Source organism: Dasypus novemcinctus, chromosome 18, assembly GCF_030445035.2.
Source record: "Dasypus novemcinctus isolate mDasNov1 chromosome 18, mDasNov1.1.hap2, whole genome shotgun sequence".
Taxonomy (NCBI): domain Eukaryota; kingdom Metazoa; phylum Chordata; class Mammalia; order Cingulata; family Dasypodidae; genus Dasypus; species Dasypus novemcinctus.
The window spans coordinates 59,312,325-59,431,512 of NC_080690.1; the positions used below are offsets into that span (position 1 = coordinate 59,312,325).

At 49.8% G+C, this 119,188-nt stretch overlaps 5 protein-coding genes, 1 long non-coding RNA gene, 1 other non-coding gene and 2 pseudogenes across 17 annotated transcripts in view; 3 read left to right on the forward strand and 6 right to left on the reverse strand.

Moving 5' to 3' along the window:
* The window catches only part of CAPN12 (calpain 12), a 12,053-nt gene extending 2,504 nt beyond the window's left edge, over positions 1–9,549 (reverse strand). Inside the window, exons 1-18 of the mRNA XM_058280197.2 lie at positions 9,313–9,549; positions 8,979–9,048; positions 8,441–8,559; positions 8,168–8,301; positions 7,457–7,625; positions 6,183–6,257; positions 6,027–6,112; positions 5,880–5,954; positions 5,148–5,311; positions 4,822–5,057; positions 4,502–4,513; positions 4,139–4,347; positions 3,918–3,960; positions 3,779–3,829; positions 3,280–3,337; positions 2,545–2,615; positions 2,381–2,443; positions 1,168–1,246 (exon numbers count right to left, since the gene is read on the reverse strand). Of these exons, the coding sequence (XP_058136180.1) occupies positions 1,168–1,246; positions 2,381–2,443; positions 2,545–2,615; positions 3,280–3,337; positions 3,779–3,829; positions 3,918–3,960; positions 4,139–4,347; positions 4,502–4,513; positions 4,822–5,057; positions 5,148–5,311; positions 5,880–5,954; positions 6,027–6,112; positions 6,183–6,257; positions 7,457–7,625; positions 8,168–8,301; positions 8,441–8,559; positions 8,979–9,048; positions 9,313–9,549 (1,951 nt within the window). The remainder of the gene's footprint in view (positions 1–1,167; positions 1,247–2,380; positions 2,444–2,544; positions 2,616–3,279; positions 3,338–3,778; positions 3,830–3,917; positions 3,961–4,138; positions 4,348–4,501; positions 4,514–4,821; positions 5,058–5,147; positions 5,312–5,879; positions 5,955–6,026; positions 6,113–6,182; positions 6,258–7,456; positions 7,626–8,167; positions 8,302–8,440; positions 8,560–8,978; positions 9,049–9,312) is intronic.
* A 2,967-nt stretch (positions 9,550–12,516) lies between these two features.
* On the reverse strand, positions 12,517–42,653 carry LGALS7 (galectin 7). 7 transcript variants are annotated; one of them, XR_011646341.1, is made up of 8 exons: positions 42,629–42,653; positions 42,196–42,261; positions 41,765–41,850; positions 40,896–41,097; positions 38,979–39,494; positions 16,590–16,802; positions 14,508–14,648; positions 12,517–13,208 (listed from the first exon to the last, which is right to left on the reverse strand). XR_011646341.1 is itself a non-coding variant. In XM_071209250.1 (5 exons), the coding sequence occupies exons 2-5, from the start codon at positions 42,208–42,210 to the stop codon at positions 39,381–39,383; spliced, it is 417 nt and encodes a 138-aa protein (XP_071065351.1). In that variant the 5' UTR covers positions 42,211–42,261; positions 42,629–42,653; the 3' UTR covers positions 38,975–39,380. The 7 variants fall into 7 exon arrangements, 1 of the variants encoding a protein (XP_071065351.1); XR_011646340.1 differs by having other exon boundaries at positions 16,586–16,802; XR_011646343.1 differs by lacking the exon at positions 16,590–16,802 and having other exon boundaries at positions 39,145–39,494.
* On the forward strand, positions 17,980–18,044 carry LOC111761381 (small nucleolar RNA SNORD37). Its single transcript, XR_002794765.1, has one exon. It is a non-coding gene; the product is annotated as a small nucleolar RNA SNORD37 (small nucleolar RNA).
* Positions 39,470–46,880, forward strand: LOC139436873 (uncharacterized). 2 transcript variants are annotated; one of them, XR_011646345.1, is made up of 5 exons: positions 40,953–41,084; positions 41,721–41,833; positions 42,471–45,459; positions 45,620–45,936; positions 46,396–46,880. It is a non-coding gene; the product is annotated as an uncharacterized lncRNA (long non-coding RNA). The 2 variants fall into 2 exon arrangements; XR_011646344.1 differs by having other exon boundaries at positions 39,470–41,084; positions 41,721–45,459.
* Positions 46,881–51,349: 4,469 nt separating this feature from the next.
* LGALS4 (galectin 4) lies at positions 51,350–60,582 on the reverse strand. 2 transcript variants are annotated; one of them, XM_058280206.1, is made up of 11 exons: positions 60,004–60,582; positions 59,530–59,613; positions 59,203–59,291; positions 57,835–58,039; positions 56,187–56,321; positions 53,783–53,809; positions 53,618–53,656; positions 53,415–53,444; positions 53,158–53,246; positions 52,683–52,848; positions 51,350–52,615 (listed from the first exon to the last, which is right to left on the reverse strand). In XM_058280206.1, exons 2-11 carry the CDS (start codon positions 59,572–59,574, stop codon positions 52,469–52,471), a joined length of 972 nt encoding a protein of 323 aa, XP_058136189.1. In that variant the 5' UTR covers positions 59,575–59,613; positions 60,004–60,582; the 3' UTR covers positions 51,350–52,468. The 2 variants fall into 2 exon arrangements, with proteins under 2 accessions (XP_058136189.1, XP_058136190.1); XM_058280207.2 differs by having other exon boundaries at positions 58,785–59,291; positions 60,004–60,161.
* Positions 60,583–60,672: 90 nt separating this feature from the next.
* On the reverse strand, positions 60,673–70,257 carry ECH1 (enoyl-CoA hydratase 1). Its single transcript, XM_058280205.2, has 10 exons — positions 70,092–70,257; positions 69,397–69,604; positions 69,160–69,248; positions 62,845–62,969; positions 62,713–62,761; positions 62,456–62,520; positions 61,782–61,852; positions 61,617–61,688; positions 61,180–61,330; positions 60,673–60,977 (listed from the first exon to the last, which is right to left on the reverse strand). The coding sequence occupies exons 1-10, from the start codon at positions 70,126–70,128 to the stop codon at positions 60,873–60,875; spliced, it is 972 nt and encodes a 323-aa protein (XP_058136188.1). The 5' UTR covers positions 70,129–70,257; the 3' UTR covers positions 60,673–60,872.
* On the forward strand, positions 67,158–69,149 carry LOC139436917 (peptide chain release factor 1-like, mitochondrial pseudogene; annotated as a pseudogene).
* Positions 70,258–71,582: 1,325 nt separating the features above from the next.
* Positions 71,583–85,430, reverse strand: HNRNPL (heterogeneous nuclear ribonucleoprotein L). Of its 3 annotated transcripts, XM_071209252.1 has the most exons (14): positions 85,410–85,430; positions 83,078–84,556; positions 80,815–80,933; positions 80,031–80,268; positions 79,821–79,906; positions 78,845–78,941; positions 78,687–78,759; positions 75,297–75,368; positions 74,905–75,185; positions 73,838–73,959; positions 73,388–73,589; positions 72,656–72,713; positions 72,453–72,548; positions 71,583–71,943 (listed from the first exon to the last, which is right to left on the reverse strand). In XM_071209252.1, the coding sequence occupies exons 2-14, from the start codon at positions 83,339–83,341 to the stop codon at positions 71,885–71,887; spliced, it is 1,767 nt and encodes a 588-aa protein (XP_071065353.1). In that variant the 5' UTR covers positions 83,342–84,556; positions 85,410–85,430; the 3' UTR covers positions 71,583–71,884. The 3 variants fall into 3 exon arrangements, with proteins under 3 accessions (XP_071065353.1, XP_058136192.1, XP_071065352.1); XM_058280209.2 differs by lacking the exon at positions 85,410–85,430 and having other exon boundaries at positions 78,845–78,939; positions 79,819–79,906; positions 83,078–83,389; XM_071209251.1 differs by lacking the exon at positions 85,410–85,430 and having other exon boundaries at positions 74,905–75,368; positions 83,078–84,051.
* A 17,671-nt stretch (positions 85,431–103,101) lies between these two features.
* On the reverse strand, positions 103,102–103,784 carry LOC101433777 (ubiquitin-conjugating enzyme E2 C-like; annotated as a pseudogene).
* Between the last annotated feature and the right edge of the window lie 15,404 nt (positions 103,785–119,188).

Below are 119,188 nucleotides of genomic sequence, written 5' to 3' on the forward strand. Positions count from 1 at the left end.
CCCAGGCAGTGTTTGGGGGCCGAGCAGGCGACTGAGCTGGGCTCTGCCCCCAGCCCCACCCCGAGGCCGCCCCACCTGTTCTCAGGTCTCTGGAGCTTTCCTGCCGCTTCCCTCCTGGCCTCTCCGCACACCACAGCCTTGCCCCTGCCTGCCTGTTTCCACCACACGCTGTGACCCCGCACTGACCAGCACTGACCGCAGGGAAAAAAAAGCCCAGGAGGCCCCAAGGCTGTCCCGCCCCCGCAGTCACTGTCACCCACCCTGCCCCGCTCACCGGGCTCCAGCCAACGGCCCGCCCCCCTCCCTCGGCCCCTGGGCAGGCACATCGCAGTGGCCGGACCCTCCCCACCCCCTCAGGGTCTCTGCTCCAAAGTGCGCCCCGCTCCGGCCCACCAAGACCCACCCCACCCCACCCTGCCTGCCCACCCGGCCCTGCTCCGTCCTCCCACCGCTGCGCTTGTTGCTCCTGGTGTTTTCCGTGCTGACGGCACGCAGCCCCGCACGTCAGCCCCGCAAGAGCCCCCGGCGGGTGCTCGTCCCCAGCAGGCGCTGGGCCGGGTCGCTGGGCCGGGCCGGGCACTGGGGAGGGCGGGGTCAGGGACGCACACCTCCCCTCCGCGGTGGTGTCCTCTGCCGCTTGCCTTGCTCTCCCTCCCGCGGCTCCCACCCTTCTCCGCAGCGTCGGCAGGGGCCTCTGGCCAGCTCTCACCCATTTGCGAGACGAAAGCTGCCTGCCCCGAGCACAGGCGCCTCGCGGAGCGGGGGTATTTATTCTTAGCCGTTTCTCAGGGGAGACTGCGCCTCGAGATGGAGTCACACGCCCAGGGCCACCCGAGGAGTGAGGATTCGCACCCAAGCCAACATGAATCCAGAACAGCCCAGGGGCTAGGGGCTCTCCGACACCAGCTTCCGAGCCTCCCCACCTCGCTTCCCAGTGGCCCCCCCAGGAGGCCCGCTATGGCCCCCGGCCCTCCTCTCCCCACACAGAAAAGTCCTGGCATTTGGCCTCGTTCAGGGTCATCGAGTCCCTGCCAAGAGCTGGCAGCAAACTAAGGTGTGGGCCTCCCGGACGGCCACAGCCGAGGGGACCGGGGGGACGCTGAGAGGACGGGGGCGGGGGGGGGCAGGCCCGCCCCAGCACCAGCCCCCAGGGAGCCCTGGCCGCACCTGCCGCGTTCAGCGCCAGCCTCAGCTCGTAGGAGTTCATGGTTCCGGAGGCGTCCTGGTCGAACTTGTCAAACGTGGCCTGGCCAGGGAGGGCAGGGGGCGGTCGGTCCCACCCCAGCCCCCTGCACAACCAAGCGCCCTGCACAGGGCTGAGCAAGGGGCCTCGAGGCCGGCCCCGCTGCCGGCCCAGCGCCCCTTCTCCCTGGCTGTGTACCCCGGGCCAGCCGCTTAACCACTCTGGGCCTCTGTTTCCTAGTCTGTAAAACGGGGGTAACAGGAACACCAAGCTCGCAGGGCTGTTGTGAGGACAAGCAGAGAGTCTCAAACAAGGCTTAATGAGGACTCAGTACCCAGGAGCTGCGGCCGTTTGAGATTATTTATGGATCCCCAAAAAGAGAGATTATGTTTGCAAACCGGCCTCGTCCTCTGGGTGTGATGCCCTTTGACTGTGTTAAATTCAAAGGTTTGAAGTGTACTTGCTTAAATCAATTTAGGGCCCTCGATTCGACTGTGTCTCCTTAGGGCGTGGCTCAGGGTTGAGTCCCCGCTGCCTGGGTGGGCTGAAATAAACGACCCTCCCTCAAGAAGGCACAGGAAGAGAGAGAGCGCCACAGACGCCAGAGAAGCCGAAGCGGCTGGCGCCGGCAGGGCCGCGCTGTCGCCCCAGCTTAGTTTACGGGTAACCTAGAACAGAGCAGCTGAGAAGGCCCGGAAGGACGCGAGCCCTCGGCCTGACCGGTGCGGAAGCCCTGAGAGACCAGCCCTGTGCCGCCTACAGCCGTGGCCTACGGCCGTGACCTATGGCTGTGACCTACGGCCCTGACAAGGAGAAGCTGGGCCGGGAGCCTCCTGAGGAAGGAGGAGGGAGCGGCAGAGGCCACCGTCTTGCTTCCACACGTGGCAACTGACTTGGGGGAGCAAGCAGCCTTGAGCTGGACTCTTTACGGCTCGTAATGGAAGCTTTTACCCCAGCTAAGGACCCTTCACAAAAGCCAGCAGGTTTCTGGTACTTTGCATCGGGCCCCCTAAGGCAGCTTCCCTAGTGACCAGTCCCTCCTCTCAGGGACCAGAACACCAGTGAGCAGAGGCCCTGAGGCCACAGCCATTGGTGCTCAGCCCTGAGCCACACAGCACCCCAGGGGCTCCGCTAGCCCACAGGGCGCCTGCACCCTTCTAAGGGGGAGGAGGCAGCCCCGCCAGCCCCGCCCCTTACCTGCCACTCCAGGAGGTGGGCCCAGAGCTGCTGGAAGTGGCGCAGGTCCAGGCCTCCGCCGTGCTGGGGATTGGGACGTCTGGTTATGGCCAGTGTCCCCAGATGGGGAGCAGGACCCCAGCATCACCATCACCCAGCCCAGGCCCTGCCACCCCCCGCGATACCCCAAAGCACTGCAGCAGCTCCTCACAGGTCCTGAGCCCGATCTCTCCAGGGGTCTGGGCGTGGGCGCTGGCTGCAGGAGAAAAACCTCAGCGTTTCCCGCACGCAGGCATCAGCATATGTGCTTGGTGGACATTAGCTCTCTGAAGTAGGCATTTTATTATTCCTGATTTTTGTTTTTTGTTGTTGTTTTTTTTTTAAGGTACCAAGGGCCAGGGTTTAAACCTGGGACCTCATATGCAGGAAGCTGGCACTCAGCCACTGAGCCACATCAGCTTCCCTGAGTTGGTTTTCTCATTTGTTTTGCTTGGTGTTCCTTTATTTATTTATTTTTTCAGGAGGTACCGGGAACTGAACCTGGGACCTCCCTGTGGGAGGCAGGAGCTCAACCATTTGAGCCACATCCACTCCCTATCCCTGTTTTATAGATGGAGAAACTGAGGCACAGAAAACCCAAGTGACTGCCAGGAACTAGCAGAGCTGGGAGTTGAGCCCAGGCAGGGCAGTTCTGGTGTCTGCTTCTTGCTCAGAAGAAGGGGCACTTGGGGGGGGTCATGGGCCCGGCCATGGGGCCTGCTGCGGGGCCCACATGCAGGGAGACCTGCCAGGCTGAGCCCAGGGTCCTGTGGCCTGACGCCCAGTAGGATCAAGCATTCCCACTACCTCGTAGGGGTTGCTGTGGGGCCCGGCTCGGATGGCAAGGCCCCCTGGCCGACAGGACCACCCGCACAACTCACCAGGCTCCAGGGCGATGCTTAGCAAGGTCTGGAGCTGACGGGCATCGAGCTCTTCCTCCTGGTCAGGGAGAGGCAGCTACGAGGCCGTTCCCTCCTGCGGCCCCCAGCAGGCTGCTCTGGGCTGGCCCAGTGCTGGGCCCCCGCAGTGAGAGCACCCCCCTGCCCCCTTGGAGCTCGTGGTTTAGTAGAAGGAGGCTGGTCCCCAGCCTGGGGCCGCCTGGGGCAGTGATGGGGAGAGCCGCAGGCTACGGGAACCCACAGCAGGTGACTGACAGGCTGCAGGAGGGCGGGAGGGCTGCGGGAGAAGGCACAGAGGGTGAAGCCTCAGCCAGGGCAGGGGTGTGAAGGTGCAGCCTGAGCAAAGGCCCTGGGGCAGGGAAGAGCCAAGTGCATTTTGAAGAAGGAAGATGATGTGATTATTTAAGTACAGGGAGGGAAGGCGAAACTAAAGTCAAGTAAGAGTGCCCGGGCCCTGTCCCCAGCCCCCAGCCCTACTCACCTCTCCAGCTAGCTCCTGAAACAGTTGCTCCAAGCCCAGCTCCAGGGGCACCTGTGCGCCGGGGAGGGGGGTTCAGTGCCGGTCCAGAGGACCCTTCCGCCGCCACCTGTCCCCCTCCCCGCTCCCAGCAGCCCCTCACCGTGAGCTCCCGAAGGTCGGCGCTGATCACGTCATCGATCTCCCTGCAAAGGGCGGGCGGGGGCTCAGCTAAGGATCAGGTGGGGTCGAGGCAGGGTCCTGGGGGCGCGGGGCTGGGGACTGGCGGGGGCGAGTTAGGGGGCCCTGGGCAGCGGGTCCGGGGGGGCGAGGGGCCCGGGGCTGGGGGGGCCGAGGGCGGGGCGCGGGCGGGGCGGGGCTCACACGGCCGCGTGGCGGCGCTCGGAGAAGACGCGCAGCGTGAAGTCGGCCTCGTCGCCCGCGCGGCCCGCGCTCGGCACCACCAGGTAGTGGCCGGGCCGCAGGCGGCAGCGGCGGCTCACGTCGCGGCGCGCGCAGAAGGCCGAGCGGTCGGCGCGCAGCAGGCCCGGCAGGAGCGCGCGGCTGCGCGGGGAGTCCCAGAGGCCCAGCAGCTGCGGGGTGGGGGCGGGCCGGCCGTGACCACCCCCCCAGCTTCACCGCGTCCCTCCAGATCAGCCCGCCCCGGCCCGGCTCTGCCCCCAGGACTCCCCCACCCTCAGCGCAGCTGTCCAAGCCCTGCGGCCGGTGAAATGGGGGGGGGCGCACCTCCTCTGGAATCTGCGAGAAGGAAGAGGAAGGGGAGTCAGGGGCCATCCCTCAGAGCCCCTCCCTGCCCCCTGCGCCACCTTCCTCACCTCTCAGACCCTTCCTCTCCCTTCTTCCCTTGGGGACACTCATGGACCCCCGTCCCAGTCCCTGGCCCACCCTCTCTTTTCCCCTCCCCTCTGTGCCCTCGGTCCTTTCTCTGCCCCCTTGGTCGCCTCCAGTCCTCTCTGCGCTCCCTCTAGCCCCCAGCTCCCTGGCCCCGCTCTGACCCCAGCCCCCTCCTGACACCCCCCCCCGCCCCCCCTTGGCCTCCGTGGGACCTGGAAGACGTGGAAGCCCACGGTGAGGTACTTCAGGCCCTGGGCCCTCAGGCGCCGCCGGTTGCGCTGGATGAGGGACAGGAGGACCGTGCACTTGGGGACGCGGCCCCCCGGCGTGGGGCCCCGCGCCCCCGCGGCCCCCCAGCCCCCCCAGGGCCCCTGGTCGTCATCCTCCTCCTGCTCCTCGTCAGGCTCCAGCAGCGTCAGCCGGAACTGGGGGTTAGTCCAGAAGGTTTCTGACGGGGCATAAACGGGCTTTGCGGCGGCCGCGGCCCCCTCCACCCTCGCCCCCCTGCGCCCTCGCCCCCTCGCGCCCCAGGCCTCACCCGCACCCGGCTGGCTCCCGCCCGCGCTGAAGCCGCGCACCCAGCGGCCTTGGAAGACGTGCGTGTGCCAGCCGCCCCCGGCCGGCGCGGGGCCCAGCACCTCGGGGCTCAACGAGCAGATCTGGACGGTGTCGAAGCGGCGCAGGAAGTCCTGCAGCTCCATCCTGGTGGGAGGCCAGCGGTCAGGCCCTGCCCAGCCCCACCTCGCCAGGAAGCCCTCGAGGCCCCAGGAATGAACCCCCAAACCAGAAAGCCCTCTTCCCTAAATATTACCAGGTACCCTTCAGCACCCCCAAAATCACCATGTCTGCAGAAATAAATCCCAAATCGCTGAGCTCTCTGACCCCCAAATTCCTCCAAATCCCCAGAAATGCCCCACAGATCACTAAGATCCACAAACACCCCCAGTTAGTGCCAAATTGCCGTCACCCCCATTACAAGACCTTCAGACCCTCTCAATTACCAGCGAGTATTCCTCAGCCCCTCGATATTGCCAAGTCGCAAAGAAATGCCCCTAATATCGCCATGCTTCCAAATTCCCCTATTACTAATTTCCCCCTGACTCCCCCAAACAGAGCCCAGGGCCCCAGTTACCGCCCACGGCCAGCTCCTCCCTATTGGGACCCACCCCAGGAAGGGCTCCCAGTGCCTTCAGCAGCACGCTCTCCTCCCTGAGCCCCTTGGCCTGGCGCCCCACCCATCCAGAGGGAGATGGGACCTTGGGGAACTCACCAGAACTCACCGTCGTCCTTCTTCACCAGCAGGGCCTCTCGCCACTCCTTGGGGAGCATGTCCCAGCGCGGGCAACTGGGGGGACGAGGGTGTGAGGGGCAGGCCTGCAGCGCTGAGCCCGGCTCCCGCCCCGGAGACCCCACGCACCTGTCGCTCCAGGCCCCGCTCCACTCCACGCAGCCCCACGGGTTCCGCAGCCGCAGCAGCCGCAGCTTGGTGAAGCCCAGAGACGCCTGAGGGCGGCCTCGTCAGTGGGGGCTGGCGCCTGACACCCCCTCCATCAGCCCCCAGGAAGGCCCCTACCTTGTGTGTGCCCGTGATCGAGTACGCGTGTCCCTTCACCAGCCCATCGTCTGTACGGTACTCGCCCCGATCACTCTGGGCAGGGGACGGGGGCCTGTGAGGCCGCAGTGGGGGAGGCAGAGCCGCTGCTCCTCTGCCCCCAACCTCCTGCCGCCAAAGTGGGGGTTGACCAGAGCACCGTGTGAACGGCACAGGACTCCAGGGGGAGTGAGGGTTGGTGAACAAAGGCAAGCGAAAGAAGACATGGGGAAGCAAAGCGGATTTGGCTCAATGGATAGAGCATCCGCCTACCACATGGGAGGTCCAGGGTTCAAACCCAGGGCCTCCTGACCCATGTGATGAGCTGGTTCATGTGCAGTGCTGATGTGCGCAAGGAGTGCCGTGCCGTGCAGGGGTGTCCCCGCGTAGGGGAGCCCCACGCGCAAGGAGTGCACCCCGTAAGGCGAGCTACCCAGCGTGAAAAAAGTGCAGCCTGCCCAGGAATGGCACCAAACACATGGAGAGCTGACGCAGCAAGATGACGTAACAAAAATAAACAGATTCCTGGTGCCACTGACAAGAATACAAGCGGACACAGAAGAACACACAGCGAATGGACACAGAGAGCAGACAACTGGGAGGGGAAGGGCAGGAAAGGGGAGAGAAATAAATTTAAAAAATAAATCTTAAGAAAAAAAAGGAGACATAGGGGAAGAGACAAGAGACAAAGGTAGATGGAAAGAGGAGACAGACAGACAGACAGAGAAAGGTACAGAACCGGCAAAGACAGAAAGGAAGTCACGAAAGGCAAGAGAGCCAGTAACCAAGTAGAGAATTCAGTGAATGACTGAGTGAATGGGTTAGACTGACTCAATAAACGGATGAGGGTACGATTGGGTCAGGCGAACACATGATCCAAACTGAGCCCGTGAGAATCATGGGACTTTTGAAATTCTCAGAAAGAGGCAGTCTTTTTTTTTTTTAACCCTTGGGGTATGGGAGGTACCCATGGCTATGAGGACTTATAAGGGCCTGTACGGGAAAAGCCTGCCTGCAAGTAAAGTTAACCTAGGACCAGGGATAGAAAAACACACTTGACAATGTCCAGCTGAGCACCTGGATCCAGCTGTGCCTGAAGCCGATGAATTTCCTTTTGGCTTGCTCCAGTCACGTTGTGAGAGAATAAGTCAAGAGCAGAAGCAGAGAGCAGGAGGACACAGGAAGCCCCCCATCGCCCATGACCCTGACTGTGCCCTGGTCTCAGTGGGGTTTGCCAGGGAGTCCAATTCTCTCACCAAGGCAGTGGCGCCCACGAGGGACTCCTTGGCCAGGGCGTGGCGCAGGACGGAGAAGAGGCCGGGGGCGTGGCGCCGCAGGTAGAGCACCTCGCCCACGCCGCCCGTGAAGTCCACGAAGGCCTCGTTCATGTGGCCGCCGCGCATCACCTCGTAGGAGCCGTGGAGCCTGAGGGGCAGGCAGGGGTGGGGGTCTGGGACCTGCTGGAGCAGCTGAGGCCACCCCTGAGATCTGGGGCGTCTGGGGCCACAGGGACTGTGTGATTTGGGGGCGCCCTGGGGGCTGGGGCTGGAAATGTTCCCGGGAGTGGTCTGATTTGGGGGTCACCCCTGTGGGGGTGAGGGCAGGGGTTTCAGAGTGACGGCATGGGGAACGAATGGCAAAGATTTGAGGAGCCCCGAGGATTGCACCCAATAATTCGGGGTGCTTCGGGCTCCTGGGTGGAGCAGGAGAGAGAGTCTGAGCTTGCAGAACCCCCGGGGACCGTGAGTCCTGGACGAGCCGTGCGAGAGTTGAGGGTCCCTAAGACTTGTCGGTGGTGGGTGGGTCCCTAGGACGGTGCTGGGTGGAATGTCGATGGGGGAAGGGTTCACCACCTAGAGTCCTCGGGCTGGTGTGACTCTGGGGTCCCGCGGCTGTGACCGGGTTTGGGGTCCTGGGGGCTGGGCTCCGGGGTCCCGCGGGGCTGCAGTGGGAGCCCGGGTCCTTACTTGGCGTAGGCCTTCTCCAGCAGCGGGGCCCAGAACTCGCTGCGCTGCTCGGAGCGCACGAACATCAGCTTCCGCTCGCGCACGGGCAGCCTGTCGTCCACCACGACGTCCACCCAGCGGCCGAACTGCCAGAGCTGGCGGGGGAGGGGCGCCGGGGCCCGGCCTCACCCTCTAACCCTCCACCCTGCCCTACCCATCCCAGGGCAGGAATCACGGCCCCAAGGGGACCAGTGGCCATGGGGGAAACTGAGGCACAGTCAAACTGGGCCATACCTGGAAGTGGAAGACGCCTGCATAGCCATCTCGGAATCCCTGTCCAGGGGGCACCACCCGGTACAGGAGTCGGGGATACAAAGTGAGGGATGCAGCGGCCGCGAGAAACCAGCAGTTCCCTGAGGGAAAGGGGATTGGGTGAGGATGGAGAGAGGGAGACGGGGGCAGAAAGTGGGGGAGACCGAGGGGCAGAAAGTGGGGGAGACCAAGGGGCAGAAAGTGGGGGAGACCGAGGGGCAGACAATGGGGGAACTGAGGGGCAGAAAGTGGGGGAGACCGAGGGGCAGAGAGGGAGGGAGAGCAAGGGGCAGAGAGAGGGGGAGACCCAGGGACAAAGTGGGGAAGACCGAGGGGCAGAAAGTGGGGGAAACCGAGAGGCAGAAAATGGGGGAACTGAGGGGCAGAAAGTGGGGGAAACCGAGGGGCAGAAAGAGGGGGAGACTGAGGGGCAGGAAGTAGGGGAGACTGAGGGGCAGAAAGCGGGGCGACCGAGGGCAGAGCTGTCCGCTCGCAGCGGGTCTTGCTGGATCGGGCTCACCGAGGCTCCCTTGACACACGTCCGTCCGACTCACATCCTCGCAGATGAACTGGGGCTCAGCACAAAACTCCTGGGGCGGCGGGGGATTCCAGCCTCAGCCGGGGGAGGGGAGCAGGAGCAGGCGCAAGGCCGGTGCCCAGGTGCCCCCCCTCCCCCCCGCTGCTCTGAGGCCCGGGTTCCCGCCGCCCCGCCCTGGGCTTCCCCGCGCCTCCCCGGGCGGGCCGCTCCTGGCTGAGCAGGTGCCCCAGCGGCCCCTCCTCCCTCAGACCAGGATTCCAACCCCCAGACCCCTCCGCCCGCAGACCCGGGACCCCCAGCCCCAGCCCCGCTTTACATGCGGCCTCATCCATTCCACCCCTTTGGCCTTCTCTGAGTCCGGCCCCAGCTTGTCATAGCCAAGGGCATCAGGGCCCGCAGGGAAGTAGGGGTCGCGGAACAGGATCCCCTTGTCCAGGCAGGCCGCCCGGATTGCCTCGAAGCTCTGGCCCCGGAAGGGCTGCGGGGCCGGGTCTCCAGCCCCTGCCTCCTCGTCCACAAGCTGGATGGTGACCCTCCGGCTGCAGCACGCCATCTGGACCCTGGGGCCCCGGGGCTGGCCCAGGCCCTTTAACCTCCTGAGTCACGGGGCGGTCCCCCCTCCTTCCCCCCCCTCCCCGCCCCGTCCGAGCCCCGGTGGGGTGTCTTCAGGCGGCGAGGAGCCTTCCCTCGTTAATGTTAATTGATGGTTTGGGGTGCCAGGGAGCAGGGACGCCTATTTGGTGGTTTCCTCCCCGGGGCGTAGGGCCCTCAGTTGTGGCCGGGGTGGCAGCTTAATGGGCTTGACCAGCAGCAGGAGGGAAGATGGACAGAGCTGTGGGAGGACCGCCACCTCCGTGGGATCACCAAGAAGGAGGTCAGCGGGAGGTGCGTTTCCGCCTGTCCCGGCCTCACCCCCGTGGGGCTGGCGGGGAGCCAGGGCCACCTCGCGTCCCTCTCGCTGGCGCCGTCATCCCTCTGCCCCCTCGGCCTCGCTCTCCCCCTGGCGTCTCTCGGAGCCTCTCTCCGTCTTTCTGTGTTTGGCACTGTCCCTGTCTGCTTGTCTCGCGGTCTGTCTGTCTGGGCGTCTCTGTTTCTCTCTGGACCTGTCAGACCGTCTGTCTCCCTCCCTGTCTGTCCCTCTCCCTCTCTCTCTGTCCTCATAGGCCACAGCAGGGGCCCCGGGTGGTCAAGGACCGGGGCTCCTCTCCTCCCACGAGGAGGACCTGGGAGCTGGAGCTGCGCCCGGGACCAGGAGGCCTCCTGCCTGCACGCAGCCCAGGTGTGTGCCGGGCAGCGCTCACCCGAAGACACCACCCCGGAAGAAGTGGGGGAAATACCAGCGCTCATCCAGCTGGGCCCCTCAGCTAAGGGGTCTCTCACCCTGGCAGGGCCTTGCCCCCTTGGGGCGCCCAGACGTTCCTGAGCCCTCCGGCGTCTTCACTCCAAGTGGACTAGCAGATATTTTCCCGGTCTGTGGCTGGCTCAGGGCCTGGAAGGAGTCGTAAATCAGATCTTCCCGTACAATTGCCAAGACCCTTGCCTCCAGGGCCCCATGCCAGGCGCATGAGAGTGGGTAGGAGCCAGAGGGCCTGGGTTCAAATCCCGACTCCGCCACTTACAGCTGTGCATCCTTGGGCAAGTCACACTTTGTTTGCCTCAGTTTCCTCATCTCTACAATGGGAGCACTACCAGGACCTTCCTCAGAAAGTGGCTGCGGGAATGAAATGGGTCGACATGGGTGGCGTGTTCAAAGCAGTGCCTGGCACACAGGAGGTGCTCACTAATCGCTAGACCATCCGGGTCTCCTGTCACAGCCCCCTCCCCTTCAAGTGCCCCGGAGTAGCCCGGATCAACGGGAGGAGGCAGGGTTCTGGTCGCACCCGTGTCTCCTTGCCTGTCACTGCCCTGCCTCTCCATTATTAACCCAGGGTCCCAAATCTGCCAGGGGAAGCCGATGTCACCCTGCAACAAGGCAGCCGGCCGGGCCGCGCCACCGGAGCTCTACGTGGGTCACCTGGCCACGTCAGCTTCCATTAAATGCTTCCTCCCCTTGTCAGGGGCTGCTCTGCGGCTATAAAGGGGAGGGGGCTGTGACCTCCAAGGGAGCAGATAACAGGAACAGGACGGAAGAGGTGACTTGCAAGGGACAGAAACAGCGGCCCAGGAGCTGGGGCCAGTTCCCTCCGGCGTCCTCCCCTGCCTCCTTACTTAACTGGAAAAATGTCACGTGTCCTGCTTCTGTGAAGTGAAAAGTGCATGCCTTGGGTGTCTTTCTGGATGGTGACCAATAAAGTTTGCTAGATTCTTATCCACTGTTCAAACAAGTGTCTAAAATATTGTAGTTGGCATTGCATGCCTAATTTCACCAATAAAAACCCATTTTAGCACTCATTATGCTAGTTAACTAGCCACCACCTAGATAGACCAATGAAGACCCCTTTCAACGTTTCTCACGCTGGTTGGTTAGCTTCTGGTGTTTCTCAAAGGGGTTCGCTGAAGTTCTCGTAGCAGCTGCCACTAGGGTACAGCCTTTGAGCAGACTCCGGCTGATCACGCTGGAAGCGTGTATTCCAGTTTCGGACGACTGATGGCCCGTAGCGTACCTCCTACACGGCGCACCCTCTACGTCACTCAGAGTCTTAGGTCTGGTCACTAGACGCAGTTCCCGAGTGGAGAGTTGAGTGCTGAAGGGGTACTGGGCAGTGGGCACAGGGAGAGGCACCTGTAGGAAGGAAGTCGCGGACAACGCCGCGGGGAGCTCTGGAGCTGGGGTGAGCCTTCAAAGTTGTCCCAAATCCAGGCCACGGGGCCAGGCCTTTGTATCCCGGCGTCCTCCAGCCACGAGATATGGGCCATCCCCTGGGAGGGGCACAGGCTTGGGTGAGGAAGTTCCTGGAGGCAGAGGGCACTTCCCAGGGAGGAATGCAGCTGGGAGCTGTTAGCAGACAGTAGTCCAAGCGGCTGGGGGAGGGGCGCGTCAGGCCGGGGAGGGGCTGGATGGAACTCCAAGGCGGTGCGCCACCCAGTCCACAGTCAAGGATTTTAATACGGCAGGGGGCGGTCAGGGCCTCCCTGCTCACAAGGTCCTTAGTACCTTTTCACTTTAACAGTTTTTTTTTTTTTAAGATTTACTTCTCTCCCCTTCCCCCCCACCCCAGTTGTCTGTTCTCTGTGTCTATTTGCTGCATCGTCCTCTTTGAACGCTTCTGTTGTTGTCAGCGGCACGGGAATCTGTGTTTCTTTTTGTTGCGTCATCTTGTTGGGTCAGCTCTCCGTGTGTGCGGCACCATTCCTGGGCAGGCTGCACTTTCTTTTGCCCTGGGCGGCTCTCCTTACAGGGTGCACTCCTTGCACGTGGGGCTCCCCCACATGGGGGACACCCCTGCGTGGCACGGCACTCCTTGCGCGCATCAGCACTGCGCATGGGCCAGCTGCACACGGGTCAAGGAGGCCCCGGGGTTTGAACCGTGGACCTCCCATGTGGTAGACGGACGCCCTAACCACTGGGCCAAGTCTGCCGCCACTTTAACAGTTTTATTGACATATTTTCACATACCATACAATCCACCCAAGGTGTACATACAGGTAATGGGTTTTAGTGTAATCACAGAGCTGTGCATTCATCACCACAATTAATTTTAGAACATTTTCATTACTCCCGAAAGAAAAACCCTATATCCCTTAGCAGGCACCTCTCAATCCCTTTATCCTTCCCCAGACTGATATAACCACTAGTCTAATTCTGTATTAATAGGATTATTCACATTTACATTTTATACAAATGGAATCATACTGTGTGTAGTACTTCGTGTCTGGTTTCTTTCATTTAACATATATATACATAAATATATTTTTTAAATAGCTTTTTTTAAGATTTATGTTATATATTTATTTCTCCCCACCCCCTTGCTGTTTGCACTTGCTGTGTCTGTTTGCTGTGTGCTGGTCTTTTTAGGAGGCACTGGGAATCGAACCCCGGACCTTCCATGTGGGAAGGAGGCACCTAATCACTTGAGCTACCTCAGCTCCCTGCTTTATTGTGTTCGCTCATTATGTTTTCCTCTTGTCTCTTGTTGTTATCTTGTTGCGTCAGCTCGCCGCACCTGCCCATCACATCAGCTCGCTGTCTTGCTCGTCTTCTTTAGGAGGCACCAGGAACTGAACCCAGGATCTCCCATGTGGTAGGCAGGAGCTCAATCCCTCGAGCCACATCTAATTTTTAAATTAGAGAAGTAGAAGGTTTACAGAAAAGTCATGTAAACAATTCAACATTCCCATATACCCCCTATTGTTGGCACTTTGCATTGGTCAATTGATGAAGGAATATTAAGATATTATTAACTATATTGTTAACTATAACTATATATATGAAGTAATATTAAAATATTATTGTTAACTATATATATTATTGTTAACTATATATAAAATATTATTGTTAACTATATAGTTAATAATATTATTGTTAACTATTGTTAACTGTAGTTTGCATTAGGTGTATTTTTCCCCACCTAGTAGTAACATCCTGTAAAAGTGACATGTATTTGGTCCTTAGTATGTCTGGTCTCAGGGAACATTCTCATTGGTCACACCATGAGTGCATGACCATCCCTGGTCCAGTCACAGAGGCCAAGAGGGCTGAAGAGCTCTGCATGACTGGACTTAAGTTATGCGGTTGCCCTTGAGCCTGGGGATGGAGTCTGCCCACCCAGACCATCTACCCACAACGAGATCAGGCGACAGTACCAGGAAAAGGGGGCGGTGGCTGCTGAGCAGGTAAAGCTGTAAGACGGTGCCATACTTGGATTTCAGATGGGACTTGTTTGGGACTGTCACACAGAATAGAGCCAAGGAGTGGGGGGAGGCTTTCAGGAAAATGCCCTCAATTGGAGGCAGAAGTCACATGTCAGACCTCCCTCTCCTGTTTCCTCAGACAATGGTAACCCTCCAGCTATTATGGGACTGGAGGAGACATGAAAGACGCAGGGAGGAGTTGAGCTGATGTGCAATTCTGCAAGCATTTACACGGTAAAGTGGAATCAGAGGGACCATGTTCAGATTCCAGCTCTGCCACATACAAGATAAGTGTGACCCTAGACAAGTCACTTAACTCCCTCTGCCTCATTCATTCATCTGTGAAATGGGGACAATAATAATAATAACCGCCCCCGAGTCATTGTGAAACGCGAATGAGGGGGAAGCGGCTGTGGCTCAAGCACCAAGCTTCCGTCTGCCATACGGGAGGCCCTGGCTCGCCCTGTGGAGGCAGGCTCACCTGCAGACGCCGCGGAGCGCCACCCGGCCCGCGAGTGCCGTGGGGAGCCGACTCAGCGAGGCGACGCAACACAAGGGAGACAAGCAACCACGCAGAAGAGCGTGCAGCGAGTGGACACAAGAGCAGACAGCAAGCAAAAAAAGCCGCGGTGGGGAGGGGGCATAAAAAAAAACCAGTGAATGAGGCCACCTTGCTCAAAGCCCACGCAGACCGCTACGATTATCACCTGCTGTACTCGCCTCGCGACATGGCGCTGCCTGTTCTCAGATGTGGATGGATGACGTGAGGCCAACACAATCTTAAGAGTCTGCAAGCTGGCTTCTCCTCCCCTCCTTTCCCGACCCTTTCCTTTCTGAGCAATTTCATCTTAAATTCTTTAGCTGGAAACAAAAATAAAATAATAAAATGTAAAACAACCACAGCAACATACATACATACATACATACATAAAGAAACGCACCCACTAGCTGGGGCGTGGCCAGGTAGGTGTCTAGGTGTCTGTGTCAGGAGCAGGAGGGAGACGCGGAGACCCCGGGTGGGTGTCAGAGCTTGAGCTGGGCGCTCTTTCCCCCCCCCCCCCAACAGCCCCGCGGAGCCCTCAGGGCCCGAGCCGGCTGAGGAGGACCCCATGCGGGGAGCGGCGGTGACAGCGAGCAGCTCGGGTACACGCTGGGGGACTGGTTGAATTAGGAAATTATTAAGGACAATGGGAGCCAGACTTACACGTGAGGGAGAAGGGAGTTACCAATATGGAAAGGGAGAAAACAAAAATGAACCCTGTGATGTCAGCTTGGAATTGGTGTGAACTCACGATTTTCAAATTATAGAGATAAAGAGAGATGCAAATATGTGATTGAGAATATATATACTTATATTTCCTGTGTCCTCTGAGAGGATATATCCTGGCAACTTCTTCTATAATTTTAGAATTTTTCAAAATTAAAACAACTTTTTTTTTATAAGACTTCTTTTTTTTTTTTTTAAGTTATTTTATTTATTTCTCTCCCCTTCCCCCCGACCCCGGTTGTCTGTTCTCTGTGTCTATTTGCTGCATGTTCTTGTTTTTGTCCGCTTCTGTTGTTGTCAGCGGCACGGGAATCTGTGTTTCTCTTTGTTGCGTCATCTTGCTGTGTCAGCTCTCCGTGTGTGCAGCGCCATTCCTGGGCAGGCTGCACTTTCTTTTGCGCTGGGCGGCTCTCCTTATGGGGCGCACTTCCTGCGCGTGGGGCTCCCCTATGCGGGTGACACCCCTGAGTGGCACGGCACTCCTTGCGCGCATCAGCGCTGCGCATGGGCCAGCTCCACACGGGTCAAGGAGGCCCGGGGTTTGAACCGCGGACCTCCCATGTGGTAGATGGACGCCCTAACCACTGGGCCAAGTCCGCTGCCCCTCGACAACTTTTATTTTTACAGAGCTTCTGCAGGTTGCTTTGGCGGCCTCAAAGAGGCCCCTAATACTGGGAAAAGAAAGGCAAGTCATAAAAAAACAGTTTTGAGAGGGCAAGTTATAGCTCTAAACGCCTATATTAAAAAAGAAGAAAGAGCTTAACTCAAAGATTTAACTGAACAACTAGAGAAACTAGAAAAAGAACAGCAATCCAATCTCAAAGCAAGCAGAAGGAAAGAATAAAGATTAGAGCAGGGAAGCATATTTGGCCCAATGGATAGAGCGTCCGCCTACCACATGGGAGGCCCAGGGTTTGACTGGGCCTCCTGACCCTTGTGGAGCTGGCACATGTGCAGTGCTGATGTGCACAAGAAGTGCCATGCCATGCAGGGTGTCCCCCGCATAGAGGAGCCCCATGCACAAAGAGTGCACCCCATAAGGAGAGCTCCCCCACATGGAAAAAGCCCAGCCTGCCCAGGAATGGCCCTGCACACAGAGAGCTGATGCCAGCAGGATGACGCAACAAGGAGAGACACACATTCCAGGTGCTGCTGACAAGAATACAAGAGGACACAGAAAAACACACAGTGAATGGACACAGAGAGCATACAATGGGGGGAGAGGGGGCCAGGGAAGGGGAGAGAAATAAATTTAAAAAATGAATCTAAAAAAAAAAAGATTATGGCAGAAATACATGAAATTGAGAACAAAAAAGCAATAGAGGCAATCAACAAAACCAAAAGCTGGTTCTTTGAGATCAATAAAATTGACAAACCCCAGCTAGACTAACAAAGAAAACAGGAGAAGATGCAAATAAATACAATCAGAAATGAAAGGGGGGGGAGTTACGACTGACCTCACAGAAATAAAAAGGATCTTAAGAGGATATTATGAGGGAAGGGGATGTGGCTTAACCCGTTGGGCACCCACCTACCACACGGGAGGTCCTGGGTTCAGATCCTGGTGCCTCCTAAAAGAAGATGAGCAGACGCCACCTCCTGCCAAAATAAGCTAGATGCCACCTTTGCCACAATGAGCAGATGTCACAAGCCAGCGGACGCCACAGCCCTCAGGGCGCAGACGTGGCTCAGGCCATTGGGCACCCACCTCTCACGCAGGAGGTCCTGGGTTCCATTCCCACTGCCTCCTGGAGAAGACGAGCAAAACAATGAGCAAACAGATGAGAGAACCACCGGGGCGGGGGGCGCTAAATAAATAAATCTTTTTTAAAAATGAGGATATTATGAGAAACTGTATGCCAACAAACTAGACAACCTAGATGAAATGGACAAATTCCTAGAAATGCACAGTCAACCTATACTGAGGCTCTAAGACCTTAAGAAACCAATCACATTTAGAGAGATCTGGGGGAAGCGGATGTGGCTCAAGTGATAGAGCGTCCGTCTACCATATGGAGGGTCCAGGGTTCGATCCCCAGGGCCTCCTGACCCGTGTGGTGAGCTGGCCCACGCGCAGTGCTGCCACGTGTAAGGAGTGCCCTGCCACACAGGGGAGCCCCCGTGTAGGGGAGCCCCACATGCAAGAAGTGCGCCCCGCAAGGAGAGCCGCCCCATGTGGAAAAAAGCACAGCCCGCCCAGGAGTGGCGCCTCCCACACGGAGAGCTGACTCAGCAAGATGACGCAACAGGAAAGAGACGCAGTTTCCCAGTGCCGCCTGACAACGCAAGCGGACACAGAACACACAGCAAATGGACAAAGAGCAGACAACGGGGGGAAGGGGAGAGAAACGAATGAATTAATTAATTTAAAAAATAAAGAGGTTTGGCCTGCCGTTCACCATTGGCAGCCACGGTGTTTCTCCTCAGCTTCGTGGGGCATGTAGTATGGCAGTGAGTTTGGAGGGGCAGGCAGCTCTGGAGGCAGTAGAAAGGCCAAATGGAAACTCTTACAGAAGCTGAAAGATGCTAAAGCGTTTAAAAACATGTTGGATGGACCAAAAAAAGACGGCAGCAACAGGTCCTGTGACTCCAGCAATCTGCCTGCCAGTCCCCACCGCCACTGCCGATCCCATATGTCCCACCCAAGGATTCCCAGAGCTCCAGGAGTAAGATTTCATGACGTCCCTCCCGTGGTGACAGCCATGCCACCTTGAGGGCTGTACAATTTCTCCGTAATAAATTCCTGTAATATTCTCCTTCCCCTTCTGCCTCTCCTTTTCCCGTGACATATAAAAAAGGCAGTGATAACAGTTATTACACTGCATGTTCTGATGTATTTCCAAACATACTTACATTATAAAATAAAAATATACACTTGAAATGATAAAAATAAATAAATAAATAAAAACTTTTAAAAAGAGATTTGTAGGTGATGATTGAAATTTCTTCACTTTGACCTGATGTCTCCTGAAGAAACCCAGTGTCTGATGCTGGCAAAAATAGACAGACAGACAGACAGACAAGACAGATAGATAGATAGATTTAATCTGTCATCAAAAATCTCCCAACAAAGAAAAATCCAGGACCAGATGGCTTCAAGGTTAATTCTACCAAACATTTCAAAAAGAATAAACACCAATTCTGTTTAAACTCTTCCAAAAAATTGAAGAGGAGGGAAAATTACCTAACACTTTTTATGAAGCTGTATTAGTCAGGGTTCTCTAGGGAAACAGAATCAACAAGAGGTATCTGTAAACAGTCGAGGTTTATGAGATTCTCTCACGTGACTGTGGGGATGCACAAGTCCAGGTTCCGCAGGGAGGCTGCAAACCAGGGGCTGTGGTGAAAGTCCAATGAGGGTCCTTGATGCGTTTCCAGGAGACGCTGGCAGTCCACAGACGAGCTGGGAAATTTTGTCTGAAAGCCGAAATCACTTCCCTCTTTAAGGCATTCAACCGATTGGATAAAGCGTCTCATTGCTGATGGCAATCTCCCTGGTTGATGCAGATGTAATCAGCCATCTGCGCAGTAAACTCACTGATGACTAAAGCCCATAAATGTCCTTGTATTACAATTAGCCCAGCGCTTGCTTGACTAAACAACTGGGCACAATTACCTGGCTGAGTTGACACATTAGTCTAAACATCACAGAAGCCAACATCACCCTAATACCAAAGCCAGATAAAGACACTAAAAGAAAAAAAAATTACAGACCAATCCCTCTGATGAACATAGATGCAAAAATTCTCAACAAAATACTTGCAAATCAAATCCAATAGCATATCAAAAGACTTATATACATCATGAAAAAGTGGGTTTTATTCCTGGTATACAAAGCTGTTTCAACATAAGAAAATCAATCAATATACTACACCACTTTAACAAACTGAAGGAAAAAACACATATCATCTTAATCGATGCAGAAAAGGCATTTGACAAAGTCCAGCATCCTTTCTTGATAAAAACAGTTCAAAAGATAGGAATAGGGAAGCAGACTTGGCCCAATGGATAGGGTGTCCGTCTACCACATGGGAGGTCCACGGTTCAAACCCCGGGCCTCCTTGACCCGTGTGGAGCTGGCCCATGCGCAGTGCTGATGCGCGCAAGGAGTGCCGTGCCACGCAGGGGTGTCCCCCGCATAGGGGAGCCCCATGCACAAGGAGTGCGCCCCAGAAGGAGAGCAGTCCAGCGTGAAAGAAAGTACAGCCTGCCCAGGAATGGCACCGCATACACGGAGAGCTGACACAACAAGATGATGCAACAAAAAGAAACACAGATTCCCGGTGCTGCTGATAAGGATAGAAGCAGTCACAGAAGAACACACAGCGAATGGATACAGAGAGCAGACAACTGGGAGGGAGGGGAAGGGGAGAGAAATAAATAAATAAATAAATAAATAAATAAATAAATAAATAAATAAATCTTTAAAAAAAGGAATAGAAGGAAAATTCCTCAATATGATAAAAAGCATATATGAAAAACCCACAGCCAACTTTTTACTCAATGGGGAAAGGTTGAACGCTTTCCCTTTAGATTGGGAACAAGACAAGAATGTCCACTGTCACTATTGTTATTCAACATTGTACTACAAGTTCTAGCTAGTGCAATTAGACAGGAAAAAAAATTAAAGGCACTCAAATAGGAAAAAGGAATTGAAACTCTCACTATTTGCAGATGATATGATCCTATGTTTAGAAAATTCTGAAATATCTACAACAAAACTACTTGAACTAATAAATAAGTTCAGCAAAATGGCAGGATACAAGATCAACATGTAGAAGTCAGTAATGTTTTTGTACGCTAGTTGAACAATCCAAGGAGGAAATCAGAGAAAAAATTCCATTTGCAATAGCAATAAAAAGATTCAAATACCTAGGAATCAATTTAACCAAAGAAGTACAGGGAAGCGGACATGGCTCAAGTGATAGAGCATCCGCCTACCATATGGAGGGGCCAGGGTTCTATACCCAGGGCCTCCTGACCCGTGTGGTGAGCTGGCCCATGCGCAGTGCTGATGCGCACAAAGAGTGCCGTGCCACGCAGGGGCACCCCCACGTAGGGGAGCCCCACTCACAAGGAATGCACCCTGCAAGGAGAGCTGCCCTGCATGAAAAAAAAGCGCAGCCCGCCCAGGAGTGGCACCATACACATGGAGAGCTGATGCAGCAAGATGACGCAACAAAAAAGAGATGCAGTTTCCCAGTGCCACCTGATAAGACAAGCGGACACAGAAGAACAGTGAATGGACAGAGAGAGCAGACAATGGGGGGGAGGGGAAGAGAAATAAATAATAAAATAAATCTTTTTTTTAAAAAGTACAGGACCTATTTGCAGAAAACTTTAAAACAATGCTTAAAGAAATTTACAAAAACCTAAACAAATGGAAAGACATTTCGTCTTCATGTATTGGAAGACTAAATAACATGAAGATGTCAATCCTACCCAAACTGATTTATATATTTAATGCAATATCAATAAAAATTCCAAAAACCTACTTTACAGAAGTAGAAAAGGCAATTGCCAAATTCATTTGGAAAGGAAAGTGCTCCCAAACAGCCAAAAGCATTTGAAAAAAGAAGAGTGACGTGGGAGGAATTTCTCTGCCTGACCTTGAAACATATTACAAAGCTGTAGTGATCAAAACAGCATGGAACTGGCACAAAGATAGATACATTGATCAGTGGAATAGAACTGAGAATCCAGAAATAAACCCTCACCTCTACGGTCAACTAGTTTTTGACAAACCTACCAAGTCCATGTTAATAAGACAAAACAGTCTCTTTACCAAATGGTGCTGGGAGAACTGGGTATCTATAACCAAAAGAATAAAAAAGGGCCTTATCTCACTCCCTATACAAGAACCAACTCAAAATAGATCAAAGATCTAAATATAAAAGCAAGAATAATAAAACCACTAGAAGAAAATGTAAGGAAACATCTTCAAGACCTTGTGGTAGGTGGTGGTTTCTTGGACCTTACACTCAAAGCATGTGCAACAAAAGAAAACATAGAAAAATGGGACCTTCTCAAAATTAAACATTTTTGCACATCACAGGGCTTTGTCAAAAGAGTGAAAAGGTAAAGAATTATTGTGACTCTAGCAATTGAAGAAATCATATCATTGATATGTGGTCAGTGGCCACGGGAGTTGCTGAGGTCAAGGAGAGGGAAAAGGAGGTGTGATATGGGGGCATTTTTGGACTTGGAGTTGTCCTGAATGATATTGCAGGGACAGATGCAGGACATTATATATCCTGCCATAACCCACTGACTGGACTGGGTGAGAGTGTAAACTACAACGTAAACTATAATCCATGCCGTATAGCAGTGCTCCAAAATGTATTCATCAAATGCAATGAATATACCACACTAAAGAAAGAAGTTGTTAATGTAGGAGGAGTGGGGGGTATTTGGGAATCTCTTATTTTTTTTTTTATTATTCATTTTTTAAAAAATATTACATTCAAAATATGAGTCTTATATTTTTAATGTAACATTTTGTGTGATCTATGTATCTTTAAAAAATAAAAAATAAAAAAAAATAAAAAATAAAAAGGGTGAAAAGGCAGCCCACTCAATGGAAGAAAATATTTGGAAATCACATATCTGATAAGGGTTTACTATCCATGATCTATAAAGAGATGTTACAACTCAACAATAAAAAGACAAATGACCCAATTAAAAAGTGGGCAAAAGACTTGAATAGACATTTGTCCAAAGAAGAAATACAAATGGCGAAAAACACATGAAAAAATGTTCAACATTATTCATGGTTAGGGAAATGCAAATCAAAACTACAATGAGACATCATTTCACACCCATCAGAATGCCACTATTAAAAAGGCAGAGAACGCCAAGTGTTGGAGAGGATGTGGAGAGATAGGAACACTTATTGACTCTTGGTGGGAATGCAGAATGGTGCAGCCACTGTGGAGGACTGTTTGGCAGTTCCTAAAGAAGTTGAATATAGACTTGCCACATGACCCTGCAATACTACTACTGGGTGTGTACCCAGAAGAACTGAGAGCAGTGACACGAACAGACATCTGCACACCAATGTTCACAGTGGCATTATTCACGATTGTCAAAAAGTGGAAATAACCCAGGTGTCCATTAACAGGTGAACGGATAAACAAACTGTGGTGTATTCACACAGTAGAATATTATGCAGCTGTAAGAAGAACTGAAGTCGTAAAGCGTATGACAGCATGGATGAACCTGGAGGACATTATGCTGAGTGAAGCAAGCCAGACCCAAAAAGACAAACACTGCATGACTGCATTACTATAAAACAAATATATTGTGTAACATATTGTATGATTCAAAATAAATTTATAGGTATCCAGTACATTTAAATGAGAAATGTATATCTTTATTCAACTGTTTTTAAAAATTTTTTAATTATTATTTATATTTTCAATTATTAAATGTACAAAATAAAGTTTAAAAAAACTGACATATTCACATCATAGAATATTATGCAGCTGTAAGAAGAAATGAAGTCATAAAGCGTATGACAACATGGATAAACCTGGAGGACATTATGTTGAGTGAAGCAAGCCAGACACAAAGGGACAAATAGTGTATGATTATGTTACTAGGAGCCAAATATATTGTGTAACATATTGTATGATTCCATCTATATAAAATGTAAATATAAATCAATTTATGAAGATGAAAAAAATTTTTTAAGTTTTTTTAAACACTCCAAATTATATCAAGAAAAACTGGAAGGAATTACTATGAAGAAAGAATATAATGTTTTTCTCCTATAAAATAGAGTTAACAGATAACATTTAATTATTGACATTGATAATTAAATAACCATAGATGCATGTATGGGCTTTTAAAAATCTGTAATCGGGAAGCAGATATGGCTTAACTGATAGAGCGTCCGCCTATCACATGGGAGGTTCAGGGTTCAAACCCAGGGCCTCCTGACCCGTGTGGTGAGCTGGCCCATGTGCTATACTGTCGCGCTCAAGGAGTGCCGTGCCACGCAGGGGCGTCCCCACATAGGGAAGCCCCACACACAAGGAGAGCTGCCCCGTGTGAAAACAGCACAGCCTGCCCAGGAGTGGTGCTGCACATACGAAGAGCTGACGCAGCAAGATGACGCAACAAAAAAAGAGACGCAGTTTCCCAGTGCCCCCTGATAATCCAAACAGACACAGAAGAACACACAGCAAATGAACAGAGAGCAGACAACAGGGGGGAAGGGGCGAGAAATAAAAATACATCTAAATAAATAAATAAATAAATTTTAAAAATCTATAATCACTAGTAGAATAAAAACAGGATGTACAATTTCAAATCAATGGAGTAACTTAAAATGAAAAGAGAAGAAAATACAATTCACTTGGTAAAGGTTAAAAAAAAGGAGACTGTAGGAAATCCTAAAAAATAAAAAACAATAAATATGAAATAATGGTAAAAGCAAAATCAACCATATCAGTTATGATAATATGCAAATGTGTAAAGCTTACTAGAGTAAGTCAACAAACAAAACTCAACTCTACATTCTGCTTGTATCAAAACTCTTTCCAAAGAAAAGAGCACAGAAAATACTTTTATTTAAAATAAAAAGTACTGGGAATTGGATATGGCTCAAGTGATAGGGCTTCCGCCTACCATATGGGAGGACAGGGCTCAGTCCCTGGGGCCTCCTGGTAAAAAGAAAGCATGCCTGCGCAGCGAGCCAGTGCCCACGCAAGTGAGTCACGCAGCAAGATGACGATGCAACAAAAGAGAGACGAAGGGGAGAGTCCAGGTGAAGCTCAGCAGAGACCAGGAACTGAGGTGGCACCTAACAGGGAACCTCTCTCCACATGACAGGTCCCTAGGATCGAATCCTGGTGAATCCCACAGGAGAAAAAATGAGAAGACCAAGAGAGAAATAGAGATGGAAGATCACATAGTGAATGGATACAGACAGCAAAATCAGCAGGGCAGAGGGAGGGGAAGGGGAAGGGGGAAAAATAAATAAATGAACCTTTAAAATAAAAAAAAAAGGTACTGCAAATAAATACCAGGCAAATGAAAGCAAATTGAAACAAGGATGCCAAATTTGCATCAGAGGAAAATGAATTTAAGGGATATAGCATTACTTTGAACAGAGAAGGTTTTTTTAAAGATATATTTATTTTAATTTATCTGCCTTTCCTCAGATGGTTCTCTCATCTGTCTGCTCATTGTTTGGTCACCTTCTCCAGGAGGCACCAGGAACCAAACCCGGGACCTCCCACATGGGAGGCAAGTGCCCAAACACCTGAGCCACATCTGCTCCCTGCAGGCTGTGGTGTCTGATGACTTGTGGCATCTGCTCATTACAGTGGGTGTGGGCATCTGCTCTTCCTCTTTAGGAGTCACTGGGACCTGAACCCGGTACTTCCCATGTGGAACCCAACTGGTTGAGCCACATCCGTTTTCTAAGAAGTTTTTTTTATATTGATAAAGTGTACAACCCACAATGAAAATGGAGGAGTCCTGACCTTTTTCCTTTTTTCTTTTTTTTGAGTTACTGGAGTCAGATTGAACCCCTGACCTCCTTGTGGGAAGCAAGCGTTCACACTAGCTACATTGGCTCCCCTGAATTGGTTTTTTCACTTGTTTGCTTGTTTTGTTTTCTTTTGTTTTTAGGAGGCACTGGGGATTGAACCTGGAACCTATGGGAGCAGGTGCTCGACCACTTGAGCCACATCCACTCCCCAGTAGGACCTTTTCTTTAAATATATTTAATATCAAGATCGAGCAGGAGGTGTAATTCAAGGGCAGTGAGCCTAAAGGATAACCTGAGTTCTCCATAACAAGCGTAATGGGATATAAAAAGAGCTGTGAATCTATCAGTTGCTATACTCAGAACTGAAGGAAAGGTATAATTTCAGTCAAAGGTTCGTAAAAGTAAAGGTGCAATTTTTTTCTTGCCCCAATTCTAGGACCCCTGGAGGGTCTGGGAAATCCAGGTGAAGAATCTCTGGATTAGGCTGATCAAGGGAACAAATGACCCAACAGGTTTGTGCTGTTGGGACGGAGGCCGGTCCCAAGAACTTCAGTGACCTCAGAGGCCAGGAAGGATGAGCCACAACCACCATGAGAGCACTTAACAGAGAGTTCAAATTTGTTTGGAAAAGAAGAAGAAAAAATCAGTTGCAAGCATCGGACGTGGCAGATCTGTCTGTCCAGCAGCTCCTGAGAAATAAAGACCCTGGGGTTCCAGTGGCATTCTTAAAGGGAGCTAAATGGATGAGGACACCAAGACACACTGATTCAGTGTTGTTGGGATTCAGTCGCAGGATCCCAAATGACATGCAACGGAAGCCATGGCCGTAGGCTGAGCCTGGAACTCTAAGCATGAGACTCGATGACCACCTGAAGTTCACCTGAACTCCAATCTCAGCAAGTCAGAGGACCTTTTGATGAGGCTATTTCAGTTAAGGTGTGATCCTCTTCAGTCAGGATGAGTTTTAGTCCTATTACTGGAGTCCTCTAGAAACGGAATATATATATATATATATATATATATATATATATATATATATATATATATATATATATATATATACACACATAAGGAAAGAGAGAAAGCCAGAAAAGCAAGAAGCTGAAAACAACAAAACCCAGAAAAGAAGGGAGAGATCCGCAGACACCGCCATGTGCCTTGCCATGTGGCAGAGGAGCCAAGGATCACAGGCAGGCAGTTTTCAGGAAGAAAGCATCGCCTCAATGATGCCTTGACTTGGACATTTTCCTGGGCTCTAACCACAAGTGAATAAATTCCCACTGTTTAAGCTGAACCTTTTCATAGTATTTGCTTTCAGCAGGCCAGGAAACTAAAACAGCCATACAAACATTTTTATATACTCATTCATTTCAAGCATCTATCAAACATTTACAAAAACTCAATAAAAAGAGAAATTGCACGAGAAGCAGATGTGGCTCAAGCAACTGGGCTCCCGTCTACCATATAGGAGGTCCAGGGTTTGATAGCCAGGGCCTCCTGGTGAAGGCAAGATGGCCCATGTGGCGAGCTGGCCACACGGAGCGCTGGCCCATGCAGGAGTGCTGACCCACACGGAGAGCTGGCCCACGCGGTGAGCTGGCCCACACAGAGTGCCCCAAGTGTGAAGAGCTGCCCCTCACAGGAGTGCCAGCCAATGTGGAGAGCTGACACAGCAAGATGACGCAACAAAAAGAGACACAAAGGAGAGACAATAAGAGATGTAGCAGGACAGGGAGCTGAGGTGGTGCAAGAGAATGATCACCTCTCCCCCACTCTGGACAGTCCCATAATTAGTTCCTGGAGCCACCTACTGAGAATACAAGCAGACACAGAAGGACACACAGCGAATAGACACAAAGAGCAGACAACAGAGGGAAAGGGGGGAAATAAATAAATAAATCTTAAAAAAAGGAGAGAGAGAAATTGCACGGGGATTTATTAAACAATAGATACATCCCCAATGTAATCAGGAAAAGATAATATAGCTACTGTCACCACCATTATTCAGTATTGTTTTGGAAATTTTAGATAATATGATGAGATAGAAAAGAGAAATAACAAATATAATTGCAATAGAACTAGAAATTAACAAATATTGGATGAACAGAAAACTACTAATATTCAGAAATTTTTAAAAACTATTAACCTTGTTAGATGAAGAGGGAAAATGCACTTACAGACTATTTAGAAAATAATGAATGTAATTAAAATACTGCCTGTAAGAATGTACTATAATTAGAGGTAGGGAAGCGGACTTGGTCCAATGGATAGAGCGTCCGTCTACCACATGGGAGGTCCACAGTTCAGACCCCAGGCCTCCTTGACCTGTTTGGAGCTGGCCCATGCACAGCTCTGATGCACACAAGGAGCGTGAAAGAAAGTGCAGCCTGCCCAAGAATGGCGCTGCACACATGGAGAGCTGACACAACAAGATGATGCAACAAAAAGAAACACAGATTCCCAGTGCCGCTGATAAGGATAGAAGCAGTCACAGAAGAGCACACAGCGAATGGACACAGAGAGCAGACAGCTGGGGGTGGGGGGAGGAAGAGGAGAGAAATAAATAAATAATTTTTTTAAAAAATCAGAGGTATATTCATAGCCTTAAGTTATTTCATTATTAAATAAAAAGAATGAAGCAGTAAACTAAATAATTTTAAATAAAAAATATGTGGAAGAAAATAATACACACAAAAGTAGATGTTAATGAATTAGAGCACAGAGAAGCAATAAAGTGTTTTTCTTTAAGATTTATCTATTTATTTTCCCCCCTTCTGCCTTTCCCCCCGCCCCCCCCCCACTCTGCTTTTTTTGCTGTCTGTGTTGTCTTTTCTTCTCATTTTCTCTCCTCTAGGATTCTGTCCTGGAGACCTCTGATGTGGAGAGAGGTTCCCTGTCATTTGCACCACCTCAGTGGTTTCTGCTGTGCTTCACCTTGACTCTCCCCTTGTCTCTCTTCTGATGCGTCATCATCTTGCTGCATGACTCACTTGCACAGGGCACTGGCTCACCATGCAGGTACTTGTGTGGGCACTGGCTTACCATGTGGGCACTCACGTGGGCACTGGCTTGCCGTGTGGGCACGCTTTCTCTTCTTTTCATCAGGAGGTCCCAGGGATCAAACCCAGGTCCTCCCATATGGTAGGTAGAAGCTCTATCACTTGAGCCACATCCACTTCCCAATAAAGTTATTAAGAGTTACTAACATAGGATCTCTTGTATGCAAAAACTGTAAAACATTGTTGAAAGAATATAAAGATATAAATAAATGTGATAGCATCTCATATTTATGGATAGGAAGACAATATCATTAAGATGGCAATATTTTCCAAATTGACCTATAGAGTCAATGCAATCTCTACCAAAACCAGAACTTCCTTTTTTGCAGAATTTAACAAGCTGATCTTAAAATACATTTGGAAGTGCAAGGGATAGTAAAAATGATCTAAAAAAAAAAAGAACAAAGTTTGAGGACTCACTCCTCTATTTCAAAACTTACTACAAAGCTACAGTATAGAAGACAATGTGGTTCTGGTATAAGGGTAGACATATAGATCAATGGAATAGAATTGAGAATTTAGAAGTAAACCCAAGTAGGCCTAGAAGAGAACTTCCTCAACAAGATAATGGCCACGCGGAGAAGCGGACTTGGCCTAATGCATAGGGTGTCCGCCTACTATATGGGAGGTCCAAGGTTCAAACCCTGGGCCTCGTTGACCCATGTGGAGCTGGCCCATGCGCAGTGCTGATGCGCGCAAGGAGTGCCGTGCCACGCAGGGGTGCCCCCCACATAGGGGAGTCCCACACGCAGGGAGTGCGCCCTGTAAGGAGAGCTGCCCCGCGCGAAAGAAAGTACAGCCTGCCTAAGAATGGCGCCACACACGGAGAGCTGACACAACAAGATGACGCAACAAAAAGAAACACAGATTCCTTGTGCCGCTGATAAGGATAGAAGTGGTCACAGAAGAACACACAGCGAATGGACACAGAGAGTAGACAACTGGGGGTGGGGGGAAGGGGAGAGAGATAAATGAAAAAAATAAATCTTTGAAGAAAAAGAAAGATAAAGGTCATTTATGAAAACCCACAACTAACATCATACTCAATGGTGAAAGACTGAAAGCTTTCCCCCTAAGATCAAGAACAAGACAAGGATGCCTACTTTCATAATTGCTATTCAATATTGTACTGGAAATTCTAGCCATAGCAACTAGGCAAGAAAAAGAAATTAAAAGCACCCAAACCGGGAAGGAAGAAGTACAATTATATTAGCAGACTACAGAATCCTTATATATAGAAAATACCAAGGAATCCACAAGAAAACTACTAGAACTAACAAACATATTCAACAAAGTAACAGGGTAGTATATCGACATGCAAAATCAGTTAAGGGAAGCAGATGTGCCTCAAGCAATTGGGCTCCCATATAGGAGGTCCAGGGTTCGATTCCCGGGGCCTCCTGGTGAAGGCAAGCTGGCCCACATGGCAAGCTGGCCCATGCAGAGTGCTGACCTACACAGGAGTGCTGGCCTGAGCAGCAAGCTAGCCCAAGTGGAGACCTGGTGCAGTAGGTCACACAACAAAAAAGACACAGAGGAGAGACAATAAGAGATGCAGCAGACCAAGGAGCTAAGGTGGTGCAAGATATTGAGCACCTCTCTCCCACTCTGGAAGGTCCCAGGATCCATTCCCTGTGCTGCCTAAAGAGAAGACAAGCAGACACAGAAGAACACACAGCGAATGGAAACAGAGAGCAGACAATGAGGTGTCAGAATAAATAAATCTTATTAAAAAATCAGGTAAATTTCTATACACTAGCACGGAAAAATCCAAAAAGAAAATTAAGAAAACAATTCCATTTACAATAGCATCAATTTAACCAAGGAAGTGAAAGAACTTTATTCTTTTTTTCAGCAGTGTTCTATAGTTTTAAGTGCAAAAAAGACCTAAATAAATGGCAAAACATCCCTCTTCATGGATTGAAAGAGTGAATACTGTTAAGATGTCAATACTAGCCCAAAAATCTACAGATTCAATGCAATCCCTATCAAAATTCCAGCAGCATTTTTTTTGAGAAATGGAAAAGCTGATCCTCAGATTCCTATGGAACTGCAAAGGGCCCTGAATAGCAAAAACAATGTGGAAAAATAACAAAGGTGGAGGACTCACTCTCTGATTTCAAAACTTAGTACAAAGCTATAGTAATTAAAACAGTGTTGGGAGAGCAGGTATAGCTCAGTGGTTGAGCACCTGCTTCACATGTATGATATCTTGGGTCCAATCTCCAGTATCACCCAAAAAATAAAAAATAAAACAGTGTGGGCCCTCGCATCAATATGCAGAGTGACAAGCTTCAGGGTTCTGTCCGCCCACAGAAACTTTGAACAATCAGCAAGAATCAGCAGAAGCATCTTTCTCAAAGCTCCAGAAAACAGTTAAAGGATTGCAGTACTGGAGTGAGCACCAAATCAAGAAAAAGGTGGAAGTGGATGTGGCTCAAGCGGTTGAGCACCCTCTTCCCACATGGGAGGTCCCAGGTTCAGTTTCCATTGCCTAGTAAAGAATATGAGCAAAGAAACAATGAGTAGGCAATGAGCAAACAGCAAACAAACAGATGGGGAAGCCAAGACAGGGGAGCCGATGCGGCTCAGTGGTTGAGCACCAGCCTCCTGCATATAAGGTTCTGGGTTCAATCCCTGGTCCCGGTGTCTCAAAAAAGAAAAGAAAAAGAGCATGTATTTTGCTTAGTGGAAGGAAGGAAGGAAGGAAGGAAGGAAGGAAGGAGGGAGGGAGGGAGGGAGGGAGGGAGGGAGGGAAGGAAGGAAGGAAGGAAGGAAGGAAGGAAGGAAGGAAGGAAGAAAGGAAGGAAGGAAGGAAGGAAGGAAGGAAGGAAGGGGCAAGTCTTGGGGCACACTGGCTGGCCCTCTCCTATCCCTTCGCTGGATTGGCATGGCGCTAGCCTGTGCTCCCAGTGCGGATCCATGGTCGTGGTTCCAGGGTAGAAGCAGAGTAACTCTTATGCACATATTGGGAACATGTATGTCTGGCCCAGTCTGTCTAGTGGCAGTCTGAGGGAACAAACCAGGACACCTGTTGCAGTTCAGTGCCCCAGAACTTGCCTTGTGTGTAGAAGGTAGCTCCCAGAGCTCTCCTACAGAACACTGTGGCAGAACACTCAAATTGTGGCAATATGGGGCAAGGAACATAGGGCATTGCTCAGGACCATGATGAAACTGTTTCCTAGGAAGAGGGGACATTTGTATCCACTAAATGGCAGAACACCCAGGGTGCATGTGTATTCCCAAGACAAGAACATGTACGGGAAGGATCACAGAGGACCCTATGCTTTGGCCCCAGGCAATTCTCTAAACTCATTGTATGGGTAAGCTCTAAAGGACAGCACTCACACAGGTCAATCTGCGAAAACTGGGAAAGGAGGTTTCCTTTTCCCCTTCTTTTCCTATCTCATGGCATTCAAGAAAAGCTCTTTCATAACACTAACTGGATACAAGCTTAAGGCACAGACACTTCAGAGTCTAAATTCCAGAAGTATTAATAGCACATTAAAATTTCAAAATGTCTAGGTTTCAAGAAAAAATTACACATCATACAGAGAAATAGTAAGTGATGGCTCAGACAAAGAAGAAAATTAAAACATTAGAAACCAGAGGAGGGAAGCAGACTTGGCCCAGTGGTTAGGGCGTCCGCCTACCACATGGGAGGTCGGCAGTTCAAACCCCGGGCCTCCTTGACCCATATGGAGCTGGCCCAAGTGCAATGCTGATGCGTGCAAGGAGTACCGTGCCACGCAGGGGTGTCCCCTGCATAGGGGAGCCCCACATGCAAGGAGTGTGCCCCGTAAGAAGAGCCGCCTAGCGCAAAAGAAAGTGCAGCCTGCCCAAGAATGGCGCTGTACACACAGAGAGCTGACACAAGATGACGCAACAACAAAAAAAGAAACAGCGTCCCAGTGCCACTGATAAGGATAGAAGTGGTCACAGAAGAACACACAGCGAAAGGACACAGAGAGCAGACAACTGGCAGGGGGAAGGGGAGAGAAATAAATTTAAAAAAACAAATCTTAAAAAAGAAAAAGAAACCAGAGGAGTGGATGTGGCTCAAGCAATTGAGTGCCTGTCTCCCACATGGAATGTCTGGGGTTCAGTTCCTGGTGCCTCCTAAAGAAAACAAGGAGACAGCAAGGAAAACAATGAGCAGACAGTGAGAAAAAACAAAGAGCTGACAACAAGCAAAAACAAGCAAACAATGAGCAAACAGATGAAGGAATCCTCTCAAGGGTAAAAAAAAACAGAGGGAAGGGAAGCAGACTTGGCCCAGTGGTTAGGGCATCCGTCTACCACATGGGAGGTCCGCGGTTCAAACCCCAGGCCTCCTTGACCTGTGTGGAGCTGGTCCATGCACAGTGCTGATGCACACAAGGAGCGCCGTACCATGCAGGGGTGTCCCCCGTGTAGGGGAGCCCCATGAGCAAGGAGTGTGCCCCTTAAGGAGAGTCGCCCAGCGTGAAAGAAAGTGCAGCCTGCCCAGGAACAGCGCTGCACACACGGAGAGCTGACACAACAAGACGATGTAACAAAAAGAAACATGGATTCCCAATGCCGCTGACAACAACAGAAGTGGACAAAGAAGAACACACAGCAAATAGACATAGAGAACAGACAACTGGGGGGGGAAGGGGAGAGAAATAAATAAAATAAATCTTAAAAAAAAAACAGAGGGAAGCAGATGTGGCTCAAGTGATTGAGCTCTTGCCTATCACATAGAAGGTCCCAAATTCAGTTCCCAGTGCCTCCTAAAGAAGATGATAAAGACTGTGAGCTGACACAACAGGCTGGCGCAGTAAGATGATACAACAAGAGACATAAGGAGGAAAACATAATGAAAGACACAACAAAGCAGGGAGTGGAGGTGGCTCAAGGGATTAAGCACATTCCTCCCACATGGGAGGTCCTAGGTTCAGTTCCCATTGCCTTCTAAAAGGAAGATGAGCACACAACAAATAGATACAGCAAACACAAACCATGAAGGGGGGAGAAATAAAATAAATCTCAAAAAACAAACAAACAAAATATTAGAAACCATCACTAGGGAGGACCAGACTTGGAAAAGAACAAATGAAAACTTCAAAAAAAAAAGGTACCCCAAAATTCTCAAAGAGCTAAAGGAAAACATGCACAGAGAACTAAAGGAAGTCAGGAAAACAGTCAATGAACACAAAGAAAATATCAATAGAGAGATGGATATTATGAAAAGGAACCAAACAGAGGTGGAGAGCACAATAACAGAAATTTAAAATTCTTAGAGGGGTTCAACAGCAGATTGGAACTGGCAAAAGAAAGAATCAGTGAACTTGAAGATAAGATCATCAAAATCACCCAGGCTGAGAAGCAGAAAGAAGAAACGAATGAAGAAAAATGAACAAAACCTGAGGAACCTGTGGGATGCCATCAAGTGTACCATTATATGCATTGTGGCAATCCCAGAAGGAGAAGAAAGAAAAATAGAAGAGAAAAATTTCAAAGAAATAATGGCTGAAAACTTCCCAAGTTCAACAAAAGACATAAATATACACATCCAAAATGCTCAGTGAACTTTAAACAGGATAAACCCAAATAGATTCACAGTATGATATCATGACACATTATTATCAAACTGTCAAATGCCAAAGATTCTGAAAGCCATAAGAGAGAAGCAATGTGTCACTTACAAGGGAATCTCTATAAGAGTAAACACAGATGTCTCCTCAGAAACAAGTGAGGCAAGAAAGACATAGTTAAAGTGTTAAATGCAACAAAATTGCTGACCAAGAATTCTGTATTCAGCAAAACTGTCTTTCAGAAATAAGGGAGAGATTAAGACATTCCCATAAAAACAAAACCAGAGTGAGTTCATTACCACTAGACTGGCCCTACAAGAGATGCCAACAAGAGTTCTGCAGGTTGAAAGGAAAGGGCACTAGACAATGGATTGCAGATACATGAAGAAATAAGGATCTCTGGTAAAGGTAACGACATGGGTCAGTATTAATGCCAGACTATTAGGTTTTTGGTTTTTAAAAACCACTTTTTACTTCCTACAGAATCTGAAAGGCAAATGCTTAAAATGTAAGGGTAAATCAGTGAGTTTGGACTCAACGAATGAACATGCAATTTGTGATAGGAAGTACAGAAAGGTGGCGGGACGGAGGGTACAGGGACATATGTGTGTATATTATTGAAATTAAGTTGGTATCAAAGCAAACAAGACTGTTATAGGTTAGGATGTTAAGTTTCAACCCCATGGTAACTACAAAGAAAATATCAGAGAATATGCAAACTCATAGAAGCAGAAATGAGAGTAGAGGTTGCCCAGGGCAGGGTCCGAGGGGATGGGAAGTTAATGCGTGTGGGTACAGGGTTTCTGTTCGATGAGGTGTCAGAGCTTTAGTAATGGAAGGTGGTACAGGTACTGCAATAGAGTAAATATGAATAATCCCACAACACTGTGTGCTGGGAGTGGCTAAGATGGGAAAGTTTACTTTGTATATATGTTTCCACAATTTTTTTAAAAAATGAATGAGCAATTAAAGAGCCAAAGACAATAAATTGTAATCCATGATCCTAGACAGGATCTAATAATGGCGGATAAAAGGCCCCAACGGGCATTTTTGGGACACATGAAAAAATGGAATATCGATTTTATAAGCATCACATCGATGTTAAATTTCTTGAACTTGATAAATGCACTGCAGGTAATTACGTAAGTGAATGTCTTGGTTCTCAGGAAATGTATGTGTCAGGATTAATTGTTCAAGGAGCATTACGTACACAACCTACACTCCAGTGTTCAGGAAGTGGACTGACAGACAGACGGCTAGACAGACTGATTAACTCATGTTAATGGTTTATGGATAAATCTGGGTTTCTTGGGGGTAGGGGTGTGTCGAAGTGCTCTGTTTGGGGTTTGTATTATTTTTGTAACTGTTCTGTAGGTTTGAAAGTACTTGAAAATAAAAAGTTAAAAACAAACAAACCCACTTACTCATATTTGAACTTAAACAGACAGATTTGACTTGGCCAAGAGGCAAGTAGCTTCTGTGAGGAGAGGAGGAAGAAAAGGAAAAGGAGAATGTGAGGGGGAAAAAATCCCATAAAGAAAAGCCCGTGCTTGGATGGTCTCACTGGTAAAGTATATGAAACAATAGAGGAATAAATTAATCAGCCCTACTCGAATTCTTCCAGAAAACTTCCAAGTCATTTTCTGATTGTTCCCCTAACGCCAAGTCAGACAAAGGGCAGGAGTGGCACAGAATTTTAGATTTTGAAACAATGACAAACTGACAGTAAGTTGTAAGTACAGTACAAATATCATTTTCCCCCTAAACCATTTGAGAATAAATAGGCTGCCCCATCACCTCCAAATACTTTCCTGCACGTTTTCTATAGACAAGGACGTTCTCCTACGTAACCACTGGAACACAGCCATGTCAATCAGGAAGATGACCTCCGCCAGTCATGCTGCTTTCCACTGTGGACCTTTTGGAATTTGTACCATATGCATATTCTATGACACGGGCAAATAAAAATACAGCGTACCCCATTCAACAATGAGTCTTTAAAATGTGCAAATCCAGCCGCTGAATCCAGCCGACACCCCCTTCAACCTCAGCAGAGGCTCCTCTGGGAAAGCCCTCCCAGCCCTTGGCGCCCCGGGCTTCCCTGCTGGGCTACGGCAGAGCGCACCTCCTCTGTTTACGGGGTTCCTCAGTCTAATGCAGAGCTTCAGCCCCAGCACCTAGCGCATGGCAAAGCACACAGTAGGTACTCAAGGAATGGACGCCTACTAAGTGAACTTCTGAGTCTCTAGGTGGCCACAGGGGCTCAGGATGCCTTCTCCCTCACCTGGTAAGAGCTCTCTGCTCCAGTTTTTTTTTTTTTTTTTTGAAAAGTATGTAGTACTTTTATTTGTGTGTGTGTGAGATAGACATTTTTATTTTTATTTATTTTCTCTATTCATTTTTTTAATATTACATTCAAAAAATATGAGGTCCCCAAATACCTCCCACCCCCCTCTGCTCCAGCTTTGGGAAACCTCCCCCCCTTCCCAAAGGATCTGAAAACCACCTTGCGGGGAACCAGCCCCCTAGAAGTGGCCACGTGATCCTGGTGGCCAATGGAAGTTCTCTCTCTCGGCCCCAGGGACTGGGCCCAGGGATAAACCAAGAGCCAGACTGGACCAATCAATTCTCCCCAAGGCTCATTCTAAAACTGGTACTTTGGAAGTGTGGAATTGCCAGCAGTCATGTCCCCAGCTGATAACCAATAATGATAAGAGCAACTAATAGTTACCAAGTACTACTCTGTGCCAGAGCGATCCATGTTTTAGCTCATTTAACCTTCATCACAATCCTGTGACCTAATAGGATTTATCCTCACCATATTACAGGTGAATGGGCCAGAGAGGTTAAATAACTTGCCCAAGATCACTCGGAGTGTACCTAGTGGAACTGGCTTAGAATATTTCACAGTCTGATTCCAGAGCCAAGCTCTTAACCACTCTTCTGTTCCTATGAAAGAAGTGCTTTCAGAAGGAGACCAGCCCTTGGAAGAAATCAGCACTGAAAGATGGAGAGAGGAGGGTTCCTGGCAGGGCTCGAGCCCCTGGATCCAGCCACACCTGAAGCTAGGGCAACAACCGGAACTTTTGTTGTGCGTGTCAGTAAGTTCTCTCTTTCTGCTGAACCCAGATTGTGCTGAGATTTTGCTACTTGCAATTAAATGCCTCATGAGATGCAAATATTTATTAAGATCCTTAGAGATGTGTACACCCTGAGATTTACTAATTCAGCTCATGGACATCTTTCCTTATTTTAGCCAGGTTACTTTGGTGGCAAGGACCATACACCTGCAAGGCATCCCACAGGTGTCCAAGGAGAAGGTGGGCCCAGTACAGCCAGCCTCCCTGCACTGGGCAGCCACGTCATCTTTCCCTCCCTCCCCTCCATCTTGTTTTTTTCTTCCTTTCTCTCTGTTTCTTTCCGTCCCATTCTCCGTGCATCTCTTGGTATCTTTCTGTCCCTTTCTGATTCAGGGAGTCTCTCGAAGTCTGAGTCGGTGGCCCCACCTGTCTCTCTGTCTCATCTCTGAATCTCCATCTCTTGTTCTGGGTATCTCTCTCTTTGTCTCTGTTTTCTCCCTCTATTTCTCGCCGGGTCTTCCCATGTCTCTCTTTCGTGTCTGTTGCACTCCATCTCTCTTTTCCTCTCACTTTTTCTCTCTCTCTCTCTGTGCCCCTTGGTCTCTCTCCGTCTGTGTGTCTCTGTCACTCGGCACAGGGGCTCCCAGGGCTCCTCTTGGCTACCCTCAGCTGTAAGTAAGCGCAGTGGGGGAAAGGCAGAGCAGGCCGAGGGGGACGGAGACTGGCGTGGGGGTGGGGAAAGAACTGACATTTTAGGTGAAACTGTCAGCAAAAGCCTCTTTGAGAAGGTGACATCTGAGCAAAGATCTCTGGGAGAGGAGGAAAGGAGCTAAGGTGTACTCCCACCTCAGGTCTTTGCAGTGGCTGCTCCCTCGACCTGAACTGCTTCCCCAGAGACCCACAAGATTCTCAGTGCTTCTCAACAGCACTTACGCCTAGCATGTCATTCAATTTCCTTTCCGCCTATTGTGTGTCTGTCTCTCCCACTAGAAACTCAGCTTCCCAAGGGCAAGGATTTTTTTCTTTTCCCTACACCCAGTGCCTGGAAAGGACTTGACTCAATAAATGTACGCTGAATGAAATATTAACAGGAAATAAGAGTAGATGAAAGAAAATGTTAGGTAACACCACGGAGGAGGCTAAGGGGTGACAGTCATTGGAAAACATTGATTTAGATGTTGCCTTTGAGTCACCCTGGGCCCAAGGGAGGAAATTTATTAGAGGCAGGAAATGGGCTTGAGTACAGGACACAGCCGGCAGAGATAAACAGGTACTTTTCTGGGCAGACAATGGTCAGCAATGGGTCTTAGTACAACAATGGCTGGAGGGTGAGGCTCTGTGGAAATTCCTATTTACCATTCACAAAGGTCTCCTGGGTCAGCCAACAGCGAGGAGCTAGCTTCCAAGGGATAGGAGATAACAGAATAAGGAAACACAGGATTCCTGGGGCGTGAGAGCAGAGAGGAGAATCTCTGCTGCAGAGAACTGTGAGGAGCCATCAGACCTTCGTCCTGTGACTTCACACCTCAGGGCCTTTGCACTGACATTCCCCCTGCATGGACCAGTCCACATGTGAAATCTGTGAAGTCTTCCCACCTGCCCTGGACCTCCACACCCTGCTCCAAGCACTGTGGCTCTCCCAGGCCGATGGTCACTCCATCCACCCCGACCCCTCCGCCTGTGCCCCCCCCATGCCACCCTGACCAGTAGGAGGTGTCGCTGTGTGAGTGGTCCTCTGTCTCCCCCTGGACAGGAAGCCCGGTGAGAACAGGGCCCGGGGGCTCACGCTGAGAGACCCTGCACAGTCCAGTTTGGGCGCGGGTACCGGGAGAGCGTCCACTCAGGGTTGGTTTGAAGGTTACTGGGAAATGCGGATTTGGGGGCTCAGGTCCCCGACTAGGGCAGGGACCGCTCTCACCACATCACCCCGAGATACACTCTCCTGGGCCAGGAGGAGGCAAGCCCCCTGGGTCCTTACAGGCCGGGGGTGCTTACAGGTCGGGGGTCTGCGCGGCTGGGCGCGGTCGTCCCACCCACCACTCCTCCCCCTCCCAGCTCCAGGCGCGGGCTGGCAAGACGGCAACTCTCGGCCGCGGCCACCAGGGGGCGGCCTGTCCCGCTGAGCGGGGCGGCGGCCCGCAGCCCCGAGGCCCCTCGTGCAGCGGGGTCCCTGCCGGAGCCCGCGGGCGTCCCGCGCGGGAACAGCAACAGGCTGCGTTTCCGGGCGCGGCCACGCGGCGGGGTCTCCCTGCCCCAGCGGCCGCTCAGCGCGCTCGGCGCCGCGCGCGTGGGCCCCGCGCCTCCCGGGGAACGTGAACGTCGCCCCCTGGCGGCCGCGCCTCTCCGGGCCTCGCCAGCCTCGCCGGGGCTCTCGGCGTCGCCGGGTCCGCCGAGGGGGGACGAGCGGGGCGCGAGGCTCGCTGCGGCCGCGGGCCCCGGAGGCGGGTCCCTCTCGGCGGGGCGGCGGCCGCCTTCCCGCGCGTCTGCCCCGAGGCGCGCACCGGCCGGGGCCTGTCGAGGCGGGGCGAGGCTGGCGGGCGGCGACGCCCCGACCCCGCTTCCCAGCCCCGCCCGCGCCGCCACCTCCCTGCGCCGCGGGCCCTGGGGAGAGGAGGGCGGTGGCGACGAGACGGGGCGAGGCCGGGGCGCAGGGGGACGTTTTATATACTCCTCCCCCGTGAGTTGGGGGTCCCCGCAGACGAGGAGGGGCCCACGAGAGGTTCCTTACCTCTTTTTGCAGAGGGACCCGTTTTGGGGTGCGTTAGATGCGCCGTGGAGGCTCCAAGGCACGGCTTGCGCCCCATCCGGGTCTCCAGACAAGCACCTACTGCGTCTAACCTCAGGCTTGCTTTGCAAACTGCATCAGCAGGACAAGTCCCGGCTCCCTTCCTTACCAGAGCGCAGCCCTCCCGAGGCCTTCCCGCACAGCAAATGCCCTAAGAAAACCAGGTTCGAATCCTTCCCCGTCACGGATTCGCAGTGTGACCCCGAGTCAGTGTCTTCAGCTCTCTGAACCTGTTTTTCCTAATCAGTAAAAAGGGAACGCAGGCACAGACCAGGCGCGCTGGGGGCTAAAACTTTATTTGCCTTGCAAACTCCGGGGACCCCACCCGCGCGCGGGGCTGTCGGCTCAGAAGATCCGCACCGAGTGCAGCTGCACGTCCCCGCCCACCTCCAGCGCGCGCACGCGCGCCAGCGGCATCCGGTGCCGGAAGACGTGGAACGGCGAGTCCCCCACCACGGTCTGCGGAGGGAAAGCGGCGGGGGTTAGGCTTCCGTAGACGAGTGCGCGGGTTCGAATCCCGACGCGGGTGCCGCCCTCGGCCCATCGCGTTCACCCCGGTGGGCCCCAGTGACTCCGTCCGGAAAAGCGGGCTGATGTTGACCGTGACCTCTTGTGAGGATTAAATGGGTTTAATGTTTGGCACTGAAGAGCCTGGTCAGTGTCGGTGGCTGCCATTCTGTTACGGCGACCCCGGCCTCCCTATAGGGGCGCGGGCGGAAGCGTGAGCCACCCGGGGGTGGAGGGTCTGGGGGACCCCTCCCCGCTGGCGCGTCTGTCCGGGCCCTGCCTCCCGGCCTGTCCCCCCGCCCCGCAGGACAGCCCTTACCTCGGGAGGAAGTGGACAGGGAGTAGGGTCCGGGGCGCTGGAGCCCCTCTGGCCACTCCCCTCCCGCGCACCTCGTCGCCCTGTCGCAGGGCCGCGCCTCGGCCACCTCGGCATCTGCCCCTTCCCCGCCTGGGCCACCTCGGCATCTGCCCCTTCCCCGCCTGGGCCACCTCGGCATCTGCCCCTTCCCCGCCTGGGCCACCTCGGCATCTGCCCCTTCCCCGCCTGGGCCACCTCGGCATCTGCCCCTTCCCCGCCTGGGCCACCTCGGCATCTGCCCCTTCCCCGCCTCGGCCACCTCGGCATCTGCCCCTTCCCCGCCTGGGCCACCTCGGCATCTGCCCCTTCCCCGCCTCGGCCACCTCGGCATCTGCCCCTTCCCCGCCTCGGCCACCTCGGCATCTGCCCCTTCCCCGCCTGGGCCACCTCGGCATCTGCCCCTTCCCCGCCTGGGCCACCTCGGCATCTGCCCCTTCCCCGCCTGGGCCACCTCGGCATCTGCCCCTTCCCCGCCTGGGCCACCTCGGCATCTGCCCCTTCCCCGCCTGGGCCACCTCGGCATCTGCCCCTTCCCCGCCTGGGCCACCTCGGCATCTGCCCCTTCCCCGCCTGGGCCACCTCGGCATCTGCCCCTTCCCCGCCTGGGCCACCTCGGCATCTGCCCCTTCCCCGCCTGGGCCACCTCGGCATCTGCCCCTTCCCCGCCTGGGCCACCTCGGCATCTGCCCCTTCCCCGCCTGGGCCACCTCGGCATCTGCCCCTTCCCCGCCTGGGCCACCTCGGCATCTGCCCCTTCCCCGCCTGGGCCACCTCGGCATCTGCCCCTTCCCCGCCTGGGCCACCTCGGCATCTGCCCCTTCCCCGCCTGGGCCACCTCGGCATCTGCCCCTTCCCCGCCTGGGCCACCTCGGCATCTGCCCCTTCCCCGCCTGGGCCACCTCGGCATCTGCCCCTTCCCCGCCTGGGCCGGGCCTCTCCACCCCTCCCCGGGGGGCGCGGGCCTCGGCGCCCGTGCCCCTGCCCCGGCGGCCCACCTTGAAGCCGTCCTCGGCGGCGATGAGGAGGACCTCGAAGGGCTGCCCGTTCTGGAAGGGGATGCCCGGGCCGCGCTCCTCCGGGCCCCAGGAGCCGCGCTCCAGGCTGTTGAAGACCACCTCGGCCGTGTCCAGCCGCGGGTTGAAGTGCAGCGCGGCGTCCGTGCCCTGCTCCTCGCTGCACAGCAGGTTCACATGGAACCTGGGGGGGGTCAGGACCCGGAGCCCACTCAGACCGGCCCATGGCCAGAGACTCCTCACGCCCAGAGCACCCCCAAGTTTACAGCTCTCAGGCCAGGGGGTGGGGGTTCCCAGGGCATCAAAAATGCCTGGGGGCTCGGGCACGCAGCCACGCAGCCCAGGGTCCCCCTCATTTCAAAGAGTCTGGAACGTGTCATAGGAATAGGAACAATAGCCAGGAACCCCAGTATTTCCAGGACACCCTAGATTCCCAGAAGCCTAAAGCTCCCCAAACGCCTAGGAAGTCATAGGATTGATTAAGGGACCCCCAGATGCCCAGGGCCCCCTCAGAACACAAGGCATCCTGTACTTCCAGAATCCCTCGAAAGTCCTGAGAGATAGCTAGGAACCCTAAGATTCTCCTGGAACTCCCAGATCCTCAGGGAGACTTGGGGACCCCAGCATGCAGCCATGGGACAGATAAGTGAAAACACCCAGATTTTAATAAAGTCAGGAATGGCCTGGATACACAGAGACTCTGATGGGCAGAATGGTCCTGGGGGGGACCCCAATTGGACTTTGGATGGATTCTGTGCTTTATTAATAGGTATCAATAAAATTGATTTGTTTTTTTTTTTAATTCAGGATCAGCCGAGCCGGGGGATGTCTCGCTCTCGCTGGGGTCTCACCTGCCAGGCTTGGGGACCACGCCGCGGATCCTCATCACGGTGCCCACGCGGACACCCTCGGGCAGCGAGGTCTTGTGGGGGATAGTCTGCAAGAGAAGGGTCGTGGGGGGCAGGGTGAACCAGGGAGACAAACGTTGGGTCGGAGCTAGGGCGAAAGCAAACAGGCAAGTGACCCACCCTCAGAGCGCAGGAAAAAGAGAAGGGCGGGGAGAAGGGAGGCTCGAGACAGCAAACAAAAGTGAGCGACACAGAAGGCAGAAGAATGTTCAGAGATAGAGAGACCAAGATGAGGCCGCAAAGAGGGAGATGGGGAGAACTGTGGGGGTCAAGCTCAGTTGACACCCCCTCCCCGCCCCATCAGGCACAGCCAAGGCCCAATATCACCACCACCACCACCCCCCCGAAGCCCCCTCGGCCGCTGGAGCACTCACATAGCTCTCCGCCATGGCTGGGACAGGGTGACAGGCAACGGTGGCTGGCAGGGCGAGCTGGGGGGCCTTTAAGACAAAGCAGGGTGGGGCTGGCCCTGGTGAGTCACCCCCCGCCCCCTTCTCCGCCCACACCTGGCACAGACCCTGGCCCTGGGGCCAGGGTGGCACAGAGCCCTCTTGCTGGGGTCTCTGCTCCCACCCCCACTTAGCCAGGATTCTCAGGTACACTGCCCGGCTCTCCTTGGGAGCTGATAATAATAGTATAATAATTACAGGGAATGCTCGTGCACCGCCGCCCAGCCAGCCCTGTCTTCCCACCGCCTGGTAGAGAGAAAAGAATCTTCTGCCCATTTTACGTGGAGAAAAGTGGGGTCCTGATGGCCAAGCTGGGTTGGGGACGGCAGACCCACTGTCCCACTGTATACCTTCTTACCTAGGGCCGAGGGTCTGTCACCGCTGAAATCCCGCCTCTGGCCTCTGTACTGCAGCCACCACCACGACAGCCAAGTCAGAGACTGGCAGCTCCAAGGGACAGGCTTTTTGCCTGACTTGTTCCCCGGAACTGGAGCAGGCCAGGGTAAAGGGACGGAATCCAGGACAGCAGGGGCAGCCTCCCTTTACAGAGCTCTGAACCTGCCCGGGGGGATGCAGGAAATCCCTCATTGCCCACAAGCCTGGGAGGGCGGGACACTGAGCACCCCATTTTACAGACAAGGAAACCGAGGCCCAGAAAGGGGTAGCAATTCGCCAAAGGCACCTGCTTCCTTCATCTCTAGAAGTTTCTCTCCTGTTTATTCTGTCTCTGTAAATGCCTCCCCTCATCCCTGGCCCCCTGGCCCCTGTTTTGCTCCTCTCCTAAAGTCTGTTCCTCCTTGCACACCTCCACTTCCCCCCACACACCTCCCAGGCTTGCGGTGCTGGGGTGTCCCAAGCCCACCCACCACCCACACCAAGAAAGAGAACAAAGTGGGTACCCGCTGCCCAGCCCCGTTGCCAGCCCAGGTAGGCCCAAAACTCCGGGAGGGGAATCCAGGTGGGAGTGGAGGTGGGAAAGAATGCTGGGAGAAGGTTCTGGAAGGCAGAAGGGGGCAGTGGAGGAAACCACCCTGAGACGGCCCTCCTCTGAGCGCTCCACTCCCTCCCATCCCACTCTCCCCTGCCCCACCCAGCAGATGGGAAAGAGGCCTGGGGCAGAGGCAGGCTGCTGAATGGAAAGTTTTGGGAGTTGTCACCCAGACACAGAGCCAGCCCCTCTTCCAGACTCTCCCATTGCCCTCACCCGTGGTGGGAGGCTTAGGGGAGCAATTGACTCTGAGCGGGTGCCTGGGCAACCGCACTGAGGTGAGGGCTACAAGCACCCCAATTCTGCAGATTTGAAAATGAGCTTAGAGAAGGGCAGTCCCTCAGCCAAGGCCACCTAGCAAGGAAGCAGCGAGGGCCTGGGCAGGGCCAAGGGCACATCAGCATGCCAAGAGAGAGCGCAGTAGGATTTCAGGTTTGACCCCGCCGAGCAGGTGCAGTTATGTCTGTGAGTGGTAGACTCCATTATTCCTTAAAAATGAGAGTTGCCCTAGATCTCTTTAGAAGCCTCACTAGCTGAATATGTAATGGAACTGTATCTCTTGATGACTCATCTTTTCCTGTATTTCTTCATTGTGGCTTCCCCCAGTCCTAACTTGCCTTTGGTGCTTGGCCAAATTTTTGCATTCACTCTTTTATCTCTTAAAAAGCCTGGCTCGTTTCTCCCAACATGCTGCCGCCTTGATTCTTACTCCTTTTTGTCCACTATCTTTATCAGTTCCAGAATAATATTTCCTTGAGCTTTCCAAGTAATTTCCCAACACTCTTTTTTTTTTAAATCAAGATATAATTTGCATTGAATAAAACATGTAGATTTTAATAGCATAGTTCTGAGACTTTTACAAGTGTATGGGTCTGTGAAACCTAATCAAGTTTCCTACAGTGCCCTCCTACCTGCCCCAGGAGGCCACCATCCTTCCCGAGCTTTTAACAGCCACAAAGTGTCATTTGCCTTAAAATGGGGAAGAGGGGAGCAGAGGGAGCAGTTTTCTGAATTTAAGTCTCCAGTGGGGGAAATAATTTAGGTAAAAAGTAACTGATTGTACATACCTTTGGTTTTGGAAATTTAAAATCCCAGGCTGAGTTAAGGTCAGTTTGTCGATGACATTTTGCTTGTTTTTGTACACAGAAAAGATCATTCAAATTCAAGGGCTGGTTTGGTTTTGTAAATTAATATTCAAATGTTAAAACTTACCCGTATAAAATCTGATTTTTTTCTTAAATATTTAAGTCCATTTGAAATCTTACATTTCTCTTTATAAATATGAGAAATTTTAACACTTTCATGGGGAAGCCTTTTCTGTAATGTTTGTTCCCATTTCTAAACTTGGTTAATTAAACTCTTAAAAATTTTAAGCTGCATTAATGAATTTCAAATAGTCATTTTTCCTGTTTGTATTTTTTATTTTTCTATTTTTTAAACTATATTAATTTTAAGTGTTTCAATGGTCCAGTAAACTTTTCCAAGTCATAAAGTAACTCTTGCAAAGGTCAATGGTTAAATCGCAAACTGCATTAAATACTTTTCTTCCTTCCTTCGTTTCCTTTCTTTCCTTAATAGTTCAGTCCTAAAGCATCAGATGGAGCTGAACAAAGACAGCCTCGTTGGGGATGGGGCGGCCACGGGAACCCGGGTGCGTGGAGAAGGGCGGCCCCAGCGCCTGCGGGCTCCGCGTGGGGTGCTTCCACCAGCGATGTCGCAGCCAGGCAGGGTGAGGAGGGCGTGCCCTGCAGCGCTGGGTGAACACGAGGGCGCCCTCTAGCGGAGGGGAGGCTGTGGGTGCAGGGGTGAGCCGCCCTTGAGAGGGTTAGCCCCCAAGGGGTGTGGTCGGGATGGCACTTTGGTTCCAGGCAGGGAGGCTAAGGCCAGCAACAGAAAAATGGTCATGGGAGCCAGCTCTCACTGCCAGAGGAGAATCATTCTTAAGAAATGCTGCAAATATGGTGATACACAGGAAAAGTACAAATGTAACTTATGGATGATTGGTAACAATATTATTGTAATATTTTTGCATCAATGGCAAAGGAGATATTTCAATTTTAAGGGACAACAATAGGGGGTATCAGAGGGTATGGGATTTTTCCTTTTGGAGTAATTAAATTGTTCTAAAATTGAGGTGATGACAGCACAACTCTGATGAAAGTGAGAGCCGCTGAGTGTACACTTTGACTGGATTGTACAAGGTACGGGACAGTTTGATATTAGGGATGAATTCCAAAAAGAAACATAGATTATGTTGTAAACGGGTCTATTCCTCTGGGTGGGATACCTTTTGACTGTATTAAAATTAAAGGTTTCGTTTACTTGATTAAATTGAGATCAGGGCTTTGATTCCTCCACCAGCAAGGTGGGGGGGAGTCCCTGCGCCCTTGGTGGGCTGGAAAACAGACTCTCACATGGAAGCAGACACCTGGGAAAAGAGCACAGAGGAAGAGACTCAGCTCCGGAGGCACAGCAGAGGCCCTGGGAAGAGAGATGAGCCTGCTAGTCTATAGCTGACCTTTGAAGAGATCAGAGCAGCTGAGCTGGGAAGGAAATGAGCCTTACGCCAGCCGACAGCTGATATTGAAAGCAGCTGGGACCACAGAGCCGTAAGAGGGAGAAGGAAGGCTGAGCCCTCACGCCGCCATCTTGCTTCAACGCCTGGCAAATGACTTCAGGTGAGGCAGTACCTCTTATGGTACCTTGAGTTGCACTGTTTAGGGCCTTGTGACTGTAAATTTCTACCCCAAATAAATACCCTTTATAATAGTCAATAGATTTCTGATACTTGGCGTAAGCACCCCTTTTGATTAATACAGGTGGCTCCCATAGTATCTCTCATTCTACACAGCATGTGAATTATCTCAATAAAAAATAATGTTTAAAAATTGAGGCATTGTTACTCTTCCCGTCCAGAGGTGGGGTCCACAGCCCATTGGTTTGATCCAGTGTTGGCTTACAACTTGTTAGTAACCCAAAGAATGCATCAGAAGTGAGAGACGTCAGAACAGCTGATGTGCTGGCCAGCCCGCGAGCTGGCACGTTTGTTGCAGGAACTCTGAGTTGCCCTGGAAGAAGCCGGGCTGCTCAGAGACCGGCATAGTGTGAGGAAGCCTAAGCGAGTCCTCACTTGCCAGGTGTGCGCCAAGAAGCCTCCGGAGGACCCACTGCAGGCTTTCTCGTCATTCCAGCCGTCAAGTCTTCTCAGCTGCAACCTTGGACGTGGAGGAGCAGAAGCCAACCAGCCCCACTGTGCCCTGTCTGAATTCCTCACCCACAGAGTCCTTGAGCATAATAAAATGGTTATCTTAAGCCGCTGGGTTGGGGAGCTGTATGAGGCAGTGATAGCGCCTGGAACGAGAAAAGGACAGATGGCAGATGGCATGAACTTTCGCTGTCTTCCCAAACCCCAATAACCATAAACACTGACGCCCAAATGGCACATCCTGGTGTGTGTCCCAGGGCCCTGGCACCTTATCAGCCTTACGCTTTCCTTCCTCGCTGCCATCTCACAAAGTAGCGACTACTCTTATCTCCATTTTCCAGAGAGAGAGAAAGTAATCAACCTCGCTCACACCCCAGGAAATAGAGCCACACTAGGCACCCAGAGGCTTTTGCTCCTAAGCGATTTTTTAAAAAAATTTCATTGTGGTAGCATATATAATATAAAATTTACTACTTTTTTAAAAAAAGATTTTATTTTTTTATTTATTTCTCTCCCCTTCCCCGTGTCCGCCGCCCCCCCCCCCAGTTGTCTGCTCTCTCTGTCCATTCGCTGTATGTTCTTCTGTGACCGCTTCTATCATTATCAGCGGCACTGGGAATCTGTGTTTCTTTTAGTTGCAACATCTTGCTATGTCAGCTCTCCGTGTGTGCGGCGCCATTCCTGGGCAGGCTGTACTTTCTTCCGCACTGGGGGCTCTCCTTACAGGGCGCACTCCTTGCACGTGGGGCTCCCCTACGCGGGGGACACCCCTGCGTGGCACGGCACTCCTTGCGCGCATCAGCACTGCGCATGGGCCAGCTTCACCACATAGGCCAGGCGGCCCTGGGTTTGAACCCTGGACCTCCCATGAGGTAGGCAGATGCTCTATCCATTGAGCCAAATCCACTTCCCAAAATTTCCTATTTTAACATTCTTTTTTTTTAAGGAGGTACCAGGGATTGAACCTGGGATTTAACCTCAGACCTCATACATGGGAAGTAGGTGCTTAGCCACTGAGCTATATCTGCTCCCAACCTTTTCTTTTTATTTTTTTAAAGATTTATTTATTTATTTATTTCTCTCCCCTTCCCCACCCCCACCCGTCTGTTCTCTGTGTCTATTTGCTGCGTCGTCTTCTTTGTCCGCTTCTGTTGTTGTCAGCAGCATGGGAATCTGTGTTTCTTTTTGTTGCGTCATCTTGTGGCGTCAGCTCTCCGTGTGTGCAGTGCCATTCCTGGGCAGGCTGCACTTTCTTTCATACTGGGCGGCTCTCCTTATGGGGCGCACTCCTTGCGCGTGGGGCTCCCCTACACGGGGGACACCCCTGCGTGGCAGGGCACTCCTTGCGCGCATCAGCACTGCGCATGGGCCAGCTCCACACGGGTCAAGGAGGCCCGGGGTTTGAACCGCGGACCTCCCAAGTGGTAGGCGGACGCCCTAACCCCTGGGCCAAGTCCACTTCCCCCAACCTTTTCTAAGTGTTCAATTTACTGGCATTTATGATATTTACAATGTTGTGCTACCATCACCATCATCCATTACCAAAACTTTTCCATCACCCCAACCCACTAAGCAATAACTCTCCATTGCCTACTCCCTTTCCCCTCACCCATGGCCCCTGGTAACCTCTAATCTACTTTGTGTCTATGAATTTATTTCTTCTAGATATTTCATCTAAGTGGAGTCACACAATATTAGTCCTTTTGTGACTGGCTAATTTATTTTATTTTTTAAAGATTTATTTTTTATTTATTTCTCTCCCCTTCCCCCCATTGTCTGCTCGCTGTGTCCATTTGCTGTGTGTTCTTCTGTGTCGGCTTGCATCATCCAGCAGCACTGGGAATCTGTGTCTCTTTTTTGTTGTGTCATCTTGCTACGTCAGCTCTCCGTGTGTGTGGCTCCACTCGTGGGCAGGCTGTGCTTTTCTAGTGTGGGTGGCTCTCCTTGCTGGACACACTCCTTGCGCGTGGGGCTCCCCTACACGGGGACGCCCCTGCGTGGCAGGGCACTCCTTGCACGCAACAGCACTGTACGTGGGCCTGGAAGAAACAAAGATAAGTTTAGTTTTCACACAGCGGAAGAAAGTATTAATTAATGTAACCTGGCAGGCTACTGCCTCAGTTTCCCACTCCCAGGTTAAGCAGGAACAAAGGAAACCAGCTTAAACCAGTCCTATAGGCAGTAAAAAAGATGCCCAAGAAAGAGCTAAGTCAATACCAACTCAGCACTAAATTCCATTCCTTATTTGGCAAAGGGGAGCAGGTAAAGCTAAAATGGTTGGAACGTGATGGGGGAAGCGGTGAATCACAAACTTCTGCGCGGGAAAGTGAGATCCTCTCGGATAGGCTGTAGCTTCTGAAGCATCCAATCTATGGAGAAACAGAGGAAGAGCTTGCGCGCTAGGCTTAGGGGTACAAATTGCGTGACAGCCACGTTTTCTGGTTGTACACTCCTTCTTGAAAAATTGAGAATAAGTTATTTTCTTCTCCACAGTCGGAGACGATTTTCTTTTGGAAGATTTCTTTCTTACAGGCCCGCTCACTACATGGGTCAGGAGGCCCTGGGGATCGAACCCTGGACCCTCCTATATGGTAGGCAGATGCTCTGTCAGTTGAGCTGTGCTGCTTGCCATGACTGGCTAATTTCACTCAGCATAATGTTTCAAAGTTCCAAAGGGTTTTTTCTTTTTCAGGTATTTTGTCAATTTTTTTGGTCTTTATTTATTTTTTTAATGTTACATTAAAAAAATATGAGGTCCCCATATACCCCCCAACCCCCTCAGCCCACTCCTCCCCCCATAACAACAAGGTTTTCAAAGGTATGGACCCTGAGGGACAAGGAGAAGTCTAGAGAAGACGACCGTGACAAATCTGGGGACCGGATGAGTGGCAACTGCTTGGCAAATCCCACAAACTGACCCCTAAGCTAGAGCAGGAAAGTGGAGAAGAACCCCCAAAGCTCAGCCACCAGGGCTCAGGGGTGGCGGGAGGAAGGACTGGCTGGGAGCTGGAGGACGTGCCCGGGAGGGCGGTGGGGGCGATTCAGGCTGGGGCGGCCGGGGGGCCCCAACCCCCCCTCGGCAGGCGGGAACTGGGGAGGGCAGCTGGTGAGGAGGCCCCGGGGAAGGACCTCCAGGAAGGCGAAACCCACAGACTATCTGAAGCAGCCGAGGCTGTGGAGGGGAGATTTAGTCAAGGGTGGGAGGGGTCAGGGTTCCCATTCACAGGGAGCTCACACACCACCAAACCCGACAATCATCATTAACTCTAGGGAAAATAGGAGGTTATGCAAGGGGCGAAGTGCGCGCGGCACAGCACGCGGCTGGCACGGGGGTGCTGGCTTCACAGGAATGTAAACAGAACAGGGGACGCCCCAAGCCCTGGGTAACCAGACCTTGGACCTGGGGGGAGGAAGGTGCGCGGGGCTAAGGCCTCCTCTTCCTCAGCGGGAGGCCAACAGAGAGTGCCCACGCCGGGACACTCCGGAAGGAGGAAGAGGTAGATGGCCTAGCGCTTTGGGGGGAAGGTCCAGCTGAAAAGAGGGCTTTGCCTCTGCGGAGGGGGCGTGAGGAGGGCTGGGGGAAACCCGCCGCTCCTCCCAGCGCGCTGCGTAGAAGTGTCCTCTTACCGTCTCTGCACGGGTATCTTTGGCTACCTGAGAATCAGAGCGAAAAAAGGGGGGGCTCCCCGAGAGCATCAGGGTCATGAGAAAAATCACCCTGGACGTCTGCAGGTTCCACATCCTGAGCCCAAGCTCTGCTCATGGTATGTTCCAGAGAGGAAGGACGAGTAAGGGGGGAGCAAAGTGGCTCTTTCAAGAGCGTCCCCAGAAGTCCCACATGCAAACGTCCAGCCCAGTCCCTCCCATTAGCTACCTGCAGTTGCAGGGGAAGGTGGACGTAGTGGTTTTAAAATACACCCCCGAATTCTTCCGCACCCCTCGGTCATGAGGAGGGGAGGGGGCTGACCTCTGGACCTCATGCAGAGCCAACAGAACTTGGCAAAAGGGATGCTGTGGGAGCCCCCCGCCCCGGGTTAGGTCCAAAAGGCAACGCACCTGGCAAGCTGGGACACTCGCTGCTGGAGCCCTGAGGTGCCATGGAAGAAGGCCGGCTTTCCTGAGGGGCCTCCAGAACATTCCATTTCCAGCCATCGGGGAACCAAGCCGAGCCACTCCCACCATGCCCTGACCAAACTCTTAATTAATTAATTAATTAATTAATTTTAATAATAGTCTTTTTTAAAAAGATACATAAATCACAAAAAATGTTACATTAAAAAATTTCCCACATCCCCCACTTCCCACCCCCCCACTCCTCCCCAATCAACAACCTCTTTCGTCATTGTGGCCCGTTCGTCGCATTTGGTGAGTGCATTTTGGAGCACTGCTGCACTGCATGGATTATAGTTCACATTGTAGTTCATACTCTCCCCCAGTCCATTCAGTGGGTTATGGCAGGATATAGAATGTCCTGCATCTGTCCCTGCAATACCATTTAGGACAACCTAAGTCCCGAAAAATGCCCCCATATCGCATCTCTACTTGCCTCTCCCTGCCCTCAGCAACTACCTTGGCCACTTTCTCTGGATCAATGCTACAGTTTCTTCCGTTACTAGTCACAATAGCTCTATAGTAGAGTACCAGTAAGTGCGCTCTAATCCATATTTTTTCCCTCCCTGCTGAGGACCCTGGGTTGGTGGTGTCCACTCCACCTCTATTTCAAGAGGGGGCTTAGATCCCACATGCTGATGCCATCCAAACTCAACCTGCAGACGCCGTGAGCACACGTGGCTGCTTGGGATAATTCATTCACAGTGGAAGTAACTGGAACACTGGGAAGCATAGACTTTTAGACAGACATATTGCCACCCTGAATCGAGTCAGCATTTTTTTTTTTTTAGATTTATTTATTTCTCTCCCCTCCCCGCCAGTTGTTTGCTCTCTGTGCCCATTCTGTGTGTTCTTCTCTGTGTGCTTGTATTCTTGTCAGTGGCACCGGGAATCTTTCTCTTTTTATTGCATCATATTGCTGCGTCAGCTCTCCGTGTGTGCAGCGCCACTCCTGGGCAGGCTGCACTTTCTTTCGCACTGGGCGGCTCTCCTTACGGGGCGCACTCCTTGCACATGGGGCTCCCCTATGCGGGGGACACCCCTGCGTGGCACGGCACTCCTTGGGCGCATCAGCACTGCACGTGAACCAGCTCATCACATGGGTCAGGAAGCCCTGGGTTTGACCCCTGGACCTCCCATGTGGTAGGTGGACACTCTATCTGTTAGACCAAATCCGTTTCCCATATAAATATATATATTTATATTGCATCCAATTGGGACTCTGGCCGGAGATGGGCCAGGTATGTCGGTGTGTCCCCCGGTTTGGTGAGCTTATATCTATAGTAAAAATAGCATAAAGGATTATGATGCAGTAGTTGGACCCCTGTTTGTAGACAATCCTTTGCCTATTTTATATTTCCCAATTATTAACAAAAATTTAATAAAATTAATGAATATATGTATGTCTGTGTATTGCTTTCTTATGCTTTAGTTATTACATCAATCTCTCTCTCTCTCTCTCTCTCTCTCTCTATATATATATATATATATATAGCGAGCATTAGCAAAGCATTTTATCTGGCAGAACACATGTGACAGGAAGCCATGGACCAAGGCTGCTGGTGGCCAGCCTCAGAACGTCACGGTCTTTGGGGGGAAAGCATTGCTTTGCTGACACCTTGGTTCTGGACTTTTCCTAGCCTCAAAACCGAGATCCAACACGTCTCCTTCTTTTTAAGCTAACCCATTATATGGCATTCGTTTTAGCAGCCAGGAAACTAAGGCAACAGGTGACCCGATGGATGAATGGACAGTGCTGGACTGAGCGGCAGGAGGAAGCACAGCGAGGGAGGTGGGCGCAGCCACCGACACACGAGACCCCTTCAGACCGTTTATTAGTGTTCCGGGAGGTCCCTGCTCTCAGTGTTCCCGAGGGCTGTGGCCCAGGGGTGACCTCAGATCTGGACATAGGACAAGGTGACATCACCGTGGATCTCCACCATGTCCACCTTCTGGAAGGCCTTGAGGCGATGGGAGTAGTCGAAGAGGTGCTGGCCGTTGGCAAAGACCTTGAAGCGATCCAGGCCGCAGCGGATGGACAGCTGCGGGGAGGGGGCGTGAGCGCGGCCGCAGGAGGCTGGGGGCGAGGGGGAAGGCGCTGGGACTCACCTCGAAGAACTGCCCGGGGCCAAACGGGTTGTGGGGCAGACTCCTCTCCTCGCGCCCCCACGAGCCGCCCAGGTGGCTGTTGCGCACCACGGCGCCCTCGTCCACGCGCGGGTTGATGTGCAGGGCCACGTCCCCCGAGGCGTTCTCCTTGAGGTTGATGGTGAATCTGGGCCGGAGGGGGAGCCGGGAGTCAGGCGGGGGCGCAGCTCCGGGCTCCCCAGGGGGGGGGCGGCTGGACTCCGGGGCTGGGCGGAAGGGGGAGCCGGGAGTGAGGCCGGGGCGCAGCTCCGGGCTCCCCAGGGGGGGGGCGGCTGGACTCCGGGGCTGGGCGGGAGGGGGAGCCGGGGGTGAGGCCGGGGTGCAGCTCCGGGCTCCCCGGGGGGGGGGGGGCTGGACTCCCGGGGCCGAGCGAGGAGAGGCCTGGGGTCCCTGAGGGAGGAGGGGCTGGGGGCTCCCCGCAGCCCCGGGTCTGCACCTCTTGGCTGAAGGGAGCACGTAGCCCTTGACGATGATGGTTCTTCGGGCTGTGAGCCCGCCTTGCAGTCTCCCCACGAACGGCACCGGCTGTCGAGGAGAACACAGCGACCCGTCTTGCACGGGATCCCCGCTGCCCGCGGGCAGGGTCCCCTTCTCCAGTCCCCCCCCCTCTCCCCGCCCCACGCATCTCCCGCCCTCGGGCTCCCCCACGGATGGGGCCCTCCACGGAGCCGTCCTCCCCGCAGCCCGCTCTACCGGGTTGAAGACTGGGGGTCCCTCCATGCTCTGTGAAGGATGAAAATAGAGCTGTTACTCCGCAGGCGTCAACAGTCGCCGCCCACGAAGCCCACGCTGGTACTCCGCTGGGTGCCGCGTTAGTGCAACGCGGGGTCTGACCCTCGACTCCCCGCCCCGGCTCTCACCCTCCACCCCAGACGCCCACGCGACCTCCCACTCACCGGCAGGCTGCTTGGCTGCTGAAAGCTCTGTCCAGGACCCTACACATAGGATGGAAGGTGGGCAAGCTGAGGGGGGCTGGGTCCCCGGGCTGGCCCAGGACCCCTTCAGCCACCCAGCACCCACCCCCTCAGGAGAAAACCCGCCACGCGCCAGCAGGCACTTACTGGGTATGCAGGAGTCCCCAAGGGTCTCTGTGGGCACAGAAAGGAGAGGAGGTGATGAGGCGGAGACCCCAAATTGGAGACTGAAGCTCACCCCGGGGAGCCCCCACCACTGTGCAAGGGAACTGCCGGGTCAAGGGGCACCCAGATGGCCGCTGGATGGAAAGGGACTCGCCAATGCGGCGTCAGCCTCCAGGCCCCTCAAGGACAGCACCTGCTAATTCTAGCACCCATCCGTCCCCCGTCATCCCCCCATGCAGGGCCCACGTTCGCCCCTCTCCGCCCCCCACAATCCGGAAGCCTCGTGGTCTGGCCGAGTCCTCGCACCTCCCACACACCACACCTGCTCCCCTCGTCCCTGCCCACCACCTGCCCCTACTCTACCGTCTTGCCTCTGGGGGGTCCCGCCGCTGGGGGGCCCTTGGACCAGCCCAGTAGGCTCCTCCTATCTCTCTCTCTCTCTCATCTCTCCCTTATCTCTCTGTCTCTTCCACTTTTTTGGCCGAAACAATTTTCTCCTTCCCAGTTAGCATTTATTATTATGTACCATATATACAACCAAAATTTTCTCTTTTAACCACTTTCAAGTACACAGTTCAGGAGTGTAAATTATATTCACAATGTTCTGCCATCACCACCATCCATTGCCAAAGCTTTTCCATCCACCCGTTAAGCATTAACTCCCCATTCCACACCTCCATCCCTGCCCTGGTTGCCTATAAACTACTATCTGCCTCTACGAATTTGCATCTTCTAGTTATTTCACATGAGTGAGACCATACAGTAGCTGTCCTTTGCTGTGTGGCTTATTTCACTCCACATGTCTTCAAGGTTCGTCCATGTTGTTGCATGTACCAGGACTCCACTCCTTTTCAGGGCTGCGTAATATTCCACTGTGGGTACAGACCCCATTTTGTTTACCCTTTCATCTGCTGATGGGCGTCTGGGTTGCTTCCACTTTCAGCAATTATGAGTAATGTTGTGATGAACGTCGATATGCAATTATCCGTTCCAGTTCCTGCTTTTAGTTCTCTGGGGTGTACACTGAAGAGTGGGCTGGCCGGCTCCTCTGCTAAGTCTACATTTAATTGTCTTCCAAACAGTTGCTCCATTTTACCTTCCCACCAGCAATGCACGAGGGTTCTGGGTAACCTGTGAGCACTCGCACGCTCGCTCCCTCTTGCTCCTCTTCCTTCTTTCTAGTTAACTCCTTTCTGCCTTGATTTCTATTTTAAGCCAGCTATTTAGAGGGGCCTTTAAACTAGCCTGAGGGTGGCTCTTCCTTTGAAAGTGTATGGAGGAAACTTGCTACAAAGACTCACACTGCCTGATGCCTACACTGCAAGTCTTTTAATCAGGGAGGGAGAGGAGCGAGGAGGTCAGGAGCACAGGTTTGGGTGAGTGGCTTCGGCCCTCTGTGCCTCGGTTGCCACGTCTGTGAAATGAGCCGATGGCACCAGGCGCTGGGAGGTGTCCACACCCGTAGCTGGTGCATGCCTCTGTGAGCCTCTGTGCCGGTGGTGTTTCTTGGTGCCTTTCTCTACCCCGCTCCCCTACCTCCCCACAGGAGCCTGAACAGAGACTTGCAGCAGTTTCCCTTTCTTTGAAGTTTTATCATATGTTTCTAGAGCCCTGAACTATGTACTGTGCTTCTCTGATTTTACAATCTACAAACTTCCTTTCTTACCTCAATAATCTATCGCTCAGAGCCAGCCCTGCTGTTGTGTGCAGGGGTGAAACTGGTTCTCGCCTTTGGGTGACCGACACCCGGCATTTCCCCATGCTCCAGCGGGAGAACATTCCGGCAACTTGGAGTTGGGGCTTTTACCTGTGCTGGTGGCTGTGCGCCCCCCCTGGAGCTCCCGGGGTGGAGCTCCCCGGCGGCCGGGCACGTGCGTGTTCAGCTTTCAGCTGCCAGCTCTCGGCGAGGGGGGACTGCGGCAAGGACACCCCGGCAGCCGGGGCTGGCAACGCTGGCCGTGCCGCAGCCTCACAACACTGGCACTGGGTGCCACCTTCCTCCTCGCTCCCCTGGTGGGCCTGGTGTCTCCCTGTACTTCTAACTGCATTTCCAGGACACTAACAACATGGAGCACTTTCTCATGAGCCTGCTGGCTCTTCCGGTATTCTTCAGGCTTCCTTGTCCTCCAGTGGCTGACTCAGTTTACACACCTCCTCCTCCTGCTCCAGGAAGCCCTCCCTGACCCCGTGAAGAGGACAGGCCCCGTGCCTCCCCGGTCCCGGCCATCACGGTGATGTCCCGTCTTCCCAGTGGCCTCGCTGGGTCACCGCTGGGCCCCCACCTCACCCAGCCGAAGCCCAGCACAGCCCAGATGCTCAGGACGTGGAGGCCTGCGGGACTGGATGGAGGCAGGAGGGAAGCACGGCAGGGAGGGGCACTGCCCACCTGGCTGGGGGGACGCTGGCCTCCAATGATGTTGATGGACTGCAGCTCCAGGTCCCCGCCCACTTGCAGGTGGGTGACCATCTGCAGGGGAAGCCGGTGCCCAAACTCATAGAATGGATTTCCATTGATCACCACCTGGAGGGCACGAGAGGGCAGAGGTCAGCCCCCCCGCACCTTGGGAAGGTAGAAAAAGGAAGCAGGGAGCTGGAATCTCAAAGTCCAACTTGGGATCAAAAATCTTGGGGGTGAGCCGGGTTAGCCTCAGAGTCAGGAACCGTGGGGGTGCACCATTCAGAGGTCAAACCGGGGTCAAACAGGGGACCGGAGAGAATAGGGAACCTAGTCTGGGGACAGAGAGGAGATGAGAACCAAGTCTGAGCGTTGAGTTGGGTTTGAGTTTGCGCTCCAACGTGTGCTGGCTGTGTGGCCTCAGGTCAGTCACTGCCCCTCTCTGAGCCTGAGTTTCCTCGTCAGTGCTGGGATTGATGGGAAATCTCGGGGTGAGCCTGGACCTCGTTACGGCTCAGCCTACTTTAAAGCCGTCATGGCAGTTTCTACTCAGAGCGCTTGGCAGAGGCGTGCGTGGAAGCCGCACAGGACAGCGCCTCCTCCGGGGGGCCTTTGCGTGGTGATATCAGGGGACTCTCTTGGCAGCTCTGGGAGGCAGGACCTGGGGTTGGCTCCATGGTAAAGAAAGTCAAGACGCTGGTGTGGTGTTCCCGGAGGGAGGGGCAGAGGCCAGCCTCGAACCACTGCTCTCGGGCACCAAACCGCACGACGAGGTTAGAAAGGCGGCGGCCCCTGAGCGAGAGAAAGCCCAGGCCTGGTCGCCAACCCGGCGACTGCCCTCCGGGAGCCGCTGTCCGGGCTCTCCACGCGGCTTTGTGCAGCGTTAGTCACGGGGAGCTGGGGGTGGAGGTGGGGGGCCAACTGAGGGGCGATGGGCCCTGGGAAGCAGTTGACAACTTTCAGGGCCCATGATAGACATGGGTTCATTGGACTCCCCTCTTGCTCTGCGTGTGTTCAGAGTCCTTTATAAGAAATAGCAAAAATACATCTTTTGCAAGAACACAAAGGAAAAAACAGGTATGTGTGACACATATTCGAATGCTTTCAGAGGTAGAGGAATGGGAATGAGGAAGAGATAAAAAGGAAAAGTTTTGGAAATGGATGTGGCTCAAGCAGTTGAGAGCCCACCTCCCACGGGGAGGTCCTGGGTTCGATTCCTGCTGCCTCCTAAAAAAGATACACAGACAACGAGCAGACAATGAGCACAAGCGAGCAAAGAAACGACGAGCAAAAACAACAAGCAAGGAGGTGAGAGACTCATTTTAGAGGGTGTGGAAAAACAAGGAAAAATGTTAATAGGCAGGAAAGAAGGAAAAGAAAAAAGTGAGGAGGGAAGAAGGAAGGGAGGAAGGGAGGGAGGAAATAGAGGGAAGGAAGGAAGGAAGGAGGGAAAGAAGGAAGGAAGGAGGGAAGGAAGGAAGGAGGGAATGGGGGAAGGAGGGAGGCAGGGAGGGACAGGGAAGGGAGGACAGAAAGAAGGAAGGAAATAAGGAGAGAAAGGAGGAAATAGGAACCAAAGAAGGAAGGAAGGAGGTAAAGGCGGCGGGGTGGGAGGGCGTGGGGGGGCCTGCCCCCGCACCTTGTAGTGCTCGGCCATGACCATGACCACCAGCTCGAAGGGGGCGCCCTTGCGGAAGGGCATGCTCCTTTTCTTCTCCTCGCTGCCCCACCGGCCGGCCTGCTGCGAGTTGAAGACCACCTTGTCCCAGCCGTCGAAGCGGGGGTTGAAGTGGAAGGCGATGTCCGCCTCTGGGCCCTGGCCCACCGCCAGGTTGACGTAGAACCTGGCGGGACACCGAGGCTGAAGGGCCCGCGCTCCCGGACCCGCCTCCCTGCGGGTGGACACCCTGGGAAGCCCTCTCCATCCCGCCCGCCCCAGGGCTCCGGGACTCGGATCTGAGGGGCGACCCTGGCACTGTGGACCCGAGAGGAGGGGGAGGCGTGCCCAGGAGTGCCGGGAGGCAGCCCCCACCCCTCCTCCCCTCCTCTCCCCATCTTCAGCTGCGACTTGTGTTGCTGCTGCTGCCTTCCGCGGGCTAACCACTGGCGGCCGCTGTCCTAAGCGCTTTCCATCTCTCAGCTCATTCCGGGTCTCCCTGCTCCTGCCCTGCCTCCCGACCTCATCTCTGTAGCAGCCTCCTGGAGGTTATGCCACGCCTGCCCCAGGGCCTTTGCACTGGCTGTTCCTGCTGCCTGGAAAGCTCCATCCTTCACTTCCGTCAGGACTTTGTTGAAACGTTCCCTCCCCAGGGACGCCTCCTCACCACCCATCCTCCTCAACCCCCTTCCCTACTTATTTTTCTCCACAGCACTCTCACCATCTGATATGTTACATACTTGACTTATTTTTTTATCTGTCTCCCCTACTGGGATGGCAGCTCCATGAGGGTAGGGGATCTTTGTCTGTCCTTGTCACTGCTCTATCCTCAGTGCCTACGCACAGTGTGTGCTTGATGAATAAATAAATAATGGTCCTATGAGGTCAGTTCAATTATCACCATTTTAAGACTATTAAAAAAATAGACTTACATAGCATTTACCTCAGGCTCGATCCTCAAGGCTTCATTGAATCCTTACAACAATCTCATTTTACAGATGAGAAACTAAAGCACAGAGAGGCAAAATAGCTTTCCCAGAGGCACACAGCTGATAAGTGGCAGAACTTGGATTTGAACTCGGGTGGCCCCGCTCTGAGCCAGTGATCTTAACTCACATTTTCACAGCCATCGGTTCCGATCCAGTGTTCAGCTGGGGCCGCCTCTCGTGGGGAGCCTTCCCTGACCCCTGATGATCTGACCACCCAGCCCCAGACTCCCCAGACCAGGGCTGGTCTTTGGCCAGGGGGTGGGGAGGCCCTGAGCCCCCTCCCCAACCAGGGCGGCGGAAGGGAAGAGGCGCCCGGCTGTGCACCTCCACTCCCAGCCTCGCCGGGCCGGAGGACTCTCACCTCTTCATGTGCTCACTGGCCACTCCTTGGATGTAAATGGACATGCCGAGGCTGAGGCCGCCGGGGATGGGCTGGTTGTAAGGCAGCGTCTGCAGGAGGGGCCGGGTGAGGCACTCGAAGGCCACCTGCCTGTTGCAGCCCTTACCCCTTGCCGAGGTGGCCACCCCACTCCCTTAAGCAGAGCGGAGGAAACGAAGGGGCGAGGGCACAGCGTGAAGAGTCAGGGTGGACGAAATAGGTCTGAGGGTCAGGGTGGGAGCAAACTGAGCCCAGGTCAGGCAAGGGGTGCCGAGGGTCAGGATGGGGGGAAATTGCTATGTATCTCACCGGGTTGTAGGTGGGCTGGTAGCCAGGTGCAGGGACATAGGCCATCTCGAGAGGCTGAGCGGGTGGCACGTCCTGGGGGAAGAGCTGCAGGAGTGGGGAATGGTGGCAGGTGGCAGGTGGCTTTTATACCCGAGGGTAAGGGAGTGGCTGGCAGGGCAGAGTCCTGGGATCCCAGGGGTGCCTCCTGTCCTCTGGCACCCCCTAGTCTCCCTTCTCTTCCCGGCCTCTTCAGGACCCAGGTCAGAGCCCCCTCCCAGGGACCTTCTGCAGAGAGGAAGTGATAGTGAACTTCAGCCCCGCCCGGGCCTTATCGGAGTCCATAAAACCCTGCCCAGACCTGTGTTGGCAGGCTGGGCAGGGCTGCAGGAGGGGCCGGGGCCAGCGGGCAGTGGTGACGACGGAAGCTGGGGGAACCGGAACTGGGAGCTCTCGACTTGTCCAGGAACTATGAAGGGCCTCACATTTATGGCGTACCCAATGCGTGTCTTTGCCAAGTACATCCGCTGTGTGCGCAGTGTGGTTAGAGCACTGACTCTGCAGCCAGGGGTTTTGTGTTCAACTCCTGTCTCTGCCACTTCCTGGATGGGTGATCTTGGGCGGGTGCCTTAATCTCAACTTGCCCACCTGTCCATCTGTGAAATGGGGATCAACCTCATAGGGTCCTTGTAAGGAATCAGAAAGTTAATTCATATCAAATGCTCAGAACAGGACTTGGCATATAGAAGGCCCTCAATTACTATTTGCCCACTTACCCTCTTCCCTCATTCCTGGAACATAAACCCAGGAAGGCAGGGTTAAATATGAAAACGAAAACCTGAAGCTTAAAGAAGCAAGGCCACTGGCCTGAGATTGGGAAGCAATGGACGGTGGCCAGACTTGAACCCAGGTCACACTCGGGCCGGATCCTGCCATGCAGGGTGGGCTTGCCAAGCCCGGGCAATGCCGGTCTCCACCCAGGAGCAGGCCGGGAGTCCATCGGTAGCTGTCCAGCCCAGAGGGAGCCAGGCAAGTGGGTGACCTTGGTGGGCGCCCTCCCTCCAGCTCCCAGTGGGTCCACACTGCGCACGCGGCCCCACCCCCGCCCTGAGCACTCCCGTGCTCCCGGGAGCCCCAGGCGCTCCCTTCCCCAGGAAGGTCACCAGGTTCTTTACAATTATTTATTGATTTTAGGGCGCAGGCAAGGCCTCATGCTTGAGGAGATCAGTGTCATAAACTTGTAAACTGGGAGACAGAAGCAGAAGGCACAGAGGCGACCATCTTCCAAATCTTCCCTCTCTACGTGGGGGCAGGAGGGGCGAGGCCGGACGCGGGGTCGCGCCTGAGCCACGCGGGCGCGCGGGCGCTCAGAGCTTGGAGAAGGCGATGCTGCTCAGGTTCTTCTTCTCCATCGCCGCCTGCACGGACTTGACGATGTCCTCGGTTTGCAGCATGCTCATATTCCAGGCCGTCTGCACAGGGAAGGCCGCGGTGGGGAGGGGGCAGGGCCGAGTGGGGTGGGGCCAATAGAAAACGGGGGGGGGGGGGGGGGGGGGGACGGGCGGGGGTAGCGGCCCACCAATCAGAGAACAAGGCACGCCGAGGGCCGCTGAGTCCTGATTGGTCGCTCTGGGAACAGAGCAGGGCTGTGATTGGTCGGAGAGAGAGGCTCACCATGAAATTGAGGCCATCGGCCACCGAGTGGTCCCGGGAGTAGAGCAGGTTGATCTTGGAGCCCTGCACCGCCACCGGGCTCTTGCTGGAAATCTCGGCCGCCAGGGCGAGGGCCGCATCGAGCATGGCCTCCTGGCTGGGGAACACCCGGCTGTGGACGAAAGGGAATTGGGCACCGGCGGGTCTGGGAAGGGTTCGCTCCCCCATCTCGTCCTCGCACCGCAGATGAAGAAGTAGCCAATGACAGTGCAAAGCCGAAGACCCGCGTGAAGCGGGCCAATCAGAGCAGGGTGCTGGTCTCCCGGGAAAGGAAGCCACCTGGAATCCGGGAAACAGGAAAGGAAGGGGCCCAGAGAGACCCGCCCAGGTCTGGCTGCCCCCTTCCCCCCCCCCCCCCCCCCCCCGGGGCACCTCCGCTCCCCGAACTCGGCTCCTACCTGACCAGGCCGCTGTCCTGGGCCTCGTCAGCCATCATCTTGCGAGCAGTGAAGACCAGCTCGTTGACCAGGCTGCAAGAGGGAAGGACGTGTCCAGGGAGCGCCGTTCACTCGGGTGCCGGGGGATGCCCCGCTTCGCCTCCCCCCACCTCCAGCCCTCCCCACCTCTGGTTCCCGATGATCCTGGGAAGCCGCTGCAGCGTTCCCACATCAGCCGCCAAGCCTATGTCCACCTCCTGGCGGGGAGCAATCGTGACAGTGTTTTATTTCTGCCCAGTCACCCCTCTTGCAATGAAATTTTGCATTTTCCACAGAAGTCCCACCCTGCCCCCATGCCAGCCTGGGTAGGCCAGCTGTACCCCAAACCCACCTCAGTGACTCCCCAGAACACCCCATTCCACTCACAGCAACCTACTTTGGCCCCTACAGATTCCTTCTGTTTGGAATAGGGCCCACCTTCCAACTCTCTCCCAGTTTTGAGGGGTCACCCCAGTCCATCTCCAGAGGGAGCCCTCCTTAGCAGTACCCACCTGACTCCTTTGCCACATCCATGGTTCCCAACCTCTGGCTCAGGCCCGCCTCACTCCCCCATCCCCAGACCTTTAGTCGCTCTGTCCTCATCCGACTACTGACTACCTACCCTTGACTTCCACCCGCAGCCAGGGCTGATTTTTTAAGGTTTGATTTTAACTACCTCTTCCAAGACATCCTCAGGGCTCAACCCCTGCCCCACCTTCAGCTTGTGCTTTCCCGGTCCTGCCACTAACCGTCCAACTCTCAGCAGATCTCTAGGTGGGCAAGGCCCCTTGGGAGCAGAAGCTCAGGGGAGGGTGGCTCACCTTCACCTGGAAGAAAGCATCCTGGGCACAGTACCGGATGTCACAGGCAGTGATGAGGTCCACGCCTGGGAGGAAGAAGCGGGATACAGTAAGAAACCACAAGGGCCACATCCCTCCTCCCTGGGCTGCATCCTGGGCCAAAATCGACGTAGTAATAGACCTGAGGCTGGAGGTCACTGGTTGAGGCAGGAGGGCAGCAGCCAATAGGCGCCCAGCCAGAGTGAGCGCCCTGGGTGGGGTGGCAGCTGCAGACTCACCTGCACCTATGCAGCCCCCGTGGATGGCAGCGATCACGGGCTTCGGGCACTGGAGGGGAAAAGGAAGGGAGGGTCAGGGCCGGCCCAGGAGAGGAAGACAGAGGGGATGCCTTGCCAGTACCCCAGAGTCACCTTCTCGATGACGCTGAAGGTCTCCTGGTATCTGGAGATGATGTCACGGAGGTACCAGCTCATGCGGGCCACGTCCTCACCCCGGGGCTGCATGATGTGTGAAGCCATGTCCATGAGATCGATACCTGGTGGGGAAGCACAAGGCGGCTTGCCTTGTCCCCCAGACCCCACCATTGCCCCAACCAAGGGTCAGAACCTGGCACAGCATGTTTGAGCCCCCAAACCACCACAGCGGAGAAAGCTGCCCACACAGAACTTATTGAGGGATGGGAGGCGGGGTGTGAAATAAAAATATAAATAAAAGCCAACATTTACTGAGTCGTTACTCAATCCTCACAAAAACCCTATGAGGTCGGTCTTATTAGCACCATTTTACAGAGGGGGTAAACGGAGGCAGGGTGCGGTAAAGCCACTTGCCCAAAGTCACACCAGCTTGTGAGTGGTGGGACTGGGAATTTGAACCCCGACCCATTCAGCAGGCTCTGGGCTCTCCGTGCTTTTCACCATAACGCCAGACGGCCTGGGGGGTTGAGGTTTGGGGCGGGAGCAATTGAGAGAATCGTGGTAATTCTTCCTGAGATGGGGAAAATCAGGGACAGAACAATTTCAAAAATGCCAAGTCTGACCTCTGCTTCCACCTCGTTCTCCAAAACCGCTGTTCTGGTCCTGGCTGCTATCCTCTCCCTGGGTCTCCCTGCTCCCATCCCTGTTTCCAAAGATGGATCCCCAAATGTGGCTGGGGGCACCTTGTGAACTCTGGAGGCGGATCACACCCCTTTCTTCCCTCCCATCCCACTTAGAGTGGAATGCAAGGTTCTTGCCCTTTCCAGCTTCCTTCCTAACTCTCCACCCCTTGGGCACACTGGCCTCCAGCAGCTGTCCTGGCAGCAGGACTCGTTCCTCTGGGCCTCTGCCTCCAACAGTCCTTCCCCCTTAGATGGTCACAAGACTGACGCCACTGTGCTTCGCTCAGGCCACAGCTCCAAGGTCGCCACCTGCCCTGGCCACCCCAGCTAATTAGCAGCCTGCCGATCTCTTTTCTCGGCCTTATCCCCTCTAATTCACGTCTTATCATATATTTATTGACCCACTTCAGTGCCCATCTCCCTTTCTAGGGTGTGAGCTCCTTTTTTTGTCCACTGCAGCACCTTCACTGCCTGGGACAGGGGATGGCACATAGTAGGTGCTCAAAATGCAAAAACTACAGACAATAGGGAAACGGACTTTGGCCCAGTGGTTAGGGCGTCCGTCTACCATATGGGAGGTCCGCGGTTCAAACCCCGGGCCTCCTTGACCCATGTGGAGCTGGCCATGCGCAGCGCTGATGCGCGCAAGGAGTGCCGTGCCACGCAAGGGTGTCCCCCGCGTGGGGGAGCCCCACGCGCAAGGAGTGCGCCCGTGAGGAAAGCCGCCCAGCGTGAAAAGAAAGAGCAGCCTGCCCAGGAATGGCGCCGCCCACACTTCCCGTTCGGCTGACGACAACAGAAGCGGACAAAGAAACAAGACGCAGCAAATAGACACCAAGAAGAGACAACCGGGGGAGGGGGGGGAATTAAATAAATAAATAAATCTTTAAAAAAAAAAAAAAAAAAAAAAAACTACAGACAATAATTCTTGCCCTGGTGGAACCCTCCCATGGGAGAGACAGACAAATGAGTAAGAAAATCTACTTTGACAGGTGGCGATAAATGATGAAAATTAAAGGAGGGCAGGGGAACGGAGTGCGTGTGCGCGTGCCCTGAGGGCTGCTGCGGTTTAAACGGCAGTGCGTGTGGGGGGAAGATCAGGGACCATCTCACTAAAAAGTGGCGTCTGAATAGTGTCCTGGAGGAGGAGAGGGAGGGAGCCAAATATCCGGGAGAAGCCAGTGCAAAGGCCCTGTGGTAGGACTGTGCCTGGACTGTGTGAGGACCAGCAGGGAGGCCATTACTGCTGAAGTGTGGTGAGCAAGGGGGAGTGTGGGAAGAGCCAAGGTCAGAAAGTGATGGGCAGATCGTCTTGTGGGCCACAGGTAGGACCCTGGCTTCTCCTCTGAGGGAGACAGTACCTCGGGAGGGTTCTGAGCAGAATAATCCTTCACTTTCGTCCTTCTGGCATTAATCATTCTCATCCCCTTGCCTGTCCTCTGAACAGTGCCATTTGATAAACCCTGAAAAGCTGCTCGCACATTTGGCAACACTAGCGACCATTTGAGGCTCTGCTGCCTTCGCTGCCCAGCTTGGTTAATAAGCGAGGCAGCAGGAGTATTGGCCCAGGTAGAGCTGGATTTGGGCAGGCTGAGAGCACGTGCGACAGGACGCCCCCCGTGTGACCTTGGCCTGCATTCTCTGAGCCTTGGGTTGCTTTGTCTCTGGAAAATGAGGATTAAGTCCTCTGGAGAGTTGCAGGAGCAGAAAAGACTCAAGGAAACCAGGCTCCAGAGGCACCTCTCATGGTGCTTGGCAGGGAATGGCATCACAAGCGATAATATCATCTGCTCTTTTTCAGTGGAGGTCAGAACCATCTGGATCAGCCAGCTGGCATGTGCTGGGCCCACATTTCTGCGAAGCAGGTGTGATTCAACAGATGCTGACTCTTACACAAGCCCCTGGCACCCTGTGACACCTCCTCCCACCAGCTTCTCTGGTTTCCCTGCCCTACTTGGCCCAGCATTCACTGGCATTTGCAGCCACTCCCCCCTCCCCCCACATTCTGGAACAAGTTGTCTCCTTCAAAAGTAAGAACTGATCATTGCAGAGAAGTCCCTTATCTTGGTTGCGTGACTTTCTACAGCTGCAAACCTCTAATTTCCAAATATTGTTCTTAATCATAACCAAGCTATTCCTAATCATAAATTAGAACAGCAACATTAATAAACCAGGTACTATGCTCCAGGCCTCAAAGGGTTACACATATTAGCTATTTAATGCTCACAGAGACTCAGTGAGGCAGGTGCTAAGACTGTTTCCATTTTTTTCAGTTGAGAAAACAGCAGATGAAGGGTCAGAGGTGTGCAGGTGGCAGAGGTGGGAGGTAGGTGGCTGTCTTGAGTCCAGAGCCCTTGATTACAACCAGCATGCTGTGCTGGATACCTGGGTGACAGCTGCTTAGTGATTAGGAGTAAGGACTCCGTAGCCAAGCAGCCCACGTTCAAACCCTAGCTCTGCCACTAAGTGATATGCGACATGAGCAAGTTTCTTTCAAGAGAGGAAGACCTCAGTTTCCTCATCTATAAAATGGGAATGCCAATAGAACCTGTCTCATAGAGTTGTAGTGAGAATTAATTTGTCAATGTGTATAAAGTGCTTAGAATAGAACACAGGACATAGAAGGAAATAGATTCTTTACTACGTGTCTTCCCCACTGAGGGGGCAGCTCCATGAGGTAGGGCCAAAGCCTGTATCAGTCATCACTGCATCCCCAGAACGGGGCAGGGGCCCAGGAAGAAGTGAGTGAACGTAATGGGTCACTTCTGGTACGGTCTTAACCGAGCCATCCTCCTGCAGAAAACTAGGACTCTGGCTGGGCAAGATACAAACAAAAACAAACCCCAAAAAACCACAACTACCTAGAACACTAGGCAGAGTCAAGGAGTCAACATTTGGAAGAAGGGACTAGCACAAACTGAATTACCTAATTTTAAAACTTTTAGCCTGAAAGCAGGCTGAACTTGTGCCTGAGGAACCAGAGGACAGAGTTCAAGGTGATCAAAGCCACTAGAAAGTGAGGAAATCCCAGAAGGAAGAGCGCTAGAGTGGAGAGTCCAAAATTCTGTTTATCAACTATGCCCAAATCTCTGGCTGACTCAAGAACCATATATATATATATATATAGCCCAGCAAAAGATTAAATAACCAAACTGAGATTGACGCTACGACCCAAGAAACAGTTTATACTCAATTCCAACCAAGCTAACTGCTGGCTAACACTGGACTTTCAGTTACTCTTTGGAAGTATATAGCAGAATTGACAGTCCCCACATCATATTCCCAACATGGAGGATACAACCTCAGATTACTCATAATACAAAGAAATAGGAGAATGAGACCCATTTTCAAGAGAAAAGGCAATAAATAGGGATAGATCCTAAAATGCCAGATTTTGGAATTAAGAGGCTGGGATTTTAAAGCAGTCATTATAACTATGCTCAGTGATGCAAAGAAAAACACGTTCATGATAAATAGAAAGATATGAAATTTCAGTAGAGAAATGTTGGAAATTTGAAAATGAAAAATACAATATCTGAAATTAAAAATAAAAATGGCTCCTGTGGAAAGCCATGCGGCATCTGTGAGCCCGCGGGGCCCCTGGCCTGGGCCTGCGGCCCATCAGCAATGGACCTGTTTGCCTGCAGAGGGTCCCTGAGGACTTTCCGTAAGCACCAGGCAGTGTCTGAAGGCCAGCTACAGGGCAGGGGGCCTGAGCTGCCAGCGGCAGTCAAACTGCCGGGCGAGAAGGAGCAGAAACTGTCGGAGACAGAGAGCCTGCTACGTGATGAGAATGAAAACCTAAGGAAAGTCGCAGAGAATGAAATAACTTCGTGTCAAACAGAAATAACTCGGTTGAAGCGTCAGATTTTCTTACCTTTCGTTCCGTCAGGAGAAGCAGATGGAAATGTTTACTTCTGGGATATTTGATATGTATCAGCGATATACTGCATTTAAAAGGTGCCACTTTGAGAACTTGGAGTATATTCAAAGTAAAATAGGTGGCCTTAGGTATGCATCTGCCAGCACTGGGGGTTCAGAAGCCTATAAGCACATACAATTTGAAGGAGGTGCGCACAGAGCAGAAAGGATGCCAAAGACAGAGAAGCAAGGCCACATCCGGACGAGCCCCATGACTGCAGCAATACAGCCCCAGCCTCCTCAAAGTAATCTGGTGAAGAATCATGAAGATTTGAGATTCGCTACTCAGCAAGCCAGTGGAGCTGGTGGGCAGCATGTGAATACCACACATAGCGCACCCACAGGGTTCACCTGCCAACAGGGATTGTCTCTGAATGCCATCAAGAGAGATCTCAGCTGAGGGGGGCGGACTTGGCCCAGTGGTTAGGGCGTCCGTCTACCACATGGAAGGTCCATGGTTCAAACGCCGGGCCTCCCTGACCCATGTGCAGCTGGCCCACGTGCAGTGCTGATGCGTGCAAGGAGTGCCCTGCCACGCAGGGGTGTCCCCCGTGTAGGGGAGCCCCACGCGTGAGGAGTGCACCCTGTAAGGACAGCCGCCCAGTGCGAAAGAAAGCACAGCCTGCCCAAGAATGGGGTCGCCCACACGGAGAGCTGACACACCAAGATAACGCACCAAAAAGAAACACCGATTCCCGTGCTGCTGATAACAACAGAAGCAGACAAAGAAGATGCGGCAAATAGACACTCAGAACAGACAACCGCGGCGGGTGGGCTGGGGGGGGGGGGCGGAGAGAAATAAATAAATAAGTAAATCTTTAAAAAAAAAAGAGAGAGAGAGATCTCATCTGAGAAATAGATACATCTGGCTGTGAAAAAGTTCCGCAAAACTTTATAGCATACACCTAGAAGAAACAAGTACAAGATACAAAGCTAGAAAGATTCAGGCTGGTACTGAAAGAAGAGCAGGGAAAAATTAAGGACATATAATTTTCCACAGATCACAAAATAAATAAGGCACTGCATGGTCTTAAAACTTATGCAAGGAGAGTACCTATTAGATGCGCTTATACTGTCATTGAAGGACTATGCTGACAATGACTCTGTAGTAGAAAATATTTCTAAAAAAAATTGAAGCCTTTTATAGCTTATGAAAAGATAACAAATCACATTGTTCTGTGTAAATACAAATATTCTCTTGAAAAACTTGGGTTAACACATCTGGAAATAATATGCATATTCTTGAGACAATTTCTATAAATTTCTCAATATATTGGTAAAAAACACAAGATTAAAAGAAAATGACTGGAGGGGCTTAACAGTAGAAAACACAGAGGAAAGGGCCAGTGAATCTGATCAATGGAACTCTGAAGAAGAAACATGTGGAACAATCTAAGATCTAACATACATGTAATTGGAAATCAATGAATGTGTTGAATAACTACAAGAAATCATGCTATTATTATTACACACTTTACAGAAACCAAGACTCTTAAGAGTTTAAGCTTGTCCATAGGTCCAGGATGGAAACTCAGCAGACTTCAGAGCCATGTAGTGTTGGGTTAATTTCTGTATTTGAATGTTTTATATTAGGCCTTTCAAAAACCATGATAAAAGTGGCAGTTAGAAGCTGCTTTAAACCCCAGTTAAGGCGTTCTGCTCTATTCTTAGAAGCAGAGACTGGAGAGGTGGATGTGAAGCCCAGTACCTGAAGTGAACATTTTTCCTGCACCAGAGATCACCACCACACGACAGTCAGAGTCTTGCGCAATCTTGTTGAAACACTCCACCATCTCTCTGTGGAGGAACAAGGAATGAAGGCCTGTGTCTGGGGTGGGACCCTCTGCCTTCCCTGTTTATCCCCCTGCCTCCCACTGTATCCCTGCCTAGTCCCTCAGCCCCCGCCTCCTCCTGCAGGCAGGCCTCCAGGATGTGCAGGCTGGACCTCCAGAAGGCCTTGTTCATGGCATTCCTCTTCTCAGGCCGGTTTAACTGCACATGCAGAATGTGTTTCTGGGCAGAAGTCACCCGAAGAGACTCATAATTGTACTCTGGGGTCTTGCTAGGGGATGTTCCAGAGGCCTCATGTTGTGCAGAAGAGCCCATGGGGTGAAGGCTAAGGCAGAGGCTCGGGTAAGTGGGGGCCAAAAGTCCTGGGGCGAGAAAAGAAGGAAGAACATTTGATGACTCCAGATGGAGGGACAAAGACCTTCTCTTCATGTGAAACTGGGGTGCACTGATCCTCCAAGCACAGCAGACTGGTACACTGACTTTCCAGTGACCCAGACTGGCGACACTGCACCTTCAAAACTAGAGGGAACACACGTGAGTGACTCCAGATTGAAGAATACAGGTCTCCCAGCGATCTTCATTTGGCGGGAAACAGCCTTCCAGATTAAGGACGCCCTCCTCTGCGGCCTCACCCTGAGGACGCCTCAGAGCCGAGATCGTGGGACTGACCCTCGCCTGGGAACACTGAGCCAACAGCGATTTCACATTGGAAGACACGGGCCCACAAACACGGGGAGGCCTTCAGACAGGGACTCGGCCCCTGAGATCCGGGATGGCGCTCCCCGTCCTACCGGTATCATGAGAGCATGACATTCGCGCCGAGCCCTCCCTCGTCAGGGGGTTACTCACGCCGCAAGAGCTGGCCCCGGAACCCGCAAGAAGCCATCGTCACCCTCGCAACTGCGCGGCTTGTGTAACGCGAACAGGGGAAGCAGGGGGGCGGGCACCGTGTTGGGGGAGGGCGTCAAAGCCATAGGCTGCCGCGCGACGACGCCCTTCTGCCCGCCATCTTCACTAAGGGCAACCGGAAACGGCGCTCCTGGTTCCGCCCCCGCGGGGGCTTTGCGCAATTGCTGGGCTGTGTGGAGATTTAGGAAGGGCATTGGCGCCGTGTTGGACCTCGCTGTACAAAGTTCACCACAGCGTTTTTTTTTTAACAGCCGACACGGGCAAGTATGTAATCTGTATTCGGTGTTACTTACAAAGAGTATGTTCAGCACTGCATGACGAGCACTGATTGTACCATCCCCTGAGCCAAATGCGGTATATACCTAACACTTGAGTTATCTCACCACGAGAGGTCTCAGCGCCACGACATGGTATTATTTTCCCTTGTACACCGAGGAAACGGCGCGGGGGCGGGGGAGCGGGTAGCATAAGGCTACTACTAGTTCAAGGTCCCTGGGCTTCAGAAATACTAAAGGCAGAGATTAATGTGGCTTGAAAATCCATGGTCTTACAATACCTAAATAACTACCAGACTACCCATCAAATTAACTAACAAAGGAAAACCCTGTGACTACTATGCATAGATTGCCAAGATGTAAGAGAAAATTAAAATGGACATCATTTGGTTTTAAAAATAAATGGTTGTACATGGCCGCAAGTGCACAGAGTAAGGTATATGCATGATGTATCTTGGCAAGGAGACTCAGAACACTAATAGGAAATGGAACTGGGTGCTAGGTAATAGGGAGTTAATTCATTTTGTCCCCTTGAACAGTTAAAACCCTAGTTGCTACACAACTTTTTTGGATGTAAGGCGACTGGTTTTTCTTTGCCCAGAGGTTGTTTGGAACTTCCCTTGGTGAACTAAAGTTTGTTCATCTGATAGATGCCAACTACCTCAGTCATCAACAATCTAAGTTTTAAAAAATTCTTCAGTTAATTCCTTTGGGATCAGGCTAAATTACAGCTCACTGATACAACAGAATATTCTGCAAGGGTAGGGGAAGAGGAAGTAGCATTACGTATGGCACAATACAGATCACTGTACAGACAGCATCAAGGGTTTCCTTTTTAAAAAAATCAGGTACTTTCTTGGCAGGTGCATGCCCCCACCCCATTTATTCCTCAAAAATTTTTTTTAACACATTCACATTGATTATCCAACTAGACTGGGCTTGCTTGGGCAGGCCTCCTAGATTTTCCTCAAAATCCAGCATCACTCCTGGTCTGCAGTCTTGGCGGAGGTTGTTTCCTTCCTCCTCACAGCAGGGTCTGCATCTCTAGCAGGCCTGGGGCACTGGGAGGGGTCCAGGGCTGTGCCTGGTCCTGCCTGCACTTCTAAGGACTGAGTGGGCAGGGGGGAAGCAGACACAGTGGAATCCCAGCATGTGCTATGTTTATTTTCCAAACAATTTTATTGAAATGTGCCAAGTGTACATGGGCAGCACAAATATATGAACAGGAAAAAAAAATCACATGTACAATAATCTTTAAAAAGTGAAGGTTAATCTTGGGAGATATCAGTTCCCCTCCCCCTCCCAACTTCCAGCATTTCCATTATGGTTAAGCCTCTAATAACCTAGCATTAAAAAAAAAAAGAATACAAGAACTTTTGAAAAACAAACAAACAAAAAACAGCATGAAGGAAAGAAAATTGTTTTCCTGCTCAGATGGAATTCTTCCTAGGCACCTAATTAGGAGGCGTGCTGAGCGGTGGAGAAACACAACTTCAGGGTGTAAGGGTATGGACCATCTGCGAGAGAGAGGAGAGAGGTTTGGCCAGGCCCATACTCCAAGACTGCCCCCCTCCCCGCCCCATTTCCCTTATTTAGGCACACATTCCCCATTTTCTACCATTCAAATGCCCAGGGCAATGGGATGGCCCCAGCAACTGAGCGAGCATATCTGAGCTACTGGCTACTGTACCTTCTTCATGGATACTGTATAGGCCAGCCTCTGACCGACACTGTTAGGGGGTTACTGGCAGCTTCTAATGCAGTGAACAGGTCAGCTCCCTGGAGGACAAGCCTGAGCAACTCACAATCCCAAGCTGGTAGAGTGGGTAGCAGCAAGCAGCTAGGCGGCCCTCCCATGGGGAGGATCAGGCTGCCTTTCCTGACGACCAGGTCCTGTCTGCCTATGTCAGCCAGTTAAGAAATCTCTGGGGCCCTATCTCAGTGGCAAGAAGGGCCCACTCTGGCCTGAAGCCAGCCAACTATTAGGCCACCAGAGGATAACACTCCAGGACACACAGATACTCACTTGGGTTTTTCATCTGGTAATGGTTCAGGAAGCCCAACGTCTCCAGGGCATCACTCTTGGATTCCCACTCCAGCAGCCCAGAAGAGCTGCGCTCACCTGATTGGAAAGCAAGGAGAAAAAGGCTCAGGCCAAAGTGAACAGTAGGTAGGGAGCTGCCCACCTACAGCCAAGGAATTTGGAGATGGCAGAAACAGTAGACTCACTTTTGCCTGAGAACACTTTCACAGAAGATGGCCGCTTCACTCCCAACTCATCACAGATCTGTAAAGGGCAGAAAACAGATTCAGAAACAAGTACTGCCACGTGCAAGAACTCAAGCAGACACACATCCTATGTGAGCATACTTATAATTTTCGTGAGTAAGCATGTCTAGCTTTTATCACATTTTCTAAGATCTCTGTGACACAAAGAAAGGCTTATAAACACCACTCTCATTATGTTGCCAAGGGCAATAGAGAAAACTTGGAAAATTTCCTATCTCCAGCAGCCATTTGGGTGTATATCAAGCACTAGGTAAACCTGTGCAGAACTGAATGGCAACATCTCAGCCCAGAGAAGGCCCACGCTACCAGTTGGGGTTCCTCCCTCATCCCTCAAGCTGCTCTAATTCTCTGACTGCGCCTATCAGGATCCTACGTGCTGATGTTATCTAGGCACCAAGGCAGGTATTCTGAGATTGACTTAATCACTGGGCCTGTAAGGAATCTTTCCCAGCAGATGAATTCTACTGTTGCTAGAAGATGCCTTTCTCACCCTGTCTAGACTGTGAGCTGGAACCTGGTATTCTGATCCCTGCCTGCTTTGTCACCAGCACCCAACCCAGGGCCTGGCAGAGCCAGAACTCAATTGATAATTATTGAAAAAGTAAATGAACGATCTACTATTGACAGTTGTGGTGAGGGACCAACTACCTAAAAAAGTACCACAGCACCTACCTCAAAGAAGTTCTCCTCAGTCACCTCCAGAGGGGCATTGAAGAAGTGTAGCACATTGCTGGGGTGCTGGATGCGGTTCTTGGCTGCCTGCTCTGGGGTGGAGAACCGATTGTTCCTCGAACCGTTGAAGTCTTTGTAACTACAGGACCCGTCCTCCAGCCCGTATGACTGACCGGGCATGATGGCTGGTTGCTTGGAGACACTAGGAGAAAAAAGGAGCCTTTGTCAGACCCAAAAGTTGGCCCCTAAGCCCTCGCTGTGGCCATTTCTGTCTGGTAGTGCTGAGCGTGCCTGAGAAGAGCACTGAGAACTACAGCAAAGCTGACCCACATTCTCCCACTGCCTCAGAGGAACCTGTGGGAACATACCCAGGCACCCCCTCACTGCCCCCTCCCCTTCTCTCCTCAGTCCCTCTCTAACCCTCCTCACACTGGAGACCGGAGCACCTACCAGACATTCAGCTTCTGCCCGAACATAAAGTTGTTGTTGAGGTGGGTGATGGCCCGGTCTACAGCATAGCCATCAGCCATCTCCACCATGGCGGCCCCTGGCTTGCTTTTCATGAATTTCACCTTGGGAGAGAGCATCCGGTAGCCACAGTGACTATTACCACCCAGTTGCCAAGCACCCTTTTCCAGCCCTTTCCAAGTTAACTAGAAACAACTCCTGCTGTGGATCTAGGATCCCCCATCCCATTTATCAACAAGACATCAGGAGGACCAGACAGGAATGTCTGGCTCAAAACAAGGGCTCAACCCACAATAGGCAGCAGACCCAGGCAGTTTTGCATAAGTGCAGGACAAGACTCAGGAAGAACAGAAAACAGCGTGTACAGCAGGAAAATAAAACAGCTGTTTTCAACATTCTGTCTGTAAGCACAGATACCGGATGAGTTAGTAAACCTTCATACTTCAAGTTCCTTACTTGTCTCATTAAGGATTACTGGGAAAATGAAGCAAGGTACTATATATAAATCACTTTTTAACAGTATCTAGTACATATGACAAAAAACACCCAACACATTTCAGGTACTACTGTCATATTAAGGGTCCAAGCCAGGTGCTACAAACTCAAAGGCTTTCAAGACCCAGGTAGGTGTGTTGTAAAAACCACCATGGTCTCTCACATGGTCAGCCAACTATTCCAGAAGGACCAGTGTTGCCAGATTATCTCAAGTTTTTCAGACGAAACCCTTTCACAATGATTTCTAACTTTAATGAGCAAATTTTAAGATATTTTAGAAATTTTTGTATTTATGAAGGTAAGTACTTTTATGATTTTGCCCTGGCTCTTTAATGGTGAAAACTCACAACAAAACACCCCCTTGGTCTGTAGCTGATAGCCAAGTTAATCGAGTTCCCCACTTTGGATGTACTTGCTCCTAGCCAAGATTCCTGCTCACAATGGCTCTCTCTCCCTCTTCACAGACTGGAAAACTATGAGGCCTGGGGCCTCCCTCAGATATCAACCTGCCTGCTATGTCTACAATGAAAGCAGTAGACCTAGCAAAAGCTCACCTTCTCCACATTGCCATACAAGCAGAAGACATTGAAGACTCGATCACAGTTCATCTTAGACTGATCCAAGCCATAGACCATGAGCACAGGGCTGTCAGCGTGGGGGCCATACTCAGGTGGTGGGGGAGGGGGTGGGGGGTGACCATATTGGGGGCCATAGCGGCTTGGGCCCCGGCGATGACCCCCTACTGGTGGGCCCATCCGTCTCCCTTCGTAGTGAGGTGGGGGGGGCCCATAGCCCTCATCATGGTAATGGCTGTGGTACCCACCGTGGGGCCCTCCTGGGGGGTGGGAAGGAAAGAGAGGGAGGCCGGGTGAGAATTTGCGCAGCGGGCGGCGGGCAGGGGCATGTGAGCCACGGGAGTCCACGGAGGGGAACCCCCTGCCCTCACCATATTCTGCGGGGTGGTCTCCCAGGAGAGGGGGCTGCCTCTGGCGTTTGTTGGGGTTGCTGCCAGGATCACCTGCAGACAGAGAAAACAGTTAGCGCCTAACTCAAAAGGGGGTGTCTCTCTCCCTCCTGGCTATAGAGGCTAGCCTCAGAGTCCCTCAGTTCTTCTGAGCCGTGCTGCAAACTCTCGTTCCTTGCAGGGCTGCTGGGGCCTCCTTCCTATGGCTGGGTCCAGGGAAGGGCACGAAGCCTTCAAACCTCAAGGCCAGAGCCCAATGTTCTTCCCCTGCCCACACTGAGATCTGGTTTCTTTTCTGTGAAGGATTAAGCTAAGTTCCAGGGTTCGCTCTATCTGCCTTGGTCCTGATGGGAAGCTGAGCTCTTGGGAACTTCCAGGTATTATAGAAACCTGACAAATACTCTGTGGGCCAAAAACAGCTTTTGAAAATATCTCCCAATGAATGAAGGGAGAGAAGGATAAGAATGAGAAATAACCCAGGGAAGGGCAAAGACCAAAGCTGGCCCTCCAAACCCCAAAGTTCTAGAAGCTCTAGGCCACACTCTTCCAGGCAACCTCTCTCAATCCTGGTCCCAGTCACCCTCCCGAACCATGTCTGACCCAAAGAGAGTAAGAGCTGACAACATCATGAGTAGGGTAACATCATGAAATCAGTTCAAACGAGCAACCGTGTGTACAAGGCATTGACATCTCAGACCCAGACAATGGCGCAGACCCACCTCCCAACCCCAGCTGCAGTTCAGAACCATTGCCATTCTCTGAGCGCTTGAGTGACATCACAGACATCACAGCTTCCGGAATTCCTCACAACAACCCTATGAGGTAGGTACTACTTTGATCCCATTTTACAGATAAGGAAAATGAGCAGTCAACTTTTAACTGAGCAACTTAAAAGACACTTTGGCCCAAAGTCACAGTGCAAGTTAGTGGTTGAGCTCAAATTTAAACCCAGGTCTGGCTGACTCCAAAAAGCCTTGGGCTCAAGATCACTGCCCTTTCCTGCCACCCAGCCTGGGTTTTATTTCAACCATCAGTCATTACAAAGATGGAAAAGGGCTACTTACAGCAGAAGTACAGAGTACAATGTCCATTTGTCACAAAAAACAAATCTGTATTTTCTCTTACCATTGGACGCTTCAACAGTGAGTTAGCACAGTTCTGAAAGATGGCGTCCCATCAAACATACACTGCGACCCTGCATCACATGGTTTTACAGTCATAAATACAAGTTACGGTACACATCCGCTACAAATTTTTTTTAAAGAATTCTTTTTAAAAGTCAATGTTTTGATTAAATCAAAATTGGCTCACAGATGTTCTGTCCTCAGAAGATACCAGAAAAGTGGAAAATAAAGGTGTATGAAGTGGGTAGTGTCCCTCCGTGTTGTCAGCTCCTCACATTTATGTGCTGCAGTGCGGTGGTGCGGTGCTTCTGGCTGTGTAGCGCTCCATGTGCGTGTCTCCTGGTTATGAAGTGTGCCAGTGGCCCCACTATGCCCGCGCTCTGGCCTCGGGAGCACGCCCAGTTACCCGCCAGCAGGTAACTGTGTGCCTCTGAGCTGTTTGGCTGTCTGGTTTTAGGTCTGTTTTGGTTTTTTGATTTTTTTTGTTGTTGCTGTTGTGGTTTAAGTTTTTTTTTTTTTGGTTTCTGATCTCCAGTTGGTGCAGATTATGTTGGCAGCCGGTGACTGCAGAAAAAATAAAAATATCAAAACAGAAAAGAAGGCCCTCCCCAAACCAAAGGACTTAAAAAAAACAAAAACAAAAACAAAAAAACACCCATATGGCGAGGAATGGAGAGAGGATCCTATTGTCTTGGAGGCCCATGGAATCTACTTCAGTCTATGAAACGTTCTCCGAAAAGAGCACCGCTGGCTGGCTGGGAGAGCTCTGTTCTCTGTGTTTCCTACTTCTGTGTACATTCTCGGGTTCAAGTTTGCTTGGATTTTGACTTTTTTAATGTTTAATAAAAAAGCAGTGTCTGCTGCCATGTTGCGTCTCTTTCTCTCTTTGTCTCTGTCTGCCTCTGTGCTTGTAGCTGTTCCTTGGAGCGCGGTGTGGTGTTCTTGATGTAGTGAGCTCAAGTCTGCGGCTGTTTCTGGGGACGTGGTGGAGGCTGCATGTTCTGTTCTCTCCAGGAAGAGCTAGTGGTTTTCTACCCTGTGTGTTGGTGAGCAATGTGCAGAGGCAGAGCCGCTGAAGTATGGTTCCTGAGGGAGTGGCGAAGCACAGCCCTCACTCCAGGTTACCTCATCAGCTCTTGTTCTTTGGCCCCCAGCCCTGGGGCGGCCAAAGCTGCGAGGCATCAAAACCAATGTACAGCCAGCCCCTGCCACTAGCCCCTGCCGGTCTGCACATCTTCTACTTATGTTCCTTGGAGAAGAAATGGTTGGTTGCCATGTTTCTGTTAGCAGTCATGTAATGCCATTGCCCGCTCTGGTACATTCATTCGGTCACCAATTTGCCCAAGACATTTGGAGGGGGCAGCTGAGCCCACAGGGCCCACCGTGGGTCCTGGGGAGTCTAGCCCACCCCACCACTGCTTCCCAGCTGCAAGGACAAGCAAGATAGGCCTGTCTAGGAATGGGGGCCTCTGGCGTCCCAAGACCTGTGCGATGTCAGCAACCAGCCTCCTCCCTCAGCCCATGGCCTAGTCCGACATATCAGACCAAGAGACACACAGAGGGATGGTCCTGCTGAGGGGGTGCCACTCTTTTTCAAAGGCAATCCTCCACCTCTCCCTATCAAAGACAAGCCATCTTTGACAGATCCTAGGAAAGGGATTGTCCATTTGGGCCCTCTGCAGAGATGTTGAGTCTCCTCTGCCAGTGAGGTGAGATGTGTCCGCCCTGCTCAATCCAGGGTGTCCCATGTTCATAAGGTCAACTTGTTTGAAGGCTCTGCTGCCAAGAGCATGGAGAACCTTCATCACCTCCCCAATCTCTTGGCCCCACAATCAGACCCTCAACAACAGAGAGCGAAAGGACCATTCCTAAGCCAGCAAGAATGCAGAGTCAGTGACCCTAGCCAGGCTCTTAGAAGGAAGCAGCAGAATCCAGGTGGGGGCTGCTACTGGGTTAAGAGCCATCACTCTGCCTTCATCCCAGTGGCCTTGGCTCCCCATCTTCTGTTCCAAACCTCTGCCTTAATTCTGCACCCTCAGCCACATCAAAGGGTTCCAAGAAGCAGAGGCCTCTTGTTTACCCTTCTCCCACTGGGGTGTGCTTTTCTAGACTGTCTGACCCCCAAGGCCCACCCATGTCCACAGGGAGCCCAATGGCATTACATAACCCTGAGCCCAGGTCTATCAAGTGCGCTAGTCAAGTGAAGGCAAGGCGGGTGTGTTTAGAACAAAGTGGCCGTTAGGATTACCTTGTCCACTGAGGTTGGGGTTTGTGTAGTCCCAAGTATCCTGATCATTTTTGAACACATTCAGGCGTGTAGGCTGCAGTGACAAGAAAACAAAGCTTAAGATCAGCCATGGCCTAGCTCATCCAGAGTTGACAAGGGCAGTCACTTTCAAGACTTACCTTCGCATATTCAATCTTCAGAGTACAACAGCCAGAGTAAATATCAGCCCCATTGAGGGAGGCCTTGGCCCGCTGGGCACTCTGCACAGAATCAAATGTAAGCGAAATTAAGGAAAGTCTTGATACAGGAGCTCTTTGGGAAGGACTTTGAGTTGTCCCAGAAAGAGATCAAGTTAGGTTGGTATCCAAAGACTGGTGCATGTTTAACTCTGGGGTCAGTTCACTGCCCTTTATCAACAGTCTCAGGGGGAAAACAAATCTGGAGGTGAATGGAGCGTTGCCCGGGGTGAAAAGTCATTGGAGTTATCCAACTGCCCTCCCACCCCATCCCACTGACTCAGAGGTGCTGCTGGCAGCTAATTCCTCTGCCACCAATTCCAGGCCAAATCATCTTTTGACCAACCCTCTACCTCTCACTGCTGCCATTTGACTAAGTCTAACCACTTCAGTGCAACTTCATCAATCTCTATGATTATAAGCTCTGCCTGAAAATTCTACCATGGACTCCCCAAAGCCCCAAGCCAAGCCTCAAGTTAACAGAATGCCCTGTTAACTACTACCAATGTTTATCACAACCCTCTCCCCCTTGCCAGTTACTCTTCAGGCCCTCATCTTTTGGTTTGTGCAACAGTAAGCTCATTCCCACCTTAGAGCCTATGCAGAGGCTATTCCCTCTACTACCCTCTATGACCTTCTGTAAACAGAACATCACCTTCTCAGAGACTTTTCCAGATGCCCTTTCACATTCCTTACCCCTTACATCTCACAGTACTTTTAAAATTACAGCTCTAGTCTCTAAGTCCAATTACTTGTTTTTAACTATCTCTCCCATCAAACCATGGGCTCTACGTAGGAATCTGGCACATGCAGGCATCTAGCACATTCAAGGGAGAGATGCTGGTTGAAAAAATGGACCCCTGACAATCCCTGTGAGAATTCCCATCCCAAGGAAGACTTGTTTCCTAGTAAAGGATATTCCACCATGGCCTGGACTCCATTCTTCCGGAAAATGACAATTCTCTGGACAGGGCCACAAGGGTTACAGATAGTGTAAAGAACATCCTGTAAAAGCGAAAACAGGCAAGATGAAGGGGTGCTGGCAAGGCAGTCTGACTCAGGGGAGGGGACAGGGAGGAAGGGAGGGGACCTCACAGAGTCAGCCTAAAGAATAGCTACTGGTACACACCGTGGTAATGGAATAGATGGGGTTCAGAATGGTAAAGAGAAGCACACTGTTGACGCTCCGGGAGTCATCCGAGTCCCCAGGACGGGAGATCTTCTGGCTGGTAGAGTAATTGACAAAAGCTGGGTGACCAGCGATGTAGATTTGGTTGTCAGCTGCGTAGTTCACTGCGTTGCAAGCCCCCAACACATCTTCAAATTCCACCAGTGCCTGTCTCTTTTTAGGCATTACCACCACATAGCTGGCAAAGGAAAAACAGGTTTCAATCTTCTCAAGAGAATGGAGATAAAAGAAGGAAGATGCCCTCCAATTTTCTGTGAACTGACTCCATGGTTTCCTGACATGAATGCTCCATGCCACGAAGGTGCAACAGGCCAAAGAGGTGGAGCTTAAGTCAATGCCTCCTTTGGGAAACCTTCTGACTGGTCCTCACCTAAGTAAGAACTCTCCCACAGACTTTTAGGCTTTCCCTATCAAAGTGCTCATCACTCTGGGTAGACAAGTGTCTTGGAGGAATACCGGACATTTTTGGGCACCCGTTTCCAGTACCTAACACGTGCTACATACTTAATACTTGACGACCGGAAATTACAAGGCAGAAGCAGAAAATAGGCCAGAAGAAAAGACAGAATTTGCTATGCTCTGACTCAATGGCTAACCCCAAGATTAGAGGAGTGCCAGGACCTATCCAAAGGACTCCCGCTCAGAATGGGAAGTTCCTACTTCCAACGAGAAACCAAGAGTCGACTTCACTGGAGACTCTACCCATGGCCTCTGAGCCCAGTACCTGATGGGTCCAAACTCCTGCAAGGCCTCCACAAGGTCAGCTTCCACCACACCGTCAATCAAGCCCCTGATGTGGACAACTGGGGAAGCAGGGGTCTTGTGCGGGTCATCGTAGTTCTCCTGAGCAAAAAAAAAACAGAAACAAGGTTTTCATTTTCTGAACAGAACACTGGCTGACTAGCCTCTATCCTGTTGGGGACCCAGTTAAATTAAGACAGTTGAGTGTCACCCAGGAAGGACTCAGGGCAGATGACAAGTAGCAATTCAAATCAATCACCCCAAAAGGATTCTGAACCAGCAGAGCAGAGGTCCTGAGTGGGGAGCCACTTGCCCATTTGTGCTTGCTTTAGATTCTAAGGCATTAGATTCTAAGGCAGGGAGAATGGAGGACCAGACAAGTCCCAAATCTTATATTCCTCCAGGGGCCTGCCTCTCTTCCCAATGCTCTTGCAATCAAAGAAATATGGGAAAATAGAGTGGCTTGGAAAAGGGACACCATTGGTAGGAAGGGCCTAGCAAACAATGGTCTGCTGCAGTCTGAATCAGGACTTCCCCTTTGCACCTGCCCTAGCTTCTCTACCCATTCTCTAGATGAGGAAGCTACTACCATCACTATCTATCAGTACTATTCCCTACGCCCAGCTCCAGTTAGGGTTATCCAACATGTGCCTGAGCAACCAAGCCTGTCTCAGCCACTCCTAGCCTTTACTACCTCTCCCCACCAAGGTGTGCTTTGAAAAGTAGCCAGACTAAGGGAAAACAAGGTGAGGAAGGTCTTCCAGAAAAAAAGAGAAACTTCTGACCCAAATTACTAAGAACCAAGACAGAGGCCTTCCCAGGGGAACTATCCTTTCCACCATCGCAGATAGAAGCCCCTGGGTAAACAGGAGAAAATTAACTTTCTCCTCTACCTCTCCTAGGCTCCAGGCCCAGTCTCCCATCCAGAGAGCCACCAGGAAGTGGAAGCCCATAGAACAGGGGCAGATTTGGATTCTATTTCAGGAATGAATCACAGAAGCCACAGGAAACACAATGGCCTGGTGGTTACCAGCTCAGCTGTCTGGAGTTGCCCAGTCCTGAGTTCTAACCCCAGTCCTGACCCTTTCTAGCTATATGACCTAAGCTCCTTTCTTCCGTTGTAAATCAGGAATCCTCCTTACCTCAGAGAAAGATTTTTAATTCAATTAAGAGATCTTTAAAATGTAAACAACCGGGAGTAGAGATGGCCCAAGCCATTGGCGCCTCCCTCGCACATGGGAGGTCCCGGCTTTGGTTCCCGGTCCTCCTACTAAGATGCACATAGTGGACAGACACAGAACAGGGGCTGGGGACATGGGACCTTAAATCTTAAGGGGAAAAAAAAAAAAAAACAACAAAGCCTGGTGTGAATCAAAATGTCCCTAAATCATAGTAATGGATTGCCACTAAACCTGAAAAACCTTAAAGTAGCTGAAGAGGAGAGGACTTTAAGAACTTGAAAGGAGGAGTTCCCAGACTAGAGGCTGAGCCACTTCCACCAACCAACTCTACCACTCCCAGCTTTTTTCTTTCTAAATTTCTACTGTGGTAAAATATAAACGTGATTATTTTTCACTTCAACCACTTTCATATATATACAATTTGGAGTGCACCCAGCTTCTTAACCTAGAGTATGAGGGTCCCTGAACCCCCTGAAATGTAACCTCGCCTCAACTCCCAAATGGTAAAAGACTAGGGACCATAGTTTGTCCCACTGCTGGAGAATATCTTCAAACAAATCATTTTCTGCATCCAGACTTGCCGTGACAATACAGAGATTAAATCTTGACCGGAAGGAATTGTCTTCTCAGGCGCCCACCAGGCCACAGCCCACTCCTTCCCGCTCACGAGGTGCACCCCTCTAACCGCCCACGAGGCTTAGCAGGAGTAGGGCGCCTGCGCACAAGGGCCAGTGAACAAGATAAAGAAAAAAAAAAAAACTGGCCCAGCCGCGTGTCCAGACCCTACACGCTGGGCCGCGGCGCCTGCGCAGTTACCCCATCCGCAGAGCCAGACGCCTCCTCCGCACCCCCCTCCACGCTCAGGGTTGCGCGCAGGCGCAAACGCCTGTCCTCGCGCCAACCCCGCCGTTTGCCCAACGCCTGCCCCTCCCCCACTCCCGCCCCGTCAACGGCGCGAGAGCCTGGGCGCTTGCGCAGAAGATTCCCCCCAAAATGAATACCCCCAAAGTGGGGAATTTTCTCTCCCGTGCTGGTCGCCCCCGGCGCCTAGGGCCCTGGCCTCACCCCGCCGCCGCCGCCCGCTGCCCCAGCTCCGCCACCGCCACCGCCACCGCCTCCGTGCTGGTCGCCGGCGTTGTCAGTCTTGAGCCGCTTAGGGGCCCGGCCGCCCTCACTGCCGCCGCCGTAGTAGCGGCCTCCGCCGCCTCCGCCGCCTGCCGCCGCCATCTTCACCATCGCTCCCGCCCGCCGCCGCTGCTCGTCCGGCTGCTGCCTCTGCTCCAGTCGCCGCCGCCGCTTCTCCGCCCGGGGCAGCAGCCTCCGCGACATGGCGGCACAGAACCCGCCTCCCCCCGCCTCTCATTGGGGGAGGGACATGCCCGTCACACACCGCCCCCACCCGATAGGGGGAGCCACTCGTCCCGCCGCGGGGGGAGGGGAAGCCTCCCCACGCTTTGCGTGCCTATTGGGTACTTCCCACGCCGTTCTGCAGTAGGGCCCGCCCTCATTTGTCTGGGACACTTCTTATAGGCGAGTCCTTTCTGCCAGTCATGTGTTCAACCCCGCCGCCTTAAAATAAACTCGAATTTGATAGGTCCAATTTCTAGCACTAGACTCCCAGGCTGTCCTCCCAGGGAGCATCTGATAGGCACGACGCTCCCCAAGACCTCCCTGGTTAGGTCCGCCTACTTCCCCCTTTCATTGGGTTACTGACTAATCCATCAAACCGAATTCTTTCACATTCAGTACCGTCGACTGCCTTTCTACGCCACTCCGCAAAGAGACAAGAAAGGTCCTCCCTTTTGCTTCTTTCTAATGGTTACTCTTCTGTGTCTGTCTTCTGCGTCTCCACCTGATTGGCCAATGAGGAGTGGACCGCCTCCTCTGACCAGATGGCAGGACTACTAATGGCTTCCGATTGCGTGTACTAAAGGGGAGTCCCCCAGGCGGGTAGGTGGTCTTTGGCAAAGTCTAGAAAGGATCGGAAGCGAGAACGCATGCGCGAACTTACTTGTCGCTGCCTCCGGAGATAGGGCCGCCCTCTAGGGGACGAAGGCCTGGCGTACAGAAATATTTATTGAGTGCCTGCTGTATGCTGAGCCGGGAGCAAGCCCGCCCCATCACTGTATCCTATTCCTCTCCACCTCTACTCTTCACAATGCCAGAATAATTTTTTTTAAACCCAAATTTGACCCTATCCCTCAAGTTTAAAGCCATTCGCGGCTGCTGACCGTCTTCGGACCCTGTCCAGTTTGTCCACCTCTAAATTCAGCCACAGTCGTTCTGTTCGCAGAAGGGGAGGGCTGTTTACCCGGGCGGGGTTTTCCACATGGAACACTTTCCCCACCACCACCCCGGCCGGAACGAAGGGCTAAATCCTCTGGTCCTGTGGTCTCAGCTCACAGGTCCCCTCCTCTGAAAAGCTTCCTCGCGCCTACAGTCCAGACTCCTGGGCTTCCTCCAAGGTCACCCCTGGTCACTCTGAGCGGCGGGCTTTCACGTGACTGTCCTGACCATGATTGTCTCTTCCCTTTCTCTGGAAGCCTGTGTGGGAAAAGAGGTGGGGTTCCCTGCCTCGGCCTTATCTGAGGGTGACCCTGGCACGGTACGAGCGCTCTGAAAGGGGAGGCGTTACAGTGCTCTAAGCGTCCGTCCGAGGACAGCCTGGCAGAGAACGTCCTCCCTCAAAGAGTCACGAGGGCCCAACGAGCGACTGCCCTAGGGGAAGGCCGCCGTAGGTCCTGCGGGAGGGGGGCGCGGAGGCGGACCTGGGACCCCATGCCAAGGGCTGCCTGCTGGGGGAGGGGCCTCCACTTAGAAAGTCCTGGGAAATGCGGGGACACCCCCAAAGGTCCTCTGGGAGTTCCCGAAAGCAGGGTCCTCGGGAAACCGTTTTGAAATGAGGTCAACGGCACTAAAAGACAGGGACAAGCCACGAGGGCCTGTAGTTTAGAGACGAGCGCCTCAGGAGGGCCAACGAGGACCGCAGCCACTGCCACCCCCATGGTGAGGGGCCCAAAGGGCGGGCGGGACGGAAAGGCGGGGCGGCGCGACGCCGCGAGCACGTGATCTCAGCGGCGGGCGGGCGGGGCGGGTCCCCCGAAGGGCGGGGTCGCGAGATCCCGACGTCAGAGGAATGCGGGTGGGGGGAGGGGAAAGAGGGGCCCCGCCCCGCCCCCGCGCCGGGCCCGGACGCCCCTCGCGCGGGCGTGCGCGGCCCGGGCCCGCGGCGCCGTCTCTCGCGCGCAGCCCCGGAGGGCGGCCCCGCGGCCCCGCCGCCCGCGCCCCGGGCCGCCGCCCCTCCCCCACCCGTCCGCGGGCGGCGGCCGCGGGCCCCGGGAGGCGCCTCCCGCCCGCGGCGCCGCGCCCTCCCCGGCCCCGCGCCCCCAGCCCCTACCAGCTCGGCGGCGAGCCTGGCCGGCCGTCCCGGGTCGGACTGGGAGCAGACGCTGGGAAGTTTTGGGGCAGGGAGGGGCGGGCCTTAAAGGGACCGCGGCTGCTTTTCAGCCCGCGGGCGAGAAACGTGTGCGGTGCGGGGAGGGGAGTGGTGGAGACCGAAAGTTGCGCGGCGATTGCCTGGAGGCAGCAACGCCTGGAGGGAATGGGAGGGCCGAGGAGCGGCCGCGTTCGCGCTCCCCGTCTTTTTTCTCCCCGAACCCATCCTCTCCCCGCCTCCTCGCGCCTTAAAAGCCTCGTCGGAAAGTCGTGAACTTGGGGATTCACGCGGTGGTTTCTCTGGCTCAGCCAACTTGGTTGGGGCAAATGTTGGGAAGTCCATGGTGTAGATGGGGGCACTGGGGCGCAGGGGACTCACCGACCAACCCGAGGTCCCACCGCTGCTGGTCAGTGGGCTTGGCGCGAATTGTCTGCTCTCAAGCGCTCCACTGCAGGGCCTGTTAGGGTTAAGGTTGCGGAGCGGCAGTGTGGACGAGGTTAAGGGCCAGGGCTCTGGAGTCGGACTGCCTGAGTTCCAAACGGAGTCTGCATCTAGTAGCTCTGTGGCCTTGGGAAAGTGATTTAGCTTTTCTGGGCCTCCGTTCCCTGTTCTCTCGTCCACAAGGGGTGTGGCAGTAGCACTTGAGGCAGAAGGTTGTCCTGAAAGGTGCCTAGAAGGCCTGGGACAGGGAGGGACCTCGGAGGCCTGTCCGGATTCCAAATGAGCCCCAAGTGGACAGACCAAAGTCACCACCCCTGGAAGAGCAAGTCTCTCACCTGCTTAACACCCCATGAGCTGTGATCCGGCCCCTGGAAACTTAGGCCTTCCCCTTTCCAGCTGTTCTGGACTTCACCGACCCAGCTTTCTGTTCATCAAAGCCCACAGTTCACGTCAGCTTCAGGGCCTTTGCACTGGCTGTTTTTCCGCCTAGAATTTCTTGCCTCAGGTCTTTACTCATCCTACAGACCTTGGCTGAACCTACTTAATCCCCATACACAGCTGTGAACATAGTTGCCTGTCGCCTCTTACTGCTGTGTGAAAATACCTGGTTTATTTGTTTAATATATGTCGTTTCACTAGAACCGGGACTCTTTGAGGACTGGAAGTGGGCCTGCCCAGTGGTCATTCATTCTACTGGTGTTTACTAAGCAAACATTATTTGGAGCACTTGGGATAAAATGGTGATGACCAAGACACCTAAAATTTCTTCCCCTCCGGTGGTGACATTTTACATGGACAATGAACAAGATAAATAAACTACATGTGGTGACTAAGAGGAGAAAAATCAAACAATGAAGAAGGATGGGGTGTGTATGAGGACATTGCTCAGGGGGAGTTTGAGCATTGCTCAAGCCACTGAGCAGCTGCTTCCCACATGGGAGGTTCCAGATTCAGTTCCTGGTGCCTCCTAAAAGCAAAATAAAACAAAAAACAAACAAGCAAACAAATGAAATAACCAACTCGGGAGCTGATGAGGCTCAGTGGTTGAGCACCGGCTTCCCACATACAAGGTCCAGGGTTCAATCCCCAGGCCTGGTACCTCACACACACAAAATGGGTGGTCAGGGAAGGGCTCCCTGAGAATGTGACATCTGCACAAAGACCTGAAGGAGGGAGTGAAGGGGGGAGCCATGTGGCTACTGGGGGAAGAGCATTCCAAGCAGAGGGAACAGTCACTACAAAGTCCCTGAGACACAAATGTGCCTGGTGTGTTCCAGAAATAGTGAGGAGGCCTGTGTGGATGGAGCAGGGTGAGGAAGGGAGCAAGCGGTGAGAGAGGTCAGAGAGGCGACAGGCAGACTGAAGCCACAGTGAGGGTGAGAGCAGAGGAGGGCCCTGATCCGACTCAGGTGTTCACAGGATCGCTGTGACGGCGTGTGGGGACAGACAGCAGGTAGGACAGCAAGACAGTGAGGAGGCTGCCTCACAGGACAGGCGGGAGAAGAGAGTGGTGGGGCCAGGGTGGAGGGCACGGAAGCAAGTTCTGGATTGACTTTGAAAGTCGAGCCCACACGATCAGCTCAAAACGCCCCCACAACCTCTCCTGCAGGGCTCTTAGTGGTGGCCAAAGTCCCCAGCTCCTTCTGGGGCTCTCTCCACTAGGAGATGCTGCAAGTATGAGGAGAACCCTCACACTCCCTGGGCCCTCCCAGGACCAGCTATCCACATCAGTGACCGTGGGGCCTGTGCATAATGGCCCTCACACACCCTCAGCAACCCGTCCCTCTCCTCTGGGGGCTCCTCTGGCCTGCACATTTAAAAAAAAAAAAAAAACAAGTTTTTTTTTTCATCTAAAATGTTTTAACGCACCAACAATGGTGCAAACATCAAACTGTCTCAGGTAGTTTGCAGCTAAGTCTCCCTCCTCCCTCATGCCAGTTTATATACCAAAACATTGTTTTAAAATTATAAAATACCCAGCAACTCACCACCTAGCTTAACAAATAAAACATTCGCGGCTCTTTTGAAGTCCTCTCCATGCCCCTCCCGAATCACATCACCCTCTCTGCTCTCAGAGAAAACCATGATCCCGAATTGTGTCTTAATAATAGCCTGGCTTTTCTTTATGATTATTAGTATCCTAAAACAAACTATTGTTCCATTTGTCCTGTTTGAGGCCTCGATAAAAATAGAACCATGTCATCTGTACTGTAAGTTTTGTGATTCATTTGTGATGGTTAGAACATCTCTAGTTCACTCATCGTCACTGCTGTCTAATAATCCATGGCATGTATGTACCACAATTTATTCCTTCTATTGATGGCAGCCATTTGGGCTTTTCCTAATCATTTGGTAATACGAAAAAGTGCTCCTTTGACCATTCCTAGTAAAGTTTTCTGGTGCACGTGTGAGTGTCCAAGCACGTACCTGGTTGTAGAATTGCTGGGCTGTGTGCACCTCTTCAACATCACCAGGTCATGCCAAATTGTTTTCCAAAGTATCTGTGTGTTTGATCCCATCAGCAGTGTATGAGAGGGTCTTGGTTTTTAAATGTCTGAATAGTTTCCCATTAGATGTCCCACAATCTTTTTCTTTTAATGTCTAGTTTTTAAATGTCTGAATAGTTTCCCATTAGATGGATGTCCCATAATCTTTTCTTTTTAAAGATTATTTATTTATCCCCCCCGCCCCTTATTTGTGCTCGCTGTCTGCTCTCTGTGTCCATTCACTGTATGCTCGTCTTCTCTTTAGGAGGCACCAGGAACCATACCTGAGAGCCCCCATGTGGGAGAGAGGCATTCAGTCGTTTGAGCCACCTCAGCTTCCTGCTTTGTTGTGCCTCTCATTGTCTTTCCTCTTTGTGTCTCCTTGTTGCATCATCTTGTTACATCAGCTTGCTGACTTGCTTCGTCTTCTCCAGGAGGCATTGCGAACCAAACCCGTGACCTCCCATGCAGGAGCCCAATTGCTTGAGCCACATCGGCTTCCCACATAATCTATCTTGTGGGTGGCGTTGAGGTTGTTCCTAGGCTTTGGCTGTTATAAACAGGGCCACAATGACCAACCTGGTACCTACATCACTTTCCACATTTGTCAACGTATCTGTAGGATGAGTACCTAAAAATGGTATTTCAAAGAGTAAGTGAATTTTATTTCATTGATTGTTATTCATCATTCTGTTTCTTATTTCCTTCTTTCTTTGGATTTATTCTTCTCTTCTTTTTGAAAACTTCAATTTGGATAGACTCATCAGTTCAAACCTTTCCTTCATTCCAGTATAAGCATTGGAGGCTATAAATTTCCTTCTGTGTCAAGTTAGTGTCATTCTACAGATTTAAATGTTTTGTAATTTCCATTGTAATTCCTTCCAAACAGATAAGGGTTTTTTAATTATCTTTTTCTTGTTCATTGCCAAAATAATTGCAAATTTGTATATTTTGCATTTCTTTCACCAAATCACCCTCAATATGCAGCAGTAACAATTTGACTTCCCAGCATTAATATATAAAAATAGCAGTTTCCCTACAATTTTAAAAATACTGTGAAATGTTTTACACTTGTTACTGTAAGGGGTAAAAATTGTTGGTTTTTTTGTATTTAAAGATTTATTTATTTATTCCCCCTTCCCCTCCTCCCACCCTGCTGTTTTTGCTGTCTGTGTTGTTTTCTTTTCTCATTTTTTCTCCTCTAGGATTCACCGGGATTTGACCCTGGAGACCTCTGATGGGGAGAGAGGTTCCCTGTCAATTGTGCCACCTCAGTTCCTGATTTCTGCTGTGCTTCACCTTGACTCTCCTTGTCTCTCTTTTGATGTGTCATCATCTTGCTGCGTGACTCACTTGCACAGGGCACTGGCTCACCACACGGGCACTTGGGCGGGTACTCGTGTAGGCACTTGTATGGGCACTGGCTCACCAAGCAGGCATGTTTTCTCTTCTTCTTTTTCATCAGGAGGCCCCAGGGATCAAACCCAGGTCCTCCCACATGGTAGGCGGAAGCTCTATCACTTGAGCCACATACGCTTCCCTAAAATTGGTTTTAATTCACATTTACCTTATATTTACTTATTGAAAGCAGGCCTGGCACGTGTGTGTGTGTGTGTAGGTATGAGTGTGTTTATATATTTACATGCCATGGAAATAACTGGAGAAGAAAACATTTCAGCCAGAGGAAACAGTAAATGCAAAAGCACAGAAGTGAGAACGAAGGGAGGCCAGTGGCTGGACAGAACAACCGACAGGTGAGTGAGAAGCTACAAGTTCCGAGAGGTGACGGGGGCAAGTCGTGTGGGCCCTTGTGGAATGCCGTAAAGATGAAGACTTCGCTTTTTCTGGAGTGGAATAGAGACCATGCGTTCCAGCCCATCTCCCGAAGGACACGGGTCAGGGCAACCGCAAGACCAAAGAACGCACCAGGCACTAAATCAGACGTGAGTTTTATAGGGACTTACAGACAGGAGAGGATCTCTGGAGAATGAAAGTAGCACTCCACAAAGAGGTGAGAACAGGAGGGGCAATATACGGGGCCTCAGAACAAAGATACTCCACAGAGGATGAGAATAGCGTTTCAGCAAGAGTTACCAATGGTGTCTGGTGATGTTATGCCAGGAAGGGAACATACAGCCTTGAGAAGATTCGAGTTTACAGAGCTATCTGTACAATCTTTTCCTCTGCGGAGGCTCGTTACTTTTTAAAATTAGTGAATATCCGTGTCATACAGGCAACTCCGTGCTTTCCGAGCCTTGGGCTGCCACGATCCACACCCACGTGACAGCCAGCCTAACCATAGCACGCTGCATCCACATGCCACGGCAACACTATATCAGACAAGAGAACAACAGAAGTCCTCCACTAAAAGCTGGTGGACCCCTGAAGACAGGTCGCCAGGGCCAGGAAAGGGAATTAGACCAGTCAGATAGGGAGTCAGTTGCTAATTTATCAATGTGCTGTATGCACTCTTGCGTATGATTTAGAGCTTGTGAAACATTGGGAGTGAACAGGAATACATTCCTAATTTTGAACATTAATGAGGGCACAGGTCCACCTTGTGCTGCAGTAAGAATATTTAAAGCCATTCTAAACCATCATATGCAGCATGTCCCATTAAAGGTTTAGACTTATTCACTTGCTCCTCTTTTTTTTCAAATGTGACTTTGTTTTTTGTTTTTTTAAAAATTTCTCTCCCCTTCCTCCCCACCCCCCAGTTGTCTGTTCTCTGTGTCTGTTTGTTGCATGTTCTTTGTCTGCTTCTGTTGTTGTCAGTGGCTCGGGAATCTGTTGTTTCTTTTTGTTGCGTCATCTTGCTGTGTCAGCTCTCCGTGTGGGCGGCACCATTCCTGGGCAGGCTGCACTTTCTTTCGCACTGGGTGGCTCTCCTTACGGGGTGCACTCCTTGTGCGTGGGGCTCCCCTACGCAGGGTGGCATTCCTTGTGTGCATCAGCACTGCGCATGGGCCAGCCTCACATGCGTCAAGGAGGTCTGGGGTTTGAACCGCAGACCTCCCATGTGGTAGGCGGATGCCCTAACCACTGGGCCAAGTTCACTTCCCTCACTTGCTCCTTTAGGAGAGAAAAATATATTTATGAGTCTTCTGGTAAGGTGGTAGCTGGATTTCAATCTTAAAGAAAAAGGTCTTGTTTCAAACATATTGATGGGTTGTATTCTGCCATGCCAGCAAGGCGTTCCATGCTGTCCACTTTTCAGGAGTGACGATCAAGGAAGGCCAGTAGCATCTGAGGATGGCAGGTTTGTACAAACCCGACATTGGGTCCACCTGTGGGCACGACTTACTGCTGACGCCCACTGCAGGAAGGTATTGGCTAGGTCCTCCAGGTGAAAAGAAAGATGTTTATGGGGAACAATACGGGGTGGATCATGCTGGTCGAATAGTGTATAAGCTACATTTCCATCAGGAGAGAACAAAGTACCAGGAAGGGGTTTTAGGAGGGAGTTTCCAATAGCATACATGTTCCCCTTCTAAATTCTCTTGAGTTTTCTTTGGTGACATCAAAAACTAGTTTAGGCATAAGATGAGTCCACATAGATACACATAGAGCCCCAGCTGAATTATTAATAAAGATTTTTACTGACTTTTTTGTATAAACTGTGGTCTTATAACAATGTTTGGGTAACTCCTTTTCCTCATAGGCTTAAGATTCCCAACCATCGAGGCTGCATAGACCAGTACCATGGCCAAAGGACTTTCTTTTCCCCAGTTTGTCTAGTTTGAGGCATAGGCAACACTAGATTTTTTTTTTTTTTTTTGAGAAGGAAAAATGGCTTATTGATGGCCAACAATAGATTATTATTATTTCCTCTTTTGGGCTGTAGGGCTGCTGGCCCTTTAACTTGTATTCTCAGTGCCTGCATTGGCCCTGCTGTTAGCATGTCAACTGGAGGAGGGCAGCAGCCCAAGGTGCTCAACTTAAACAGTCGTCCATTGTTGTAAAGATCCTTTAAAAGACCATCTACCCTTTCTATAAGACCTGCACCAGTGCTGTTATAAGGTAGATGGAAAGTCCATGGTCCATAGCCCAAGACCATGTGAGGTGACTGGTAAATGGAGTTCCTCGGTCACTGTCAATTTGGGCTGGCACCCTGTATAGGGCACTTACTTTGTCTAGGCAGCGAATAGGAGCCTGCTCGTTACAAGAGTCCCATAGCAGTGTCTGCTGCAGTGAAAGCATACCTTGCCCCTTCCAAGAGTGGGAGGGGACCGATGTAATCTACTTGCCATCGTGCTACCAGAGTCTGTGCTCGGCCAACATGTCCCATCCGGTGAGGTAATTGTCACAGTCATCAGAGTGAGCACAATGGAACTGCCAGGCTAGGTACCACAGGGTCCACCAGCCACAATGTCTGCATTTCCTGAGAAGCTCCTCTGCTGCTTCTCAGATCCCAGTGGTATGGCTCCCGATCTTCACAAGGGCATCTGCCTCAACAGTCCCAAGAGGGGTGTTAGAGGGGTGGGCTGGGATGTGACAGTTACCCATCACCACTGGCACGCATCCCAGATGCCCTTCCACAGGTCCCTCCCCCACAGGGGGTGGCCCACGACAGTCCATTGTTCTTGTTTCCAAGTTGCTACCCAGGTGGTAAGACCTTTGTAGACTGCCCAACTATCAGTAGAGATTGTTAATGCGTTCCCGGGCTTGTGTACTATAAGCATCCACACGGTTCTTAACAGCGCACTGACTGCTCTAGTGGTGCCTGTTTCCCACCAAATAGTGTCAGTGCCAGGCTGCAAGCCACATCCGTCCACGCGGGAGGCTGTCCACTAGCCGAGCCGTCCCTGTACCACGTGTTCTCTGGAACTGTTCCTATTCATTCTTTAGTGGGTCCCTCAACAGCCACCTTGGGGGTTGTAATGTGGGCCAAGAAGTCTTCCACATAAGACACCGAGCCTAGGATCTCCTGCATCTCAGTAGTTAATGGGCTAGAATTGAATACACTGTGCTGTAGCAAGCAGTCTTTCCACTTTGTTAAGGTACTTAATTGCACGTTACTAGAGCGAGGCTTACTTCCAGTATCTGTGATCCACCCCTGGATAGGGATGGCAGTCTTCAGAGTGGTCAGTCACCTTTGGGTTAAGCCCTCCGCTTGCAATGGGGCATGGTATGCTACACCGTGCTTCTCTAAGGGGCTCATCATAATTCAGCTCCTTTCCACAACTGTGACCAAAACCCAAGGCGAGCTTGCTTAGAAAGTTGCCTTTGCCACAAATCCCACTCAAAGCCAATATCAGCGCTGGCCACATCCAATTCACAGGGTAAGTTAGGGTCCACCCCTCTCAGTGCTTGAGCCTGGGCCAGTGTCCTCTTTGCTTCTTTAAAAGCAGCCTGGGCAGCCTCCCATTTCCATGCATGACCTTTCCTGATTCACACATACCATGGTTTTAATATCTGAGCTAAATGAGGGATGAACAGCCCTTTAGTACCCCAATGACCCCAGAAAGGCCATCAATTGTTTTGGAGTTTGTGGTGTGGGAAAACACTGTACTTTACTGATTACAGCTGAGGGTAGAGTTTTTTCCTTACCCAACCAAGCAACATCCAAGAATTTGCCAGAGCAGCCAGGGCCTTGCAGCTTGTCCTGATTGATTGCCCATCCCAGGCTTTCAAGATGAGATACTATTGTCTCTGATGCTTGCTTTAATTCTGAAAGAGAACTGCTGACTCACATAATATTATTAATATAATGAAATAGGGTGACAGCCACAGGTTTCTTCCACAGGGACATACCCTTTGCCAGGAGGCCATGGCAGATGGTTGGCCTGTGCACACAGGCTTGGGGAAGCACCAGAAAGGTCCATGGTGCCTTCACACATGAAGCTGAATGCAGGCTGGCTTGACTCGTCTTTGGAGATACTAAAGAAAGCCTTAGCAAGATCTGAAACGACGTGATAGTGACATAACTGGGTACTAATTTCTTGCAATAAATCAACAATGTTTGGGACTGCTGCATTCAGTGGTGGTGTTACTTTATTTAATTTACAATAATTTACTGTCATGTGCCACCCCTGGCAGCTCCTCCATGCCCATTCTTTTTACGTAGCCACAGGGCTGTTTTTTCAGCAAAGGTGGGGCAAATTAGATGACTGTGAGCCAAAGCATCCAGCTCTTGATTCCCAGGCAGAGGTTGTTTCTGTGACATGTATCATTTTAAAATAATTAAAACTATGATTAATGACATTATACTGTTATCTAATACTATGCAGAAGCAGTATTAGATCTCTAGGAATTTTATACAGTCTTTAAGTATTTATATAAACATTTTACCCACATGGCTTTGATTAACAGAAGGTTAGAAATCCCTTTTAATTTTTATTACACTTCTAAACACTTTCCCTTCAACTTATAACATATTAAATGAACATAATTATTTTATTACTTTATTTTTTTCAAGGTAAGGAAACAAATCTTTCAAATAGTCTGAAATTTAAAAAAAGAGATACTTTCTAGTATTTGACTTTGAGGAAGCAAAATGTTAAAAGTTGTTAGGTTTGAACATTATGTTTTTTAAAACTGGGAAGACTTGTTTTTCTTCACAAAGACATGATAAAGTTAACATAAAGTACAAGAAGCTGGTTGATAAAACAGACTTTCTGCTTTGTATATTGATTGTTCAAGAGAAAATTCTGTAATCTTTTACTAAAACAGCCTAATGATTTAAGAAACTTTGTTACTTTAACAGAGAAAGAACTAAATTTTAGTTTTGCAGCAGTATACTATTTGATACTAAAACTTTCATTTCATTTTATTTTATTTTATTTTATTTATTTTATTTTATTTTATTTTATTTTTTATTTATTTTTATTTTATTTTATTTTTTATTTTATTTTTATTCATGAGGTACCGGGGACTGAACTTGGGACCTTGTGCCTGGGAAGCTGGTGCTCAACCACTGAGAGACAGGCGAGGATCTCCAGCAGCAGCGGACTGGAGAATGAAAGTAGCGCTCCGCAAAGAGGCGAGAAAAGGAGGGACAATATGAGGATATAAGAGGTCTGAGAATAAAGACTTTCCGTAGGGTATGAGAACAGTTTCTGTAAGAGTTACATGAAGCACACAAATGGGGTGTCTGGGGATGTTATACCAGGAAGGGAGCATACAGCCATGAGAAGAATTGAGTTTACAGAACTGTCTGTACCTCCTTTTCCTCTGGGGAGGCTCGTTAATTTTTTTTTTTAAGGTACCAGAGCGGGGGATTGAACCCAGGACCTTGTATACAGGAAGCTGGCACTTAACCACTGAGCTACACCAGCTCCCCTGCTACTTACTTTTTAAACTAGTGAGTGTCTGGGCCATGCAGGAGGCTACATGCTTTGTGCTGTGTTTCATTTAAGGAGGGGAAGTCGGGGCCTGGGCTCCCACACCATGGGAGGGTTTAAAACCCAATGTAGGGGAAGCAGATGTGGCTCAAGCAACTGGGCTCCCATCTACCATATGGGAGGTCCAGGGTTCAATACCCAGGGCCTCCTGGTGAAGGCACGCTGGCCTGTGTGGCAAGTTGGCCTGTGTGGCAAGCTGGCCCATGTGGAGTGCTGGCCCATGTGGAGTGCTGCCCTGCGCAGGAGTGCTACCCGACGCAGGAGTGCTGGCCCACATGGAGAGCTGGCGCAGCAAGATGACACAACAAGAAAAGACACAGAGGAGAGAGAATAAGAGATGCAGCAGATCAGGGAGCTGAGGTGGCACAAGAGAATGATCGTCTCTCTCCCACTCTGGAAGGTCCCAGGATCAGTTCCCAGAGCTGTCTAGTGAGAATACAAGCAGACACAGAGGAACACACAGCAAATGGACACAGAGAGCAGACAATGGAGGGGGGAGAAATAAATCTTAAAAAAAAAATGTGGGAGTGGATGTGGCTCAAGCAGTTGGGTACCCGTCTCCCACATGGGAGGTTCTGGGTTCGGTTCTTGGTGTCTTCTGAAGAAGACAAGCAGACACCACAAATGGCAGGTGCTGCAACCAGCAGATGCCACAACTGCTACAACCTGCAGACGCTGCAACCAGCAGACGCCACAGCTAGGGGATGACACAGCCAGCAGGAAGTGAAAGTGGCTCAGGTGGTTGGACACTCACCTCCCATGTGGGAGGTCCTGGGTTCGGTTCCTGGTGCCTCCTAGAGAAGATGAGCAGACAGATGATGGAGCCATGGTAGTGGTGGGGAGGGGGGACTAAATAATAAACTGAATAAATAGGAAAATCTTATTAAAAAAACCCAATGTGACAAGATCACAATTTCATTTTTAAAAACAGAACATCTTTTTTGAGATATAATTCACAAACTGTAAAATTCATTCTTTTCAAGTGTACAGTTCAGTGGTTTTTAATCATTTACTGAGCTGTGCAACCATCACCACTATCTATTTCGGGCAAATTTTCATCACGCCAAAAAGAAACCCCGAGATCCCATTAGCAGTCACTGCTCCATTTCCCCTCCCCCCCAGCCCCTGACAGCCCCTAATCTACTCTGTGTCTCTGTGGATTTACCTTTTCTGGACATTTCATATAAATGGATCATACAATATGAGACGTTTTGTGTCTTGCTTCTTTCAAAATGTGGTATGTTTTCAAGTTACACCCCTGTTGTAATATATATCAGTACTTCATTTGTTCTAATGGTGGGGTAATATCCCACTGTATAGATATAAACATTTGTTTTTACATTAATTAGCTGATGGAGTTTTGAATTGTGTCCATTTTTTGGCTCTTATGAATTAATGCTTCTGTGAATATTCATGTACAAGTTTTTGCATGGATATATGCTTTTTTTTTTTTTTTAAATTTATTCCCACTCTCTGTGTCCATTCGATGTGTGTCCTTCTGCGGCCGCTTCTATCCTTATCAGCGGCACCGGGAATCTGTGTTTCTTTTTGTTGCGTCATCTTGTTGTGTCAGCTCTCTGTGTGTGCGGCACCATTCTTAGGCAGATTGCACTTTCTTTTGCACTGGGCGGCTCTCCTTACGGGGCACACTCCTTGCACGTGGGGCACCCCTACGCGGGGGACACCCCTGCGTGGCACAGCACTCCTTGCGCGCATCAGCACTGCACATGGGCCAGCTCCACACGGGTCAAGGAGACACAGGGTTTGAACCGTGGACCTCCCATGTGGTAGGCGGATGCCCTATCCATTGGGCCAAGTCCGCTTCCCAATATATGCTTTTAATTCTCCAGCATATACCTATGAGTGGAATTTCTGGGTCATATAACTCTATGTTTAAAACTTTTTGAGGAATTGCCAAAGTTTTCCAAAGCAGCTGAACCATTTTTCATTCCTACTTGTAATATAATAAGGGTTCCAGTTTCAACACATCTTTGCCAAAACATGCTATTTTCTGTCTTTTTAATTATAGTGGTCTCGTTATGGTTCTGATTATTAGCATTTCCCTAATGAATACAATTTTGAGCATCTTTTCATGTGCTTATTGGCCATTTGTATATCTTCTTTGGAGAAATGCCTATTCAAATCCTTTGCCTATTGTAAGAGTTCTTAATATATACCAGTTAAGTCCCATATCAGATGTGTGATTTGCAAATATTTACTTTAGTTTTATGGGTTGACTTTTTATTTTCTTCATGGTGTCCTTTGAAGCACAAAAGTTTTGAATTTTCATAAAATAAGAATTTTGTCTATTTCTTATTTTATCACCTGTGCTTTTGATTTCATATTTAAGAAACATGTCTAACCCAAGGTCCTGAAGATTCACTCCTGTCTTTTCTTCTGAGTTTTATAGTTTTAGCACCTTACATTTAGGTCTCTGATCCATTCTGAGTTACTTTTTTTTATATAATAGTTTGAGTTGGGGGAGGTGTACAACTTCATTGTTTTGCATGCGTGTACCCACTTATTCCAGCATCTTCCGCTGAAAAGAATTCCCCCCACTGAATTGTCTTGGCACCGGTGGTGGTTTCAAACTGTATGTACCCCAGAAAAACATGTTCTTAAATCTAATCCATTCCTGTGGATGTAAACCCGTTTGAGTAGGACCTTTCGATGAGGCTACTTCGGTTAAGGTGTGACCAGCCTCATTCAGGATGGGTCTTAATCCTATTACTGGAGTCCTTGAGAAGAAAATGAAATTCAGACAAAGGGAGAAAGCCACAGAAGCAAGAAGCTGAAATCAGGGGAACCCAGAAAAGAGAAAGACCAGCAGGTGCTGCCATGTGGCAGAGGAGCCAATGATCACAGGCCTTCAGGAAAAAGCATTGCCTTGATGATGCCTTGATCTGGACATTTTCCTGGACTCTAGCTGTGAATAAATTTCCATTGTTTAAATCAAACCCATTTCATGGTATTGCTTTAAGCAGCCTAGGAAACTGAAACAACACTCTTACTGAACATCAGCTGAGCACAAATGTAAGGGTGTAGTTTTGGACTAAGTTCTCTTCCCTTGATCTACAGGCCTGTCCTCCTGCCATTACCACACTGTCTTTATTACTGCAGCCTTACAGTAAGTTTTGAAATTGGAAGGTGTGAGGCCAACTTTGTTCTTCTTTTTCAAGATTGTACTGTCCATTTGGGGCCCATTACATTTCCATATGAATTGCAAGGACAGCTTGTCAAGTTTTGAAAAAAAAAAAAAGGCAGTTACTACTTCAGCTGCGGGGTGGGGTGGGGGGGCGAGGAAGGCAGTTACTACCTCAGCTGCAGTTGCAATGACTCTGTAGATCAATTTATGGAGTATTGACAACTTAACAACATTGACTCTTCTGATTCATGAACATGGGCTGCCTTTTCATTTATTTGGCCTTCTTTAATTTCTTTCCATAATGTTTTGTAGTTTTCAGTATACAAGCCTTGCACTTCTTTTGCTAAATTTATTCCTAAGTCTTTTATTTTTGATGCTATTATATGATAAAGGGAATTTCATCTCATTTTCAAATTGTCCAGTACTGGTGTATAGAAATTCACTTGATTTTTATATAATAATTTCGTATCTTGCAACCCCATTGAAAGTATTTGTTCTAATAGTTTTTTTTAAAATATGTGTATGTGGACTCCTTTGGATTGTCTATATAAAAGATCTTGTCATCTAAATTGCCTGAATTAAAAATATATATATATATATATACACACAATAAATTGTCTGAATTTGCCATACAGGGTTTTCAGATTTGCATGTTTTTCAGATGTTTTAAAATCTTTTTTTTAAAGTGTAAAATATTTTAACAAGTCAAAGTCATGAGGAATTTTTTTTTTTTTTTTTTAAAGATTTATTTATTTTTATTTAATTTCCCCCCCTCCCCTGGTTGTCTGTTCTTGGTGTCTGTTTGCTGCGTCTTGTTTCTTTGTCCGCTTCTGTTGTCGTCAGCGGCACCCGCTTCTGTTGTCGTCAGCCGCACGGGAAGTGTGGGCGGCGCCATTCCTGGGCAGGCTGCTCTTTCTTTTCACGCTGGGCGGCTTTCCTCATGGGCGCACTCCTTGCGCGTGGGGCTCCCCCACGCGGGGGACACCCTTGCGTGGCAGGGCACTCCTTGCGCGCATCAGCGCTGCGCATGGCCAGCTCCACACGGGTCAAGGAGGCCCGGGGTTTGAACCGCGGACCTCCCATATGGTAGACGGACGCCCTAACCACTGGGCCAAAGTCCGTTTCCCATGAGGAATTTTTTAAGGATGCCTTAACTGTGGCCCCATCTCCACCCCCATCCCATGTTATTTTTGGTTGTCATTTTTTTCACAGCCTTTTCCTTTTTTTTTGTCCATTTGACTTAGACTGTTTTTTGTGGGTTTTTTTTGTCAGGTGAATTTACTTGTGGGTATATTTCCCCCCTAAATTGCTTTCTCATTCCATAAAATTAATATATTTAAAAAATCATTCTGTGGTGAGAATTGGTTTAAAGCATATTTTTTGGTATTGAAGAAACTGTACATACATCCAGTTTCATAGGATCATAATTTTAATTGATAAATTCCAGATTTGAGCTGTTTCTGTGTTGTGCAGTAACTATTTTGACAAAGGATTTAATTTGCTTTTTTCAGGAATCCATTTGCTTGTTTGTCTTAATTTTCATAACTAGTATTATGTAAGTTCCTGATTCAGCTATTTCCCCTATAACTCAAAAGTAGTTTATCACAAAGTATAACTACAGAGTTGGTGATTTTCAGGGAGTTATTGTTAGCAAAAATACTTGGAGTAAATACATCTTATTATGAAACCTATATTCATGGAATTTAATTTAGTTTGCTCAGTGGCCAGCTCCTTTTATCCATCTCTCTTTGCACAGAATACCCTGGGAACCATATTTTTCTCTAGATAAATTGCTTTTGAAATATATTTTGTTTTTGAGCATAGTAACACCTCTTCAGTTAAACTTCCCTGTCTGCTAATGGCCACAGGATCGGAGTTTAACCTTGAATGCTCAGGTAGCAATGATGACTTTCTTGTTCACCTGTTACAGACCTACGTTGTTAGGGCACCTTACAATGCCTTATCTTTTATAGACTGTCAGTAGGTACTATTTATTCTGTAACTCAGACAAGGGACATTGTAACATACCGTGACTAAACTAAGAATTATTTTGTCTTATCCTTGCCTTTATAATCACTTAAAATCGAGACTCTGGGGAGCAGATGTGGCTCAAGTGTTTGAACACCTACTTCCCACATGGGAAGTCCCAGGTTCGGTTCCCAGTGCCTCCTTTAAAAAACAAAACAAGCAAACAAACAAAAACACCAACTCAGGGTAGCTGGTGTGGTTCAGTGATTGAGCATTAGTTTCCCACATATGAGGTCCCAGGTTCAATCCCCGGCCCTGGTACCTAAAAAAAAAACAAAAAAAAAAAAAAACATACACACATACATATATATATATATATATATATATATAAAGAATCTCATCTAAAACATATAGGTACCTTTTCTGAAACTTCTGCACTCCCCCACCAGGTCAGATATGAGCTGGGAGGGAAAACCTTTAAGATGTAGTATAGGGGAAAGAAAAAGATCATTCTATATGTAGACCTAAGCCTTTTGTAAATATTTTAACTGGTGAATCTAAATTAGAAAATATAATTAGGGAATTTTGTTCCACAAATTGTTAACCTTTCAAAAATATAATTTGTGCTAAAAAACAGAGTGCTGTTACACTTGAGGAAAGTTGGTGCCATATTTGAAAATGAAATCTTGTGCCTTAAAGGCCACTGAACGAAATTAAACTTTAGGTCACAAATTAATGCTGTCAAGGAAATGAGTAAAGTAGAAAATAACCAATGACATATTTTCATTTTAAATTATGTAGTATGATAAAAAATGATCGTCCAGAATTTTATATTTTTCTTTATACAAAGGTTATATATTCTGGGTGTTTTTAAAAAAGGAAACATTTCAAATTCCACAATTGACACCTTCTATCAATCTTCAATGGGCTAGGATTCCCCCCCCAACCCCCAGTAATCTATTAAATTTCTTTAAACTATATACTTAACACAGCAGAGAAACTATTTTTTAAAAAGATTTATTTATCCCCCCACCCCGCATTGTTTGCACTTGCTGTCTTGCCCATCATTTTTTAGGAGGCGCCGGGAACCTCCCATGTGGTAGGCAGGTGCAAAACTGCTTGAGCCACATCCTCTCCCTGTATTGTTTTTCTGTATAAGACTGCTTCCACCTGAAAGGCTGTCACAAGTACGGGGCGGGGGGGTTCTCTTGTATATGATATTCTTTTTTTAAAAAAATTAAAACTGTTATTCTTCTGCAAAATAAGTTTAACTGTAAAATAACATTTAAAAGATTTCTTTGAAGGCAATTTCTTGTTGTACATTTAATAATGAAAATATAAACAATTAAAAATTAAATTAAAATGGAAAACAGTTGAATAAAAGCATACATAGCTCAATTAAATGTACTGGATACCTATAAATTTTTTTAAAATTGTACACTATGTTACAAAATATATTTGGTTCATAGTAATGCAATCATATAGTATTTGTCCTTTTGTGTCTGGCTTGCTTCACTCAACACAATGTCCTCCAGGTACATTATGTTGTCATATGCTTTACGACTTCATTTCTTCTTACAGCTGCATAACATTCCATCATGTGAATAGACCACAGTTTGTTTATCCATTCATCTCTTGATGGACACCTGGGTTGTTTCCAACTTTTGACAATTGTGAATAATGCTGCTATGAACATCAGTATGCAGATGTCTGTTCACTGCTCTCAGTTCTTCTGGGTATATACCCAGTTATGATATTCTTAGTGGTAATAATGCATGATTTTATTTTTAAACTCTTGGACTATGTATTTGACATGTAAACTATGTACAGTATTGGTATCAACCATCCCTTAAAAAGTTGGCCTTTAAATATTGTTGTATCATTTTTTTTCCCTAAAAAAACCCAAATGCATTTATTTAATTAATATATTCATCCCAAGGGCTCAACAGAGACTTAATTTAAGAAAAAAAAAAAATGATGGCGAAGCAGATGTGGCTCACGTGACTGCACTCCTGCCTTGCACATGGGAGGTCCTGGGTTCGATTCCTAGGGACTCTTGGAGAAGGTGCATGAGCATGACAGGCAGGCGCAGCAAGCTGATGCAACAAGATGACACAACAGCGAAACACAAAGAAGAAAGACAATGAGAGACACAACAAACCAGGGAGCTGAGGTAGCTAAAGCGATTGAGTGCCTCTCCCAGATGGGAGGTTCCAGGTTCGGGTCCCCGTGCCTCCTAAAGAGAAGACGAGCAGACAGTGAGAGCAAACGAGGGGAGAGGAAAAAATACATCTTTTTTTTTTTTTTTAAAAGAAGACGCCATCTATACAGAAGGAAAGGACAGAGCATCACAGGAAAAAATCAAAAGGCAATACAGAGAGGCTGGACAGTCCGTGTCGGGGCTCTTGGCTGGAGACTCACTTTGAGTAGGTCACTTGCAGGTGCTTCTTAAAGGCTGTGGGGTTTTTCCAGAGCTCGGCAGCAGCCTGTTCAAAGGGCTGTGGATGTTGGGCTCTCCCAGCAGGCTCTGGACCGAGAGGAGGATGGTCCTGACGCCACACAAGGCAGCCCACTCGCCCTTCAGCATGTCCAGGCAGCCGTTTCCCGGTGCCCATGGCAGGGTGGTGGCAGGGCCACAGGACCGTCACTGTGATTGGTTAGTGGCCACCGGGGAACTCCAGGGGAGCTTGTACCTCAGGCTTCATACGCTGTGCCTGCGGCTCCACGAATAGTTCCCACCCATTTGAAAAGGTGGTCTGACTCAGGGAAGGCCGAAATTCCTTTGTCTCCAGACCAAGGGCCATCCACTCCTGCCGGAGCCTCTGGCCCACGGAGCCCTGGGCGGTGCCCCCGCTGAGCTCCGCCCCCTTATGGGCGGTGACAAGCTGGGCTCCGCCCCCTTGTGGACGGTGGCGAAGCTGGCCGCGGCTGGGTCGTGGTTCTGGGCTGCCATGGGGCAGCGCTGGCAGGAAGACCAGAGTTTGGAGAACACGCCAGCAACTGCTTAATTTTCTTTGGTCAGAAATATTTGGACTTAATACTGCCACTCGGGTCAGAGTTTTCTTCATTGCCATTTAGCAAACAACCGTCTTTAATCCATGCAACTAGCAAAATTGCCAGATTTTCTCTTTGTATAATGCAACAGAATACTTTACAGAGGTCACACTGTCAATTCATGGAGGGTTCTTCTGGAACCCGTCTAGCAAAATTAGAGGAAAGACCCTAAGGAAATTTCTCTTAAGAGGAAAAGGCCAACATCTTCAAAGCCAAACCGTCGAATCTTCTATAGATAATAATGTCTACTATCTTGACCCTCTAAAATTTGCAGCGTTGGGACCGTCACTTGTGCTTTCTGTGTGATAGTTTGATAAAATTGGGTAGCTAAAATTTGCCATCTCATGTGCCTCCCAGATAATAAAAAACAAACCAGAAAGCACTAGTTATTGTAAGGACTTGCAGACATGAGGTAAAAACTGACTTGCATGTTTTGTAAACAGGTGACATTTTCCAACCAAGCACATGCCATTCAGTTTTCTGTGTGGTTTTTTTTTTTTAAGATTTATTTATTTATTCATTTATTTCTCTCCCCTTCCCTCCCTACCCCCCATCCCGGTTGTCTGTTCTCTGTGTCTATTCGCTGCGTCTTCTTTGTCCGCTTCTGTTGTTGTCAGCAGCACGGGAATCTGTATTTCTTTTTGTTGCGTCATCTTGTTGTGTCAGCTCTCCGTGTGTGTGGCGCCATTCCTGGGCAGGCTGCACTTTCTTTCGCGCTGGGTGACTCTCCTTATGGGGCGCACTCCTTGCGCGTGGGGCTCCTCTACACGGGGGACACCCCTGCATGGCAGGGCACTCCTTGCGCATCAGCACTGAGGATGGGCCAGCTCCACACGGGTCAAGGAGGCCCCGGGTTTGAACCGTGGACCTCCCATGTGGTAGACGGATGCCCTAAACACTGGGCCAAGTCCGCTGCCTCAGTTTTCTGTTAATGACCCCTTCGTATAAAACAACAACACTAAAGGGGGGAAATGATTGTCATATACACTTTTGAGTTGCTTTGCATGGTCTCATCATTGGTGTAAGAATCTTTTTACAAACATTGGAAACATCAGATGAAAATGGAAATTAAAAAAAGCTCTTGTCATCTGCAAATAGAGATAGTTTTACTTCTTCTTTTCTAATCTACAGGCCTTTTGTTTTCTTTCCTTGTGGAATTGCCCTAGCTAGAGCCTCCAGTACAATATTGAACAGAAGTGGTGGTAACATATGTTTTTCTTGTTTGTGATATTAAGGGAAAATCATTCAGTCACCATTAAGTATGATGGTTTTTCACAGATGCGTGTCTTAGTTTGTTAGAGCTGCTGTGACAAATACAACACAAGGGGTCAATTAAACAACAGGAATTTATTGCCTCATGGTTTCAGAGGCTAGAAGTCCAAAATCAAGGTGTTGGCAAGGTGAAGTTTCCTCCCCGAAGTCTGGAGCATTCTGTGCTGGTCTGCTGCACTCCTTTGGGTTCTTGGCTGCCCTCTCTGCCTCCCACCACACGGCAAGCTCTCTCCTTGAGTCCGCCCAGCTACTTTTTGCTGACTTCTGATTTATTCCAGTGGCTTTCTTTGACTGACTGCACCCAAATTTCTTCTCTTTATGAGTCCTCCAGTAATAGCGATTAAGACCTGCCATCATTCAGTTTGGCCACTGAAATGGGAACTTCCAGGATTCTTTTCACAGATGAATCACATGCTGATTATTCTGAACATATTCAAAGATACTATTTACAAATTTACAAATGGGTTCATACCAAAAGGAACGAAGATTATGACTTGAACATGTCTTTTGTGGGGTGCATGATTTAGCCTGCAACAATGTCATTTATCAGATGGAAGAAATTCTCTGCTATTCCTAATTTGTTGGTTGCCTTCTGTTGTTGTTTTTGTGTTTTTTCTTTCTTTCTTTTTTTATTTTTATTTATTTATTTATTTATTTTAAAAAAGATTTATTTATTTATTTAATATCCCCCCCTCCCCTGGTTGTCTGTTCTTGGTGTTTATTTGCTGCGTCTTGTTTCTTTGTCCGCTTCTGTTGTCGTCAGCGGCACGGGAAGTGTGGGCGGTGCCATTCCTGGGCAGGCTGCTCTTTCTTTTCACACTGGGCGGCTTTTCTCACGGGCGCACTCCTTGCGCGTGGGGGCTCCCCCACGCGGGGGACACCCTTGCGTGGCACGGCACTCCTTGCGCGCATCAGCACTGCGCATGGCCAGCTCCACACGGGTCAAGGAGGCCCGGGGTTTGAACCGCGGACCTCCCATATGGTAGACGGACGCCCTAACCACTGGGCCAAAGTCCGTTTCCCTTTTTTTTTTTTTTAAATGTTACTAATTATTTGTGACATTTCTGTAAATGATTTTTTTTTTTTAAAGATTTATTTATTTATTTAATTTCCCCCCCCTCCCCTGGTTGTCTGTTCTTGGTGTCTATTTGTTGCGTCTTGTTTCTTTGTCTGCTTTTGTTTCTTTGTCCGCTTCTGTTGTCATCAGCGGCACGGGAAGTGTGGGCGGCGCCATTCCTGGGCAGGCTGCTCTTTCTTTTCACGCTGGGCGGCTTTCCTCACGGGCACACTCCTTGCGCGTGGGGGCTCCCCCACGCGGGGGACACCCTTGCGTGGCACGGCACTCCTTGCGCGCATCAGCTCTGCGCATGGCCAGCTCCACGCGGGTTGAGGAGGCCCGGGGTTTGAACCGCGGACCTCCCATATGGTAGACGGACGCCCTAACCACTGGGCCAAAGTCCGTTTTCCTCTTTTTCATTTTTTAAAAAGATTCATTTTATTTATTTATTTTACCCCACCCCCTCACTGTTTGCACTTGTTATGTCTGTTCATCTTCCGTTTTTTAGGAGGCACCAGGAGCCAAACCCAGGACCTCCCATGTGGGAGGGAGGTGCCTAATCCCTTGAGACACCTCCACTCCCTGCTTTGTTGTATCTCTCATTATGTCTTCCTCCTTGTGTCTCTTTGTTGCATCATCTTGTGTCAGCTCGCCACGCCATCCTGCTGTCTTACTCATCTTCTTTAGGAGGCACTGGGACCTGAACCCAGGACCTCCCATGTGGTAGGGGGCGCCTAAATGGTTGAGCCACATCTGCTTCCTGGTTTGTAATAAGTTTTAAAATGAGAAAATGTGAGCCTGCCAACTTTGTTCTTTTTCAAGATTTTTTTGTTAGCTATTCAGTGTCCCTTACCCTTTCACATAAAATTTTTTAACTTTATTTTTTAATTATCTTTTTAAAAAAGTTAATAGATCACACAAAATGTTAAATTAAAAAACATAAGAGGTTCCCATATACCTCCTTTCCACACAATTTTAATGATTGGTTTCTTCATTTCTGCAAAGAAGGTTGTTGAGATTTTGATTGGGATTGTGTTAAATCTGTAAATGGTTAGGGTAGAATTGACAACTGAGCAATACTTAGTCTTCCAGTCAATGAAAATGGAATGTCTTTCCATTTATTTAGGTCTTCTTTCATTTCTTTTAGCAATGTTTTGTAGTTTTCCATGTACATGTTCTTTACGTCCTTGGTTGAATTTATTCCTAGATGTTTGATTTTTGCTGTTGTAAATAGAATGTTTTCTTGATTTTTCTCTTCAGATTGTTCATTACTAGTATATAGAAACAGTAAAGATTTTTGGGGAAGCAGACTTTGCCCAGTGGACAGGGCGTCCGCCTACCACATGGGAGGTCCAAGGTTCAAACCCCAGGCCTTCTTGACCCGTGTGGAGCTGGCCCATGCACGTGCTGATGCGCACAAGGAGTGCCCTGCCATGCAGGGTGCCCCCTGTGTAGGGGAGCCCCCCGCGCAAGGAGTGCGTCCCATAAGGAGAGATGCCCAGAGGGAAAGAAATTCAGCCTGCCCAAGAATGGTGCCACACACACGGAGAGCTGATGCAGCAAGATGATGCAACAAAAAGAAACACAGATTCCCGTGCCGCTGACAATGACAGAAGCGGACAAAAAGAACATGCAGCAAATGGACACAGAGAACAGACAACTGGGGCGGGGGTGGGGGCGAAGGGGAGAGAAATAAATAAATCTTTAAAACAAAAAAGATTTTTGCTTGTTGATCTTGTTCCTCACCACTTTTCTAAATTTATTAGCTCTGGTAACTTTGTTGTGGGTTTTTCAGGATTTTCTTTATATATGATCATGTCATCTGCCCATAGGGAAAGATTTACTTTTTCCTTTGCAAATCTGAATGCCTCTTATTGGTTTTTTTTCTTGACTAATTCCTCTTGCTAGAGCTTCCAATACAATGTCAAATAGTAGTGGTGAATGTAGGTACTGCTGTCTTTTTCCTGATCTAAGGGGGAAAGCTTTTCAGTCTTTCACCATTCGCTGTAGGTTTTTCATATATGCCCTTTGCTATGTTAAGGAAATTTCCCTCTACCCTAATTTTTGAATTTTTTTTTTTTTTATCAAGAAGGGATATGGGACACTGGCATTTGAGCATGTTTTTTTAATAAATGATGAGATTCCAAAAAAAAAAAAAAAAGAAGTGATATGGGGAAGTGATGTGGCTCAAGCAATTGGGCTCCCGTCTACCAGGGTTCGATTCCTGGGGCCTCCTGGTGAAGGCAAGCTGGCCCATGCAGAGAGCTGGCCCACGCAGAGAGCTGGCCCACGCAGAGTGCTGGCCCCCACAGGGGGGCTGACTTGCACGGAGTGCTGGCCTGGGCAGAGAGCTACTGCAGCAAGATGACACAACAAAAAGCGACATAGAGGAGAGACAGTAAGAGATAGAGCAGACCAGGGAGCTGAAGTGGTGCAAGAGAGTGTCTCTCTCCCACTCTCGAAGGCCCCAGGATTGGTTACTGGTGCTGGCTAAAGAGAAGACAAGCAGATACAGAAGAACACACAGTGAATGGACACACAAAGCAGACAGAGAGCCCAAAACAGTGAGGGTGGGGGGGAGAAATAAATAAAATCTTAAAAAAAAAATTATAAAAAAAAGAAGGGGTGCTGGATCTTGTAAAATACCTTTTCTCAGTCATCGATTGAGATGATCATATTTTTTCCCATTGTTTTATTAATGTTGTGTATTACATTAATTGATTTTCTTAGTTTGAACCACCCTTGCATACTGGGGATAGATCTGTGAACAAAACAGGCAAAAATCCCTCCTCTCCTGGAACTGACATCCACAGGAGAGGCTGCAGGGTCCAGTATGGTAGCTATGAGCCCCGTGTGGCTATTGAGCACTTGAAATGTGCTTAGTCCAAATTGGGATGTGCTGAAGTTTAAAATATATACTGGCTTTCGAAGACTTAGTCAAAGAAAAAGAATGAAAGTATTTCAATTTATAAAATATTGATTACATGTTGAAGTGCTTATATTTGGAGTGTACTGAGATATGTAAAATACCCTTTAAAGTTAATTTTATTTGTTTCTTTCTTCCTTTCTTTTAAGGAGGTACCAGGTATTGAACCTGGAACCTCATACACGGGAAGCAGGTGCTCGAACACCGAGCTACACCCACTCCCCTCACTTGTTTCTTTTTTAAGGTGGTTACTAGAAAAATTTATTTATTTATTTATTTATTTATTTATTTTATTGATTTTGTAAAAATATTACATTAAAAAAAATTATATGAGGTCCCATTCAATCCCACCAACCCCACCCCACCACTCCCTCCCCAGCAACACTCACTCCCTTCATCATGACACATCCATTGCATTTGGTAAGTACATCTCTGGGCATCTCTGCACCTCATGGTCAATGGTCCACATCATGGCCCACACTCTCCCACATTCCATCCAGTGAGCCCTGGGAGGATTTATAATGTCCGGTAATTGCCCCTGAAGCACCATCCAGGGCAACTCCAAGTCCCAAAGGCTCCTCCACATCTCATCTCTTCCTGCCATTCCCCATATCCATCAGCCACCATGTCCACTTTTCCCATTCCAATGCTACATTTTCTCTGTGGGCCTTGGATTGGTTGTGTCTGTTGCACCTCTATGTCAGGAGGAGGCTCAGATTCCACATGGATACTGGATGCAATCCTCCTGCTTTCAGTTGTAGGCACTCTAGGCTCCATGGTGTGGTGGTTGTCCTTCTTCAACTCCATCTTGGCTGAGTGAGGTGAGTCCAATAAATCAGATTGTAGGAGCTGGAGTCTGTTGACGCTCAGGGCCTGGCTATCCTATTGTCAGTCCAGAGATTCAGATTCCCTAAATATATCTTAAACCCCAACATCAACTACAATTCCAGTAAAGTAGGATGAAAGTCTTATGAAAAGAGATCCCATCTGAGCCCAGTTCCATCACGCAGAAACACCAGCTCCAAAGAAGGGCCATCTGACATGGCAGTGAACCCCGTCTGCCATGACCATAGAACCCGTGGGTCTCTTTAGCCCTCAAAGGAACCAACACCAGGGGATTGCATCCACTCCATCTTTCTCCCAGACTCTGCTCAGCTGTGCACAGGGGTAATCCTTCTGACAGCCTCCAGACTCTTTTTTAGAGACTCGTAGCCATATAAACTCATTTCTGGTTTCCATTTCCCCCTCACATTAGGTCAAACAGCATTTTATTTATTTATTTTATTTTATTTTTTTTAAATATTTATTTATTATTTTTTTAAATTACATTAAAAAAAATATATGAGGTCCCATTCAACCCCACCACCCCCGCCCCCCACTCCCCCCACAGCAACACTCTCTCCCATCATCGTGATACATCCATTGCACCTGGTAAGTTCATCTCTGAGCATCACTGCACCCCATAGTCAATGGTCCACATCATAGCCCAGACTCTCTCACGTTCCATCCAGTGGGCCCTGGGGGGATCTACAGTGTCCCGTAATTGTCCGTGAAGCACTATCCAGGACAACTCCACGTCCCGAAAACGCCTCCACATCTCATCTCTTCCTCCCGTTCCCTACACCCAGCAGCCCCCACGGCTACCGTTCCCACACCCATTCCACATTTTCTCTGTGGACATTGGATTGGTTGTGTCCATTGCACACCTATGTCAAGTGAGGGCTTAGATTGCACATGGGTACTGGATGCACTCTTCCCGCTTCTAGTTGTAGACACTCTAGGCTCCATGTTGTGGTGGTTGACCTTCTTCAACTCCATGTTAGCTGAGTGGAGTAAGTCCAATAAGTCAAAGTGTAGGAGCTGAAGTCTGTTGAGGCTCTGGGCCTGGGTGTCATATTATCAGTCCAGAGATTCAAATCCCCTACATATATCTTAAACCCAGCACCAACTACAATTCCAATAAAGTAGCATGCAAGTCTTGTGAAAAGAGATCCCCTCTGAGTCCATTTCCATCACGCAGAAACACCAGCTCCAAAGAAGGGCCATCTGTCATGGCAGTGAACCCCTTCTGCCATGACCATAGAACCCGTGGGTCTCTTTATCCCTCAAAAGAACCAATACCTGGGGTTGTATCTACCTTATCTGTCTCTTAGACTCTGTTCAGTTGTACATAGGGGTATTCCTTCTGACAACCTCCAGACTCTTTTTTAGAGACTCACAGCCTTATAATCTCATTTCTCCTTTCCATTTCCCCCTTACATTAGGTCAAACCGCTTCCCGAAGTCATGTTATTATATGTAGACAGGTATATTCTGCTGTTCCGCATTGAATCTTTAATTCAAGGTCATTTTCTAGTTGCTTCTTCAGCTGGTATGTGGTAGTGATCCCTCGGTGCCAGGGAGGCTCATCCCCGGGTGTCGTGTCCCAAACAGCATTTTAAAGTCATGTTATTATATGTAGACAGGGATATTCTGCTAATCTGCATTGAACCTTTAATTCAAGGTCATTTTCTAGTTCCATCTTCAGCTGGTATTTGGTAGTGATCCCTCGGTGCCAGGGAGGCTCATCCCCGGGTGTCGTGTCCCACGCTGGGGGGAATGCACTGTATCTACATGCTGAGTTTGGCTTCGAGACTGGCCACATTTGAGTAACATGAAGGCTGTCAGGAGGAAATTCCCAGGCACAGTGCTGCTCTAGGCCTTGTTCTTATTTCAGGCATATAGGCTCACAAGCATAGTCATTAGTATCATGCTCTCCCTGTTGGACCCTCATTCCTTCCTGGTCCTTACCGTTGCACCTGGGGGATTGCCGCTGTTCCCCTAGGGACCACGACAGAGCACCTCTGGCCAGGAACCCAGTACCCCCCAGCTGTAGTTTTTAACTGTTGCCACTATGAGTATATCCAAACATTACCATGCACCCTGGACATATGCCCTGTACAGCTCCCTGTCAGCCATATATCACCTGTCGATAGTGTCCTATACCAGTATTCCTCCGCTGCCATTGTTGAACCACTCTGTGATCCAAAACTTCCTGAAAATTGAAGCCCAATATAATGTCAGGTTCCCTTACTAGTAAGATGGCATATAGCGCTGGGTTTAAAGGTTAGATATAGAATATGTGTTGACTTGGAAAAATTCTACATCCTTTTTTTTTTATTTCCCTAATTATTGAACTTCTCTTCACAAGGGCCCTAGTCCACAGTAATTCATATATACAATATACAGTACTCCCCCACATCTACCATTAAACCTTTTCCCTTCCACAGCGATATTCTTATAACTTATTCATACCATATTCACTTAAGTGATGTACAGACTCTGATACAATAGCTTTCAAACAGGGTGACATCCGTGCTTACATTTTGTTCCATACTTTAGGACATACAGTTTTCTAAATTTTTAGTTATCCTGTGTTTTACATTGTGGTTTACTTTATTAGTCTGTCATCCCCTATATGTTTATGGTGTAATATTACATGTTTTATATCCATCCTTGTGTACTCTCGTGAAACTCCTCCCTTACCCCACATTTACTTTGGTTCCACACATTTAACATCCATTTTCCCATCCCCTTGGTGCCCACAGCGACAGCCAACCTCCATTTCCTGAGGAGCCCCGTCCAGAGATACTTGCAACAATGTTCAGGGCCTGACTTGCTCAACTACCCCAATGCCCTGGGAGCCACCCTTTCTCTCGAGAGATACAGTTCTCTCTATCTGATGGCATTAGTCCTCCCCAGGATGTGGGCCCACCCCCATTCTCATTACTTGGGTCTCTACCTAATGGTACCACCCACTCTGGCAAAATGAGCATCCAGACATTCCCCAGGAGCCGTCTTGCATCCGACCATCCCCTCCGAGCATCCTGAACAGGCAACCCTCTTAATTATATTTTGATACGATTTTCTCAGCATTTTACTCTCGACCAACACCTGACACTCTCCTATGTTCATATGCTACCCCTCCGTCCCCCCACTTTTGGGCAATATTACCCATCTGCCCATCCCCAGCCCCCCTCAAACCCGCAAAGCCCCACCCAAAGGCAACCCCTTACCCCCATTTTATCTCTTGTGTTCATACTTACCGCCAGCTCATCATAGATTCCACCCCTGCAGATGTCGGCTCACATCCTTCCTCTGCCCCCCGATTTCCTGTAAGCCTATCTTCCAGTCTCTAGCTCTCTGAGGCAGTTTTCTTATTTCATATCATTGAGTTCATGTAGTATTTGTCCTTCAATGCCTGGGTTGCTTCATTCAACATAAGGTTCTCAAGATTCATCCATGTTATCACATGTGTTTGTAGTGTATTTGTTCTTACAGCCGAGTAGTATTCCATTGTGTGTATATACCACATTTTATTGATCCACTCATCTGTTGATGGGCTTTTGGTTGATTCCAACTTTTGGCGATAGTGAACAATGCTGCTATGATCATTGGTGTACATATATCGGTTTGTGTCCTTGTTTTCAGTTCTGCTGGTTATATACCCAGCAGTGGTACTGCTGGGTCATATGGCAAATCTATGGTTAGTTTTTTGAGAAACCGCCAAACTGTCCTCCAGAATGGTTGGATCCTTCTGCATTCCCACCAGCAGTGGATGAGTGTTCCCCTTTCTTCACATCCTCTCCAGCATTTGTATTCTTCTGTTTTTTTCATAGCTGCCAATCTTATGGGAGTAAGATGGTATCTCATTGTAGTTTTGATTTGCGTTTCCCTGATAGCTAGAGATTTGGAGTATTTTTTCTTGTGCTTTTTAGCCCTTTGTATTTCTTCTTTGGAGAAGTGTCTGTTTAAATCTTTTTCCCATTTTTAAAATGGGTTGTTTATCTTTTTATTTTCAAGATATAGGAGTTCTTTATATATGCAAGTTATAAGTTTCTTATCAGATATATGGTTGCCAAATATTTTCTCCCACTGTGTTGGCTCCCTTTTTACTTTCTTGACAAACTCCTTTGAGGTGCAGAAGGCTTTAATTTTGAGGAAGTCCCATTTATCTATTAGTTCTTTTGCTGCTCGTGCTTTTGGTGTGATATTCATGAATCCATTTCCTATCAAAGGTCCTGTAGATGTTTCCCTACACTGCTTTCCAAGGTTTTATGGTCTTGGCTCTTATATTTAGGTCTTTGATCCATCTTGAGTTGATCTTTGTATAAGGTGTGAGATGGTAATCCTCTTTCATTCTTCTACATATGGCTATCCAGTTCTCCAGGCACCATTTGTTGAATAGGCCACTCTCTCCCAGTTGAGAGGGTTTGATGGCTTTATCGAATACTATATGGCTATATATGCGAGGTTCTATATCTGAGCTTTCAATTCGATTCCATTGGTCTGTGTGTCTCTCCTTATGCCAATACCATGCTGTTTTCACTACTGTAGCTTTGTAGTATGTTTTGAAGTCAGGTAGTGTGATTCCTTCAATTTCGTTTTTCTTTTTCAGTATGTCTTTGGCTATTCGGGGTCTCTTTCCTTTCCAAATAAATTTCATAGTTAGTTTTTCTAGTTCCTTAAAGAAGGCTGTGTTGATTTTTATTGGGATTGCATTGAATGTGTAGATCAGTTTTGGTAGGATAGACATCTTAATAATATTCAGTCTTCCTATCCATGAACAAGGAATATTCTTCCATTTATTTAGGTCTTCTTTGATTTCCTTGAACAGTCTTGTATAGTTCTCGGTGTATAAGTTTATTACCTCTTTAGTTAAATTTATTCCTAAGTATTTGATTTTTTAATTTACTATTGTGAATGGTATTTGTTTCTTGATTTCCTCCTGATCTTGCTCATTATTGGTGTACAGAAATGCTACCGATTTTTGCGCACTGATCTTATAACCTGCGACTTTACTAAACTCATTTATGAGTTCTAGAGCTTTGTTATAGATCTCTCAGGGTTTTCTATGTATAGGATCATGTCATCTGCAAATAGTGAAATTTTGACTTCTTCCTTTCCGATTTGAATGCCTTTTATATCTGGTTCTTGCCTCAGTGCTCGAGCAAGTACTTCTAAGACAATGTTAAATAGGAGCGGAGACAATGGGCATCCTTGTCTTGTTCCTGAGTTTAGAGGGAAGGATTTTAGGATTTCTCCATTGTAAGCAATGTTGGCTTTAGGTTTTTCATATATACTCTTTATCATGTTCAAAAAATTTCCTTGTATTCCAATCTTTTGGAGTGTTTTTATCAAGACAGGGTGCTGTATTTTGTCAAATGCTTTTTCTGCATCTATAGATATAATCATGTGATTTTTTTCCTTCAGTCTGTTTATATGGTGTATTACGTTGATTGATCTTTTTTATTTATTTATTTATTTATTTATTTATTTATTTATTTATTTATTTATTTAATTTCCCCCCCTTCCCCTGGTTGTCTGTTCTTGGTGTCTGTTTGCTGCGTCTTGTTTCTTGTCCGCTTCTGTTGTTGTCAGCGGCACGGGAAGTGTGGGCGGCGCCATTCCTGGGCAGGCTGCTCTTTCTTTTCACGCTGGGTGGCTCTCCTCACGGGCGCACTCCTTGCGCGTGGGGCTCCCCCACGTGGGGGACACCCTTGCGTGGCACGGCACTCCTTGCGCACATCAGCACTGTGCACGGCCAGCTCCACACGGGTCAAGGAGGCCCGGGATTTGAACCGCAGACCTCCCATATGGTAGACGGACGCCCTAACCACTGGGCCAAAGTCCGTTTCCCTTGATTTTCTTATGTTGAACCATCCTTGCATACCTGGAATAAATCCCACTTGGTCGTGGTGTATAATTCATTTAATGTGTTGTTGGATACGATTAGCAAGTATTTTGTTAAAATTTTTGTGTCTATGTTCATTAGAGAGATTGGTCTGTAATTTTCCTTTCTTGTGGTATCTTTGTTTGGCTTTGGTACTAGGGTAATGTTGGCATCATAGAAGGAGTTCGGCAATGTTCCTTCTGTTTCGATTTTTTGGAATAGTTTCAGCACGATTGGTGTTAGTTCTTTCCGGAATGTTTTGTAGAATTCACCTGTGAAGCCATCTGGCCCTGGGCTCTTCTTAGTTGGGAGATTTTTAATGACTGATTCTATCTCTCTGCTTGTGATTGGTTTGTTAAGATCATCAATTTCTTCTTTCGTCAATATGGGTTGCTTGTTTGTTTCTAGGAATTTGTCCATTTCCTCTAAATTGTCATTTTTGTTGGAATATAGTTTTTCAAAGTATCCTCTTATGATAGTCTTTATTTCTGTGGGGTCAGTGGTGATATCGCCTTTCTCATTTCTTATTTTGTGTATTTGCATCTTCTCTCTTTTTTTCTTTGTTAGTCTCGCTAAAGGTTTGTCAATTTTGTTGATCTTCTCAAAAAACCAGCTCTTGGTCTTGTTTATCTTTTCAAGTGCTTTCTTATTTTCTATTTCATTTAGTTCTGCTCTTATCTTTGTTATTTCCTTCCTTCCTTCTTCCTGTTGGGTTACTTTGTTGTTTTTTTTTCTAATTCCTTCAAATGTGCAGTTAGTTCTTCAATTTTTGCTCTTTCTTCTTTTTTGATATATGAATTTTATGGCTATAAATTTCCCTCTCAGTACTGCTTTTGCTGCATCCCATAAATTTTGGTATGTTGGGTTATCATTATCATTTGTTTCAAGGTAGTCATTGATTTCTTTTGATATTTCCTCTCTGACCCACTGTTTTTCTAAGATTGTGCTGTTTAATTTCCAAATAGTGGTGTGAAACCTGGGCCTCTGTCCCTTGCAAATTTCCAGCTTGACTCCACTGTGGTCAGAGATATTGTTTTGTATGATTTCAATCTTTCTGAATTCATTAAGCTTTTCTTTGTGGCCTAGCATATGGTCTATCTTGGAGAATGATCCATGTGCGCTTGAGAAAAATGTATATCCTGCTGTGTTTGGGTGTAATGATCTATATATGTCTATTAGATCCAGCTCCTCTAATATACTGTTCAAGTGTTTTGTTTCTTTAGTGATTCTCTTTTGAGATGTTCTGTCCAAGGTAGATAGTGGTGTATTAAAATCCCCCACTATAATTGTAGATGCATCTATTGTTTCACTTAGTTTTTCCAGTGTTTGCCTCACATATTTAGAGGCGCCCTTTTAGGAGCATAAATATTTATGATTGTTCTATCTTCTTGACAGATTTTCCCTTTCACTAAAATGTAGTATCCTTCTTTGTCTCTCACAATTATTTCACCTTTAAAGTCTACTTTGTCTGATATTAATATAGCTACTCTTGCCTTTTTTTGGTTATTGTTTGCTTGTATGATTGTTTTCCAGCCATTCACTTTCAATCTCCATGCGTCTCTGGGTCTAAGATGTGTCTCTTGTAGACAGCATATGGATGGGTCATATTTCCTTATCCAATGTCCCAGTCTGAATCTTTTGATAGGTGAGTTTAATCCGTTGACATTCAGTGTTATTACTTTCAAGGAATTATTTGTGTTAGCCATATTTTGATTGGATTTGTGTTTGTCATATTTTGTTTTTATTTTTTTTCCCTTCTATTTTTGTCTTTTTTTGTTGCTCTTATACTCTCCTCCAACTCTGCCTGTCCTGTTTTTTCTTTTCTTCCTGCAGAACTCCCTTTAGAATTTCTTGAAGGGGAGGTTTCTTGTTGGTATACTCTTTCAGTTTCTGTTTATCTGCAAATATTTTGAACTCTCCATCATGTTTGAATGCTAGTTTAGCTGGATAAATTTCTTGGTTGGAAATTTTTTTCCTTTAGTACTTTGATTATATCATACCACTGCCTTCTTGCCTCCATGGTTTCAGATGAGAAGTCAGCACTTAATGTTATGGAGCTTCCCTTGTATGTGATGGTTTTCTTTTCTCTTGCTGCTTTTAGGATTTTCTCTTCGTCTTGAGCATTGGATAATTTGACAAGTATGTGTCTTGGGGTGGGCCTGTTGGGGTTTATGACTAGTGGAGTGCGCTGTGCTTCTTGGATATGTACATCTGTCTCTTTCAGTAGATTTGGGAAGTTTTCAGCCATTATTTCCTGCAACACTCCTTCTGACCCCTTTCCCTTCTCTTCTCCTTCTGGAATGCCTATAATACGTATGTTTGGGCATTTTGCATCATCATTCAGGTCCCTAAGTCCTAGCTGGATTTTTTCTATCTTTTTATCGACCTCTTCTACTATCTGTTTGATTTCTGATGTACTGTCTTCCACATCACTAATTCTCTGCTCTGCCTCTTCTAGTCTGCTGATATTTGCTGCAAGTGTATTTTTGATTTCTTGAACTGTGGTGTTCATTCCCATCATATCTGTTATCTTTTTGCGTATGTCTGCAATTTCCCCTCCGAGTGTTGTCTTCATGTTGTTAACCTCTTTCATTACTTCATCAAATTTGTCAGTGATAAATGTTCTGAAATCTTTCATTGCTTGAGCGAAGTTCTGTTCCCCTTCCTGATATTTAGTTTGTTGCTTGGATTCAGCCATGTTTTCCTGATTACTGGTTTGGTTTGTAGGTTTTTGTTGCTGTCTGGTCATCATTTTATCTTGACAGGTTTAATCAGTTCCTTAGCTTCTTTGTCTACTCTTAGAGATTAATTAGCTGTTGTTTTTGCATAAGTGTTACATCTTCTCTTTGTCACTTTGTTCTTCTTATTCTAATTTCTTGTTGCTGGTTACGTTCACTTTAAAGGAAAGTATTAGTGCCGGGGAAAGGTAATTGTGTAAGCAAGGAAAAAGTGTAAGGTAGTATTGGTGATATATGTTAACAAAGTAAGAATATGAGATCTGGGAGGATGGAGGTTAGATTAATGTAAAATTGTGTAGAGTTATAGCAGTAGGTAGAGTACCTATTATGAGGTAGCTGACTGAATATGGGAGGAATATGGTATGAGCTAAAAAGCTATTGTTTTCGTGAGAGAGGGAAAGAGAAAAGAAAGGTAATAGTTTCAAGAGTGGATAACAGACAGTAAGCAAAAGAAGGGTATTAGGAATTAAGAGTTAGATACTTTGTGGATCAAAGAAAGGGAGATGGGAGGTGGAATATAGGAGAGACAGTAGATGATGGCGGATATCAAGATGTAGGCGGAAGGGGATAGTGTAGGTAGCCTAAATCAGTTCACTTAG

Excerpts from the sequence above, each read along its gene's own strand:
- LGALS7 (XM_071209250.1), bottom strand. Across the intron at positions 41,098-41,764 it reads GTGGTCCCCAAGCCTGGCAG|GTTCCATGTGAACCTGCTGT; the intron begins GTGAGACCCCAG and ends GACCCCCCCCAG. Across the intron at positions 39,495-40,895 it reads CCGCCGAGGACGGCTTCAAG|ACCGTGGTGGGGGACTCGCC; the intron begins GTGGGCCGCCGG and ends TTCCCTCCGCAG.
- LGALS4 (XM_058280206.1), bottom strand. The coding sequence starts at position 59,574 with ATGGCCTATGTCCCTGCACCTGGCTACCAGCCCACCTACAACCCG. Across the intron at positions 53,657-53,782 it reads TGGGGACTCCTGCATACCCA|GGTCCTGGACAGAGCTTTCA; the intron begins GTAAGTGCCTGC and ends TCCTATGTGTAG. Across the intron at positions 52,849-53,157 it reads GTGCTCCCTTCAGCCAAGAG|ATTCACCATCAACCTCAAGG; the intron begins GTGCAGACCCGG and ends CCTCCGGCCCAG.
- ECH1 (XM_058280205.2), bottom strand. The coding sequence starts at position 70,128 with ATGGCTTCTTGCGGGTTCCGGGGCCAGCTCTTGCGGC. Across the intron at positions 61,689-61,781 it reads AGGATCATCGGGAACCAGAG|CCTGGTCAACGAGCTGGTCT; the intron begins GTGGGGAGGGCT and ends TCCCTCTTGCAG. Across the intron at positions 60,978-61,179 it reads CCGATGGCCTCAATTTCATG|ACGGCCTGGAATATGAGCAT; the intron begins GTGAGCCTCTCT and ends TTCCCTGTGCAG.
- HNRNPL (XM_071209251.1), bottom strand. The coding sequence starts at position 83,341 with ATGTCGCGGAGGCTGCTGCCCCGGGCGGAGAAGCGGCGGCGGCGACTG. Across the intron at positions 78,942-79,820 it reads GGAGTCCAGGCCATGGTGGA|ATTTGATTCTGTGCAGAGTG; the intron begins ATATCCTTTACT and ends AATTTCGCTTAC. Across the intron at positions 72,549-72,655 it reads GAAAGTGTTCTCAGGCAAAA|GTGAGCGCAGCTCTTCTGGG; the intron begins GTGAGTCTACTG and ends CTTTCCAATCAG.